We start from the raw sequence: 102,465 nt of genomic DNA, 5'->3' as shown, positions 1-102,465 counted from the left end.
ATCTCTTGCAGGCAATTACTTGAAGATGGACCGAAGGATATCATGGAGTAGTTGGCTAATTCAATCCTTTGAAACAAATTAAGTTCCTCTTCTTTGATGCTTTTCCTCTTATTAATCCTTATCCTTCTAAAAGACTTCTAAAGAAAGGAGACCCCGGACCCTTGTAAGTATGGAGGTATAGCAAATTAATCTAATCGATAACGACTACTCACAAAATAAAAATATTAATAATAATAATGAGTAATCATCGAGAGGAAGAAAGAGAGAAAGAAAGAAAGGACGCGGTAGAGTTTATATGCTTAACTTTTTTTAAAGTACTCACCACCACTTATCACCTTCTTCTATCAATTTAATGGCAGTCTATATTTATCTCCTTATATTTATCTTCAACCATTAGATTAGATTTTTTTTCAGCTTATGTCACGATCTAATTTGCTAGATAGAATACTAGTTCATATCTTTCTCCAGAAGAATTAATTTTAATGCAGGATGCACCTTCCAATAATATAAATATGAAGAGTATGATCTAGGAAAATGTTAATAAATAACCCAAGGGCATTTATTAATATCATTGCCCTAATTGCTAATAACATATTGAATTCATATTAGCTACAAACTCTATATAAATAACTAGTATTAATCGTCCACTATTTTCCTAAAAATTGCTCTTCATAGTTTCCTAAGATCTCTACATTTTAATCACCAACAAACTTTGTGTATTGCACTAATTATTTTTTTCTAAAAAAACACCATATAGTTGAGATTGTTTTGACTTTTTATTAGCTACAAACTCTAGTTAAATGTATTAGTATTACTCATTCATTATTTTTCCCAAAATTGCTCTTCATAGTGTCCTGCAAGCTCTGAGTCTCAATCACTAGCCTGCTCATGTTCTTATTCCTTTTTGAATATCAACATATCAATACTTCAGATTTATTATATTGAGATATATAGTAATTTAAAACTATAAATGTTATAAGGAAAGTTTTTATTCGCACTAGTTATAATGCACGTGCAGATATATGCAAACAATTTAGGGTTGGAACGACAAATAAATTTAAAATAATAAAAATGAAAATGATTAACTAATTAATTCATTTTTCCTTACTAAATTCAAATTTTTTTTATTACCTGTTGATTCCGAAGTTATGGATGGGTCCAGCATACTTTAAGCTTTTTAGAAGAAAAATCTAATTAGTAGTATCATAAAATATTTAAAATTTTTAATGCAGTAATCTAATTGAGGTCATCTTTGGAATAGAAAAAAAAAGAAATTAATCTACTTTTTTATAGGTTGAGGTTTAAAAGTTGCTGTAGAAAACTGGTTGCCGGATCCGATTTGCACCTAGTTGTCCTCCAACAAAAAGTGAATACATCATTTAAAATAATGAGAACAGTCTTGTTAATAAATACCCTATGGATATTTGTTAACAGGTCCCATGATTATATAGTTGAAGTTTCTCTATTCTGTTAAGAACAAGAATTATTGAATGCACTCTTTTATTTTTCTTATTATTATTATCATTTCTATTTAGTCAATGAATTCTAGTAATATTTGAACCTAAAGTTTTACTTTCAATCAAAATGAGTGAATTTATAAAAATAATTTGATATCGTAGACAAAAGGTGCGATACCAATTTTTTTGCAATCAATTGCATGAACGAATCTTGTTTTTACTTTTTTAAGGATGTGCTAAGAGCATTTTTATTTTTTAGGTGTACAAGTCACATTTATTCATCTAGTTGAAGCTTCTATCAGATGTGCATACTAGTTCTTTAGAAAGAAAAAAATCTGCACAAAAGTACTATACATTTCATTGTGCTAAAATATGGCATGGATGATGCAAATGGCGATAGAAGATAATGCAGAAATTAATAAATGATTTCCACTCTTAATTTGGATTATATGGTAGAATAATGGTCATATAAGGAGTAAGATAGATAGTTATGATAAAATTCTAGTAAGTTAAACAAGAAAGTTCAGATAGCTGAAAATTCAGCAGGATTTTTTTACTTTATATACAATAACATAACAAACATTAAGCATGTGTAGTATAGGAGGTGAGAAAATAGATGCATGGTTTCAATTTTTGTTTCTCTCTAAACAAAGAGATAAGAAGAGTTCTTTAACCCAAGATGGGCGCACTTAGCTAAAAAGACATAATAACTTATTACCTCAAAACTAGACACTTATTTGAATGCTTGGTTGAGGTGGATAATAGATATTTAGTTAAGAGTTTGCTTTTTCCTTTCATCAATCAACTTGTTGATCAAAATGCTATTATATTTCATTAGTAAAAATTTCTAAACGGTTGTACTTAAATAGGTAGAAGAGTAAAAAAGTAAGGAAGGGGAATGTCCATAGCGAAAGTGCATAATCAATATATCAGCTTTAATATCAATATTATTAATATTAATAACATAATATTACATGAATATTATACTAAATTATAATAATATCATAATAATGATCATCAAATTGTATACTAGATAAATAATCTAATCTAATGTACATCATACACAATATTATATAGGCTATAATTTTATGAACTATATAATTGTAACAATATAATATAAAATATTATTAATTTAGCAATAGATATAGATATTAATTTATATAATATGTTTATCTTCTATGTTAGTATTATATTATTAATAGTATTAGTATTAGTAAAACCTCTTATCAGGCTTTCAACTATGCTAGGCCTGTGCCCAACTCGGTCCAAAACATCCCTTGGTCTCAGCAGCTCAAATCAATCTTTGGTGTTTTACCACAAAACTAACCTTCATTGATGTGGGTTTGGATCCAGGCCAAACCTAACAACAAGATCACACACACAAGAAATCTGACCTGCTGTCCTATATTCCTTCTCCTCCATTATGAGAAACGTTTCAACTGCGAGCAATGGCTGTCGAACAACTGTCTGATCATGGTCGCCGGTGGGCACTCACCGGTTGATGACCCGACTGCCAGAATACTGGTTGATCAATGCTGGCTCAGTTGCTGTCGATGACCTGCGATGAGGTGCCTTTTTTTTAATATATCTTTATTTTTAGAGGTCTAAGATTTTTAAGATTTAGGATCATACATAATAGTTTTTGAATTGGCTAGTACGTAGAAGACCGTGTACATGAACAAAGCTCCAATAATAGTTTACTTCTTCACTTGTCAACTGATTAAAATGACATGCAGAAATTTATATGCTTATAACGTACTTCTCCATAATAAAACAACGTTTTCCAAGCTGATATAAACATAGTGGATTCATGCGATGTTTTAGCTCTTCACCACGAGGATCCTTGAATCCTCGAAAAAATTCTTCTGTTTTAGCTCTACCAAGAAAACAATGAATGGCTGAGCAACGTTAGTTCCTTTCTTGTTTGAAGAGCATATCATGCTTGATATATATCAAGGCATCCAGACACCCTAAGCCTATCCAAGCACCAGCATGAGAGAAGAAAAACCTCTCACATTATCCATTTTCTTACTTTAGTATTCTGTATTGTTGCTGGAAATTAGACCCGGGGGTGACCACTGGCTGAGAAGAGGGAGCTCCGGTGCGGATGGTACGTCGGCAGGCTGCGTCCTCCGGGGGGCCTGCAAAAAGCCGGTGGCCGAGGTTCCCGGCGCCGGCCCTCCGATGCTTAAGTCAGAGGAAACTTTTGTGGAGAAAGAGAGAGATTACATGCAAGATCCAGAAGTCTAAATCAGACCCCCCCCCCCCTTCAAGAGGAAGAAGTTTCTCTTTTATAGGAGGGATACAGGGATACATGTGATGTAACTGGGCGAATTAATGAGTTACCGTCATGATTGGGCGTGATCGTGTGAATTAATGAGTTGCCTTGGGTGACTGGACGGAATTGAGTGAGTCAACTAGTTGCCGTGGATAGCCTGAGATTTTGAGTAAGCCGGAGGTCCGTAAAGATCGTGCGCATTTAATTGTTGACAGTCGCTCAGGCAGAGATCGCGGGATTAGATCCTGGGAGAGAAGGAGAGGAGCTCGACTCCCGATGGAGTGGAGAGGTCTGCTTCATTCTTTGACTGGATCTTCTTCGGATTTAAGGTTGATCAAGACCGCACGGCTGTGAGCTCTAAGATCGGGCACCTTGAGGTCGGACGCTCTGAGGTCGGGCGCCTTGAGGTCGGGCACCTTGAGGGTTGCTGCCGTGGTGCCCGTCATCATGTGCCGGCGATGCATCCACGTGCTTTGGGGCAATCCATTTTTTCCCTAACATGTATAAATCTAACAAAGATTGGGTTTGGGTTATATCTGTTGTCCGAAAGAATGATTGATCTTCTTTTGCAATATTGACCGTTGGACCATATCCCATGCAGATCTCAAAGCTCTCCAAACTCAAAGCAACCATTGCGTGATCAACTGGTGGATTCGTGCAAGGGAAGGTGAATTCTTCTTTCACACAAAAGAGACAACCTATGTCCACAATGATCCATAACTATAACATCTAGAAAAGCATACAAAAGGGAAAAAAAGTCTTAAATCTGTTGCAACACCAAAATGATAAAGCTGCTGCAACTTGACAAGGTATTTGGAGTCTGCATAGCCTCTGTTTCGTTGCATGGGAGACATCATGGACATGACATAAATTGAGTTTGAGTAAGATGCAACAATTCCTAGACTCATCATTTGGCCAAAAAGACACAGGACATTCACAGATACAGCTTCATATTAGCTATCAAATGAACTCACCATAACATAGAGATTGCAAGGTTACTAGGGACCATGGCTATATTACAGAGAGGCTTCTGCAGTCTTTAAGTCATTCAGAATGCTTGCTTTAACCTCATCTGATGGTGTAGCAAAGGGGCCTGCTTTTGAATAGAAATTGGCCAACGATCTTATTGCTTTCTCCAGAGCAGCATATGACTCCTGAAACAAATGCCAGATTATTTTGTAATTGAGCAGTCTCAAAAAAATTTAAGGAATGCCTTGGTTCATTATAAGATAATCATTTGTTACACAAGTAAGATGATTTATTTATAGTACATGAAATGACTTGAGATAATCAACCAAAAAACTCACAAAAGAAAACCTAGTATGCGGCTGAGAAAAGGCATTCGTTGTTGGAGTCTTTCATCGTTATAAAATGCCAGGATTTGCTTTGGCACCTTTTTCTCATCACTTGCCAGTTACTTAGAGACTTCTGATTTTACTTGGGGCAAAAGTGAACTTTTGGAGTTCTACCAATTCAAATGATTACTGATCTCTCTATTTAATACTTCCAAGTCTGCATGTCGTACTCCATCTTTGCTTGTTCTTGTTTCCTTCCTTTCTGTCTCGCCGAGCTAGCTCCATTAACCTCCTGAACCCAGCCTCATTTTCCACTATTCTCAGGCTCCCAATTGACAGTCCAGCACCATGGGCAAACAATTTCCACATTTTAATCACTTCGATCTCTCCAATACCCCAGAAGAAGTCTTGATGAAGTTAAGACAAAACATAGAGAAAAGTATAGAGAATTTTCTTCATAGAAACCAATCTCAAAAACTCAAAATGTGATTTCTCTCTTGGGTATCTCTCCAATGTGATGAAGTTGGTTATCCGGAAATATGAAGCAGAGAATATATAACCGTGCATTACAGCCCCACAAAGGTCTAGTCTAGGTCCATCCAATTCTCAGTCCTCCTTCCCTTCTCTTTCTAAAAGACCTTTAAACACCTCTTCTAGTTTTATCTAGTGAAGAAATTCAGGAATTACACCACCAGCGCTGCACCTTTCCTCTTCGGATTTCATTCCAGATCCTTGGGGAATAAGCACTGCATTGGAGCCAGGCAAGAGCAACAAGATCAGAGAAGAGCCAAGAGGATTGGCGCAAGATGAACGAGTTTGTGGGAGATGGGAAGGAGGGTAAAAATATGAGACAAGGACGCATCCCAAAAAGCCCTTAGCTCTAAATAACTTACGACTTTACCCGTACCTTGCATCAGTACCTCTGGTTGTGGTCAGTTAAAAAGTTAATTCTAAGCCCTCCAATCAAAAAACATGGATGTTTATGGGGACAAAGGAAGGTACCAAAGCAAATCCATAAAATGCCAGATCTCCACATCCGTGGATTCATATGAAAGCCTGAAACTCTACTCCAAGCTCTAGAAAATCAGTGTCTAGTGCATTTCATCCTAATTGCATTCAAAAGAAATAAAACAAATAGAACATACTGACTGCTGACACACGGAATATAAAAAAAGAAGATACTCAAGACTATGTTGGGCATTCTGAGATGCTCATTCTAAAGTTTGCTTTGAGGATCCTAAAATAACCTTACCCAGACTTGGGCACCATATGATCTACAAATCTCCTTAAAATATATAGCAGAGGATAAAAGAGAAAAGAACTTAACTGATATTGAGCGGAAAAGATTTGATGGCAAATAATGTATATGATGCTGTTGAGGCAATTTTCAGTTATAAGATACTGCTTCTACCATAAGGAAAGGATGGGATCAACTGTTCATGGCTCTAATATGGCATATTTGGCACGAAAGGAATTCCAGGATCTTTCATAAGCAGAAGTCTTCAGCTTCTTCTATACTTCATAAACCCTTTACACCTTTTCAATGTGGCATAACTTCTGTTAAAACATCAGTGTAATTTTTTTAATACTTTTATAATAAATTGGGGGAAGTTCCTCACTTCCACCACTTCCCATTCAAAAAAAAAGAGAAAAAGATACTGGTTCTACCAAACTTCACTCTACTGAACAACACTATTCTCCATGAAATTTTTACGCCTTTAGATTTGCCGTCCATCAATGCACATTTGCAGTGCTCATAGGAACTTGGGTTAATTTTCTATCGCATTGATGACAATGTCCGTAGATTTGAAATGCCCACCTCTAAGAGAAGTTATTTGTGATAAATCAAATGTCAAACACCGATCCATCACAGAGAGAGAGAGAGAGAAGAAAAGAAAATTTCCAATATCTAACAATGATCAAGTGATTAAAGATTTCATGTTCGATATTTTTTTTTTGAAAATCTTTCAGTTCCACAATTATGCTACATCAAAGGAATATCATACACTCACCAAAAAGGAATGTCATTCACATTTACTTCCTCTCAGAATATATCACATCAAATATGAATGTTCTTTTCATCAACATATATACGAATGCACATTTTAGATATGAAGTGAATGAACATATGTAACAGAAATTTCCCATCCATGTGGAGTGAGATTTAACAAAAGGATGCATATATTAAGAGAGGGAAAAAAAATGGGTAGCCACATAAGGAACATGAATGACCCTATGCAACCGAGAAGAGAGGTCGGCTCAAGAAGATGCATAGAATACACAGATATCTAGAATGTTTTCTCATTCTTCCAGGGTCCCAAAAATTACAACAGTTCCAGTTCAGAAAAAAAAGAATGCAGTTGACTTTTCAGTGTAGCAAATTGAAACAAAGATTACAGGGGGTTTACTCCAAAAGAAAAAACATCTGAATTGAAATAGGAAAAATTTTGCAACTGACCAAGTACTGACAGGTTTAATTTAGAAAATACATTTGTAAGGAAGGAATAGAATGACAAGTAGGATTAAGAAAGGGGAAAAAGTTCTTCTATAATACATCAAGCCACACTGACAATGGAAGCCTCTATGCTATGATAAGGGTGCCAGATTGCTGAAATAGATGTATACTTTTTTAAATGCAACGCTAGGCTAAAATGCTCAAAAGGTGTTTTGATTGGTCATCTTGAATAAGCAAAAAGCTTGCAGGTGACCTAATTACCAAGAACAACATGCCAACAAATTAATGGTCAAGTTCTATTTTGGGATAATGAGAAATAATATATGTATCTGATATCTACCATCCCAATACAAAAAAAGAAAAAAAAAAGGAAAAAGAAAAAAAAATCAATCACATTAGTTGCAAAGTCTTGAAAACATTTCATATCAGATCGGTTCCAAGATTTTATTTCGCATTAACAAAAATTTTAATTAAATATTGACTTTATATTCTCCTGGATTTTTTTTTTAAAGCAATACTTCCTTCATCATCCCCGCAAATAACATACATTCTGAAATAACATGATGAGGGGTCATAACATATTGAATATATTAGGCTCTGAGAATAATACTAATGTTCAACAACATCATAATGTAGTAGAGAAAAGGCACATTCCAATAGTACATATGAAGATCATGAGTTCTAGAATTCACTAGTTGGCAATAACAATGTTAAGACTCAACCGCATCTACATATTAAAACAAATGATAAGGAATAATGAAGCTATCATTTGAGGAAGGAAAATAGTAATAGATGGTAAGAAAAGAGAAGTGCAAGGCAAAGTGATAAAAACCAAAGAGGAAGGAAAAAGTTAAATAATAAAAATAAGAAGAAGAACAAGAGGAGACAGCTGATCAGTTGTCCAGGCCATGGTTGATGCAGAAACATAAGTCATAGAAGAATTCTCCTACAAATAACTGTGAAGAATAGTTGCCCTCTCTATTAAGTTTCTTCACACGCTAATAGAAGTTTGTTATTGCCTCCTTTAGAGCTCCAAAAATTTCCTTTAATAAAAGCATTTTCTATTTTAAACTTTGAAAATTACGGCAAGACTATATCAAACTGAATCACCTTCTACAACTAATCTATCCAATCTTTCAAGGAGCTGCTTTAAAAAATAAAAAAATGTCTCCCACCAATAACTATGAACAATTTCCCACTCTAACAAGTTTCTTCGTGCCAATAAGAGTACGAAATTGCCATCTTACAACTCCAAAATTGCCTCCATGATGTCTTCTTCCCATACCATCCTAAGCTGCCTTCAACAACTAATCTGTTCTATCTTAAACATGACTAATGCAAGTCTAATTACCTGCTCGTACCTTATTTTCACATGGCTCATGATAGCAATTGGATCATAGAATGTTCGCAAATGTTCTGAAAGAAATCACAAAATCCCAGGATGAAATATGGCAACGGAGTTCAATTAATCTGTTCGTTACTAATGTGAATCCAGGGTAGCAATATATACATATATATATATATATATATATATATGACAAGGGATGTGAGCATGCAGGGTCAGTTGTTCCAGCACATCAGAATGAGAGGACATGGCTAAATAGAAACTTAAGGATTGGGCTTCTATATCAAGGCACAATCAAGTAACTCGGATAGTGTAACAACCCAAAATCTCACCCAAAATGGCTAGCCAGAAGGTATTATTTAGGTTCCTTTATCCTGTATAAGTACCCAAGATCTACCAGTGAATAACCGATGTGGGACTAAACACACGCCCGCATGGGTCCTTACATACTGCCCCATTCAAGCCCTGACATCCTCGTCAAGCTAAGGGTTCAAATTCATTCAAATCTAATCACAAACACCATGATCGGCCCATGGTCAGCCACAATAGATCCGTGCTGCAATGTTCCCTAGTCCACATAGGTTATGGGCCGGGTTCACTCTGATACCATTTATAACAACCCATGACCTCATCCAAAATGGATAGCCAAAATGTATTATTTGGGTTCCTTGATCCTGTACAAGTACCCAAGATCTACCCAGCGAATAACCGATGTAGGACTAAACACATGTCCGTACGGATCCTCACATACTCCCCGTTAAGCCGTAACGTCCTCATCAGGATAAGGGTTCAAATCCATTCAAATCTAATCATAAACACCACGATCGGCTCGTAGTCAGCCCCAATGAATTCATACTGTAATGTTCCCTAGTCCACATAGGTTATAGACCAGATCCACTCTGATACCATATGTAACAACCCAAGACCTCACCCAAAATGGCTAGCCGGAAGGTATTATTTAGGTTCCTTGATCCTGTATAAGTATCCAAGACCTACCCAACGAATAACCGGTGTGGGACTAAACACACGCATGCACGGGTCCTCACAGATAGGCTCAGCTAGATCCTCTTAGCAATTGCTAACAATAATTATCTTGTATGAACGTAAATTTCTATTAAGTATATAATTATATACTTTAACAATCAGATAATTACAAGTGAGACAAATATCATTGGCAAGTGTTGAAATCTAGAGTCTAAGTTTATTTTGGTTATATGCAACAGCTTAGACACAAGGTATCAGGAGAAAGAGTATTGATATACACCATTAATATTTAGTATTAACAAATAAATATACTAGGGATCATTGCAAAGTTCCGTCTGATTCTGTGGAACAAATCCAAAGATCAATAGTTTCCAAAAGAGATAGATAGTGCAGTTTAATTTTTCTGGCAGTGCAAAAGGAGCTGGACCATTAATTTTGGAGTTTAAACTTAAACTGCCTAGTGTAAGAACAAGATCTGAGTGAATTTGAGCATAATCTATCAGTAATATGGCATCTTCGTACCCCAATTATGAAAAAGCAAAATTAAGGTCAACAGGACGTGTACCTCCGCTACAACTGCTTGCTGTCCCCTCCAACCACTTAAGTACTCTCTAATTGACTCCTTTGCAGCATCAGCATTCCTTCTGAATTTGGCAACATCCTTTGTATTTTCCTCTAGTGACTCTCTAAGTGTCTTCACCACTTCCCTTACAGCCTTTAAGTAGGCCTTCGGCAGTACTTTTCCAGATTTTGTTTTCTCATTGGGATCCAAAAAGGATTTGATTGCTCCAACAACACCAGCATTACCCTCAGCCTCTTTATCTTCTGGGTTCTTTTCTTCTGCCTTGGCAGGTGATGCAGTTAAGTTACAATTTACCGTTATACTGGAAACTAATGAGGCACCACTACAAAATATCGCAAGCCTTCTGTTAACCAAATTTTCATGGGAAGACTTGATTGAAGAGCCCTTCACTTGCAGTTTGTCTGCTCTGTTGCATAAAAAAGGTACAATGAAACAAGGATGAATTAGCTGAAACATAGGTCTATAAACTAGAAGAGTGGTTCTCAGAAGTCAAAACTTACAGGGAGAGAACTGTTTTGCCTTCTTTTTAATATGTTTTGCAGAGCAACAATAGCAATTTTCTAGTAAAGAGAGAGAAGAAATCATTCTTTCCTGTATAACTGGCAAGGGAAAAGGACTTCTCATCACTTCTTATATATCAGAATCACTTGGATCAATGACAGCATAAAGAAAGGAATTGCTTTTAACATATAATAAAAAATTCCATTACAATGTTGATCCTCTTATCAGAAGGATACTGCCAGAGTTTCAAAGGAATGTAGTAGCTAAAAAGCATGAGAAAGGAAGCATATAATTTAATGTTAAATTAAAAAAAAATCAGAAACCAAGAAAATGGATAAAATGGAATACATAAGAAGTGATCTTTTATTGGTGCATGAAAGCATATCTAGGTATTAGGCAGCTGAGAGTGAGGCCTGAGCACACACAACAATTTAAGAGAACAGAGAACTATGATTATGGAATAGTAAGAGCCACGAGTGGCCTAATATGCAAGACCACTCGTCTCAATAGTTGGATCGAACCATCATGCATCACTCTTTACACCATATGATTGTCACTCTACGACACTAGAGCATCGCCAGAATCTAAGATTATTCTTTTTTAATTATTTGCCAACAAGTTCACCAGATTGGACTCATAACTTCGTCTTCTGAAGGAAGTTTATATGATCATGGAACTGGGCATAACAAACCAGTATCTTAGTGGTTGTTTTGCCAGTCAAGTATTTCATTGAGAATGTAAGATTTTATTCTGAAACTACCATGATTGAATTGGTTCATTTGCACATTATGGACAAACATTACCCCTCCATTACAGAAAGTCTAAGACATTATGTCCTTTATAGATACTTGCTCCCGGCTTGCTCCCCTCTTGAATCTTAATAATTTGCTTGAACCCTTAAACCATCTTTTAAAATTTAAAAAGAAAACCAACAGGAGCTTTTAGTTTTGCTGTACCCAAGATCCTTCAGCTTCTTTCCATGTAGAGGAGGGGTGCAACTGGGGGTATAGCCCAGTTTGCATTACAATTTGATTACAATTAAGCTGTGTAAGTTCATCATCAAGCAGAATATAACCAATCTGACCAAACCAACACATGCCAAAATCCAACATTATGTCAAGCCCTATTTTATATATATGCAGCCAGTCCTTAATAACCTAAGCAGAAGATGCTGGTTCCATGTCCCTTTTTTGCATATCCTCCACACCAGTATAATTTAATTAATAAAAAATCCAAACAACATATTAAGTTCTTCTCCCTTACTAGATTCCTACTCTTTTCCTCTTCTTTTCCTTTCCAACCATGTAAACTTCTGTTCGTCGATACTTATACGATTCTGCTCTTACATGCAAATCCCTCGTAGCAACATAGGAATTTCAACTTCACATACAAGAAGGCAAAATTTACGGACCAAAGCACTCATCTGGCATTTCTTAGCCAAGTAAACTTAAGGTTCAAACAGCAGCTAAGTTCATGCAACTCCAACCAGAATATGTTAAGAAAAGAGAAATGGCCTTCAGAATCATCAGATTAAAAAACAATAATTGTGCAAAATCTCAAAAAAGTAAATTATCTTTGCTGTTCTTGAAGTAGCAAAATCAGTAAATCTCAGTGCAATAATCTGAAAAACTAACTACAACGTAATTGAATCTTCAAATTTAAATCCCACGTTCACGGAAAATGCTATCCAAACAAATAAAATTAGCATTCTGGTATATCTGCTAATGGTTCAAATCCACACTGACATCATTTCCACCCCATGTTTCAGAAAATCAGTCCAACAATTTAACGAAAAAAAATACAGCAAACTACATGAACCTTCCATGTTAAACTATGAAGGAAAAAGAGGTTATGAGATTTGAGAGGGCTACCTCTATATTATTCGTTGTAAAATCTTTCGCTTTGGTGTGTCTTCCTTAAAGAAACCTCTCTTGCGGGTCGCTTGGCTGTCGTCCGCCAGGGCCTTATCTCTTTGGGTCATTACGTGGGACGGGGCGGTCCTACACAAGATGGGAAATTTCTAGGTCTTATATAAAGATCGAGCTTTGTATCAACGGGATTGCTCGGTCCTGAGCATTCATCATTTTACAAAACATGCAAGAGTTTTCAACTGTTGCTGATTTCTCTTACTCCTTGATGTTTTTTTTCATCCATTTCACCTCAAAAAAGTAGCAAAGGAAGATAGAATGAATTAAACACTCTCCAATTTAAGGTTGACCTAGAACCACAGATGTTTAATTCTATATTACCTGCCATCCGTGAACGTGGAATGCCCAGTGATTGGAGCCATTTGGAGGAGGTTACCTTGTTTCGCAATACATAATGATGGGTCCTTATCAACTTATACATGAATGACAAATGATCTAGGACGGAGTCCCTCTATATATATAGAGAGACGAGATTAAAAAAAGTCAGAATAATTGATAGTTATATGATTTTTATTAAATTTAATAAAATCCGGCAACAGCAATCCAACTAGATATGGAGGGTTATGCCGGAGGAACAGGATTCGGCGACACTAATTATGATAAGCAGACCGAAGGAATGGGATGTGGCCATGACTGACCATGACACATGGATATTAGTCATAGGTTGAAATCCGTTGGATTGTGATTTGGTTTTTGGTTTTGCCATACATGAGATCATGGAAGCAAATCTTCGGAACCGCTGAAAACTGTGACAATGTGGATGGATACGAGAGTCAGCGGTTATTCTTCCGCTTATTATTTTATATATAAATAAATTATCCATCTTCTTCAACGACAAGCATTATGACGACAGTACATTTTTGAAGATCAAGATATTTAGACCATGCTACTCTCATTATCTTTTAAGATTATCCTTTTTATACTTATTCAATATAGGCAGCACATCTACCTAGTTTAGCTACAAGACTTTTTACCACTCTCCACCTATCAACAAGTTTTTTTTTTTATCATGCATGTCTCCCTCTAGATGGTCAAAGCGAGAGACCTAACGACAGCGATCCAATTCTCTTTTTACACAACAATAAATGGGAAGGGGTGCTCTTTACAAACCAAGTCTCTTCGCTGATTCCCACTATAGTATTGGAACTAAGAACTGTGCTCTTTGATGCTTTTCTTCGTGATTCGATCCCATACACTTCTTGTGCCTTGATATGATCACAAGAATGCATCTAAATAATATTCATGATTTGCACCAAAAAATAATATTCATGATCCTTGCATACCTGTTCGAGTCTTGTCCCCAAAGCAACCTTGATATTATTTAAGGAAAAAGTTTGTTGAGTGCAAACTTGGATGCATTGCCTCACATGTTGTGGTGGTCAAACATCAATTAATGAGTCGAGCCAAATCTCATGGCTCTTTTTTCTCTCCCGCACGACGTTCGATATTGTCCATCTAGAGCTCAGTTGTTTGCTTGGCAATCAATATTATACGTAACCCAGTGCTAATATCCGTGGACGAGCACTAGTTCTTAAGTAGAGCTGAAAACAGGTTGAATTTATCCAATTAAATCTATTTTCTTATTCAGATCCTCTGGTGGGATAATCTGATGACACCCGGATGCAGATCGGGGTATATGCCTGCAATTTTGCTCGATATCAGGTATGGATGTGGTTGTTAAGATTTTTTTTCTTTTTTTTGGCATTGGATTTAGATATCCGTCCAAAAGCATCTATAATAGGAAGAAAAATTCTATTATAAATGATAGAACTTATATTGAATCTACAAAGCACTTTTGCTTTTCTGTAAAACTTTTGAATAGTTTCTACTCACCCTTCGTTTGTATATACTTATTGCAATTGTTGTTGCTGCTGTTATTGTTATTACAAAAAATTTCTAAATTTCAATATAGGCATTATGCATTACTGTTCACTTTAGTTTTTTTTTTAAAAAAAAATCACCAACGCTATTAATTCTATTAAATGAAGCATTTTATTGACTTTATGTTTGCATTGTAAAGCCAGATTGATCCTAGTGCATAATGGATGAATCTTTCAAAAACTTCTTTTTTTTCTTTGGTAGGACAAGGGGATGCTCCACATATTATGTTAGCTCATATTTCTCATTACATTCACTAGAAAAGAGCAACCTAAAATATCAAGAAGCAGGAACATGCTAAGTTACAGAGTTAGGGAGATGAGAAGTCCAAGTCCAAGATAACTCTAGATAGCTATCAATATTACCTGGCCTCCAGGCATACAGGAGAATAAGTTAATACCTCAGGAGAGCTCACCAAGATCCCACCCATGACATGCATTAGTGTGCAGTGCCAACTGACCTTGTGGCGATTTAATTAACCACATTAAAAATGTCAACCTTGAGGTGTAGCTTGTTGGTTGTATAAAGCACAGTGCAGGCTCTTCAAAGCTTCTCTTAACTCCACCAAGGAAACACTTTGTTCCAAGGTAGGGATCACCCCTGCCACCAACAGTAACCATTGTTTAGGAAGTGTAATTTGTGTTTGTTAGACTTCTTCCACTAGTTGATTACTTAGAAATTTGCTTGTTACTAGTGAAAATCTCCATTAAGAAATTTTTCTTCGTTTTAGTTCATTTAAAAAACTAGAAAAATAAAGTCAAGATGATATACCCTAGAAAAAAAACACTCTACCTCGATAAGTCCTTATTGAATTCTCTTCTTAATATATAAAATCATTTTTCTTGACGAGCAGTGTACCATATTTTTTTAGCAGTTAACAGGCTATGAAATAGAAAATATTTTAATTTCTTTTCTCTATTAGGAGAATAGGAGGTTGGCAAACTCGTATCTTACTAAGATTTGAGATGATAAGTGGTGTGAGTCAAAACAGTTACTAGAAAGAAAATTAAGCAACAATATTATAAAGCTTGTGCAAGGGCTAAGTGGTGCAAATAACGCTATGATGCACATCTACTTCATGAGAAAGAGGTTCCATATTCATGATGTTTTTCTACCTTGCTCATAGTGTGTGTGCATATATATATATATATATATATATATATATATATATATATATATATAGAGAGAGAGAGAGATTGATAACCTACTTTCTATTATGATAGGCTATCAATCTATCTATTTTTATATTTTATAACGCTTAAGAATATTTTACATCTTTTTATAATTCCACGTTAACTCATTCTCCCCCACCCTCCCCCCCCCCCCCCCCCATTTTGCTCTTCCTGGGTCTTGCCAGCAGACATCTCTAACAATGGGGGACGAGAAAGTTTGAACTCTGGATCACCTTGCGTTGCAAACTGGGCTAATTCATCATCAGCTTTTGGCTGTATAAGTTACAAATAAAAACATTAGCGAAGCTCTAATGCTGTTGATCAAATCCTTAAAATGAATGGCTATCTAACAAAGAACAAAATCACAAATCGTACAGCACGGAACAAATCACAATATTATCAAATATATGTTATGGTGTCTGATGGGGGCCAAATGGATCGTCCTGCTCACAATGATGGGGGCCTTTCAATTTCGGCTTAATAGACGTCAACGCCAGCTAGACGAAACTTCGGCCCGGCCCAGAACCAGCCCGACCTCGGACTCCTTCGGAAGCTCCATCGACCTCGGATATTCGCCGACTCGCCCGACCAAGCTCGGGGCGCCTTCTGTATTCGCCAACTTGCCTCAACCAAGCTTGGGGCGCCTCTTGTATTCGCCGACTCGCTCCGACCAAGCTTGGGGTGCCTCTTGTATTCGCCGACTCGCTCCGACCAGGCTCGGGGCGCCTTCTGTATTAGCCGACTTGCCCTGATCGAGCTCGGGGCGCCTTCTCCAATGATACGTCCCGACCCTTGAGCTCGGGGTGCTCCGCCGAGCACACCTCGGAACCTGTATGCTAGGCTAACCTCAGCACCCATAGGTCGCCCTCACTAAATGCATGATGCGACCCCTCAACGAGCTCGGCCCTGCTAACAACCGCACCCATATGCGTGCCTACACCCTCCTACATGGCCGTACATAGCGACGCTACCATGCCATGCTTTGCTTGCTGGCCCACGACAGCAAGGACATCGCCGTGCTACTCTGGCCATACCCTACTACGACTGTCAACACCTTACCATTTCCAAGAACGGACGGCACCGCACGCCACCAGCAAGCTCTAGCTGCGCGCTATCCGACTTAGAGCCATCCCCTCTCATGATAAGGACGGGCAATACCTCCGCCACCTGGGCCTCTCCACAGGAATTATAAATAGCGCTGTCGGATAACATTTAAGGGACTTTTGGCTGGACCAACTAAGAGCCCACTCTAACTTGATCGTCGGAGGGCCCTTACCGGAGACACCAGTGAGGCTTTGTGCAGGTACGCGGCGACGTGGGAGGTGGCTCTCATCCTCTTCTTTCATACTCCTGCAGCTCTCTCGACTCCTCCGGCGTGGACACCTTCGGGTTAGATTTGAACCGCAACAATATCTATCAATAATCACCCCACCCCGCCAAAAAAAAGAAAGAAAGAAAATACTGTAGCATATAGATTAATTAAATCTAGTAATTGTCTAGCAACTGATTATATCTATTTTAATAGTCCAATCCAAAGTCTCGCTTCCAACGTTCCTTAGAAAGCAGAAATAGAATGATCCATGAAAATTTCCCGGTATCACCAGAATTTGCTATAACACCCGACCAATTGGATATATTCAATTAGCAAGCAGAGACAGTTCTTTTCCACTAAATACAAAACCTATTCAGAGAAAAATGAGAACCATGATGGAAGGTATCAAAGAAAATATTACCGATGAATGTACCACATTTGGAGTAGGTGGCTTGCTCCTTTCTTTTTCTGCATTGCTTTCTGCCGATTCTTATAGAAGCCAAAGTCGTCCGATATAGAAGTCTTCGAGGAATAGCTATTAAAAATGTTCAACATCTTAGTACCTTGGGGAAATTTCACCTGATATTAATACAACATAAGAATTTGATTAGAAGACAAAATATATCATATGCAAATAAGGTAATGCCCGAAAAGATTAAAGAAACTATCACAAATAACTAGAAAAACTTAATTGGGCGGACCATATAACAGATATCCAGATAATGAAACCCCAGATAAAAATTCCACAGCTCAACTCAAAATCAACGAATAAGAGAAAGCCATAGTAAGAGTTGACAATTTTAAACAATTTGTGGTGTCAAAGGGTTCATTGAAAGTATTCTTTCGTATAGATGCCTTGCTACTGGGAGAGAGAGAAAGAGAGAGTATTAATTAGAGGTCGAGAGGATGAGTTAATGTGGAATTGTAAAAAGACATAAAATACCTTTAAGAGTCATAAAAATTAAGAATATTTTTTGTCTATGAAAAAATAGGTAGATTGATAACCTACCATAATAGAGAGTAGATTATCAATCCCCACACACACATATATATATATATAAAAGATGAATAGATTGTAAACGTCTGCTATTAATACATGCAGCAAAGTCGGAAAAAAAATATTAGAGAGCACAACCGAGATAGCTGACAATTCAAATTATATAATTTCTTTAAAATGTTTCATCATATAAGAGGTAACTCAATCTGCAGTTCTGTTCGTTTTTTAGTTGATATGCCTAGCCACTAGGGATACACGGCCTTTCAAGATCTTCTGAATATCGTGCAGTTTCTATCTGATTCTGAATTCATCCGACTACTGCTGCTGAGTCGTCCTCTATGGCCTTGTTCGAAGTGTTAGAGGTAATAAATTTTCTACCATTTAAATAAAAGATAATGTGCAGGTGACATCGTTAAAGAATGATTAGTTGTGAAGTCCACTTCGCAGGTGACGTATGGAAGCCACCTACTAGTTAGGTCTTTACCTTAATCTCTTGCGAGGGCTTTACGTTCTCGTTGTTGGCTACTAAGCGTGCAGGGGGCGACAAAGTAGATCAAATGTATGCATCTACGTGATGTCACATAGTAAGTAAGTAAAACATAAGTCAAACCAACCACCAACCGGCGATCTTTCTTTTGAATAGACCGAGTCCTTTCTTGACCCCTCAACAGATTCGATTTCTAACTTGATTCAAATCCAACCTGTCGAGTCAAAATACAAAACATCTTAGTTGCTAACCTAACAACTGATGCAATAACTGAACTTAATAGTTGGTGCTATTTTTAGCATGTCAGCTCGGTTGGGTTAAATCAGATATGGATCGGATCGAAATATACGTTATAAAAACATGTCAGTTCTCACCTAATCTATTTAATAATTAAGCCAAAAATCACGATCCGAACCTAACTCGTTTCTTAAATAGATAATTTTACTGCGATCTACAATGAATTGTATCCAACATGCCGAGTCAAAATACAAAACATTTTAGTTCCTAACCTAACAACTGATGCAATAACCGAACTTAATAGCATGTGCTATTTTTAATATGTCAGCTGGGTTGGGTCAAATCAAATGTGAATCAGATTGAAGTATAAGTTATAAAAACTTATCAATTCTCATCTAAACTATTTAATAATTAAATCAAAAATCTCAATCCCAACCTAACTACTTTTTTAACTAGATATTTTTACCGCCATCTACAACGAATCGAATCAAGTTAAACAAATTAACCATTTCTACCGGCCTATTTTTTCCGGTAATGACCTAACCTAAGACTTTTCAAATAATTAATATCATATATACATTACAATGCATTTCTAATACCACCGCTTAGTTTCAATCTAATAGACCGCGGTCAATCTAAGGTGATCTCAATTTTATTCAAACAGATAATGATCTATATGTAGGACAAGGTCTTTGATTAGGCTACTCATTTTGATTGAGTCTGTAATTTTGATAATTTATTACGTTTAGATTCTAAATCCAAGAACGGGGATCAACCTATGGCGGATCCAAACCCGACCCGTTAACTGGTCGGATCTCCGGCACCTCGGTTCTGCGACTTGGTCGCCCGAAGCACGCGGATTTGGAGAGTGGCCTTCTTGGAACTTTCCAGAGGGAACCGCATGAGACCCCATCGGACGGCGCAGATCTCGCTCTCCTGGTAAAAAAAAAAAAAAGGATAAAAAATACAATTTTTCTGTCTCCCTTCGTTCCCCTTCGTGATAAAATAGGCGGAGAATGGGAGGCAGAGAGGCGGAGATTTCCGAGCGAGAGATCTCGTCTTAATCTTATTCTTCCAAGGAATTCCCCAACCGCAGTTTCGGAATCTCTCTGGTGAGTGCGAGGCAGTAAAAATGTCAGCTTTTATAGCTTTTTCTTTGGAATTTATTCTTACGAACTGGTTGATGGTGGATTATCGGGGTTTTGCTGGGCAAGTTTTGACTCTGGAATGCAAAAATACATTTTTCTCATTTTGAATTGAAATATGGTTGAATAAATGTTTTGGAGATTTTTGGTTTAGTTCTTTGGGGATCTGAGATGGTAGTTTTTTTTTTTTTTTTTTAAGGAAGATCTGATGTGGATGCTTCCTTCTTTGAGCCTCTCATGGAGATAACAGCTTTCCTATTTTTTGTTCGAAGTTTGACTTTTAATCTTATTTTGAAAATGTTTGGAGAATCCATGGTATTTGAATGCTCGATGGCAAATCATGGGAAAACCTTTTAGGGTCGTGGTATGGTGGTGGCTACGTTAAACACTTTTAGGTACTGGAGTGGAAAGGGTTTTAAGAGAAAAAATCTTATTATATTATCGTAAAAGATCGGTTGCAATCCTAGTGACTGTTTGAAAGATGGGTGCTCCACATTATAATGAAAGAGAAATAAAAATGAAAAGAGTTTAACTGTTCCTTTTCCTAATCTATTGTTCTGCTCTTTTTGGTGATTTGAAAAATTCTTGCTCTCTAAGCTTTTAGGCTTTTAGTAGATGATTTTAATCTTGAACTTGTTATTGTATTGGAAATTTGTAATCCCAATCTATTCGTGATTAACTGTGAATTCATGTAAAAATTGATTAGTAAGATATAGGGAATTATAATCAGTCGGTCTTTGGATGTTCTTGGTTACGTTTTGCACGTCTTATTGAGAATTTCAGGGCCCATTTGGTATTGCTTCTTTTTTTTCTTTTTCTTTTTTCTGTTTTCAGCTTCCAAAACCAGGAAGAAAAATGAATGAGACCAAGAATGTGAACAATGAAACCCTTTTGGTTTTTGAAATTGTTTGTAAAATCTCAGAGCTTCTGGAAGCAGAGGTTTGTTGCTTTCGAAAAAGAATATGAACAAAAGCAAGGAGCAGCAGAACTTTTGTGCAAATGATATCTTCAATGTACATATCCATCTGGTATTTCACTAATTTTGGAGAGAAACAAAAACACAGAAACAACAATGATGGCAATCTGGCCCTTAGTATTTGATTTTTCATTGTAAGGTTACAGGAACTATGGTTATTCTAAATTTTATTATTTACACATTGCAGCTAACCTGAAGAATGGGTGAATTGGGTCTTGCCATTGCAAAGGATGTCACTGAAGTATGTTTTGTACTTCATTTTCACTCGTTCCTCTCCTTGGTCTAAAATCACTTAATCTTCACTTGTTTCATGACTATTTTGCTGTTTATCCAGTTGATTGGTAAAACCCCATTAGTTTATCTGAACAATGTTGTGAATGGCTGTGGAGCTCGCATTGCTGCTAAGCTCGAGATGATGGAGCCGTGCTCCAGCGTTAAGGATAGGTATTGTTTTTTTGGTCATTTCTTTTAATTTTAACGTAAACAAGATGGTCTTCTCTAATGATTTTAAGTTATCTGGTGTTTTTCTTCCAACAGGATTGGATATAGCATGATTGCTGATGCAGAGGAGAAAGGCCTCATCACCCCTGGAAAGGTCAGTAAATTCATACATCTATCTCTTTAACAAAAATAATGGTGCTTTGTATGAAATGGCCATTTATCTTAGTAGTCTTATTGCCAAGTTCTGAAAATTGAAAAACACAACGGGTTGGCATGATTTGAGGATGTGTAAGATAATTATTTTGATTCATCGAACATAAAGAAGCTCATGTTTACTTGCTTGTGGTCATAATAGTTATAGTTCATTCAAAACTATTATCTGGCCATAGTTTAAATTTTTAACCTCTAGGATAAATTTCTTAGCTAAATTTACTACTATGTTGATAAAGTTAGGATTATAGCTTAGCTTTTTGTTATCAAGATATTCTCAGAAAACACGATAGTTACATTCTAAGAATCATGGTGATCTGCAACAAGCATTATGGAGTCTTTGACTGACACTTTTGCTTTTATTGTGCACGGTGATGTTTGTTAAAGAGTGTCCTGATTGAGCCTACAAGTGGTAACACTGGCATAGGGCTGGCTTTCATGGCTGCTGCAAAGGGTTACAAGCTCGTCCTTACCATGCCAGCCTCCATGAGCCTTGAGAGAAGAATCATTCTTAAAGCTTTTGGTGCTGAATTGGTCCTCACTGATCCAGTTTTGGGCATGAAGGGTGCTGTTCAGAAGGCTGAGGAGCTGGCTGCAAAGACACCAAATTCATATGTTCTTCAACAGTTTGAAAATCCTTCTAACCCGAAGGTAGTTTTGAATGGTTGCTCCTTAGAAAGTTGTATGGTCATGTGGAAGAATGGATATGACACTTGTTTTCTGCTTTTAGATTCATTATGAGACAACTGGGCCAGAGATTTGGAAGGGGACTTCTGGCAAGGTGGATATCCTTATCTCCGGTATTGGAACAGGCGGTACAATTACTGGAACTGGGAAGTACCTCAAGGAGAAAAACCCTGAGATTAAGGTAGTTTTGTTACTGATAGGACTATTTATGTGATCAATTATTTCTTGGATGTAGCTTTCAATTAGTTGACATGGTTAACATATTTATATGCGAAGCTTGATGTTGTGTGACGTTTGTTTTCTTTTTGAAGCTATGTGGCGTGGAACCAACTGAAAGTGCAGTTTTGTCTGGAGGAAAGCCTGGTTAGTAATAGCTTTGTGCCCCTTCTCTTTCTTTTCTCTTCTACCTGAAGGTATGAAATAGGTACATGTTTGATTCATGCTGAAATTATGCACATTTATGAGTGACTAATAGGTTTACTATTATGGGTGTATAGCATCTTGGAAGTCTATCATTAGATGTTTGCTCTAGTCTCTTTTTCTTTCTGACTATTTTTTTTTGTTGTCCTTCTTTGAGAGCTTATTTTCTTTCATGACATCTCTACCTGCTGCTTTTTTAAAACTCGATTTGTTAGTGATGTTTGAAAGATGTAACTGTATCTGCTGTGTTTGGCCACTTATAATTACTCTTCCATACAACCCAGTGCCAAATTTTTATTTGAAGTTTTATACCCCCTGCAATTAATGCATGCATTTTATGATTTTACTAAAATCAACACATTTAAGACAATCCAGCATCATGGAGAAAAACTTAGGGAATAGGGCTTGTTTAATATATCAATGCATATTTAAGATGATCCAAATCTAATTTATTCTTGAATGTCTTATTCACCAAATAATAACTTGGCAGTGAGCGGATGGGATTCAGCTTGTTGGTTACAATTATGGTTCTCCGATTCGTAATATCAGAAATCAGAATGCTTGTTCTCAGGATGGGTTGGATCCTTTGAAGTTATGCAATCCCTCCGACATGAGAGGGCTATGTTTTTGTCAGTACATCCAATGTTTTGGTTCTAAATCTGCTGTGCTTTATGCAGCAAGATTTATAAAAATCTCATTAGTTGCTTGACCAATATTGCTAGGGTATCTTGGAAATTACTGTGTTATTATCATCAAAATGGAACTCCTAATTTACATTATGTTGCTCACATTACTCTTTGTTCATTGTACATCATTTGCCTAATGTTTGGCAGCCATAGATTATCAAGTTTAGGTGCTATTGATCATTGTTATACTTCTTATGCTGCTGTAGTCTATTGGCTGAGCTCAATTACGGAAATACCTTTGCTGTTATTTTTATTTTTTGTGCCTTCATCTGGTTCGTCATCTTCTATTGCATGCGCTAAAACCAATTGGGACTTTTTGTCCTTCATTTAGAGGGTATGATGATCTCTAATAGTCACCTGCCTCAAAGAAGGGTTCTTTCTTATTGACATTTTCAAATTTTGCGACCAAATGTATGTTTTTTTTTTTCAAATTTCTCAGGTCCACATAAGATCCAAGGTATCGGAGCTGGTTTTATTCCTGGAGTTTTGGATGTTGATCTCGTTGATGAAGTTATACAAGTAAGTTTCAGAAACTTCTGTGAGTGTGTTAAAGGTGAATGTATGGGATAATGCTACTACATTATTACGTCAACATTGGGGCTGTTGCCTTCATATATTGCATTTTGTCATTTTTTAAAAGAGTTTATTTCGTCAAGTTTTAATCAAAATAATCCAGGAAAACATAAAAAATAATAAACAAAAGAAAATAATGCTTAAATTATAGTTTAGATCTGTTTCATTAATAAAGAAAATGATTTTACAACTAACTAGTTTTCAAGATAAGTAAAAAAGACAAAATGAGGGCATCATTGACCAATTCTACCTTCTAAGGTACTTACGAAAGGGTTGTAGTTTTGAGCAAGGTCGGCGGAATTGGTACCGGGCACCGTACTGCTTGCCTGACGGGACGAGTTGGTACGGGCCTGCGCCGTACCATGTCGGGCCCGTACCGACACAGTAGAAGAGACAGAGGAGAGGACGAATGAGAGAGGAAAAGAGAGAGAGAAGGCGAAGAGAGGGAGGGAGGCCGGCGGAGGGCCGTCAGAGGCTTGCGGCGGGGCAGCAGCGGAAGCCGCGAGCGTTCCGCTGTTTCATTTGAAACAGGGGTCCGGCTGCTAAAAAATTTTTGCATTGACTTCCTTTAAAAATTGCGAATTTTTTTAGCGGCCGAACTTCTGTTTCAAAAGAAACAGGGGAACAGCCGTAACCTCCACTGCTGCCCCGCCGCCGGCCTCTGCCACCCTGCACCGGCCTCCCTTCTCCTTCCCCTTCTCTCTCCCGTTCTCTCTCTCTTTTCCTTTCTTTCCTTCTCCTTCTCCTTCTCCGCCTCCGGCAATGATTTTCGTTTCCGTTGCCGGAACCGTCCTAGTGAGCTGCCGGGATGTCTCGGAACGGCCGGAACCGCCTAGTTCAGGACGGTTCCGCCGACCTTGGTTTTGAGGGTAGTAGAAAATTTTTTAGGACTTAGACTTAAACCCCTTTTTATGATAGATGCACTCCTCTTCTCTTTAATGGTATATTAACCAAAAAAATATATTGAAAGTCACTAAACATTTTTTTTTACTTTTACAATCACCTTGTCTACACTAGGGGGGATCAATGGAAAATTAAGAATTGTATCATGTGTGCTAGGTCTATAAGAATTTTATATTTCAATATTTGCAAATATTATGACCTAGATTAAAGTTAATTAACTTGTCAATACAAATGATTTCTTGATGTGTTTGAGTTTACTGAATTTGGGATACTGTATGATCAGCGGCATTGTTTCTTGCACCATTGAGCTTGTCTCTATGATTTATTCAAGACTAGGACATTGAGAGAAGATTTATAGTTACTCCCAGAATTCAAGCCTTATTTTTTTCCATGCAATATATTGACAAATAGATGCTTACCTCTCTCCAATTGATGTTAAGGTCCCTCATTAGGGGACTTCTGCGAAAACAATCCCTTTCTCCAAACCTAGCTCTTATGTTTTCTTATAGTGGACATAATGATTTCTGTCAACCACCATCCTGTTACTATTATTAACTTTTTCTTCTTTCGAAAAAAAATTGTAAAAATTTAGACAAAAGTAAATGGTTATATTTTCAGCTCTTTCTGGTCCCTTCCAATCCTTTCGTTGTCCATTTACTTTTTGTACACAACCAGAATATGCAGCAAAGCCTCTAGCTGGAACAGTGGAAAAGGTGGTCCAAACAAGGCCATAAAGGTTCCTCTTGGTTGTCTCAAGGTCCACACTGAGTACTGAAAGTGGGTGGTTAATATGAGACAAGGGGTCAAATATGAAGCAAGAAATAGCTGTTTTTTGCGAATGTCCAACAGTGGTTCCATGGAGTAGTAAATGGTGAGGACTATTCGGTATACTATAGAAAACGTGTAGAACTAGATTGCTTATTGAAAAGGAAGAGACTCTTTTGTCATTAGATCTTCCCAAATCGGGACTTGACTGTTCAAATCCCGTCAAATAATAAACCTTTATTTCTCTGTCTAGAATAATTGGGCATATGGCAAAACAAGTCAGCTGTCAGACGAGTTTCAGATAGGATGAAGATGAGCTGAGTGAGACAAGTACTAAACTGCTTAGTTTCAGCTAGGTTAAGCCCGGGGTTGTTCAAGCTCAGCTGAGTTGAATTCAACCACATGTGCTCAATATATGCTTAGTATAAATCAAATAGGCTCAGGCTTGGCTTATGTTCTGCTTGTTTTACTATACAAGCCAAGCTTGATTTTGAGCTTGAATCAAGCTCAGTTCCACAAGCTGAATTCATGCAAATCGAGTCTTCCAAGATAAAGAGAGATGAGGGTTAGCAGACCTTGTGGGTGTGGAGTGGAGGTTGAGTCATCCACTGCAGGTTTCAAGCTCACCTATTGGTTATCATTGCCACCATCTAGGACTAGGCAATGCAAAAATATGGATCTCGGTTTTGTTAGATTTTTGAACTTTCAAACCCACATGACAGACTAAAGGGGACTAGGGAGGGAGCTCTTGATTTGGCATTTAATGGATGACAGTGGCCAGCGGAATGAAAAGAAATCAAGATGCAGTGGTGGGAGAAAGAGGCTGAGGATGAGGGATATCTTAATTTAACTTCAACATGCAATGGCAATTGATAGGGCTAGAAGAAAAGAGATATTGGGTTGAGCCTGCAAAATCAAGGTCCAGGCCAGGGATGAGGGCAGGTATTAGGGATTACATTTAGTTGGAGGTGGAGAGTAAAGTTATTGGCTTTTGTAATATATTAATTTTGCAAAATCTATAATATATAATATCCAACACCATTATTCGCAAGACTGACTAAACAAGCACCACACTTCCTGAGCTTGGTTTGTTCACTAAATGAACCAGGTTAGGACGTGAGCTTGCCCTGTTTCATATAACAACAAACCTGAATGAGCCGAGTGCGTGGGCTGTTTATAAACAGCTAAATCCATTTGCACCCTTAGATGTAGACAAACCACTAACCATGGGAACTTGGGTCAACTTAGAGAGAGAGAGAGAGAGAGTTACACTGTGTGGCACATCAGGCAGTGGATCACTTAAACAAGTAAACTACTAATTCAATACAGGGCAATGAACCAAGAGGGTCATATGGATAGCATTCTTCCCCGGTTATTAAAAATCTTTGTCAATATATGCATCTTTCTACGACAGGGAACCATATTGTTGATAACGACTAAAAAATGTCCTCTCTTTCACTAAGCGAGGACATAGTGACTTGTTACTTGACATGGAAATATGTTAAACATGATTTTGCATTTAAATTTTTATGTAAAACTGTCATCATTTTTTTGGGTTTTGTCTCTTTACTGCCCCTCCTCCAACTTACTGTCTAACAGATGAATGCATACAGCTGTTGACGAATTTTATGCATGTGCTTGAACCCAACTTCATGCTTTATCTTATAAGGTCCATGAATTTGCCTTTATGAAGATGAAACTCTGTGTGCCAAATGGAATCATAATAGGTTATATAAAGAAGCATGAGAGAGATCATATATCAATACATTTTGACGGTGTTTAAATAGGAAATAGCTGAGGTTTTAGATTCAAATCTTGACGATAATGCTTCAGGACATGTGGCCATAGGTGAGAGATCATGACCAAGGAGAATCAGCATTTTGACATATAAACAAATATTAATGTGATAAAGCAACAGATGACAAGTCTGTTGCATTGAAGTCATTACAAATGTTGTTCAACTTATGAAGGAAGCCTCAAGTGTTGGGGCAAATTACTTTTGAACTCTCAAAGGCAGTAAAATTAGTAATGTACCGGTGCCAATTGACAAGGCTAGCTACAAGATGAATTCTTCAATGAAGTCAACTGAGGATTAACTGGCAAAATCACACGGATCTCAGATAGATTAGCATGTCAGATATAAAGCAAAAATGCGAACTTTTTAAGACGATGCACCATATTTGCTGGCAAGCTGTGCAGGTCACAGATGATCTCTAGATAGTTGCCGCTGGTGGTGAAGGTGGTATCTATGTTTCTCATCCAAGCATCTTAAGATGAGCAATTGACTCGAGACAACTGTGGTTAGAGATATCAAGGCACAAGAATTATCTGATTTTTAAGATTCTCAGATATGATTGCATGAACAAGGTTTATCTATGGTAGAAGCTAAATATCTTACACAATTTTGGTGGATGATTAGAAAAGATGATGCCCAGCCCCAGATTGCTTTCTTAATGATGGAAGATGAACATGAAATAGCAGGAGGATCCATTGGAAAAGAAATGGTAAGTTAAACTAAGTATAAATTGCATGAAAAATCTAGCAAAATTCATATATCTAAGGGATTGTGACAATATATAAAGGATACTGAGATCCTCAATTTGAAAGGAACTTAATAGGTCCAAACCTTTTCACTCTAACGGCTTTGGAAACTTGAGAGGAAAGGGCAGACTAATTAAATCATGGAGAAGAAAGACATGAATGATGTAGAATGTGAGGCAAGAATGATGCGTGCCATTTGTTTTTATGGTTGAAATTCTTTAAAGAAATTGTCAAAAGGACATGGATGAGAAATCAAGGCCCTTTCACAGATGCAACAGATCTAAGCTCTGTAAGGGATTTAAGCACTAATATCCATATTTTGGTCTGAATTATATCAGCATTTTGGCTTTGCTTGAAGCCAAATAAATATAGTTATGTAGGTTTGACTCCATGAGTATGATACTGGCATATTGCACTTAGGGGTAAGATATTGGCATACTGCAATTGGGGATGCATAGTTTGAATCCATGTGTGGGATAATGCAAGATCCAAATATTTTCATTATCAAGAATCAAAGGACATATAGGTATGACATCCTGGTGATGTATGTTCTGTAACATGGTTCAAGGTTATGGCAATTCTTGATCGTTTTCTTTTATTTCTCACCAAACAGCCAGGCACATGCATGCACAAATACAAGTTTAATAGTAGAAAACATAATTAACTGGTTTGAAATAAACACAGTTTAATAGGTGTCAAGTATTTAAGTAACCACTAGACCCAAAACATAAGCTGTTAGGGAAGGGATCACAATGTATATCAGGTCTTTAAGACCCCCACCTACATGCAGCCCAGGTCATGTGCATGAAGGTATGAATGAGTCAACAATGACTAAAGCTTAAGCATTATGGAGGGGTCAACAATGTATATCAGGTCTTATAAGTATAGAACACAACTAATTGATTGGGTTATGCTTTACAATTCTCTTTGCAAAACCTTATTGTCATCTGCCACTCTATGAGTTATTCATGCCTGTGATGGTGTTGTAACCAGGTCTCAAGTGATGAGGCTATTGAAATGGCAAAGCTTCTTGCCTTGAAAGAAGGGCTGTTGGTAAGTAGCTACTTGTCTAGAATGTCCAGTCATTGTTATTGATACCATGGATGTCATTATAAAATTTCTATTTTATATAGGCACAAAATGTATTTCTTTTGATAATGATTATGATTCATGGAACATGTATTGCAGGTTGGAATATCATCTGGGGCTGCTGCAGTTGCTGCTATAAGGGTTGCACAGAGGCCGGAGAATGAGGGAAAACTAATTGTTGTAAGTTTCCAATTCTTGTTTTGCTGTACAAGTATTTTTCTGTGCACTCTTCTCTTTTCATTTTAGGATTTCTCGTTTTGTTTGAAACAACTAGTTGAATGATATAGTTGAATAAATCTCTCTGTTTATTAAAATATGGATCCCTATTGCTGGTCTCTGGTCCGATTTACAACTTGGTGAGGATAGTTAAAGATCTAAACCACTTTTATGTTGAGTGGATGGTATATTTACTTTTGTCTGTTAATAATATAACACCGGTGGATTGTAGGTATCTAGGTTCTAAAGCAATGCTTACATACTTCTTATAATTTCAACCAAGGCATGCCATACTATACCGAATCGGACGGTATGAGGCATACCATACCAGTTCGGTATTGGTACGCGATATGAGGGATGTATTGACACTCGGTATGCCGAACTAGCTCCTGTACCAGGCGTACCGATACAGTAATAAAGTGGCACTGGTATGGGCCTAGTACCAAGATGGTGAACCTTGATCTCGACTATTTAGTTTTTAGGCTTTACATTGCTGAACTATTCTGGAAGAGTGAAAGCTTGGACTTAAATGGAACAAGTTGGTTTATTCATCACATAGTTGGCATTTTCACAAGCGATCTTTAACAACTTAATATGTGCAACAAAAAATTTGTACTATTATTAAGAAAAACAAAACAAGGACAGCAGTAAAGGCTCTTGAACAAAAGTAGTAGGTTTCAGTTTGGCTCTCGCGCTGTGCTATGCTATTTTATACAAAAGATGTGTCAAGTGTTAGTTCCAGCTTAACTTACAAAGGATATTGAGTGCAGTCGTTGCATCATCTTGAGAAGTAGATAGTTTCGTTAACTAGAAGAAGCTACCAAGTGTTCACAATGCTGTGCTGTGATACAAGCCACGCGATTGTACTCCTCTAGATCATTGCTTGCTTGATACGTATTTGAAGTTATCAATACGTTTGTCTTCCTAATAATAATGCAGCTATTTCTATGTTATGAATGCCTGTGCCAGGTAGCACATGATGCTGGCTAATTTCTCTAATTCCATTACTTAAACCTGTGTGCTTTATATTTCTGCTCCCTTTAGGACCCTATGTATTCTATTTTGCAGATACCTATTGTTCAGTGGCTCTAATCTGGATTACCTCTTCGTTTGTTTTGTAATTGCAAACCTGTTCCGGCATTATATATTGTTGTCTGCTGAGCATCTACTTCTTTTGCAGGTTGTTTTCCCTAGCTTTGGTGAACGTTATCTCTCCTCAGTGCTCTACCAGTCGATAAAAAAGGAGGCTGAGAGTATGGTTTTTGAGCCTTAAAAGATTGATGTTTTTTGTTGAGCTCCAAATCAGTAACCTTCATGTGAGATACTGAAGGCCTTCATGTGCTAAACAATATTAGAATAAAAAGCATGTATGGGTGCGCTTTAGATCGAATCGCAAACATTGTAAATGAAGAATCTGGGGTGCTTGCATTTCTGTTTATTTGACTAAATGCAATTGTAGCGAGTATGAGCCAACTCTCGAGTTTCTATAATGGAGAAAATGTGCTTGTGACATTTCTTTTCTACTGATAGAAGTCTTCTAGGAGTACTCAATATAATTTGGTGAGCTCTGAGCTTTATGTACTTTTGTTTATGGAGCTAGATTAATCATCTACAGAAAAAGAAACTTGGAAAAGGTTGAAAAACATGGCAGAAAGGCTCTGCTGAATGACATCTGGGAAATCAAATACCAGTTTCCTGAAAGAAGGCTCTCTTAAATGAGATACAAGAGGAACGTTATTTTCAAAAAAAAAAAAAAGAAAAATGAAACCAGATTTAAAAAGTATGTATCCAGATGTCGTGAGAGTTGCTTTAAAACACAAGCATGAAGTTGTGGAGATGGGAAAAATTTATTTATTGACTTAAAATAATTTTTAAAGAGTAGAATTCATTTGTTAGTCAAGGCTGTGATTAATTCTTATTCTCCAAATTTTGGTGGATGTTGAAACCCTCCCAGCCTCCGCAGTCCGCACCAACAAGGCCATCACGGTCCCTCCATGCCTGCACGGTCAAAATTTGGTGGCCTGGACCCTATTTTGGTTGTTAATAACATACAGATTGGATTTGGTACAGGATCGAGCTATGTCCATTAACATAGTAGCATTAGAAATAGAAGTAAGGAATAACATGATTAAGAGTGTAATATTTCCCTTTAACTCCCAAACAAAACAAGAGAGTTTTTTGTATCCTAACCCATTGTCTAACCGGAGATCCTGAATTTATAAGATACCATAACCCATAGGTCCAGGATCGGAATTCGGAACCAGATTCTGATACCATAAAAAGAAATAAGTTGTTCGGCTGCTTTTATTATCGTTCCCATGATAAATATATATAAGGTGTACAAAGGCATGTGGTTATAATTATAGATATCATTTTACACTCATAGAATCATTTTGTTTCTAAAATAGAAAAGCATTATGCCCTTTGAGAGCTTGAATCTGGCGGTTCATTTTTTCGATTCTTCTATCGAGGTCAACACTTCGTTGAAGTGAGGGCTCCATGGGACGAACATGTGAGAGGATCTAGACAGAGTCTTTGCTGAAATGGGGGCTTGAACTGTGTTGTTTCCTATTCCGAGCGGGGTTGTTCTGTCGGGTGTGCTAGCTCTGATGCGACTGCTCGGGATTTCGGTTCTGAGAGCGGTGGCTGTCCTAGGGCATAGGGTGTGCCGGTGACTAAGAATGGGGGCTGTGCTGGTAGGGTTCTGATGGGACTGGTTCTGGTCGTGCCATTGTCTGCTGCAGGACCTGAACCGCCACGATCAATGCTTGCACCTGTTGAGTAAGTAAGTTGAACTGTTCATTGTCTATTGGTGCAGTGGGCTACTATGGTGGAGCAGGTCTGGGGTACTTCAATGACCCTTGGGAGATTGGAGCGCTACAATGTGAAGCACACGATGCGCCGTGGGTCATTTGTGACTTCATGTTAGTTGTTTTTCCCTTCGGTTGATATTGATGCAGCTGAAGGTTCAAACTCTTCCTCTAGTGCTAGTTTGTTGCCGCAACATTCAGACCGAGGTAGGAATACAACTTGGATGACTCTAAGGTCGGCTGGAAATGGTTGAACAGGCTGGTTGATGTGTCGGGTGTTAGTCTCCTCTACTGGATGGTCTGCAAGAAGTCCGCTTGTCGGAGAGTTTCTGACAGGAGATCCTCCGATGCCTAAGTCAGAACAACGAGGCAACATTATGGAAGGAAGAGAGTTTCAGCCTTGGTCGACTCGTGCCAATTATCTTGCTCGGCCGATGACTCCTCGGTTGATCAATTCTTCGACTGGGGCTGAGGAGTTTACGTTGGATGATCAGCTGCTCTGTTGTGGCCGAGATAGTTCTATTTGGTGTACATCCAAGGTAAATGGAGAGATCTGGTTTGAGGTCAAGGTACCCCATATTTCGCTCATCACAGCCCATCTCCTGAGCCTCCCTTGCCTAGTAGAGCACCTCTTTGGAGGGATCGACCGGATATAAGGAAGAGTAGAGTAGGAGGTAGTGGGAGGACAAAAACAATTAGAAATATTTGTAACCGAAATATGCTACTATTTGTGTTTATCATAATTATGGTTTTAAATACTATCATAAAATATCTTATTAAGAAGGATATAATAGTGAGAACATTGACTCATTGATTTTGTGGGGAAAAACTCATTGGATGCAGAATAACTGGAGTTTGGGGAGGGCAATAAATAGGAGGGCAATCATATAATGATCCGATTGGAGAGAAAGAAGATTTCTTTCAACCCGCTTAACTCGAATCTTTTTTCGAAAAATAACTAGAAGAAGATGGAGAAATCTTGAAATTAGGGCTTTAAGCTCTAGGCATGGAGCCTCTTCTCCGGCCATCTTATCTAATGAGAAGGTTGTTACAGTGGCCTCTTCCCCAACTACCATTCCTAATATTTCAAAGGTTCTGATGATGGGGGTAAAAAATGCTAAATTTACAACTCCTGGCTAGCTCCCCTGTTGCTCCCTTCTCATTCTTGTTTTGCTTTTCGAAAGCTTCTATGAGAAATCTCAGCTCTCATTGGTTTGGGAATGATCATGATTCAAAGGTTATGGTGCACTAAAAAACTCCTAATTCCCAAAGGCATCATGGTGCATTGCATTGGCCATGGGTTGGAATGAGCGAACAGCTAATAAAATAGACTGTAGAGTTGCAATGATGCAGTGTCATTCTTTTATACTCCCACCTTTCATTCAGGTCCCCATCTACTAGTGCCAATGATGCCACCTCTTAGCTTCCATTCCAGAGAACTAGGTGTTTAAGAGCAGTATTATCCATTAAAGCCCTGAAACATTAAGTAAAAGATCATTAAGGAATGGAAGATATCAAATATATTCTTAGAGGCCTCTCACATGATGTTTGCTTTGAGAGGCTAATTAAGCATTTACAGCATTCTATTTTTTTTCTTTGAATATTTTTTTTTTATTTATCAATGAATGACATCATGGCGGGCAAAAAAAATTGTTCCTAGTTAATCTTATCTTGCTTTCTTTTACATTTTAATTGCCTTTCCCAGAGTTTTTTCTATTGCTTGCGAATAGTGTAATGTCATATGCCAGCATTTGATTGACCAATTCTGAGGAACTCGGGCTGTTATTATGCACCATGATAGCAAAATATGCACCTTTTTCACACCTTCAAGGTGATCAAAAGAAGATCCTTCTAGGGTCTGACTCTTACTCAAACTTTATTATAACTTTAACATTAAACTAACAATTGAGGGTTAATTATAACGCATTACAATTTACAACACATGCAAAGCTTCTAAAGGCCAGTTAAACCATAGTTTTTGGATAAAACTCTGGATTTTTTTCATTATTTATCCTAAACAAACTTTTGTAAACTCGAAGGTCGGTGAAGCCATTTCTATTGTTTTCCGAGGTTCTGATCATGTTTTACAATCAGCTTAGGGGAATGCGAAAGATAGGCTTATTGGTCTTAAATTTCATTACTATGCTCAATATTTGACACTTGTGGTTGCATTCAGAAGTGTTCAAATTTGTTAGTCTCAAGCTTACAAAATCGGTGTAAACTCTCAACCATCCATGGACCAGTAGCAAGTCAAAATACGCTACCTGCACCGGCCAATTGTCGCCGGAATCCGTTGATCCTCGAAACCAGTGGGGACTCAATCGAAAGCTACTTACTTCTTTCAAGTCATTCATGGGTGCCCACCATGAACTATAAAGCAAAGCACACTTGTTCAAAGTGCCCCTGGACCCTGCATTAACAACGGAAGGCCAAGTTGGGAGTTACTCCTACTGAAATAGATCAAAAAGGTTCACTCCATCAGGACACAGTTCAATAGCTCTCCGCAGGTAAGAGTAGTGCCAACTGAGAAGATTGGAAAGGTATTCTTTTTGTGAACGTGGTTGGAGGAAATAGTTCTTGTTCTGGTCTACCTTTTTAATGCCCCTCCAAAACAGAGAAATAGGGATAAGAGGAAACATGAAGTACATGTAACTATTTTTCCTCGGAGTTGATAGAAAGGGATATGGCCTGACGCCTGATAGGGGGTCCTAAAATTGTAGACAGTTCTATAGGCAAAGAGAAGAAAAAAAAAGTAGCATATTTATTAATATATTTACATACAAGCTCTATCCATCAAGTGCTTGTATTGGTGCACACCTACAGAAAAGAGCAGTTGTGATAGGTTGCATGCACAGCTATATGATGCCAGCAATATAGAAAATAATTTTTTGCAAGAGAGCGAGAGAGAGAGAGAGAGAGAGAGAGAGTGCATTATTTAGATGATTTCAATAGTGATGATCTTCTATTTAGAGACCACGGACAAATAATTCACAAAATTTCTGAGTCACTGAACCGTTGGTATCTAATTCAGTAATTTCATAGTAATTTTTTCCATATTCCAGTGAACATAAACAAATAATTCAAGATGTTACTAATGATCTACAAAAGTAAAAAAATATCATTGAGTGGATTAAATTAGAGGTCAGGATTGCAAATTAATCACAATTCAGGGTTGCTTCCCTGGGCTTCATGAAGCAACCCTGGAATGGGGAGTCTAAAGTCAGGCAGGCTAGTAAAAAGCGAAAACTTTTTGAACACAGAACTTTCTTAAAGAATAAGAAAAATCATATTCAATTATAATAATTAACGAGGAAGGCCCCCCCGGGCAAACACAAAAACTTTGCAATAATTAAGGGCCTCAAAGATAAAGTAAACCAACTTACATGACATGTGCAGGGATGGCCCACCAATATGTAACTTGGGTTCCAAACTGAGGGTACTCTTCGGTGTGCATAAAATATGATAGAGTATGGTCTAATAGTTTTTTATGCTGCCAGAAAAGCATGCAGCTTTGGAACGGGGTCCGCCTATTTGTTAAGGAATTTGTTTAATGGTTTGTTTACATCATTTTTTTGGGCCTCGCAACGCCGGCTTCTTCTGGAGGCACGTGGGAATGGTCGGATCCGACCGCCGAGTTCTCAAGGGTGGACGGCCGAAAGGGGTGGTCGCTCTTCTTCCACCGCCCCAAAAAAAAAAAAAAATCAAAGGCGGAAAAGAGGGTGGGGCCCAAGACTTGAGTAATGTTGCCTTCCTCCCGCTTTGGGGTGGGGTCCACATTCACCAGAATATTTGGAACCTACTCTTTCCAGCTCAGCTTGTGTTGGTGTTGGCTTTGGCTCGAGCTTCTTCAGCTCTTGGTTGGATTCGAGGATTGTTATTTCTCCTAGTATGTCCGAAATTGCCTTTACATGAACATAAAATAATAAAGTTAAAGTTCTCATAAGATTAAAAATAAATCATATTTATATTCAATAGTTTGAAAAATGTACACCTACTTCTCTGATGGCTTATTTAGATGATCAGACTATAAATTCTATGAAATTCATGAGTTAGGCTACTACAACTAATAAAATCATATGATTATAAGTTGGATAGGCCTATATTAATAAATACTCAAGGGTAGCTTTAGAGTGAAATGACCCGAATTCTATAGAAAAAAAAATATTTTGAAGTTTATTTTATCTAATATGTTAATTCATAACTTAACAAAATATTAATCAAATTATTAACCTTAAATAAAATAGAGATGCCACATGAAATTTTTTTAAAAATGACTAGAAAAATCTTAAGCGACATAACAACTATTAAAGGATATAAGAAAATATGTGTATTCTCTTTCCTACTTAAAGATAATTTTAATTTTTTATATGAGATAAACGGTTTCACTAATGTCATTAATTTAACTGAATATAAGTGTAGATTTTACAAACTATTAAACGTAAATATAATAAATGTAAATTTGAATTTTTTTTATAATTTACTCAAATAATAGGCCTCACTGATTTTAAGAAGCATCATAATTCACTTTGACTCCCATATATGCTAGGCCTCTACTACTCTAAAAAAAATTTATTATAGTGATCATTATTAGCATGTATGACCGTAAAAATGAGAACTTTTAATTATTATTTTTGTTAAATGATGAAACAATGACTTAGTTAATGACTTAATAAAAACCAATTATATGTATGTAACAAATGCAGGTGTATTTGAACCAATATAATGCTTGTTCGTTTAGACCTTTGTATACCATTTGTTTAACTTGAACTCAAAAACAAAATCCTATCATATTTTGGTCCATTGGCACCCTTCTCCTCTGGAGAGGTCCCGGAGTTAAGACTCCACATAATGGCTTGAGCATTTGTATTTTTTATTAGAATAAATGAAAATAAAGGAAAACAATTAATCTAAGGGATCACAAGGGTGTGGTTGCTTGCAATTGATGCATATAAAGTGCTGGCATTACTTGTTGATTAAAGCTGGTTGTGGATAATTGTTTGGGAAGGTTTTTCTAGTATATTCCGATATTTTAATCCTAAAATTTTTCTTGGTCAATTAAACATAATCTATATAATCAGAGATCAGCTAATCATCTGCCAAAGCCATATTCATTTGTAAGGCAACTGTTACAGTTGTGCCTCATACACTTTCATCGAAAAAAATTCACATTTTGTTTCATGATTTGATTCTACAATACCACCTCCAAATGGAGATGCTTGCAACTCATTAAGCTAAGCCTTTGGTAAATCTGTGTTCACGATTTGAGTCAAACTCTCCAATTGCAAACTAAATTTATGGCCACTTCAAAAGTTTTGAAAACAATAAACTAGACCCGACCCCATTAAATTGACCCAATTCAAATTTGATTGGTAAATATTTCTCTCATCTTTGGAGGTCTTGACTTTAAAAACAAACTTGAGGCAGCATGATTCAGGGAACCAAAATAGATCTGCTAAATTACTTATATAAAATATCATTGCATGGTACCTCGACCCATACATGTGAGAATAAACTGTATCTACCTCCATAAAAGTTAATACTTGGTCGAACAAAAATCCCATAATAAACAGTTGTGTTTAGGTCTAGTTTATAGCAAAACCTAACTGCCATTATTTATCATAAAAACAATTTTTAAAATTTTTAATAGTAAAATAATTACTAAAATAAGATTTGTTATTTTTTATGAAATAAAATCATATTATTTTTTCGGGCCGAGATTTGGAAGTAAAAAATAAATTTTGAAAACAATATTATTTTATTCAAAAAATAGTATAGGTGAAAATAATGGCCGTCATTTACATTATAAATATCTATTATTATTTTTTTCCCACGGAGAGGAGTTGCGGAAACTGTTACAACTGTTATAACGGTTATAAGGTCATTATTAAAACCCATGGTTGGTATCTAAAAACTTTATCAATAATCCATGCTTTCAGTAGCACAGCCTGCAACTCGATTAATTACCATTTACCTGTCCATATTAAAAGTGCACTAGATACTGTTTGGCGTCGCTACGGCAACCCGAGTCCAGACAAGAAGGGCTCGTTTGGTTCGCGGGAAGTATTTTCCCTCCTAGGAATATGATTCCTGGGAATCAGATTCGTGGGAAGAGGATACCTAGGAAAGTACTTTTGGCATGTTTGGTTAACCATGAGAAAGTGACAAATTTCCAAAGTGCTTATGTTTGGTTGACCATCCACTTTCCTAGGAAAGTTATGTATAATTCCTATTATGCCCTTAATAAAAATTAGGTCTTTAATGCCTCTTTAATGCTTCTTTAATGCTGAAGGGTCTTTTTGGGAAAAAATAAAAAATGAGTGATTCCCACCTCATGGGAAAGTAACTTTCCCATGTTTCTCATGGGAAAGACTTTCCCATGAAATGTGGGAATCATATTCCCATGGGAATACAACTTTCCTATCTCTCTCCTTTGAAAACTCCAACCAAACAAGAGGCATTTCATTACTTTCCCGTTGACCACACTTTCCCCCCTCCTTTTCCTGCGAACCAAACGAGCCCGAAAGAGATAAAAATCTAACCGCCGCCGACACTAAATCTGCTCTCAGAGACAATATGGAAACGGAATCCAACACCGAGAGGCTCCAAGCCAAGCCATAGATAGCTTCAGCAGCCGCCAGCACCACCGCCCCATGCCACATCACCTTCCGACCTGGCACTGCTTAAAGGTTGGCTGGCTCGCTCTCTTTTTTTTTTCGAGTCACCACCACCACCACCCCCACCCCACCGCCCTGCTTTCCAGTCCCCCACCTCGCTTAACCATTCCAATCTTTCCCTTTTCTTCTCTCCTTTCCCCACCATTTGCCTTGAAGAAACATCCCTCCTCCCTTCTCTTTCCACCTCTCTCTATCTCTAGTTTGAGATTGGATGATCAATATCGTATAGTGATTGAAGCATGGTGAGTTTATGATCATTGAGTTATCTTCATGGATGAAGTATGGTATTATTTTTGTGTCCATTGGCTGATTGTTTTGATCATTGCTTCTCTTTGGATGGTCAGGGGACTCCGGTGAACATCATCGTCGGTTCTCATGTGTGGGTCGAGGATCCTGAGCTCGCCTGGATCGATGGCGAAGTCACGGAGATCAAAGGCAGCGATGCCACCATAATCAACATGAACGGGAAGACGGTGGGTTGATACTGCATCCATCGAATGAATCACCTTTCAGATTCCTATCAATTCTTTCTTCTTGGATTCTTTCTTTTTTGATGCTATGGATCCAATCAATACACTTTTGCAGTTGTCATGCCTGAATTTTCTTTGGCAGGGTGAACGCAAGATGAAAATCTCTGACCTCTCTATTGATACCTTTTTATCTTTCAGAGCCAGTTCTAAGTTTACAATTCAGATCAATAATAAACTGATCATATAAACAATATGAAAATTTCTGGATCATGAAAAATCTGCATATATGATCAGACGTATGAGCTAAATCATAAAACTCATAGATAGATAGCTTTTTGATGCTGGTGTTATGTCTAAAAGAAAAGTCGACCATAATTCATAGAATATTAGCAATAGTTGGCCATCATCATGAAGTTCTAGCCTGCATGGCTGTGCGTTTCGGTCTATTTATCAAAATTCTCTTTTATCAAGCAACAAGAGAAATAGAGGATCAATCTTTACCAATCCAATATGCTTAAAGAATGATTCATTTGAATTATGAATTCGGATCCAATTAATTTTCCATGAAAGCATCCAGTCTGCAATCTGTAGTGCTACCAATCCTTTGACAGTCTTAATCAAATCATGAAGCTGTTTTATGTTCAACCAGTTCTCTGTTTCCAGTTTCTGTCAAATTCTTTGACAATCACAATTTAATCATGATGCTCCGTTACTTCTGTTTATCATTTATATAAATCCACTTATCAGTAGCATAAGAAACCTGTATGATTCTCATCATTAAAATAGTCCAACACCTCATTTGGACACAGAGCTTGACATACTTCGAAAAAAAAGAAATTCACAAGATTTGATAAATGTGAACATTTTTATGTCCTTCTGGTCGAATTACTTACATCATAGCTAAAGCATACAAAAAAATGAAGATATTTTTTCCCATAAATGACAATTTAAAAAACATCATGGCCACTATCTAGTTCAAGCATAATGTTGTAGCTAGATTCACATGCTACTGTTATAGGAATAAAACTTCCGAGATTCTGGTGTCCAATGGAATTTTACCATTTTAGGAACAAAATGAAATAGCTTGCCACATTTTACAGTATTTGAATACTCCACTCAGTAATGATATCTTACAAAGATTAATTCAGATATTGATCAACTATGCAGATAGTGGCAAATCTTTCCAGTATCTATCCAAAGGATACAGAAGCTCCTCCTGCTGGGGTAGATGATATGACCAAGTTGGCTTACCTCCATGAACCAGGAGTTTTATCTAACCTCGCCTCCCGCTATTCCCTGAATGAAATATATGTACGTTATCATCATCCATTTTCCCTATTCAAAATCAAAAGCTTTGTTCAAAACAGGGAACGTAAGCCCTCACAAGACATATGAATTCGACAGACATACACAGGGAATATATTAATTGCAGTGAACCCTTTCCGAAGGTTGCCTCATCTCTACGACGTACACATGATGGAACAGTACAATGGTGCTGCATTTGGGGAGCTAAGTCCACATCTTTTTGCAGTCGCAGATGCCTGCTACAGGTAGAAGATACATAGATTTGATTTTCAGCATCATAATTCAAGTATAAACCTATTGACACAGCTGCTAATGGTGAGTCTGTATCAGAGCAATGATTAATGATCAGGGGAGCCAAGCTATCTTGGTTAGTGGGGAGAGTGGGGCGGGTAAAACAGAGACAACAAAAATGCTCATGAGATATCTAGCTTTCATGGGTGGAAGATCAGGTACAGAAGGTAGAACAGTAGAGCAGCAAGTCTTGGAGGTAAAACATACTCCCTTAATCTTAATCAGAACTTTCTAACAATGTCCAATATGAATCACTGGATAATCCATAAAAAAGAAAAATGTACATGCAGCGTAATAAATGTTGATGTTATTCAATGCAGTCTAATCCAGTATTAGAAGCATTTGGGAATGCCAAGACAGTCAAGAACAATAATTCAAGGTGACTAACATGCACTTCTGTTGAATGTATTGTTTTTGCAAGCAAGATTTTAGAACTCAATGAATACTTACATGGAGAAGTGTTCACTCAGTCGTTTCGGTAAATTTGTTGAAATCCAATTTGACAAATATGGGAAGATTTCTGGAGCTGCAGTCCGCACATATCTTCTTGAGCGCTCGAGAGTTTGCCAGGTATCTGACCCTGAGAGGAACTATCATTGCTTCTACATGCTCTGTGCTGCACCACCAGAGGTATTTCCACACCTAAACTCCGAAATGTTATAATACAGATAAAATTTAAAATAAGAAGCCTACATCAAAATTTGCTTCTCTAGACTGTGAATTCCATTGTAAACAAAGGGATAAATCATTTTTCAGGATGCAAAGAAGTTTAAAGTTGCAGATCCGAGAATATTCCATTATCTAAATCAAACAAACTGTTATGAAGTAGCAAATGTGGATGATGCAAGGGAATACCTGGAGACTAGAAATGCCATGGATGTTGTTGGAATTAGTCAGGAAGAGCAGGTAATGATGTGACAGGAATCATACTTCAACAAAAATTATAAGTCATCAAAATTAACATAAGATTAATTTTCCATTTGTAGGATGCAATCTTCTGTGTAGTGGCTGCTATCCTTCACCTGGGGAATATCAAATTTGCTAAAGGGAATGAAATCGATTCCTCCAAGATAAAGGATGAGAAGGCAGTCTACCACCTTAAAACAGCAGCAGAGCTGCTAATGTGCAAACCAACTCTCATGAGCTTAATAAACTTCCTTTCAGTCATTTTCCGATCATTCTTCTTACACACTGAAGATATTGATTCTCTCAGGTGTGATGAGAAGCTACTTGAAGACTCTCTTTGTAAGCGTGTGATAGTTACACCAGATGGTAACATCACAAAGCTTCTTGATCCAGATTCAGCTGCACTTAGCCGTGATGCTTTAGCAAAGACAGTATACTCAAGGTTATTTGACTGGTAAGGACCCAATATGATCCAATATTCCTGCATGTTTATCATGCTAAATTTACAAACTTGGTTTCTGTTATCTTGTTGGGAAACTGCCAAAACTAGCTTTTTATTAACTTGGTATGTTCAGTAAGCTACCATAACTATGAAAGTTTCAAACATTTGTAAGTCATTGTATCCGAAGTTCAGGGTATGTCCATGGCTTATAGGAGGCCTACTCTGTTCCTCATCGCAGGATCGTAGACAAAATCAACAGTTCAATTGGTCAGGATCCTAATGCAACAAACATAATTGGAGTACTTGATATCTATGGTTTTGAGAGCTTCAAGATAAACAGGTGAGCTACTGAAACTAGTTTTCCAATTAAAATCACAGTACCTAACAACATAACCATCTTCATGGGTATATTATCAAGTTTTTTCACGATCAAATTTTTTATCTGGCAGTTTTGAGCAACTATGTATCAACTTAACAAATGAGAAACTGCAACAGCATTTCAATCAAGTATGCATAGCTTAGCTGAACCTTGTGTAACTTCCATGCATTATGAAATGATGTCTACTAATGTGAAGTATGCAAATATGTCTACAGCATGTATTTAAGATGGAGCAGGAAGAGTACACAAGAGAAGAAATCAACTGGAGTTATGTGGAGTTTGTAGACAATCAAGATGTGTTGGATCTTATAGAAAAGGTACAGCCTGAGCCTACCATTTAATGCTAAGTATCTGAATATATACTAAGTTCATAGAAAAGCAAGAGGGTACTCATAGCGATTACTTTGCATCTGTATGCAGAAACCTGGAGGAATAATTGCACTTTTGGACGAGGCATGGTATATTCACTATTCCATTGCAAAGGAAAGAGATTATTATGATTATTAGAAAACTTCATCATAGAGCAATTATTATAAACTATGATAGATAATACATCAGTGGAGCATTAAAAATATTATAGCAGAAAACAAGAAAACTTGATTAGTAGGGTGCTCTGTATATATCTAGGATTACCGCATCAAATTTGACCTAAGATGGGATTATCGGTTCAGCCAACCTGTTAACTAAGTCAGAAGTTTCTTCATATTGTAACATATGTTCCAAAACACTTTCTTTAACAAATGCATATCTTGGGATTTGAATCAACATAAAAATTTTAATATCCAGTTTGATTTATTTCAGAACTGATTCATATATAGAATGAAATGCATTATCCACATGCTGCTCCTCCCTATAAATATTGTCTTCAATTCTAGCTAATATTAAAAAAGCAGATCAATGAAAATATTTCATATGTTGCAGCATGTTTCCAAAATCAACTCATGAGACATTTGCGCAGAAGATGTACCAAACATACAAGGGACACAAGCGTTTCAGCAAGCCAAAACTTGCTCGAACTGCCTTCAACATCAATCATTATGCTGGAGATGTAAGTAAAAATCCAAATAAAAATTAATCCTCGGGCAAAAGTTATGCTAGCAAGGCATTCAAAGCACAAGTTTTCTACTTAACAGGTTACATACCAAGCCGATCAGTTCCTTGACAAGAACAAAGATTACGTCGTGGCAGAACATCAAGCTTTATTAATTGCCTCAAAGGATCCTTTCGTAGCAAATCTCTTTCCTCCATTACCAGAAGAATCTTCAAAGCAGTCCAAGTTCTCTTCCATTGGTACTCGCTTTAAGGTATGCCCTTACTATAGGCATGCACTCCATCTTGGCAAAAAACATATCCTGAAATTCTCTTATCTCGAAATTCTGATAAGCTTTTGACTAAATTTGGCAGCAACAACTACAGTCACTCATGGAAACTCTCAACACAACAGAGCCACATTACATAAGATGTGTGAAGCCCAATGCTGTACTGAAACCAGGGATCTTTGAAAATATCAATGTCTTGAACCAATTGAGATGTGGGGTCAGTAAAACATTTTGGGCTGGGATTCCTCTAAGAGGAAATTACAGTAACTTATAATTCCAATAATACGTTTTTGACTCTTTTCCTGATATAGGGTGTGCTAGAAGCAATCAGGATCAGTTGTGCAGGGTACCCCACAAAGAGAACATTTGATGAGTTCATTGATCGTTTTGGAATGCTTGCACCAGATGTTATAGACAGGTAAGAAAAAGCTTTCTAACAAATAAGAAGTTAGTTAATTTTTAAGCATGAACTGAGTGCCCATTTGAAAGGGTGTGCTACTTCCAGTGATATGTCAACCACTTAATCTTATTGCAGCTCCGATGAGAAGGCAGCATGTGCAGCTATTTGTGATAGAATGGGCTTGAAGGGCTATCAGGTAACTGCAATTAATAACCCGACAAGTGAATGCCCACGAAAAAAATGGTGAATAAGGAAAAAAAACTAGACGCACTGTTTTCTGTGGAAATGGAAATTGTATATTCTAAGAATTTCAGATCATATTTATTGCTATCAGATAGGAAAGACAAAGGTGTTCCTCAGAGCAGGTCAGATGGCTGAGCTAGATGCTCGAAGAATTGAAGTTTTGGCTAATGCTGCAAGACTTATCCAGAGGCAGATACGAACACATCTGGCACGGAAGGAATTCATCATTCTACGGCAAGCCTCAATTCAGATGCAAAAACTGTGGAGAGGTATTTTACTTTCTTCTATGACTATTTCATGTGCATGTAAAAATTTAACTGCTGACATGGTCTCATATGTTCCCATTGCATCCTGCAGCAAGACTTGCACGAAAGCTATACGAATATATGAGGAGAGAAGATGCTTCAATACGTATACAGAAATATACACGTGCTCATACTGCCAGAAAAGCTTATACAAAATTGCGGGCAGCAACAATAGTTATACAGACAGGATTATGTGCCATGGCGGCCCGTAATGAGTATAGACATAGAAGGAGAACTAAGGCTGCTATAATCATTCAGGTATATGTTGTAAATGGATGCAGGTTTTAAAATTCAATGTGGATATTAGGCAATGGATAAGACGTTTGAATTATATATGTTTGTGTGATTGTGTGTGTGTCTAAGCTGGAGTTGTCATTACTTACTATTATGGCTTACAGACTCAATGGCGTTTGCATCAAGCTCGATCAGCTTATAAACAACAAAAGAAGGCCACTCTGATACTTCAATGCCTCTGGAGAGCACGCATTGCAAGAAAGGAGCTTCGGAAGCTCAGAATGGTGAGCTGTCCTCAAAAATCAAGTGTTATACTTTGAGTGAATTTCTCTCGTCCTATGATTTTATTGAGGACTGAAGATACTCATTCTGCTGGATTTACAACATACTAATAGCAGTAAGATCTATATACAGGCTGCAAGGGAGACGGGGGCACTCAAAGAAGCCAAGGACAAGTTAGAAAAGCGCGTCGAGGAGCTTACGTGGAGATTAGAATTTGAAAAACACATGAGGGTACTTTATCATCTCAATCTGATTGGATAAGTGATGACCACAGTAGTTCAATGAATTTAATATGGGGTTTATTATGTGATGTAGATTGACCTTGAAGAAGCCAAAGGGCAAGAAATTGCAAAACTACAATCTGCATTACAAGAAACGCAGGAGAAGCTTGAGGAAGCCCATGCGACAATAATCAAGGAAAAAGAAGCTGCAAGAATAGCAATTGAACAAGCACCACCAGTAATCAAAGAGGTGCCTGTTGTGGATAATGCCAAGTTAGAGTTGTTAACAAATCACAATAAAGAGCTAGAGGTAAAGAACATATCAAGGCTCCACTTCAAGGCTCCACTATTCTGTTTACTTGACATATATTTCCTATATAACTAAAAGCAATCATGGTAACTAGTTTTTGAATAGGAAACAAGAGCTGAAAGACGATGCTTTGAATCTTCATACATTTTATATGCAGAAAAAGTATCATACTGAAGAAGAATCTATAATAAACATTGGCTGAATAAGCCTTTTTATTTAATGTAGGATGAGTTAAGTATCTTCAAAAGCAGAGCTGAAGAATTTGAGAAAAGATATTCTGAGGTTCAAAAACAAACTGAAGCATTACTTAAAGACACAGAAGAATACCAGTCAAAATTAAGTCAACTGCAAGAGACGATAGAAAGGTAACACATGCAACATCTGCTCTCTATTAGCTTTTATTTGGACTTCTCCGTATATTTTTGTTTAGGAAAAAATTAGGTACTCCACAGTAATAAAATACAACTGTTCATCTATTTTATATTGCAGACTTGAAACAAATATCTGTAGCATAGAGTCTGAGAACCAGGTCCTGCGGCAGCAATCTTTGGTTGCATCAACAAATGAAGATTTGTCAGAGCAAATCAAAAGGTATTTCCTGTTTTATTTAGGAAGCTGCAATTTTTCAAATTTGATTTCCCAAAGAATATCACTTGGCAACTTTGTCATTTCATGTCCAGCCTTGAGAGCAAAATTGCCACATTGGAATCAGAGAATCAGCTGCTGCAAAGTCGACCAGTGGTAGTTACGCAACCAGCTATAACTACTGAACTGGTAGAACCACCAGTCATTAAGGTACAGCAATCATCAGCAGTCTTAGGTACCCTGTGGCATCTCTTCATTAATTTAGTATATTTTCTCAGGCAACTAATTGATCTTATGATTCAGGCCTTGGAGAATGGCCACCAAGATGGAGAAGAATCCAAAGTAATTACAAAAGTATGTGTACAAGCTATTTTTTTTCTTGGGGGGGGTGGGGGGAGTGCTGGTTCTGCTAAAAGATATTGTGAAGAATACTAATGCTGATAAAAGAGGAGTTACTGCAAAAATCTTAGTTATAAGCTAACAAAAGTTTACTTGCAGGAGTCACTGGTTTTCCCTCTTGTACCAGCTCTAAGCAAACAGAAGTCTCTAACAAACAGGCAACAGGTATGTCAGTAGCCACCTATCCCAGCATAATACCTACATGAACCAAGAAGAAAGCCAACTCTGAGACATTCCTTGTTTTCCATTCCTTAACATCAAATTCTGTAATTGTTTTGTATATATAGGAAAACCATGATGCACTTATCAAGTGTCTCATGGAGGATAAGCGTTTTGACAAGAAGAGGCCAGCTGCAGCATGTATTGTTTACAAGTCACTGCTCCAGTGGCACTCATTTGAAGCAGAGAAGACAAACATATTTGATCGCATCATTCATACAATCAGGTCATCAGTTGAGGTTGTGCTCTATGACTTGAGCTTGTACTCATAGCAGTTCTTTGTCCATGCTGCTAAGGAACTCCCTCATTTGGTTAATTTATTTCCTGCTATGTTCAGAATCAGGAGAATGTTGGAGAACTTGCTTATTGGCTTTCAACAACATCTACCCTTTTATTTCTTCTACAAAACACTCTCAAAGCAAGCAGTGCATCAACTACAAAATCACACCGAAGTCGAACCACAACTGTCACTTTGTTCAGTAGAATGGCACGAGTAAGATATTTGATACATTAGTAAATTCATGTCTAGGCAGCAAAGTAGTCAAACTAGGAAATATTTCAAAATTTTTATAGCTGGATCTCCTCATGAAAAGCCAACATTCCCTCAATTAAGGTAGTCCTGATTAGTTTGTCGGGAATACATTTCATTTTTTGGCCTTTTTGTTTTATTAATATAACTGGATCTAACTATGCAACACCAATCCTCTAGTTTTCTCGGACTTGCAATAATAGTGTTTTCAAATATTACAAAACCATTTCATTTATTAATATTGATCAATGTGTACTTGCAGAACACCCGTTCATCTTCATCAGGAATGGGGATTTCCAGTGGGTACAGTGGAATGGTAGGCAAATCTGATGACCAGTCCAGAGTGGAAGCAAAATACCCAGCCTTACTATTTAAGCAACATCTAACTGCTTATGTTGAGAAAATATATGGAATGATCAGAGACAGTATGAAGAAAGAGATCAGTCCATTCTTGACCATGTGCATACAGGTATATCCATGAACAAAATATGTGATCTTCAGCAATAACCTCTAGTAAATATGTTCAGTAAAGTTAAAAAAAAAAACTGATCACAGGCACCAAGATCTGTAAGAGCTAGATCAATTCGTGGATCTTCCAAGAGTATCCATTCCACTATAGTAGCAAAGCAAGCATCTAGTATGCACTGGCAAAGTATTGTCAAGAGCTTGGATCGCATATTGGGGATAATGTGTGAAAATTTTGTAAGTCCAAAGCTTCCTTTATCGTTTAACAAGATGCATCAGAATACTCATCGAACATTTCATACAGGAAATTCTAAATTTCGAAAAAGAATGTTTTATATCATATATGTTTCTTCCAGGTGCCTTCTATGATAATAAGGAAAATTTTCAGCCAAGTATTTGCATTCATAAATGTACAACTCTTTAACAGGTATGTGTTCCTGGAAATAACCAACATGTTCTAATGACTAAGAACAAAGAAGTAGCTCCTCCATCAAAAGTGGTCTAAGAAAGGAAGAAAAAAAAGACTTAAAATCTTGTATAATATGCTACTTGGTTTATCTGCAGCTTGCTACTCCGTCGGGAATGCTGCTCATTTAGCAATGGAGAATTTGTTAAGGCTGGCTTGCAGGAGTTGGAACAATGGTGCTCCAAAGCTACGGAAGAGGTAGCTAAATGGAGTCAGCATATTAGTATACAATATTTAGCATGAAATCAAACATAAGGAAAAATAATGAAAAGGAGGAAACTGGTAGGAATTTTCTGATAACATTTATCTACTTCCAGTTTGCAGGGTCTGCATGGGATGAGCTCCAACACATTAGGCAAGCAATCGGATTTCTGGTATGTTGGACAGTGTATCCTATGTAAATGCCCATTATCAATTTTGTGAACAGATAAACAGAACACAGCATCTTCCACATGCAGGTTTTGCATCAGAAGGCACACAAATCCTTGGAAGAGATCATGAATGAGTTATGCCCGGTAAGTTAGAAACAGAACTAATTTCCCCAAAACAAAACAGATTTTAGGATTCTAAGCATTTCTTCCAGGTCTTGAGCATTCCTCAAATCTATCGGATTGGAACGATGTTTTGGGACGACAAATATGGAACACAAGGCTTATCTCAAGATGTGAGTATATCCTTCCATTCATTTACTTCAAGAATATCTGTTGTTGAGACTTGAGTCTTCGACAAGCCTGGCTTCTATTTATTTTAGGTGTATAGATCATAGTCATAAATCTGGCATTAGAGCTGGCCCGAATCTGGAGTTCAATTGATGGAATGAGCAACCTAAGAAAAACAAAAATGGCTAGAAAGAAAGTCACCAATAAGAAGAGCTATCCAATGACCAGAGTGTAGCAGATACACAGAACGGCCTACTTGGTTGAACTAGAGCGAAAGCCATCAAGTGGAATGCGCTAGCATGACATAGTGTGATCGTCATAGAGTAGACTGACGAAGATGCCAGCTGCAGAGCATGGCTATCAGCGACAATCCTATCTAAAACCCCAGCCTTCTGCACCTCTAATGCCTAAATTTTACTTTTAGGTGTACCGGGACAATCACCCTACCAGGACAATGGAACATTGGTCGCCCATTGGCACACATCAACATTATCCCTAAAAAATAAAAAAATTGAAGATATCCCTGCCAGCTTCATAACGCCCTCCTATAATCTTGCCTAGCGATGAAAATTCGAACTTCCATGAACTAAGGCACACCCTTTGCTTGGCAACCAGAATTCTAGATTCTTCAAGTCTTACTGTATATCACCAAGGTTTTGGACTTGGATAATTATAGTGCGCTTGGTCTACCTCGCCTTTCTCTCTAAACCAAAAGAAAAATAATCCACTCATACCTATACAACAATGTATCAAACATCTTGTGTGCATGACAGGACGACCAAAAAAAAATAGAGAAAGCTAACACCTTTTTCATATCAATCAAACTGATATCAGGTAATTGGTAAGATGAGGACAATGATGACCGATGACTCGATCAACATGCCAAATAATTCTTTCTTGTTGGATGACGATTCGAGGTAAGATCAACAACCCAACTATCATAAAATTTCTAAAACTCATTAAAGAATTCATCTTTTTATCTAAAAAAATCACAAGGAGAAGAGCTAGATTATAGAAAATATTAACATTAAAAAAAATAATTAATGGCAGCATACCGTTCTCGTTGGACGACATATCACGGTCGGTGCTGGACATCAGCCTCGCCGACGTGGAGCCGCCGCCGCTCCTCCGACACAACTCGGAGTTCCATTTCCTCTTACAACAGCGCACGGATTGAGAGAATTTTTTTCCCATTTTTCCATTTTTTTTATTGTCAAAGGAAAGGGAATGTGGAATGTAATTTTTTTGGGTGTTCAAAAAAATGGTAATTTTTTGTTTTTTTTTTCTCCTTTGAAAAATCTCACTGATTTTTTGAGTCAAAGGTGTGTCTTTTGGAGTTGGGTTTTGTTGGAGGGTTTGTTACTTTGATTGTAAAAAAACAGGGAAGCTCTTTTTTATTTTTTTTTTATTTTACAAATTGCAAAATAGAGAAAGAGAGAGAGAGAGAGAGAGAGAGAGAGAGAGAGAGAGAGAGAGAGTCAAGTTTGCATTTCTTGGATTATTTGTCATAAAAAAAAAAAAACATGTTAATGCATGTTGTTTTTTTTTCTTCCTTCATAAACTGATAATGGAAAGGGATTCATTAGGAAGTCTTTTATGTTTGTTTTTTTCCCATATCTCTGAGTGCATAGATTCAAAGTCTGAGATAACTTCTCATATTCCCTCAAAAAAAAAAAAAAAAAATCTAATGTAAAACTTATTTGTAGTATTTTGGTGCTGTTGTCTCCATTTTTGTTCTGCTTTTTAGTGGTTATGTGATGCTAATAATTGAAAACAAGTTTATATTGCAACACTTTGCAGCTGTGATATGTATTTGATTCAATTGCAGATGACAAGGCATGAATTCAGATGTGTCATCTTTTATTTGTTGGTAGCATGGGTGGATATCAAATGATTTGATGTATAAGGGAGGAAAGAAAAATGTATTAAGGGTGTCAAATTTGTCCATGCTCCCACATCCACCAAACATCGGCAAATCTGCTCTTTAAATATGGTGATCACTTCAAGTATTTCAATCATCATCAGCCCATAAACCTTGCCAAACTTCCCTCCGATTATGATCTTATGGACGGGGATAGAAAATTTAGAGAGGACAAATGTTTTGCTAAAATAAATCTTACAGTAAAAAGTTTTTTTTTCCTATTAAGGCAAAATATTTATGCTATTTTAGCATGAACATATTCAAAAAAAAATAAAAAAATAATATATTCTGAAATTTTGCTGATGCATGTGTGACATCGGTCCACAACACATAATTTGAGTGATGAGCTACGAAGAAGGCTCCACCCAATCCACGCTCCATTTGTCTCGCAGTAAATATGCTTCATGATAGAGAAGGTATTTCCTCTTGTTATGTTGCAAATATGTTGTAACAAGTGGTGTGCATCTCCATCTTTTTAGTCTATGCTTGAATTTAGGTAATTATTGTAGCTGAGTCGCCCTCAACAAGAATAAAGTCAGCTCTCAGGCTGTGCCGAGCATAAATAATACCAGCTTATGCAGCCTTTAATTTCGCTCTTGAGATCGATGCGTCAAAGCTCGGACTCTCCCTCAGCTGATATGAATTTAGAGTCTGGTTCCCTAATTATAAATCCTGCTTTATCTTTATTGCCATCATTCACATACCACAATCGAAGTTGACTTTAAAAAAAATTGGAGACGGAGGCTCCCAGAAAATAAGCATCAGAAGTGCAATAAGAGCCGAGAAGAAGTCCCCGAAGCTGTCAAAAGTTCAGTTGAGGCAAAATATCTACTTTTTTTTTTCCTTTTGCAAATGGCATTGAAGGACACAATGATTGACGAGCGATAGGAAAGTAATCATGCGCAATATAAAATTCTCTACTTTTCCCTTCACAAGTGGTATTGAAGGACAGCAGGATTGAAGAGCAATAGGAAAGTACTCATTTGCAGTATAGCTTTTGTGTGTGAGGTGTCTATTTCAGCTAGTGTGATGATGTAGGAGAGATAGTAGGTTACAGCTCTAGCCTTCCAATCGTAGCTCCAAATCTTGCTTGGCATGACCCATGCATTGCTTTCACAAATGTCCCAAGAAATTTATGAGACGTAACCAAATAATTTGTGTTGTTAAGGAAAACAAAGTTGTAGATATTTGACACTTTAGAAAGGAGCGAGTATTCAAAAGCTTACACAGGTTTCTCCTCCTTAAAGTGACTAGTAATTTATTTCCCTTTTTCATTTCTGTATTTGAGCCCTTAATCATCCTAAATTATATGGCATTACCTAGCTCTTTAATTTCTAGTTTTTATTAAGATTTAAAAGTGGTGTTTGTAAATATACGAGAAACTGTTCTCCCATACTATTTTTTTAAGATTGATATTTGCATATATACATGTAATATTTGGGATAAATTTGTATTAATATAGAATGAAGATGTCAGAAGATGTCAAAAGCCAGATATTTCATTTTAAATTAACTTGGACATCTTTATGCAAAAGTATTCCTCCCAAATTTTCAAATGGTATAATGGGTTGCAAGGATAGATTTTTTTTTGGGGGGCTAACGTAGCCCTTCGAACTTATGGATAGTATTATTTTCCTAACATCTACCACTATAGGTAACATAATTTGATATAACATGATATAGTATAATACAATAAAATACAATACAATATAATTATGTATATTGTATATAGTTATAATATTCATATATTATGCATTGTAATTGGGGTAATATTATAATTATAATACATATACATATACATATGACATAACAGTAAACAAAAGGATATTTTGTTGTCCTATTTGGCCGGCTTTATTAAACCTTATTGGTTAACCATTCTTACTTAGGACAAGCTTTCACTTTATTTGAAGATTAACCCAAAACTAGCCAATAGAATTCAACTTAAAATGGCATAACAGTAGACAAGAAGACATATCTTTGTCCTATTTGGCCAGCTTTACTAGACCTTATAGGTCAAGCATTTTTACTTAGGACAAGCTCTCACACTATTTGAAGCTTAACCCAAAACTAGCTAATAGAATTCAAGTTAAAATGGCCTAACAATAGACAAGAGGATATTTCATTGTCCTATTTGGGCAGCTTTATTAGACTGTATCGGTCAAGAATCCTTAGTTAGGACAAGCTTCCACACTTTTTGAAGCTTTTCCATGTCCTTTCAACCCTAAAGTCTGTATCAGAACAATACAAGTTTGCATTCCATGGGCCTCAAGGATTGATCTGTTTTATGTGTGAGGATTGATACTTTTTCAGCATGAAACAAAACGCTTGCATGAAAAATTTTGATTTCGTGTCCATATCCTGCAATGTAGAAAGAGAATACCAGAACTCACATGTACATCTAACAATGTTGGACCTATTTAGCCTCAAAAAGAGAAAAAAAGAAACAAATATTGGACCTAGGTCACACCATGGACCATATGACTTAATTTTTTTAAACAATGTAGGTTTAATTGGCATCTTTTAATTGAGATTACCTGCCAAGGAAAGAGACATTTGCATCTCCATCTGATAGACCTCTTGGATACTACTATAGAGGTCTAAATTTGCTTGTCTCCATGCGTATATATAATAAGACAATCCTTGTGCTGGCTATCAATAAGATGCGCTCAAAATGGTCCTAAGACCCTGGCAAAATAGAATTCAAAGTCTAATTTTTATAGTTGTTTAATAGGGTAGAGACCATTCAAATTGCAGGGGCTGATTGCCCAAATTTTAGCCATGGAGTTGTACTTTCTTGACCATTCTTGGACAAGGACTTCTTTGAAACAATCGATTAATCTATTCCAATATACTATCAAATATTGAAATGAAATTCCATTTTTTTAGCTCCTATATGTCTCAAAATTAATCTATTCCAATACTGCAGTCTTCATCAAATTCTATTTTGTCTCAAGTATTCATTTATATTTTTTGAGTTAAAGTGACCCATAGGCCGTTTAATCTATCAAGGTAAGAGGAGGCTCAGATGGAAATACAACTTTTCCATCTCTCTCCTTTAAAAACTCCAACCAAACAATAGGCATCTCATTACTTTTCTGTTGACCACATTTTCCTCCCCCCTTCTTTTCCCGCGAACCAAACGAGCCCTTATATCAATCGGCGCTTGGTTTCTTATGGCTATCCCTGATATCTTTTTCCCCTCTAATTCCTAACTGTTATGTTATGTTAATTGTTCTGCATTTGGCTACTGTTCTTGCGCAGCTAGTCCTCTAAAATCACTGTAGTTTTCACTTCTTTATCAACAATAACAACAACAACAAAAGATGAAAATGTTATTAGAAAACTTTAAAGAACATGCCATGATAACTGTGGGAGACAATGAAGGGGTTCATGCGAACCAGGGGAGCGACGACAAACATAAACTCTGGATGATCTGCCTCCAAAAGTGGTACCTTAAGCGGTTTTCATCAGCTTCAAAGCTGATTGTATCAAGCCAACTACACCATTCAACCTCGCATTGACTAACCCGAATATCTATGCTACTTTAGATCTCACTTACATGCATGAACACCTTAAGGTGATCATGAATTTCTCAAAAGAAAACTTCAGGTAATTGAAATTCTTCAAGTAAAATCTAACTCTCTTTGGACAAGGTCAAGGAGAAACTACCTAAGAATACAAATTTCAGTCATTTTAAGAAGTCCAGATCCATGATTAGATCCTATTATATGTAAACATGTTTGGGCCACTTGTCTGTACAATCAAGTGCATGAACAACTGAGATCATAAGCGAGTCTTCAATAAGAAATTCAGTAAATTTCACCATGATCTGAAATTTCTGTTTGAATCTACGCAGATGACACCACTCTTACTCAAGCTTCACACAAAGAACAAGAAGAATGAAACTGTCTCATAATTTCATGCACCACCAAATTAATTGCTCACATATATAATTGTCAACTTTGTTCAATATTTCTACATAACTACCTTACAAATCCAAGTAAAATAATTCAAACCCAACCCAAAGACACAAACCACAGATTATAGTGCCAGACTATACTCAGCAAAACCCGTCTTTGGAGTCAAAACATTAAGAAAAGATCCCCCTGAAGCACAAGCAACTTCAATCATATAACATACTTTAGTCCTAATCAAATCCACAGTGGATATCAACTGCTACCAGTGTTTGGGATCTCCATGGGTAGTTGAAGAGGTTCTAAGGTGTCGACAATGTCTCTCATTAGAGGCCTTGCCTTCGGGTTACGGTTCAGACAGTGGTAGGCCAGGCTGGCTGTCTTATGCACAGCTTTGACAGGGTAGTCTCCATTCAACCTGGGGTCTACAATGTTGATGACTTTCCTCTTCTGGGTGAGAAGGGGGTAAGCCCAGTCGGCAAGGGTCTGCTCTCGGACTGGGCGGGACTTGTCAAGAGATTTCCTCCCAGTGAGGAGCTCAAGGAGGACTACACCAAAGCTGTAAACATCACTCATGGCAGTCAAATGGCCTGCATGGAAAAAGATAATTGGTCAGCCTCAATCGCCAATATACTTCAACGACTTGAATCTTATGATGGAAAACATGTCAGATTAAAACCAAGATTATGAATGAGTAAAAAGAAAAAAGTTTAAATCAGTAGGCATGCCACTGATTTCATATGAAAGAGTGAGAGTTTGATATAGGCAATGTTGCAAAAGAAGATATCAGTGCGGGCAGAAACTTTACTAACTGCTCTTGAAATCCAATTAACTCTCGAAAGGACAGGCCAGCTCAAAATGATAATTGAAAATTATAAAAAAAATACTTTAAATTATAACAGCAATAAAATCTGTAGTACATACTAAAGAATCACATGTATTGATATAGATATGGACTCAGCTAAACAGGTGAAGCTTTGAAGATAATCATAGCAATAATAGTAGCAACTTAATTAAATGTTCTAGAAAGCATTACACTCTCAATTTGCGTAAACCCTGGAAAAGCTGAAAATTGAGAATTATAAAAGGAAAAAGCAAAGAAAAGAAGATCTGAGCAAAAATCAAGCTTCGATTGGACTACCACCATCATAATTGAGGCAAAAGGTACCCGTACTTACAACAACCAATGTATTCGAGGGAGACATTTTAGATGTAGATCATATTAATGAGGTAGACTGACTTATGTTACTGGCAATCTACAGACTTTAAACAGAACAGACTTGAAACGATAAATCTTTCTTCAGAGTCCTTAATTGACAATAGTAGCCAGAACAGAAATATGCATTACAACAACGGACTTATTAAGAACCCTAGTTTAGTTTTGATGTAAAGTAAATCCTACCTGTCTTTCAAATCTAATTCCAAGTCCTCTCTAAAGGATATGGGTATGAAGAGGCATGAAAGTAAAAATCAAAGACCACTGATGTCCCTACTCCTCAATAATCTATTCTACAACATTTTAATGTTATTTTCCTATTAATTATTTGGAAAAGCCTTAGGGACATCAACATGCTATCTTTCAAGGAGTACCATGGGCATATCAACTTGCCATCCTTCACCTAAAATGAATCTCGTTAAGCCCAGTTGTTGTTTCAAATCATATGTACTTACAAGGACCCACATTGGAACTTCTACAAGTCCATTGTAGAGGACCAAATAGTGACATTCATTCTGGAGGAAAAAGTAATGAACTGCACTGAGGATTATAGTAACAGTAGACTACTGAAAATGAAACAAGAGATTCTTCTAGATGACTTGTTTAAAAACATCAATGCTTAGTGTTCTCTTTGCGACCAAGTCAATAGAAAACACCCAAACTGTTTAGATACCTGAACTTAAGGGACTCATAAAAATTTCTTTTCCAAGAAAGTAGGTGAAAAGAGTCTGCCCTGTTTCATTCTACTCAGAAAGTAATTTGAATGATCGTGTAGGATTTTGAGCAAAAGGACTCTTCCAATTTCCAAAGTTTTCCCATTAAAGGGAATTAATTCTAAAAGGAATTAGGTCTATTCATTTTCAGAGGGAACATTTTCTTCCATATCTGTGATTTAAAAATACACTTTCTCTGTTTTAGGCCTATTAAGTTGCTGATAGTTCAGAGAAATTAGTCGATGATTGAATTAAATACCTTATTGTTGCTTCCTTGGGGAAGAATGATTGTTGTAATATAAGGATACCAATTTCAGTTAACTCTACATCTCTGGGCAAACTTGTAGAAATTTTCCACCTTAGGTGCTTCAGAGTTCCTTGATTATTGGATGGCATGAAAGGAATGCCAATATAATTTGACCAACCTATAAATAATGATATACTGAACTTTAAGTAGCCAGTTTTTCCTACCTCCTGTTGCTCTAAAATATTTGACAACCAACAGGACAGTCACCTGAGATTTATGAATTACTGCTTCAAATATTCTTGCCAGAATCTCTTTAGGAAAAAAAAAGGTAAAACTTAATTCGAAGAAATAGAAATAAGATCATAAGCAACACCATGCATATTACAGGCATGCCCAGTGGAAGATCTTTGTTTTTCAAAGAATAAGTCAACTTCCTACAGGAAAAGGTCACAATGAAGATCTACTCCTCTAGATCTTTCAGTCACAGAAATTTAGAAACAAATCCCCTTATACTACATATTAGCATCTAAAACTACAGGTGAAATCAGCATTATCTCAGAAAGACATATGAAAGAACCCTTCTTTAAGTAAACTATGTCCTCAGCTCACATTACCTGTCATAATATACTCCGGGGCTGCATAACCATAAGTACCCATAATTCGAGTAGAAACATGGGATTTATCGCCAACTGGTCCATCTTTTGCAAGCCCAAAATCAGAAAGCTTGGCATTGTACTCCTATACATACAATAGAATATTAAGCCAAAAGTAACTTCACAACAATAAATGTATCAGAGAGAGAGTGAGGGACTGAGGTAGAGAAACTAAAATTCAAGAAAATGAACACAATAACAATTATGGCAAGAAGATGCACCTACAACTTAACATATTCCAATATGAAGCAAAAGAGAAAGACGATGACAGGCATTAAGAGAGTAGGAAAGAACAAAGATGGTTGAAATTTGAAGGAAATGTGACTGATGAGCACGAACCAAGCTTGAGGAGCATCAGTAGACAGATTAGGTATGTACATCAATGGGCATTGTACTAGACATGATAGGCTCGGATGCTGGTCACCATTAACATCCTACTTCTCAAATTTGAGGCAAATCATATACCAATCACTTCCAATGAGAAATACAGATTGATCATGCAAAGAAATGGTACAACTCCCAATGGAAAGGAAAAACATGGTGAAAGCAGCTTGACATATTTATTTAAATCTGCTTGACAGATTAATAAAAAGACCTGCAAAACAATTTACCTTGCCACAATTAAATGTAATGCGTCGTTAAAATGCTAAGGTCATGTATCGGACATCAAACTGATTCAGAAATTTTGACATACTAACCTGGTCTAGCAATATATTAGATGTTTTAAAATCACGATATATAACCGGTTTTTCAGCTTCATGCAGAAAAGCAAGCCCTTTTGCAGCACCAAATGCAATTTTCATTCTGATAGACCAAGGAAGGGGAAGCAACACTCCTACATAACAATATAAACAGTCAGCAAGTATAAGACAAAAGCAGCTTTTTGCAGTATCATAATTAATGTGGTGTCAGGACATGACAATGCGATGAAGAAAAAATGATATTTGGAACAAGATAGAGGGCCACAGGGCATGAAATTCTCCAGAATTTGGATTATTTGATCAACTCAAGGAATTCAAAGTTTAAAAGCCTTCTATCATGTACTCAACACATATATCCAATCTGTTTCACAGAACAAAAATTAGTTATTTCAACTCTACTTCCTAACTGACATTATACATTTCATGATACATTATGTTCCAAAATTACACAAAATTTCAGAATCCCAAGAAAGTCCTTTTTGAGAACTCTTGATGTCCACCATCAACCTTTTAAAAGCCCATAGTGAATTTACATTTTTTTTTTGTTCCTGCAATATAGTCCCCTAAACTGTACTGATGATAGTATTATCATGTGCACTATTACAGGTAAGAAAAAAATGGAAAAACAAATCTAATACAAAATCAACATTTATTGCTTTACATAAAGGTTTTGGTTGAACTTTTTTGTTTAAATTAAAAAAAATGGTAACTTATAGATCAGGGAAGTATTTTTTTCTTTATGCATTTTTATGCCCAGATAGAAGACTGCTAAATCTTCCATCCATCCATAAAATGAAAAAGGACAAGAAAAGGAAATGAAAAGTTTTGAAGAACTTATATTCAGTTTTATCTTCAAGATTATGTAAGAACATTAATAGATTCAAAAGATCATACTTCACCAAGGACCCTTTTTTTTTGCATATATTTTCTTTCAAAATTATCATTTACTTTGTGTGAGAGCCCCATGGAAAATACAAGTAACATATGGAAATATATAGTGCACATTGCATTGATCCAAGTTAAACATGACCGGCCTGCCAAACTCAAAGGGGTGAAGGAAACCTATCTAGTTTTCTGGCTTGGCCAATAAGTCTTGTGAAAATGTGTGGCACCTATTGGCGATTGTGGCTAATCAAATGCCAAAAATGGTTCAAATAAAAGGAAATTAGCAGCACTTATATGTTGTTTTCAAGGATAATGAAGCAGTAGGCCTGGCCAAGCTGGTTTTGTTATGCTATTGGCTAACCATGAAGTGATTGATTTGTTATCTGAAAAGGCCTCAAGAGGAGCATGCTTTCAAGTAATTAACTAGTACATGATGTTTATATGATGACATGGTTCCTGACTTGGGTTCTACTACTGTTTATGGTGAAATATATTCCACTACTAAAGGCAGCTCCCAGGAAGTAAGATTTAAAAAGAAAAAGAAAATGATTAAGATGATAAGAATAGACCTATGCGGATAGATGCTGGAAACAACATTGACTAAACACATCGCATCCAGAAATTAGAGAAACAGGTTTGGTGGAAAGTGATAAGTTATTTTGTAGACAAGGTCATAAGGAACAAGAGATCAGTTCTTCTTTACACAGGTTTCTGTTACTAAATCACAATTGCATTGTATCTAATAAAATATATGAATTAGTAGCACCAAATTGTAAGTTGAGACAGCAATAATTACTTGAAAAGAGGTTGGCTTCCACGCTGCCCCGAGACATGAACTCATATATTAGCATGCGGTGCTCATCTTCACAGCAGTATCCGATCAATTTCACCAAATTGGGATGAGAAAGTTGTCCAAGGAATATAACTTCAGCCTGCAGACATTTCGAGGTTCCTTGAGAGTTACTTTATCCAAGTAAAAGGTTACGTGAAAATAGGTATAAATATGTAAATTAAGTTGATACGGTAGGTTACCAGCCATTCTCTGTGACCCTGGAAACTATTATCACCATCATGGACCTTCACAGCTACTTGAAAAGGTTGAAGCCCCTCCCTAAGATCTTCAGTTATAAATCCCTTATAAACACTTCCAAATCCCCCTCCACCCAAAACAGAGTCCTGCCTGAAATTCCCTGTGATGATCTTAAGTTCATCAAAAGTAAACGATCTCAGCGGGTTGGCAGCAGTGTCTCGACGGAAGTCCTCGACTTCCTTAGGAGTTGAGGGCAATTTGCTGCCCTCCTTCTCTTCCTCCTTCACTGGACTCTGGATTTTTGGAGATTCTATCGAGAAAAGAGGAAAAAACATAAATATCTTCAGAAACTGGTAAAAATAAAGTATATATCAAGAGGATTTAGAATTTAAACATCAAAATTTTCTCTCTTTGGATGTATCAAGAAGCAGAAACAGGCAAGTTGTAACACAAAATTAAATAAAAAAACGTCCAGTCATCCAATTTTTACATCAAGAAGCAACAGGAACAACAAAGGAAGAAAAACTTAATATGAAATCTCCTTTTATTCCTCTTTCAGAAGTTCTCTAACAAATAGGTTGTGTCAAGAATTTTAAAAAAAATGGAAATTGGGAAGTAAAACAAGGCAAAGGCCACTTTATGCCGCTTTCTTAGTGAAGTAACAAGAAGAGAGATAAAAAAGCCTTCCATGTTCCAAGCATCTTCCTGTAGGCAGATCCAATTGCAGAAAACAAAGCCTAGATGTTACAAATGATTCAAAAGGTATAACTAGAAAGAAAAACCAGACTCAAAATCCTATCACAGGCATACTTTAATGGTCAAAAAAGAAGGCACTAAAACCGGACAACCGTATAAATACGTATAAAAGAGAAGAAAAGAATCAAAATTTTCACTTGTTCCAATCTAAGCATGCATGAAAGCAGTAACTCAAATCCCAAAAAACTCACCTGCCTTTTCATTGTAAATGGACAGGCTCCGTCTACACCAGCAATTACCCATTAATACCCCACAAGCCTCAGTCTCCCCACTCCCCTCACGAAGATATCCTTTCCATTGCTAGAGAGAGAGAGAGAGAGAGAGAGAGAGAGAGAGAGAGAGAGAGAGAGAGAGAGAGAGAGAGAGAGAGTTTTACTTGGTCTATGGGTATCACGGGAAAGAAACACAGAAAGTAAGGGGGAGAAGGAGAGGCAAAAAATCTAAAACTAAATAAGCAAAGAGATATCTCTTTCCAGAGAGAGAGAGAGAGAGAGATGGGAGGAAGGAAGTGGAAATAAATATAGTTTAACAGTAGAGAAGAAAAGAAATATCAGCTTTAATTTAAGACTAAAGCTGAGCTAAGATATTGAAGGAGGGGAGGAGGGTGAATTAAGAACTTAAATGAAAAGAACTCTTTAGAGGCCTCTTGGTTGGTTTCTAATGGCTGTGTGGGAGAAAGAGGAAGCTCTGAGAGGAAACAAAAGAAATGAATGCTTCAACTAAAACCTCACTTTCCTTTATGGCAATTGGGGGTAGCTTCTGGAATTAATTTTAAACTTGGAATTAAGCCTTTTTCTTGTGGGATTCCTGAAGACTTGAGTTTCCCTGAAAGAGTTAGGAGGGTCTTATTAAAAGGGTAAACAATCCAAGGAGGGAGAGGGAAATGCATGAAAGTGAGAGCTCTCCCCATCAAAGAAATGTAAGCCCACCAATACGCTTGAGTGGGGCTGGGGAGTGCTCCTTTATATTCATTATAGTCCTTTTCCTTCCTTCAATTTTACTTCAACTTTTCTTTTGGGATGTTTATCTTGGATGGGAGTTTGGTGGTGGGGTGGCTTTTTTCTTTCTTGGTCTCCTGTAGTGAGTAATGATGGTCTCTTGGGTCCTCTATGGGGTTGTGGTGGCCCAAACACTACCATCCAACACAGGCAATCTCATTTTTTGAGTGGTGGTGGTGGTGGGAGAGCAGTGGGGTTTGAATTAGCAAAGTAGTCTTCAGCAGTACATTTATGTAATCTAGTGACACCACAGTGTGGGAAAAAGGGTGCAAGGAATGCACCCCCATTTCCCTTCCCCCATACAATTCCTTTCCATGCCATGGTGGGCTCATGTGACCATGGATCTCAAAGGCTGGCATATTGGTATGTCTCAGTCTTTACTCAAGGTTTTCATTTCAATGGAGATCTGTTGCTGAAATACCAGTTTGTGTTGGGACCAGGCACTCAATCCTCATTAATTTAGCTGATTAAGCTGATGTATTCCAATATATAGGCTAGTGTTATGGCACTTTCAATCAAGACTTCTCAGTTTTAAATCATTAAATATTGCAATGCATTGAATGGTAATTAATCTAGGTTTACTATTTGTAAAAAGAAAAAGAAAAAAAAAACTCAAAGAAAGGAAGAAAAATAAGATTCTACTATACTGATAGATGTTTCAACTTAATTTGTGTGGGCTGACATCTTGGCTTATGTCTGTATTGGCCGAGATACCAAACACCCAGCACTCTTGTGGCCTATCCTGGATAAGTAATTTGTGGACAAGTTATTCTTCTTTTTAATTGATATAATTAATTTTAAAATAAGATAGGATAATTCCTTTTTTCTGTCGAATAAATAATGTTTATTCCCATCCAACTAAAACAATTGTATTATACTAAAGCTGTACAATGAATTGGATTAAAAGACAATAATGCCTTTTATTTATGTTTTTTTTTCCTTCTAATAAAAGGATATTTTTGGTCCTCTATGATATAGGTGATATAGAACATGGGGAGAACCCTACTTCCATGTACCTAAGGAACTGTGATTCCCTAGTTGTTCACGATTGAATCAAACTGTTTGAGATCAGCAATTCCACCTAATTGTTTGGTGGAAAACTATTTTAAGATGATCGTTGTGAACAATATGAAAAATTTATCAGGCACACGGCAATTGATTTGCTAACTTTGTAATCAACCCACCCATTGTGTTTGGCAATAGATAGAACTCCTTGCAAGTAAAATATATACAAAGGCATCCAACAAGTATTAAAAAAAAAAAAAAATTGAAGTAAAGAAGTTCAGAGTGAAGCTTCAAATTAGTAATAGGGAACCACACATTCGGAGGATTCGCAACTTCAGTTACGATACTTATGCATGATTTTTACCTTTTTATTTCGGTGATTCTGTTATTGATATCAGATTAATTTAAATCTCAATTTATCTCGACCAAGATAGAATTTGGAGAATTTTCGTAAAGAATTGAGAATTCAAATATCAAAGTCGTTGTATATGAAAAGATGTTAATATCACGGTCAATGAATAACTCCAAGATTACGTAGTTTGATGAAAGATGGAAAAGAAACAGTATTTTCTTTTTTGATGGAGAAGATGGAAAAAAATAGTAAATATTATGTTGATATCATATTGGCATATGTATCAAGATATATAGATTTATCATGATAGATCTTGGCCAACATGGATTCATTGATCTCATACTTAGAGGTCCCACTTAAAGCCTTTCAGTATCCAACGAAGACTCTGTGACATTAGATTACCCCAAAAAAAAAAGAAAAAGAAGCAGACTGTATGACATGTATGTGAAGTCTAACGTAGACATGGTCAGAGCTTTCTCTAGTCCTATTTGCCACTTCTCCCTGCACTACCTATATTGGTCGGACTTTTCTTTAATGGATGAGCTTAACATGTGAAATTTTTAATAATGAAGTTAAAAAGTGCGGAGATAGGATTCGAACTCAGAACCTCTGTTCTGATACCACGTAAAAATCACTTGTTTCAAAAACTTAAACTAATAGAATGAGATAGATTTATTTATATATTTATATATTTATATTTTCTTGCTCTCTATTTGCCACTATCTCCCGGCCCTCCATGTAGCGTCCCTGCACACGAATCAAGGCTACTACCGAATGCCGCCTTATGATGGCGTTGAATGCCAACCCAACTCCTTTGCTCTACTATTGCCTCTCCTATTTCTCTGACTTCTTGTCGTAACCAAACTCCATGAACCAGGTCAATGACTCTACTCCAAACAATGGGTATTTTCGCCCTACAACAACATTATACTATTATGTGATGGTTATGTGCCATTATTTTTTCGCCCTACAATTACTTTATACTATTATGTGATGGTTATATCCCATTATTTTATCAATGAAAGAAACATTTTAGAACAACTTAGAAACTTAAAAGTTTATTTTGAAAATTTTTAAAAGATAAGAAAGTGGGTTAGAAAATCACCTAAACTTGATGGGTCAGAGTTTAATTTTTTTTCAATTTTTTTTTTAATATTGAAATAACTTAGCATCGATTGTTTTGTTTTGTTTTGTTTGTAAAATTGGATGAGTAAGATCAAAGCTTTGACTTGGCTAGTATTTTGAGTGTGGAGTTTTATATGTTGAGTTAGGTAAAGTTCAACTGATTGATAAGTTATGATAAGAAACACTGCTATGGTGACTCACCTATCTGGGCTCTTGGCTGAGGTCCTCTAATTTTTTTTTTGTTGTACATGTATATCCGCGAGCTAATCAAGCTACTCATTGGTTGGCCGGTATTGCCACTACTCATTCAAGAAGGTATTGCTTGGACTCATAGCTCCTGGAACTTCCATGTCTTGTCTATACTAATAATCTCCTTATATTTGTGAACTTGTAATATAAACTTTGCCTAGTTTTCCAAAAAAAAATTGTTGTCTCTTTTAGTACTAGTTGTTTACTTCAAAAAGAGACACCTGAGAAGCAGGAGAATTGGTCCAAGCAAGTTGGATCATATAGGTTACAAAAATTTATGGATCAATTTGATCAAGTCTAATCAGATTAGGTTACAAAACATTGGCATGTACAAGTCGAGGCAAGTTGGTTCGAGGCTTGGTTAGGCAAGAAAGGAGAGGAGACAACAGGTCCAAGAGAGTGATTATAATTGAGTCCAAGCGTCGACCTATGGGCAGGTAAAGGCTGAGTCGTCCCGACGCGAAATCAGGTAGTGTCAGATTAGGAGTCGTATTCTGCGGTCCTGCTTTGACTTGGCAGCATGTAGATAAAACTTACTGGGTGGGAGTGGGACTTGATAAATGATACATGGAATCTGCTTTGGCTCTTAATGGCTCAAATGGGCGTACCTTTTTTCCAAGGGCAAGGCCTAGACCCTGACAAGTCATGCCATCAAGACCACAAAAATGAGCAGAGAGAGAGAGAGAGAGAGAGAGAGTAAAAAAAAAAGGCCTCGACCTTGACCAGCTGATTTCCATCTTCTCTCCAAAATCCCTCGCCTTGAATATCAAATTCGACTGGGATATTTATCCTAAGATCAAGATAGTCCCCCTCACCCTTCTTTTTTCTTTTTCTTTCTTTCTTTCTTTCTTTCTTTTTCAATAAATATGTCATACACCAAATTTAAGACATAATACGACCATACTACTAAGAGATATAGTCTACGATCATACGAAGCTAATAATTATAATCAACCTATAAATCCAACATAAATAAAATATAATAAAGGGGTCTAATTCCATCATCCATAAAGTCATAAAATAAATATTGATTCAAAACGTCTAAATCTAAATATAAATACCAAAAACTCATCATTCTTAAAATTCAAAAAGTCAGAAACTACAAATTCATAATTAATTAAAAAATAAAAATTTTGCTATTAAATTGTCAAGCTTGCTAGTGCAAACTCCAAGCTTGGATTGTCTTTCGTTCCTAGTGATCCTATTCGTCTGAAAAAAAAGAGATGTGAGCTACATAACTCAGTAAGTAAAGCTTATACTATCTTATCGGATCAAGTATAATTTTTTTTATAAATAATACATCATTTAAAGATAATAATAAATATTAAAAAATAAAATATTTTATAGTATAATATGATAAAATAAGTCATAAAGCTAATCGTAAATGCATAAAACATCAATATTTTTATAAACATGGTTCCAAGTATATTGTACAAATAAAATTATAAATCATTCAGGATGTCAATTTTTTTCAATTCTAGAGGGTTATACATAGCTACCTGCGAGTCTTTAAAATAAATATTTATATATTTTTTAAAACGTATATATAAGTAGATGGAAAAAAAACTAAATAGCATGATAAGGTTTGTGCTTCATAAAAATGTTATTTTCATTAAAAACATTTATGGAACTACTTTTTATAACAAAGTATAATTTTCATAATACATGTGCTGGTCTTTTATTTTTAAAAAATATGATATCATCAATGAGAAGCCATAATGCATGAAAAACATATGATAGTTTGAAAATTAATAAGAAGTATAAGGTCTATTTATAAATTTGAAAACTAGTAAGGAATATAAGGTTTATTTACTTCTTCTACTTGAACCTTCACAATTCACTAGGTGAACCGGCTAAATTTATTTAAAACATTAAAATCCAAATTAATTCCTATTTCATGACTTTAATACTAATAAAATAATTAAAAAAAGACGGTTGGTCGGATGATGATGTTTAGCAGCTCAGAGTGGGTTAGATCAAAGCAACTCAATTTATGAATCATAAAGCATGGACTCGATCAATGAATCATATAGCACAAACTCGATCAAGGTGAAGATTGTTCGATGGGGATCATCAATAATGAATTTCAAAGATATTCACTAGGAGCCAGGGTGATTGGTCTAATAGGCTGCTTGAGCATCAGGGCGGTTCAGGACCTTTTTACTAGGTCAACTTGGGTCCATGAAAGAGAGATGAGACTCCATACTAGGATCTATAGGTATGTTTAGAGAGAAAAAATAGGGAGAAGAGAGAGAAATATGAGTGACAAAGAGAAGGCTTTGCCTCTTTTAGAAGAGGAAGGGGAGGCCAGGGTCATTGGGGGTTTGTACCAGGGGCATGATCGGCGGTCGGAGGCAGTGGGCAGCCAGCGGTAGCGACCGGAAAAGAGCCAAAAATAGAGTATTTTTTCTTGGCTTTTGTTCGATGCCAGGTCTCTCACCGACGGCCATGGCTTCACCATAGGGGATCATAGAGAGGTCAAGGAGCTTGGCCAAGGGTTCATCAAGCAAAAATAGAAGCAACGACGGCCGGAAAAGGGAGAGAAGATGATAAAAGAGAGGGGCGGAATAGAGGTATTCTTGGCTTGGTGGATTTCAGGTCCTTGCTTTCTCACTGGCGGCTGGGGATTTGGTGGAGGCCAGGAGCCAACAGAAAGAAGAAGCTGAGGGCCTTGGCTATGAATGCTGACAGTGGAGATGGCCGAAAGAAAAAGAAAAGAAGAAAATGGGGGCAAAAACAAGGATTTCTTCTTTCTTGGTTGATTTTTAGAAAAATCAAGGTCGGCAACAATGGTTCTGGCTAGAGAAAGAAGAGAAAGAAAAGGAGAAGACGGTCGGACTTTACCCGATCAAGTATAAATTTTTTCTATGAATAATGCATCATTTAAAGACAACAATAAATATTACAAAAATAAATATTTCATAAAATGGTATGATAAGTTATAAAACCAATAATAAATGCATAAATTATCAATATTTCATAAAAAAAGGTTCCAAGTATATTGTACAAATTAAATTATAAATCATGCTTTGCCATTAGTTATATCATAGGTTAAAGCATTGCTCACGGATATTCATGCTATAATGATAGGGCCTATATTCATAATCGACAAAGTATCATATTTTGTTTTCCAACTTGATAGTCGCTGGCAGGGCCTGTATTCGTATGGAACTAATTCTCGATGTCAATCTTCCCCAATTCTAGAGGATCATATATAGCTATTTGAGAATCTTTAAAATAAATATTTATTTTATTTTCTTAAAACATACACATAAGTAGATGGAAAAATACTAGATGGCATGATAGGGTCCGTACTTCATAAATATGTTATTTTTATTAGAAACATTCATGGAACTACCTTTCATAACAAAGCATAATTTTCATAATGCATATGCTGATTCTTTATTTTAAGAAAATATGATATTATCAATGTAAAACCATAATGCATAAAAAATATATAATAGTTTGGAATTTAATAAGGAGTGTAAGGTTTACTTAGAAGTTTCAAAACTGTAAGGAGTATAAGGTTTACTTACCTCTTCCAATTTGAACATTTAAGATTTAATAAGTGAATTAGCTAAACGTATCTAAAAATCATATTTAAGAGCCAATTAATTTTCTATTTGATGACTTTAATATTAATAAAATAATAAGAAAATGAGACAGTTGGTCGGATGATGGTGTTCGACGGCTTGGGATGGATCAGGTCTAAGCGAATTGATCAATGAATCATAAAGCACGGACTTGATCAAGGCCAAGATTGTTCGATAGATATTATCAATAATGTGTTTCAAAGATATTCAATAGGAGCCTGGGTGATCTGTCCGACAGGCTACCCGAGAACCAGGGTATTTTAGGACCTCTTTACCGAGGTCAACTTGGGTGCATAAGAAAGAGAGATAGAACTCTGTATCAGGATCCATAGATCTGTTTAGAGAAAAAAATAGAGAGTAGAGAGAGAAAGAAGAGAGAAGAGAGAGAAATATGAGTGAAAAAGAGAAGGCTTCGCCTCTCCTATAGGAGGAAGGGGAGTCCGAGATCATTGGGGAGCTGTGCCAGGGGGTATGGTCGGCAGTTAGAGGCGATGGATAGTTGGCGACGATCACTGGGTAGTAAGAAATCAAAGAAAAAGAGCTAGAAGAGATAATATTTTTCTTGGCTTTAATTCAGTGCTAGGTCACTTACTAGCCATGGCTCCATCTTGGGGGATCATAGAAAGGTCAAGGAGCTTGGTCGGAGGTTCACTAACTGAAAGCAGAGGTGACGACATTCGAAAAAGGGCAAGAAGATGACCAAAAAGAGGGATGAAACAAAGGCATTCTTGGCTCAGTGAATTTGGATCCCAGCCCATTCACCGGCGGTTGGGGCTCTGGTGCAGGCTAGGAGCTAACGCAAGGGGGAGGCCAAGGGTCTTGGTGATGAATGTCGACGATGCAGATGGCCGGAAGAAAAAGGAAAGAGGAGAACGGGGCAGAAATAGGGGTTTCTTCTTTCTTGATTGATTTCTAGCGAATTCAACGTCGGCAACAATGGTTCAATGCTAGGGAAAGAAGAAAAAGGTAAGGAGAAGAAGGCTAGGTTTTACCTTGGCTCTAGCAAGCTCTCCGGCTCTAATTTCTGGTGGCCACAGTTACGGGAGGTGTCGAACTCCAATAGAAAAAAGAGAGGAAAAGAAGGGCTGCTTTTGATGGTGGAGAGTCATGGAGGGGTGGGGAGGTCTTATTATAGAGGTGCCCTAGGGTTTTGGTCGAGTCCAGTGGCCTAGGACTCGGATCCTAGCCGAAGTGTTTAAAGAGAAAGATAACTCCCATTAGGAGTCTTCCGCCGCTGGTCATGCACAAAGCATATGCAGGCTAGTGGTTGGGCCAAGCCTAGGTCAGGCTAGTTAAGTGGATCGGGCTATCACAAAGTGTGTGTGTTCCTTCTATTTAATATTTGATTAGTTGCATTATGATTCCAATATTATTTTGAATTAGATGGTGCAATTCATAGCCTTATTTAATTTAATGGAAGAGTTAGGTTCATAACACAAAACCCTAAACAAGCAATCAAGCAATCATCCATTAATGATTATTGATGGGAAAATATGTGATCTCTGCAACACGTCTTACAGTCTTATAGTTAAGGAAATCCATGATCTTCTTGAACTAAATTAGTTGCCTTGGAGGCATTAAGCTTCAAACTCATATGGCATCTCTATGAATCTAACAAAGGTAATAGTCTAAATGATCATGATTCTTTGCTATTAGCTGTATGTTTCAATACATTGGTGCACCATCATTATTTTAAAGATTAGATTAGATTATTCATCCACCACTTCTTCACAAGATTTGACGCATAAAAAGTGCTGTCAATATTGTCAATTTATGTAATGGTCAACCACCAAGGCACACTATGTACAAAAAGGACTTTGCTAATAATATAAGATGTCGGCCATATATTTATCATGCATAGACTTGTTAGTTCTTAATGCTATCAAATCCTTGAGGCATGTCAATTAAATCTTACTATACGAGCCAAGAATATGACGATTGCCTCTTAAGGTTGTCAGTGCGCAAAAAAATCATAGGCCAACAACATTCTATGCTGAAATTTCTTTTAAGCAAACTAGAAAGAATGATTTCTTGATCACTTCTTTTGTTTTTAATCATTAATCGTTGTTACACTTTATTCACACAAGTCCATAACATAAAAATGTGAACTATGAACCCATCTTTTCAACCATTAGGCAAGGGATGTGGGAGTGGTCAAGCCCACCTATTCATAGTTGTGGACAGGAAAATTTTTCCATTCATGGTTTTCATTAGCTATGGTGGGAAGCTTTCACATGTGAAATTCATGGTTTTCATTTTAGCTTTGGTGGGAAGCTTTCATATGTGAGTTCCACTGTGGATCATGGTTGAATAACTCCAGGCTGTTGTAGTATCTTTTAAAATGTCAAAAAGGCAATCTCCCTTCTGTCTCTTGCTTATTTGATTACATTAATATAACAAAAGAATTGTGCAGTCTTCTGAAAGTATTTTTCATAGGACTAAACTTTCAAATATGTTGATCTTGAAATTGAGGTATATATGGATATTCTGATGCTATTTTGTGTTAGTCTTCTTGTCACTCTTGTGGAAAGTATAACTTAGCGAAGAAAGAATTGGCTTAGCCTTTATGACCAACCTTTTCTGCATTCCCAAACACATGAAGAGGGAAAAGGGATGCCACTTTGGCTTTCCTTCTTCTCTGATCCTAGAAAGCCCTAAAGATGACCTAATTTGAGAATGACATGGACTGAGGGTTGCCTACCACTTGTCTGTCCCTAGCCATAGATTCTCTTGCTAAGGTGCAGGCAAAGTTTTTTGATAAGGGACCTTTTCATTAAGATCAAAGGCCCCTACAGGTCTCTACACTATTCTGAGGTCCCAAAATTATCTGTGCACCAGAATTCCCTATGAACAACAAAATTCCCTAAATGCCCTATCTTAATGGATAATCCAGATGTCTACTAACTTTTTATAAGATAATATTAAGGAATGCCATAGCAATCTTCATTTTAGTAAGCTCTTCTGAGTGTTTTATGCGCAAGGAGGAGCCTTTGATTGAGAGCTCGTTGCGTCAACTCGGGGACTCATCTTAACTTAATTCAATTAAATTTCAACCCGGCTTGGTCTCTAAGTTGAAAATTCTATCTTCTTTGGGAAACAGGTTGACTCATTTAGTTGACTCAAGACAACCAGAGCCGACCAAAGTTCCTCATTCATGTCCGGCAAGGTATTTATCAAGAAATGTTTAATTGTGTGGTTTAAAATTTGTGATGTTTGATAAAAGGTATATATAAATGGAAGAAACAAGTGAGTTAATAGTTTTCATATTTTTAATATGAAATTAACTTCACAGTTATAACGTCGGTACCGTTATTGTTGCCATATAACGGCAGTGCCCATCAAGACTGCTATATCAATTATAAGATGTCATCATGAAGATAAAGGGAAAAAATTATATAAGACCCATTATTTAATTTTAAAATTATATAAGACCTATCAACACCAATAATGAGCTATTAACATGAAATGTAACACATCACTACAATGATATGACGACATTGCATTTTTTTTATTGAAATAGTACTTTTCTGTATCTAAGTAGTATTTGTTCTAGATATGTTATTTGAGAAATTGCTATATTAGAATTCCAATTGTCAACAGTCATTATGTGAGGATTCGTGCAGGTGTGTGTTTAGTTCCACATCGGTTATTCACTAAATAGATCTTGGATATTTATACAGGATCAAGTAACCCAAATAATACTTTTTGGCTAGCTATTTTTGGTGAGATTCTAGGTTATTACAAATGGTATCAGAGCAGACCTGGCCCATAACCTATATGGACTAGGGGACATTGCAGCACGGATCTATTGGGGTTGACCACGGGCCAATTATGGTGTTTGTGATTAGATTTGAATGGAGTTGAACGAGGGGAGTATGTAAGGACCTGTGTGGGCGTATGCTTAGCCCTACATCGGTTTCACTGGATAGATTTTGGATACTTATACAGAATCAAGAAACCTAAATAATACCTTCCGGCTAGCAATTTTGGATGAGGTCCTGGGTTGTTACATATTATTAATATTATATATATAACATTTTTATGTTAGGTTTGCAAGAGTGAGTGGAAACTGTTACAAGTGCCATTCAATTATTATCTAAAAGCATTTATATATGCTACAATGAGGGACAAAAGAAACTATATCTCGAGTTATCTTGACCCCCGAAAAAGATTTCATGAATCTAGGCTTTAAGATTTTAATTAGCCTAGCCAGTCTGTAATCTATATATGCAAATAACTTTATTTGTATAGCTTTTTTTTGTGAATTTTCCTCTATATCAAAACAGACTGTTTAATCCAGTAGAGGAGTGATTCCAAGACAAGATTTTTGAGATTTTCTAGATCATGAAATGAGCTATATGTGATGATTCTTTCCCTTTTTTTTTGGTACATCGGCAGCTCACACATAATGGGTGTGGGACTTGCCCAAAAAGTCAGAAAGTAAAATTGACTGCAAGGAAGATAGGACAGAAGTCTGGTCCAACTAGATAAAATCGCCTAAATGATGAGCTGCATAGGAGGCGACCCAATCCGCTGCACTGTTAGCCTCTCTATAAGCATGAGAGGCACGATGGGAGATGCATTCGCCTAGCAAACGATGAATATCGTGGAGCAGTCGTATTTTCCAATCAGCACTCTCGGTCCCCTTGATACTCTCGATCACCATGGCGGAGTCCTTGTTAATGATAATGCGGTCTGCCCTCAGCACTCGTCGCGCATAGGATACTCCCTCCCATGCTGCTCTCAACTCAGTGCTGTTGACAGACTGATTAAAGATACGCTGCCTCCCCAGCCGCCACTAGTCTGGCCTGCTGATCTCTAATGACAAAGCCGGCGCTGCAGTTGTCGTCCTCCTGAGTATTGCCGTTAAAATTTACCTTGAGGAAACTAGGGTGTGGGGGCTCCCAGAAGATGAGAACACACCTGGACACTACGTGAGTGAAATGAGAGCCCTAGATTCTCCTGGCAAACCCAAGGGATGACGATGTAGTAACATCAAGGACTTTCGTCGGGCGAAGTAGGGCCTTGTCTACTACAACTCTCATCTGCTTGGTTCTGTTCTCGAAGATTTGGACATTTCTATCTAGCCAGCAGTAATAAACCACATAAGCTGCCCTAATCCCCACTGACAGGAGGCCCGATCTTCAGGAAGACTAAGCCAGGAGGGTCAGAAAGTCCTCTATCGACGCCCACCTATAGTGCAGACTAGAGCAGGCCAAGGCACACTCCCATAACGAAGCCACCCTCTGACAACCAAAAAGGACATGAAAAATAGTCTCCTCCATCTCCTGACAGGCTCAACATTTCGGGGTAATGCGCACCTCCTGTCGGGCCAGGACTCCCCTGGTAGGTAAACATCCTAAAGCGACCTTACAGACAAACAAGGCCACTCGAGAATGGATACGCAACCGCCAAATCCACCCGCCTTCATCTGCCTAGCCGCAGTCCTCACCAGCCCAAGAAGGTCCTGTGTTCGCACCTCTATCCTACCCGTCTGGCCCCACACTTGCCTGTCCTCCGCCTTAGCCCCTGCGATCGGCATTGCTAACACCTGCTCAACCAGCTGCTCACCAAAGACTTGTCGGACGAGGTCCAATCCCAGTCCCACCCTCCTAGGGCCAATAGATCACAAACCCTACGTCCCTCCAATCCACTGGGGTTGCAAAACGTGGATCACCTGCACAGTAGAATATCAGCCAGCCAACTGTCCCCCAAAACGTCCACAAGGATCTTGGAAGGAGACATAAGAACTTTGTGCACTGAAGTCCTCCGCGTTTAAAATTTAATTTAAGAAAACAAGGGCAAGAAACAAAAAGATCTCGAGACTCAGACAATTATTGATGTCTTGATCTGAGTATATGATCGCTTACCGAGTGGACTTGGAAAACTTGTACTACGTTGGAGTTGGACTTGAGCTTGTCAACCATAGATTCTATGCTACGACAAAAGATTTGTTATCATCCATGGCGTCAGAAAAACCCATCTACAAGCATAGTTGACGTTTACGTAGCATTTTAACTGGATTCTTCGGTTTCCATCACTTGAAGTGAATTGGAACTGGGTGGCATAGCACCTGTTCTTTCTGGAAAACAAGTAGACATCGCATGCCTGGTGGTCCATCAGATTTTTTCATTCTATAGACGCGTGTTGTGTTGGAAAATGCTGAAGTATAACAGATGCCACACAAAGGAGGTTATCTCAGAGAAAAAAGCTTAAAAATTAGGATCTTAGATTTGTATCTTCTATTTTGGTTGCTAGTTTAGAATCTAAAGACATTGCAACATGGGCAGGGAAAAAATTTCAAGAGGTTCATCTCAAATCGATGTACAAGCATGATCTAAATGATTTGCTCGAGTAAAAGCAATCGTTAAATCTCATTAACAAGTCTTAACTGATCTAGTCTCAACAGGACCAGTTGTATTTTAACAGAGAGTTGTCCCCATGGAGAGTGAATGGCATAACTAGAGAATCAGTTGAAAATAATTTTAGGCCTACCTTTGCATAAAGTTGAATAGGACTAGGCTCTTTTGGGGTGTTACCAGGTGTTAGCCTCAGCTATTGGCTATATGCTGCTGCCATAGTCTTGGACTAAACATTGAACAAGAAATTTTCAGGGATTATTCATGGTTTCCTTTGGTTGCCGAATGACACTATTCACAACCTTTTAGCATCATTGCAAAAGATTATTTTGGTTATAATTTGTTAGTTTTTGTGCTTAATTATTGTTATGTCATCTTCTAGGCTTGTTTTCATATAAACTGGCAACTTATGGCCTGAGTGAACGGCGTTCTGGAGTTCTGAGTCCTCAAGTGGTGTTGATGCAGTACAAGACATAGCTGGCAAGTTCTATGCTTAGTTGGGTCATACCAAACCCTGTAGGAGCCAGCTTATTCGCACCCTGTTCCATTTGAATTGTTTTTTAGAAAAAATATTATTTTTTTCAGATTTTCAGATTTTATAGTCGAGCAGTACTAGTATATTCTCTTTTAATTTTCGGTCAGGTTTTCTATTTTCAGTCAGATTTGTAAGGCTCGTCTATGTATGGCGGCCTAGGGTTTAGTTTGTACTAGATTATTTTGGGTGATTAATAAAAAATTTCACGGAGTTTTTTTCCTATTTTCTCTTTTTGTTCCTTGTGCTTCTTCTCTCTCAATAACCTGCGAGTGAGTCCTGCATCAAGTATTATCCCCAACATTTCATCTTAAGTAATTCCATTAAGAGGAACTTCCTTGGTGGTGATATATGGATAGACTCCCTGATAGGACTCCCTCTTATTTTCAAAATGATATGTACTAGTAAGTTTAACATCTATTATCCTTCTCATATGAATTCTTTACCTGCCATGATTTACTTCTAAAACTTTTGGCAAATATCCACCATATTTTGCAGGAACTTTAAATTCCCCCCCTAACCTTGTGATTCAATATGATAGAAGCTATTTTTACCATCCATTGTCACTATTCTTTTTTTTTGGAAAGCATGTTCACTATTTTTTAATGCTTTATTTATCATAGTTCTCTACATAAATCTGTCACCTCCCATATTTTATCTCTTTTTTTTTTCCAAGTCTAGATGCAACAATTGAGAGTTGTGCAGTGGTTCCAAGATCTTAAATTTTTCAATCAACTATGTTTGCCACCCTATGTATTAACTGGCCTTTCTATATATCATGATAAGCGCTTCTCCAAAAGTGCATTGGCCAAGCAATTGTGATCAGCTGAGAAGGTTGATGTTAGTTTGAGATCTTGAGAGGAAAAAAATTCTCTGAGTTCAAGGTATCCACCATTACAAAAAATACTAGCCCAAGAATAAATGCCAAAATGCTTGTGAGTATGGTCTATTTTGAAATTCCAAAGCTCCGGGCTAATATGATTTGCAAAACACCATTATCTATAGCTTAGGATTTGAGTCAGTTGTCCAGATTTCAGGCCAACTGGTCTAAGTTTAGGATTTTGTCCAAGTCAGAAACATCTAGTAATGTAGTTCAATTGTGAAATGAAAAAACTGAAATAGAACATATATTAAAACTGAAACCAGATCAACTAAGTCTCAGGTCAACTTGTATAGTCTAGCAAGGACAATTCCAAAGCAGTGATTAAAATGACTAGGTGGACAAATTGAGTCAAATCAACTTGGCAGTGTTCTAACTAAAACTCCTAATATTGTCAGAGAATGGTCAACACCTAGAGAGTCGTGTTTATCTTCAATGACCAAGGTGGTCATGTCAGAGATATTTGCTTACTCTGTCATGAAAGATCTCTTGTCAAATTGCTAGAACATCTTGGCTTATATCTTTCCCTATACTTTCTCCCTGCAAACATGAATTTCTTCTTTGACATTGTCAAGTAATGCCTGAGTGTAACAACAGCTTAGTGCCATGATTCTCTTTGCTGAGATGGTTCGAGTCATAACATGCTTCAAAATGTAATCAAATTGTTTAGATATTAGTGAGAAATCTTATGGTTAGGATCATATGGACTTTCTGCAATAGTATATTAATTTCATAACACTATAGGAAGAAGTGGCATTACCAATGCTTTTTAATCCATTTGCCAAGGCAAAAAAGTGTAGTGTGACAGATTCCGACGCTTTCTAAAGCTTCGCAAAAGCATCAGTAGTGCAGCCGTGAAAAAATAATTTTACGATACTTTTGGCTCGCATTGTGAGTTAAGGAAGGAAAACGATGTTTTTAAGAGTCACTAATTGACGATGCTTTAACTAGCATCGGCAATAAAGCATCTCTAATTAATTAACAATGCTTATTTGCATCGCTAATTAATGATGCAAAATAACATTGCTAATTATCAACTGACGACGCTTATTTTCATCTTCCCATCAAGATTTAATAATATTTCAATAAAATTATCACAAACATTCTTCTCTATATGCATTACATCAAGATTATGCTGAAGAAGATTGCACTCCCAATAAAGTAAAAAAATGCGCCTTTTTTCCATAATTGCTTAATAGCTCTATGTGTAGATGCTACCATTATGTCATCATCATTTCCATGTCCATATATGTTGTCATTATTCACGAAGAAGTTGTCAGCATCTTCAAACACCCCTACATCAAGATTGCTAGTATTGATCTCCTCTATTAACCCTTCATTCATTGAGCTACCAACATCCTCCCTTTCTTTTTTCTTTGAACATTTAGGGACCTTAGCATAATTGTAATTGATGCCATATATTTGTCAAGAACTTCAACTCTAGTTGGTAGAATGGGGGTAGATCACAACTCTATAGTATCATCAAACAGATCTTGTTGAAATCGAAATGGATGGTTTGCTTCTAACCATCGATGATGGCCCATATAATAGAATTTTTCTTTATGTACAATACAAATGGGTTGAATCCCTACAAGAGGAATATACAATACGTTTCTTAGTGCTCTTTTCAGATATATTAGCATATGTAGGAAAATCATTGATAGTCCAGATAAGAACTGCCCGCAATTTGAATATTTGGCCAGTGAAAGCATCAAATGCATCGATACCCTGCTATAACTATTTCAATTTCTCTATTAAAGACTGCAGAAAAATATCAATATCATTACTTAGACCCTTATCACTTTAAATAACTATTGACATGATAAGTGAAGACTATTTTATACACATCCATAGTGGCAAATTATAAGGAATCAAAACAACCGGCCAAGTATTGTATAGAACTCATCATTCGGAATGAATTGAACCCATCAGTAGCTAAACCCAAACTAACACTACGAACATCATAAGAAAAATTGTGATGTCTATCATCAAATACTTTTCATGTTAAACTATCTACTGGATATCTTAACATTCTATTTTTTGCATAACTTTCGTCATGCCATCTCATTGATGAAGTTATCTTTGATGATGCATAAGTCATTTTCAATCTAGGTATGAGAGAAAAATAATGCAAAACTTTGGTCGATTTTTTTTTAGTTCTTGTAGCATCCACTTCATTCAATAAATCATCCTCATCTACTTTATGCTTTTTTCATCATAAAGATTCATACATATGGCACGACTCTTGGTTAACATTTTCACCACGGTATAAAATACAGTCATTTGGACAACTGTGAATCTTTTTATATCCAAGATCCAATTATTTTACTAGTTTTTTGGCTTCATAAGAAGATGATGGCAAAGTAATACCTTCCGAAATGTATCATTTAATAATTGAAGTAGCATAATAAAAGACTTGCTAGATCACCTATTCAAATATTTTAAATGGAATAAATGCACAATAAAAAAAATCTTTGAAAAATTCTTACAACCCGAATATAGTACTTGATCACAATCTTTTACCAAGTTATGATACCGAGCTGTCTCAATGGATGAATGTATAGGTTCCTCAACATGCTCTTGAAAAATTTTATTTATCTTGCTACTATAAGCAAAATCCTATTCATGGACAAACTAATTGCATAAAGCATCACCACTTCTGTAAAATCTATGCACAAATCACATTATTTGTTTTGAGTGTGACGAAAATGTTGTATGCATGAGTTCATTGGATCAAAATCCAGCCTTCAAGAAAATAATATAGAGAATGGAATTTTAGCATATTGATGCCAATATATTCTCTAGGATTTATAAAATGTGGCATCAAAAGTAAATTTACCCATTCCTTCATGCCAAAAAAGGAACAAGACTTGATATTTAATTTAGGAATTTTGAGGCACAAAAATATTCTCTTAGTATAGCTTAATTTGTTCATTATAAATTTTCATTGAAATTTATTTCTTGTTTATTTACAGCCTATCCAGTATTGCTGTTAGTTTTCGATTTATAGAAACTAAAAACCGATGCTAGGAACTCATTTGGTTACCCATTTTGCTTTTTGATTTTTTAAAATTATTATTTAGAATTTCTGAAAAAAATGAAAGTTCGAGAAATAGCTTTCACTTTTTTTAAGAAAAATGGACACCATCCATGATCACTACCACCACCACTGTTGGCCCCCACCACCACCCATTAGCTGTAGGCTGCTACCACTACTGTCACAACCAAAAACTCCAAAGAAATTGAAAACCAAAAATAAGTTTTGTTTTTTGTGCAAACTAAAAATTAAAAGCTGGAAGTGATGCATAAAACCTACGTTACACGTAAACTATCAATGAGCCTTGGAGTACTATGCTATAATAACATGGCTGTTTCTAGTTACCATATGAAAAATATAGTCACTTATAGCTATTTGGGTCGGTTAATGTTGAGTACGTACATGCTATAGCTATTTAATGGTTCATCCAGCCCCTTTTGCAGCCTAAATATGATTTGAAATGACCACTAAGTGCATCTTCCAATTAGCAAAGTCTCGTTGCAGCATTCCTCGAACAGGGTACTTGGTCTGTTTTCGTGATTTTGGTGAGAGAGCTCTTTAGCACCCTGTTTTTATCGAACATAAGAATGATAGTAAAATTTTGTTGAAATGGTTGATTTTTTGGGTGGTCCAAGAATGGGTTTAATGTAAGTAGCAAAGCCACTGATACATGCATGCATGTAATAATAGTTAGCTATAAGGAAGACCGAATGAATGCCGGTGATCCATGATGATGGTATTTTTGTTGAGGTAAAAAGAAGAATGATGATATGAACTCATGGCTGTAGATGAGGAGTGTTTTGTAAGTCCCATAGGCTTTGATATTGATTCACATTTACGCAATGTATTGACACTTAATTTTTTTTTGAAAAAAAATTGATACTCAAATTCCATTATTTGTCTATCATGGTCAAATTAATATACCATGAATTTGGTAGGAAAAAAAAATCATCGAGAAACTTAATTTTGCAAAAAAAAAAAGGTCAATTCAGATCATAGTTTTTATCCAGTAAAGAATGTAGAGTAGCTAGAGTAGTGTATCATGTTCATTACTTTGAAGAAGAATGACATGAAGGTAATAATAGCTCCCAAATCCCTCTGCCACTCCACTCATAAAGAAATAATGTAGCTTGGGGTAACGCTAAGAACTCACAAATCTTTAGTAGTTCTTTTGCCAACATATGCTGTTAATATTATAGAACATAGGTTAGGATGTCATAATTGTATTTCAATAATCCTATATATTTTACTTTATTAACTAGGTTTTAAAGTTGTTAGAAGATTTATATAGGAGGTTTCATTCCCCCTTGAGGCTGTACAAAGGAAATCTGATTTTTATGATGTAATGCCTACAGTTAAATCACCAGTGCACCACTGATGCAAACTCTCAGCAGTTTAAGCATAGCCTTCATGTGACTATTACATGCTATGTTCAGCTGGAAAACTATTGCAAGATCATTAGAATTATAGTAAACAAGATAAATAGGAATATAGCTGTTATCCTTTTGATGCTAATAAACTCATGTTTGCTCTTATACTCAGGGAAGATCAAACATTTTTGATGAAAATTGAAGGTCAACATTTACCTTATCATAAATGAGATTTGTAAGTCCTTTTGAGATCAAGTTGTAAGAGTAATCATGAAAGTGCATACATCTGTTCTTCATAGTAACCATCTTTACCTATAATGTAGAACTCTAAACTCTGAGATTTAGCCTTTTGGGGAACTCCAGAAAGCTCTCATAATATAGTTTACTTTCATATTTACATCCCTAAGTACAGCTACGTGGTAAAACTAGATAAGATGATTACATTAGAAAGAGGAAGTGGGCAACTTTTCCTTGTTATCCACCTGCTATAATCTTGGTAGTTGGTATAGACATGCAATTGTGTGCGCGAGAGAGAGAGAGAGAAAGAGAAAGATAGAGGCAAGATACCAAAGGAGGAGGTCATCATGCAACCATGGGGAATTGTCAGAGTCCTTGTGCCTTTTCAAGGATTGTAATGCAAGCACCCTACACCCTGCTATCCACTCTCGAGACCATGGGATCATTCGTAGTGACCTTTCTCCATCTATATAATCCTCAGCACTTTCAATTGGGTGATTGTGTGAGGGACAATGAGCACTTCCTTTCAATTCCTCTGGGGTCTCTTCCTCTCACTCTCACTTTATTCTATTCCTTCCACACCCACACCCCATGTACGTGTTGTAACCTTATCCCACGAAGAGCCTTACCTTTTTCTCTTCCCTCCAAATTATAGTCTCACGTCATGCTGTCTTCTTGTTCTTGCCTTGCAGGTTCACATAGTCTACCTGGGCCATAACCATGGCCAGGATCCTCTTCTCACCACAAGGCTCCATGTCCGACTTCTCTCCAGTGTCTTTTCGAGGTGACTGTTGGTTATAATATCTTATCCTGATATTCCTTTCTATCAGCTTTCTTATTGGTCAATTCACTTAATTTGCAGAGAAGATGAAGCAGAGGAAGCCATGATCTACAGTTACAAGCATGGCTTCTCTGGTTTTGCTGCGATGCTTAACTCAACACAGGCCACCACCCTGGCAAGTAAGAAGCTGCTACTGACTCCTACAACTACGTGTCAAACTTGACTATATCTGTATTAAACATATTAATCATACTAAGTTCTATCATTGTAAGAGAGTTTTAATCAAATTCGTAGGTATGGAAGGGGTGATATCAGTGTTCAGGAGCAAGATATTGGGATTGCACACAACTCGAAGTTGGGACTTCATGGGCCTCACCTTGGGACCTGAGGAAACTACACCGATGCAGTTAAAATATGGAAATGATATAGTTGTTGGCATCTTGGATACAGGTTCTTTTAAATAAATTCTCTTTCTTCTTAAGTCTAATGTCGTTCTTGCTCCTTGCTTACCATAGTTTCTGCATATAACTGCCCACCTCAGTGCAAAATTCCCGGCCGATGGGCTGCGGAGAAGATGATAGCTCACAAAGTGCTGAAAATCTATCAAAACTGCAAATGTATCGGCCATATTAGACAAGCACAAGAAGAAACATAAAAATGCTCTATACTCATCACCACTTGGTAGATTAAAAGACCCAACTGTATCAAAGTTAGAACAGTAAACTCTGCATTGCACCAATCATACGCTCAAACAAAGTTAAATTACTGCATGGCATTGCATCACGCTGATATAAACACCGTTATTCTTTGCTCAGTATTCTAGCAACAAATAACTACAATAAAGATGCTGATTGCTTGTTAATCACATCTCTTAATCATCGAAGGTGTCTGGCCGGAATCGGATAGCTTCCGGGAGGAACCCGGCATGGGTCCAATCCCAAAATCATGGCATGGAGCATGCGTGAAAGCCGACAAGTTCGACCCAGAGAAAGCATGCAACCGTAAGCTGATCGGAGCTCGCTACTACATCAATGGCTTCGAACGTGAGTTTGGGCCTCTGAACACGACCGGCGAAGCCGAGTACCGATCGCCCCGGGACCGGCTTGGGCATGGGACACACACAGCATCGACGGCGGTCGGGTCTGTCGCAAGGAATGCGAGCTACTTCGGCCTGGGACCTGGCACCGCCCGCGGCGGCGCGCCACGGGCTCGGCTGGCGGTGTACAAGGTATGCTGGCTACAAGGGAGCTGCACTGAGGCCGACATCTTGGCCGCCTTCGACGATGCCTTGCACGACGGAGTGCAGGTGATCTCGGCCTCGCTCGGATCGCCGCCGCCGTTGATGCCGTTCTTCTCGACGAGCAGTGACATTGGGTCGTTCCATGCAATGCAGCTGGGGGTGGCGGTGGTGTTCTCGGCCGGGAACGATGGGCCTGACTCATCCCTGGTGCAAAATGTGTCGCCGTGGGGCTTGTGTGTTGCCGCCGGGACAATTGACCGGGCATTCCCAACGCAGATGGTACTGGGAAACAATGTCTCTTTCATGGTATACTCTCACAAACACCATGCATGAATCATGCATACCTAAGAGTAATTAATAACAGCAGCTCAGCAGAATATGGGCTTTTGCTGATCCATCACATATAACATGGCAATGGAATGAGAATGGTTATCTATAATTATTTTTAGTTCAAATGAGAAGGGTTATCTTGCTCATAACAAGCATTTCAAATATGTCATCACTATCTCATTGGTTTGACTTTGTAGGTACTGCTCCATAAGACTTTTAGATACCTTATTAGTGCAGCAGTTTCATGATCAAAATGCCTTCTTGCAAGAACATGCTATGGTAAATTGAGGATGCAAGTGTTGATACATGATCAGATCCCATCTTCATTGCATTTCATATACAAATGAAATTTCATGAGTTTTGCTTGTCTTTACTTCTGAAAAAGTAAACTATTACAGAATATCCAGCCCTATTTTGTTTGATTAATAATAATTTTTCTGAGAAAAATCAATAATTCTTTTTTAATTGTCTATTCACTAGTATTGTCTATTTTTCTTATCTAGTTTACATATATGCATTGATCAGTGAATTCAGTCATTGGGCTGTTCAATTTATGATCAGTGAATTTATTCTTCATCTTAAAAGAAAAACTCCGAAATAGTTGTATGATAATCTTTGCACAAGTTGATGCATATGATGCTTGTCTCATGCGAGATGAATATTCATGATCTAAATTTCATATGAAAAACTTGCATGTGGAATGCTGGTTATAAGTTAGATCCTGTGGATACCTATCTCTCGGTCACTTTTTTTTTTAATTTACAATTATGTAGGGTCTATGACTTGCTAGATTATTTCATCAAGTTGAAGAAAACTTGCTAGATTATTCAATCAAGTTGTAGGGGAGAGAAAGAAAACTTTATCATAAAAAAATGAAATAACCTCCCTCCCTCATTAAAAAGTGTCCATTTTCCCCAAGTAAAACCAATATATGTAACTTGTAATTCATACTCATCCATTTGGAATAGACTTGAACACGGGTCAAGCTCAGCCCAAGGTGTAACTTATTTTAGTCGGGCTCGGGCTCAGCCCAATTCGACCTTCCGGCCTACTTTCAGGCCGAAGACCGCTATGTACGCGGGCTTCGAGCTGCGAGCCTCAAGCCGGGCTCGAGGCTTTCTCGACCTTTATTTTGAGGGGGTCTAAAAATTTAAAAAAAAATAACTTACAAAGATTAAATATTTGAAAGGGGTTGATGGGGCTACTGGCTTATGTCTTTATGGTTGTTTTGATGAGGACTTGGTGCATGGAAATGAAGCGCATGCAGCTATAACAAATGAGACCAAATGGGCTGGGCTATGGGTATGGCATGCCTGTATGGCATTATATAAATCTAGAGCGGGTCGGGCTTGGGCTAGGTTTTCAGACCTAAATCCAAGTCCAGCCCATTTAATAGACGGGCATATATTCAGGCTCACCTTGGCCCACTGTGCTTTAAATCCAGGCCTAGGCTCATACGAAAATTTTTGGGCTTGATCGGTCCGGGCAGGCATTCGGCTCATGAATAGGTCTATTTTGAAATGATTAAGGTTATTCAATCCCACTGGAAAAAAAAAAAGAAAAAAAAGAAATTAAGGGTTTGGTAGGATAAATCCTATCAAATTCTACTATATTTATGAAATTGAGAACACCAAATTACCAAATTGGAGAGGGCGCATCAGCCAAGAGCAAGTGGGTGGGTGCAAGATACATGGAGAAGAGGGAGAGGAAGAGTGAGAATGTAGGAATCGAGAGAGGGCCAAAAAATCGCAAGACAAAAATATGAGAAATAAAAAAAATGTACAGCATTTCTCTCTCTCTCTAGAACTGGTTTGGGGCAAGTTCGGTTGATAGGGGTCGAAGCAAGCTCAATATGCTTTAGTATTGAAAGTCCTAATCTCAATCCCATAAACCTAATGTGTTTTACAAGATTATCCAAACCATAAAAAGCAAGTATTAACTTTCATCCCTTTGTATTTATCACAAGTATATTAACCTACTTGACTTTTAGGAAGACTCGCAAGACATACTTTCTTCCTTTTTTTTCTCTAAGAAACATATTCACATTACATGTTGCATGTTGTTAATACTAAATTCAAGATAATAAAATTTTTTTCTATAAAATTTCTCTTTGGGCGATACTATGGGCAGGATTTGGACATATTGTAGTATTTGCTAATTGAACATGTCACGTTGTTTGTGTGGTTGAGTCAACTTGCACTACTGGCATAAGCTATAAAAAAAATCATAGATCTGGGGTTGCATTTATTGTAGAACTTTAAATGATTTATCTTTGGCTCCCTATATCTTCATATTCCTATTTGTTATGCAAGGGAATTGATTCTTTTTCTTTCCAACAAAAATACAACAAAAGCAAAGCTCTTCTTCCTTTTTCTAATCACATAGAAAAAAGATAAAGAAATACCTAGCATTTATCTTTAACATGGTGTCTCCTAAGGTATTTATTGTTATCTTAAAAATTATATATATAATCCTTGTTTTTTGTTCTTATCCAAAAAAGGTGACTAACAAATGATCTCTCTATAGGGACAAGGCTTCATCACAAGAGAAATGAAGATGAAATTGGTTGATGGTGGGAAGTTTTTTGTTGATGGGTGATCTCCTTATCTCTCTCCCTTTGTGTGTGTATTCTCTGTTTTTTTTTTTTTGTTGGAAAAGGGATGTGGGTGTGGGTGTCATGTGGAGATTTGCAAGAAGTATGGCACGCAATTGTGCTTGTATATAAAATTTTACATGTATCTGATAGTTTAGATACTTTGGATGAGTCAAGATATAGGACACACACATATAGAAAGAGAGTTAGACTTAGCTACACTCGAGTGGATCTTCATTTAGATTCGGTCAGATTTATATTAGATAATAAAGGTTGCACATCGATAATCCGAGCTGTTAGATATAATCTACCACCTTTAAATTGCTTATATATCAAAAATTATATAAGTTGGAGATTCCTAACCTATGCATCAAGTAATGAAAAAATTGGACAGTCTAAATAATATTAAATCATATATATTTTTTGATCAACTGATATATAGGCCAGGGATCTCCAAATCATATAATTTTTGGTATGTAAGCAGTTTAAGGATAGTATAACACATCCATTTGCTTGGATCATCGATGTGGAATCTTCATTGTCCAATATAGATCTGATAGAATCCGAATAGAAATCCACGAGTGTAGCCAAGTCCAGCTCTTTTCCTTTATTTTTTTAACATATAATATATGCATGTGTATATCTATATCTCTACACACAATGTTTTACCGATGATATAGTAACTAAGTTCATCATTGTAACTTTTTGTAAACTAATTATGATTATAAATAAATGAATAAAAAATATAAACATATGCAAACTATACATTTATCTTATAAATTAAATATCACTTATAAATCCAAAATTATAATTAGAATAGAGATTGAAGTTAAATTTACATGATTTCTAAAGTAGTTGAACATATTTTAAGACCTCAATCCATATGCTACATTATAATGAGAATTTATTAGGCATACAATATGATGTGAAAAAGAAATAAAGGAACGAAACTTCATTTTTTAAAGGTTATCTTACTCTTATTAGGAGGCAATCTCTCTAGAAAAATGACAATTTAACTTTTGTCTACTGATAAGTTTTGATGATTCATCTCTATTGTCTTATCCATATTGTTTGCATTGTAAAGGTCATGTTCACTTGACAAATGGAACGGCCGCAAGCCAGGGTCAAAGAAGATTGTTCTTTGCTTCTCTTCCATAGGGCAGGTATCTAGCACAGTTGCAGCCCTATCAATCTTAGCAATCAATGGATCGGGCATGATTTTTGTTGAGTCCATAACGAGGCAAACAGTTCAGGATGATTTCCTTCCAACTATCCATGTTGACCTCTATCAAGGCACTCAGATACTTCACTATATTCAATCTTTCAAGTAAGTGAAAAGTTTATAGCTATGGAAATGCTACTAATTTAGATAACAAAAGTCAATCCATTAAAAATATCATCTAAGAATGATACATACATGCATATATAACTCTATGTGTGCGCGTGTAGGACTGGAAATTGAGCAGGTCAACCCCAGCACAATCCAAAATTGGACTTACTTGGGTGCGTAGAGGCATGACCCGGATTGGGTTTGGTTTGAAAGTCCCGAAACTTACCCAAATTAAAGTTCGATTCAGTTTAAAATATTAGGCAATCTAACCTCACCAGAGTTCAAACCCATAAAAATATATAATATACATATATAAACCATATGAAATCGGGAGTGATATTATAGACATATATTAACCATATGAAATTGGGAATCATGTTATATTCAAACATTGCCATTTCTAGCTCATTTTGTTTTACTTTTAGATAATCAATTGGCATGAAAGTATTTATAGATTACTTTGTTAAGCTGATCCAATCGATCTAATTAGACTCGACCCAACTTGAAGCAACCCGATTTTGAACCTAAGCCAAGCCAAGTTGGGTTTAAGGAGCTCAGATTAAATGTAGGGTTGGGTTGGGTTGGGCTGTGAGCAAAGGCCTTTGGCTCTTGGGTTGGGCCTAGGCTGACCTCCAATCTGACCTGACCCATCTAATTTCCACCCATATATGTATGGTTATATCTAATAAAAGGTTTAAAGCATTTGTTAAGTGATAACACTTCCAATATTTTTTCTACTCACAGTCTTTCATATCTCTTAATATGTATTACTCATATGGTATGTTTCCTACTATTAACTATTTTCTTTTCAAAAACCTATTATTAATTTTTTCAAATGCAATTTTTGTGCATATTTGAAATGAATCCCAACCATTCCTAAAGCACAAGAAGCAACAAAATTATAGATGTCTAACCCCTAATGTATAGAAAGATGTAATTAAATGCTCGATTAAAATAAAACACATCATTCAGAAATAATGAGACATAATCCACACAAAATCTCTGTTTCTTAAAAGTAAACTATGGATCCTTAATCATGTCGATCCATTTGCCTGATTAACTCGAGGTGAAGGTATAGGTTTGATAAGAAAAATTATTGGAGAGAAATGCAAGGGGAATCACCTAATGGGACAAGACTCATGGGACAATTAATGTGCTCATGGGCTCAATTAATGTGCTCACCTTGTGCAATATCAGTTAAAATTTTTAAAAATAATTTTAAATATTTTTATGAGCTCATTTGATGTGTTTACGATGACAAGATATAATATATTAGTTGTCAAAACTTATCCCATGAAACAATCTACCTAGAACCTTTTATAATTTTACAAGTCTTATAATTTAGCAAGAAAGTGGTTAAAAGAATTTATAAATATTAATTTCAGTACCACAAGGTTTGCAAAACTAAATTGAGCCACCTAGCTAGCATTGATATGGCTCCTAAAAGGACTTTAAAACAAGATGACCATCCCATAATAAAAACCAAGTTGGTTAGCCTTATTGGTTAGTCCATTATGGCCAGTAATAGACTAGTATGATCTACACAACCTTAACATAGGTGTGAAATCTCAATATCATAAATAAAATGGTGAGTAGAACTTTTAACAGGCTTTTAAACCAAGTTGTAGCTTTGTGCTTACACCTTTACTCCATAGAAAGATCCATCTTTGAACCATGAAAGGTATTTCTCCGAGTATTTGCCATGGGCAATTTTAACATAGATGATTGACAACATTACCACCTTTTCTTAAAAAGAATCTCAAAAGACTAGCTAAATTTTTTAACAAAGAAATCTGTTATCTATTTTTTTTTAAAAAAAATGCCAATCAATCCATTGATATTTTACTTTTTTGCGCAAAAATATTGTTATCTAATTATCTAATATGAAGCATGAAAATCTTGAAGGGATCTGTCGGTGCAAATCTTTTCCAGCAAAACAAACATTGGTCACTCTCCTGCCCCATCCATGGCGTACTTCTCCTCTAGAGGGCCGAGTTCTATATCCCCAAATATCCTCAAGGTACTCAAATTTTTAATTGAGCATCATGCTTTTGCTATCTTTGATGTGTTTCACACCTAAAAGCTTGATCGATTAGAACATATTCATTAGGAGGGTGCTTAAGCTCAAAATTAAACTCAAGCCAACTCAAAATTATGTTCATTAGAACATAAACAAGCCGATCGTCTGGATGAACCCAAGATTATACTTATTTCTCAAGCCAAATGTTCTCCTAGCTGATCGAGCTTATTCAGACATGCCTCAAAATTGAGCTTGACCTCAAGCACTTTCCAACTGAATGAGCTTGAACAAGCTTCTTAGCATGCCAAGCCTGATTCATCCATGAATGGATCGGCTCAATTGGATCGCCATTAACTTAAATTAGTCTCCCTTGTATTGTTTTCTAATGCAAACCCAGCATTAATTACTTTTTAGCTATAAGTCTAAAAAATGCAGCCTGAGCTAGAATATTACTTGGATGGAACATTTAACAAGCTGAGGCTGAGCTATTCATGAGCCCCATCATTCAACTTTTCATGAAGGTTAACATCATTTTTATCTTCTTGCAGCCTGATATCATGGCTCCAGGGGTAAATATCTTGGCAGCATGGTCACCAAAATCTTCACCAACTTTGCTACCATTTGATGGTCGTTCTGTGGTTTGGAACTTCGATTCGGGGACCTCAATGTCATGCCCCCATGTATCAGGCATTGTGGCTCTTCTCAAATCAGCTCATCCTGATTGGTCCCCGGCTGCAATCAAGTCTGCTCTAATGACAACAGGTAAAACATAAGAACCTACAAGCCTGGTAACAAGTTGGCATCTTTAAGTGACTAATATGGAGCAATCAAGCAATTAAACAAGTTTCAACAAAGTGAAAAACTCAAAAAAGTAAACAGAAAGAAATTTGTAATTAATAGGTGGACCGATATCTTCAATGTATGCGTAAAAGGTATTGATGAGGCAACAAAATTGATATGTAATAGACAACTCTAATGAACAAGTTATGGCTGCCTCATGAATTTTTTCTGAATTTTGTGAATCATTAGATAGTTTTTGAATAGTTGAATTGGTTTCTAATGACTTGGAGAACCATTAAATGATAAAGCACAAACAATCTCATTTTCCAAGAGTGCCTTCTGTGTATAAATCCTTAAACATAGAACTACATGAGAGCTCAATAAAAGCCCTCCAAAATGTTTATTCACTATTCTATCATCCAAAAAATGGTCCCATAATCCACTAGCTTGATTTATAAACTTTTGTACAGGCATTTTCCTGCCATTAGTTCTTTTTGCATGATTTTTCTACTAAACATTAAATTCATTATCATTTTGTCCATGCAGCTTACATGAGTGATACAAGCTCAGACAACATCTTGGCAGGAGGCACTTTGACAGCAGCAGATCCCTTTGACATAGGTGCAGGGCATGTAAATCCCTTAAAAGCAATAGACCCAGGACTAGTATATGATATGGATACTCGAGATTATATTCTTTTTCTTTGTAGTTTAGGCTACTCTGAGGTCCAGATAAAGATGATGGTTCTTCCTTCACCTAGCATTGACGCTAGTTGCAGCGGAAGCCACTCCGTTATGGAGCTAAATTATCCTGCAATAATTATATCGGACCTTCCGTCAACATTAACAATCAAGAGAACTCTTCGGAATGTCGGTCGAAGTAGTGCTTTCTATTTCTCCAGCATCAAGAACCCTGAGGGAGTGTACACTTCTATATGGCCAAGGTTCCTAGTTTTCTCTTTGCATAAGAAAACTATTTCATATTATGTGACTGTTATGCCAATTAAACGGTCCCAAGGGCGGTATGATTTTGGGGAGATAGTTTGGTTTGATGGCTATCATCATGTTAAAACCCCATTGATAGTGTGTGTGAACAATCTTGGGGATGGACATAGAGATGCTGCAGCTCATCAGAGTGCTTAACATAACATGTTGCAAATTAAGTTTTACTTAACGAAGTTCATTGATGGCCCTCTAGCATAACAAAAAAGTTAGGTATCATGCTTTTCAATTGACATCTCTTCTGTTGTTTCTTTCTTGCATCAAGTCATGCTTTTGTGCTCTTCTAGTCAGGTAATAATGGATCTCCTTTTTGGTGGAATATTGGATTGAGTTAGAGCAAATTATATTACTAAAATATAATGACAGCCGAATATTGGATTATGGCGATAATTTGAAATGGAATAACCAAAGCATGATTACGCAGCATTATTCTCCATGACAATGCTAATAGGATTAGAAGGAGAAAAGAAGAGGCTGAACACCTCTGAATCTTATGCATTAAAAATGCTTTGCATCTTTATGGGTACTTGCCTATCAATGACAGAGTTCACATATCAGGTAGATCAAAGTTGCCTATGCCCCAACAACCTTTGCCTGTCATTTTTGGAAGTTGTGAACTCTTCACCACTGCCTCATCAATAATTTATATCTCTATCTCCTTGTGATGTTGTGGTATTCTTGACTGAACTTTGGAATGTTATAGGATTGGTGGTCCAGGTTTTGGACCACCAAACACTAGAGACTAACCTGTTAACTTGGTCTTGATGGAATGTGATCTGCAAGTATTTTTTGCTTGTATTCTGCTAAGGTAGTCTTACAATGCTCTTGCTTGGAAGCAGCCTTTTGTTTGGGAGTTCTTCTCATAGTTCTTTAATTCCTTTCTCATCCTAATTGTGAAACAAGGTGGATAGGATGGCCCATCATTAGCTAATCATGAAAAAATAGAAAAAGGGTAATATGCATTAGACCTTGTGGAACAAATTTAAAGCTACAATATTTTAAAGGAGTCCACTAGGTGAAGGGCTCTGTTAGACCAACTACCTGAACCATGCTTCTTGAGTGCTGCAATCCCTATGAAAGATTGGCAAGGCTTGAAAGCCTAGGGGACCAAACACCACTATCGACACTCCAATCTCTTAAGTCAAGACCCATGTTAGTAATATATTTTTCTCCTTTTTTCCAGATAAAAGATTATGAATGATGATGACGACGATATAGACCAAGAAAAATTTTAGAAAATTTATATAAGGCCATTATCTTCTAAGCTTTGATCAATGTTAACTTCAATGTTTTTTTTCCTCAAAATTGAATGTAATCCATGACTATGTGCTCCTCTTTTTTGCTTTATAATGGAGGCATAAATGATATGCTTGAGTATATAAATCCCCAACTATGAGCTTTCTAGGATTGCCAATCACAAGCAATAGAGTTTTAAGGATGGGTCTGATTTGGATCAGTCCTATGGATCTTCAATTACAAAATTCAATCATATTGCAATAACAAGAATATCAATGAACAAAATTTAAACAAATCATCATTGGAATTGGGCTCGTTGAAATGACTGTAAACATACTCTCAAAATTAGGTTACATGCTAATTTTGCTCACGATCATTATATACACTAATAATTAGTTTTGACCATTACAATTCAAACCATTTCATTCAAAGAAAAAGATAATTTTAGTCATTGTTGAGGCTATGGTAGCACTCTCTGCATCACATAATCTAATATATTCCAGGAAGAGTAATGAATCCTGTATAATACCTGGGAACAAAGTAGGTTATATCTCCTACCTATCAGTCACCAACTTGATACATACGGGAACAACCCACCAACACATCAAAGATAAGTTTTATATGCATTTTGAGCATGGCACCGGTAGCTCTAATAGCGAAGAAAAGATCCGAACGGGTCTTGCAAGAAAGACGGATTTCATATTGAGCTCCAAATATACGCTATTGGGATGGAATGGCTCAACCGACGTTCCCAATTTTAAGAAGGTTCAACTCAACTTAAAATAATGGTCAATTTAAGGCAGCAATCATAATGGCAGTCTGGAATTTTGTTCAAGACTTGACTTCCATATCAACTTCACCTTGGACTCTTTTCAACCTCAATTATGATCCTTGTTATCCTTTTAGAGAAATCATAATCTTTTTTGATCATTGCACAGGAGACCCCAATATCATATTCATATGTGATCTTACACTCAAATCGGATTTATTAATTATTTCAACCTATAGCTGATACTTTGTTCCTCCCTCTTTCTCTCAATCTAATATTCTCAATATAAACTTTTGACAATGACTTTGTGCACTCCCTTAGTCAATTTTAGCTTTGATAATTAACTTCTAAATTCCAGCTCCAAATATATGACTCTAATGCAAACTTAATCACTATTAAACTCTAAACCAAAAAAAAATAAATTAGAATCTATCTGTCAATATTGATCGCAAAAAAAAAATGATATCATTCACCACTAATCTTGTTTCTATTTAAGATTCTTGGAGGGCCTTTAATGTCTAACACAAGATTGAGAAAATAGTGGAATCTTCTAGTTGTCAGTATCTGTTGGTGCCTTTGGTTGGAATGAAACAGCAGGTTGTTTGGATATTGTTTCAACATGAGGGATCATTAGTCAATCATATTTTGTTTTTGCTGGGTAGATGGATTAGAGAAAAAGAATATAAGAAACTTTGATCCTTACTTCTGCTGCTTAACCTGTTAATTTGTATTGCTGATGAGCTACTATGCTCTTTTCTTTCACTTTAACTGAAAGTGAGTCCAGCTTTGCTCATATTTTCTTCTCAAAAACTCGATTTTATCCACATGATCCAAGTCCTCAGTTGAACTTTGATCTCAATTATCTCAGCTATAATTCCCATCATTCTAAGCTCAATTTATAAGATATAAAATCTAATCCAGAATATACTTCTTTGTCCTATATCATCACATTAAGTATTTTAACATTGATTTTAATTGTAACTTCAGTCTAAAGGTAATAATTAGGTTTTTAACTAGAATCATTAGATGTGTGTACCAAAAAGCTCAAATCGTGCACCATTTTTGTGGATCCCAAAATAATAAGTCCCCCCCCTCTCTCTCTCACTCTAATATGTGAAATTAATCATGTGTAATTTTAAAATGATTTTCTAGGATAAATAACTTTGAAAAAGTATGGATTTATTAATGACATAAATCAAAATTTAATGAGATTGAATGTCAATAATTCCAAACAAGTGTCGTTGAGGCAACCAAGGAATATATATGACAACATTTGATGTGCATTTAGATTCATGCAAACCTCCATAACAAATGCGATTGATCAACCATTGCTCAAGATATTCCTCACCACTAAACATTTTCTGATGTATAAAGTTTAAGAAATGACAAGTTTACTCTTATATACTCTTGCTAACTGAAAAATAGCGATACTCCCATTTTTGTAAACTCCCAATTCCACATTCTTCTATTTATGTGTCTGCATGTTTTCTAAGATTCATTTAAGATGTTGAATTTTAATCATGACTTAGAAGTTGCAATTTTGACAAGTGTATTAGTTCATAACCAAAAAGTAATTTGATATAGAAATTGAAGGCAATAAGTAAAAGAGTTGAATCATTCTCATTTTGACATCATCCTTTACTGATTGTGATATTTACAAATATTTTTAAAAAGTTTCTTTTAACCCTGAATTTTAGAACCCCAAAACACAAACTAGATTGCATTTATTCAAGCCCACTGTCCAAGGAAGGAGAAGTGCATTTAACAAATGCATAATTTTAACCCTGGATTTACCTACAAGATATGGACTTGAGCCATAACCAAATACTAGCCTTGCACAAAAAGCAAGAGAGATCTTGTTATATCTATAGAATAGTCACTTTGGTCAATTTATTCATCAAAACCTCATTTTTGGAAGCCAAATCTTTAGGAAGTTACATGAAGATTTCCATCTATAGATATGAATGAGCCAAGTAAGAAAATACGCAGTAGAGAACATCTACAATTGACTTCTAGTAGGCCCCATATTTGAAACACTAAAACCAATAAGCATGAGAATGGACCAGCATACAAGACTCGCAGCCAACCTCACCAATTGGAATCAAAGCCCAATTTGTTAAGAAAAACTAATATCCTTGTTCATAGTCTTATTCTTCGATGTAGCCTATTCTTGAGGATCACATTATTTGATATGGATGTGAGATAGGTAAAAAGGCATTGTTATTCAGCATGTTGAAAAGACCTAATTTGATGACACTACTCAAACAATATTGAACAAGCGTTGATAGAGTTTAGGAACGGAGTTCGATCCAATGCTCCTCGAAAAATTTAATGGCTCAAAACAGTGTAGACCCTCGATTTAATGTTTAAGATTTGTGATAGCACTATACCACATATCTCGAAGCATGACCAAGTGCCCAAATTGCAATGGAAATGGTATAATTGGTGTTGGATCCAACAGGCATCATAGATCCAAATCATAAGCACATGTAGTCCGAACCCTAGTTTTATATGAAAGCTCAAATTGGCTAATCAAAACCCTAACCCTAGTCCAAACATGCTAATCAAAACCCTGACTCGTCAAAGTGAACACTAAACCTTGATCCTAAGGCCAATAAGGGGTCAATGGGCCATGGAAGGGTAGCGAACAGTCAAGGGAGGACTAGGGTTTCTGCCCTCTTAGCCAAGGAACCATACATACATACATACATACATACATACATACATACATACATATATATATATATATATTATATATAATAAAATAATATATCCGGCGGTGAAGGAGGAGCCGTGGTGCTATTTGAATCACCGCTTTTCGATGCCGGAAACCCTCTTCGTTTGGATTCCTTCCCTGGCGGCGCTCGTCCTCCTCCTACTTTCTCTCTCCTAGGGTTTCTCTCCCGCGACTCCACCCCACTCTCTCTCCTCCCTCCCACGGCTCCTGGGTTTTATCTTCCTCACCTCTCTCTCTATCTCTATCTCTCTTTCTCCTCTCTCCTAGGATTTCGCGCTCGGATCCCATCGGAACCTCCCCCAACACGCGTGCCTCCTCGAGATCTCACCATGGCAGCCGTCGCTCCCACTGCTGACCGTATCCTTTTCGTTTACTTGATTGAAGTCTGCTGGTTTTAGGGTTAGGGTTGTTGGTTTCATTTTTGATTGGTTTGATTCCCCGGTTTCCTTGGAATCACTTGTTTTTCGATTTCTGATGCGTTGGAGCTGAGTTTTTTCGTTCCGTTTTTTCCTTGTGATGTGTTGATTTTGAGGGTTTTGTTAGGGTTTATCGTACATCGAAGACCTTTTATGAATGTTTGGGTCTTTTGGGTTGCTGTTCTCTTTGTGATTTTGGTTTTCCCTTTTGTTGGTTGGGCCTTTGGAATGATTCTGATGAGATTTTAGACTTCTGAGTTCTGTTTCTTTACTTTTGCCTTCCCTAATTCTGTTCCATATGCAATTTGGATTATATTCTTTTAAGATAGTTCTTCAAACAGATATGAATAAATTCATTAATTTTTTTTTGTTTTTCTGCTGATTTGATGCTCGTGTTGATCTGTTTTGATTATCAATTTTTGCAGAAATGGCTTATTGAATTGAAATTCGTAGGTAGGGTTGTTAAGATGGTACTTTTGATGGTTAAATCAATCGATCAAAATGAGTTTTTATGGTCTTTTATCTTTTTTCTGTTATCTATAAATTTTATTAAGATTCTTAATGCTTCCTTTTTAGTTGTGATATAATGTTTATCTATTTTTTTAGTTGTTGTCCAGAATAGAATTTTTTTTTTTTGGTATAGTTAGTTTTTTCTCCTTAATTCGTTCGTCCCAGAAGCTGCAGATTTGCTGCAAAAGTTGTCGATGGATTCTCAGGCCAAGACTGATGATGCTGTGGAGGCTACCAAGAAGGTAGTTTTTTCCCCTTGACCAGTTCTCTTGTAGATTGCACAGCTTTTATGGGAGAGATGGGCTGGTGTTAATTATTTTCCTGGATTTGGGTTAATAGCCTTCTGCTATTCAATTTGGGTCTGCCAATGGTGAAGTCCCAAACATGCTGATTCCATCAGAGCGGTCATTAACACCTCTACTTCCAGACTTCATGGATCCGAGCATGTGTTATTTACCCAATGGATACCCTTACTATTATGGAGGTAATGAATTGCTTGCAAATCCCTCTGCCTTATGGCTTTTTCTCTGGTCGTCAATTGTTATTGTTAGTCTTTAGTGGATTAGTATGATTTTTTTTTGTTGTTATATGAGGTGGATAATGAAGCTTTTATCCCCTTAGTTGGTAACTGTGGTATTATCTTCTGTTTTTTTTATTTTTTTTGGTGTGTGTGTGTGTGTGTGTGAGGAGGGGGGGGGGGGGGGTTATTTAAGATGTTTGTTTTACATCTTAACTTACTTTGAGTGCTGTTGGAATTATCTTTTTCCTTTTATTATTACGAGATGTCTTATTTCAGTTTCGATTTTTCAGGTTTCGATGGTTCTGTCAATGAGTGGGGGGATGATTACTCTAGATATTTAAACCATGATGGAGTGGAGATGCCTCCTGTAAGTTACCTCACCTGCTGGATTAATATTTGACTTTGAACTAGTGTGGATAAAAAAAGTTGGAGTTCTCTGATATAATTGAATTAAGTTGTTTGAGATCACCAAACATGAGATTTAAATGAATGATCATCTAGGTGAGAATTGCTGGAATGATGTGGTTTTTATTTTGTTGCTTTTCTATATATTGTCCAATGTGGATGTCTTTTACACGTTGCTTCATTTTATGTACTATTGTGCTCAAGGAGATACAGTGCTTTTATTGCATGTCTCATGTTCAGTGTAACTTGATATTTCTTGTAGATCAAAATACTATACAAGCAGAAGTATTTAAATAAAAAGGTATTCTTTGTGTATTTATGATAGGATTAACTTAATGTCTTTTTGGTTCTTGGCAGGGGTTCTATGGAGATATGTATCACCATGGATATGGGTATGCTCCTTATGGTGCATATCCATCTCCTGGTTCCCCAGTTCCTACCATTGGGCATGATGGCCAACCGTATGGTCCTCAGCATTATCAGTACCCAACTCCATTTTTCCAACCACCAACTCCTACCAGTGCACCACATACGGCAAACCAACCCCCTACTCAAAACGGGGTTTCGACTTCGGTCGCTGCTGATCAGGCATCCATCCCAGTGGATAGAAGTAAGGCCAACTCGAATGGAATTGCCAATGGGAATGCAAATGGAAATAGTGGGTCAGCACCTCAAAGGCTAACCAACCAAAATCAGTCACTAACTTCGAATGGTTCCCATGGTAGAGGAGCTTTGCCAGGGGGACTGACTTCTGCTGGTTACAAGGATCCAAGACTCAGTTTTGATGTAATGCGGTCCCCGGTACCCTGGTTTGAGGGACCTGTTTTCTCGAATGGGCAACACAGACCAGCTACAACAAGCTCCATGTTGTCTACAGTATCACATAATGGTACAACTCCTTCGGCAAGAAATCAGAATCGCAGTCCTCTTCCTCATGTTATGGTATGTTATATGGCAGTGCCTATCATGCATTATTTGCAAGCTGCCAGCTTGAGTTAGCAACTGTTCTGTGGCCAACTCCATTTAACTAATTAGGCCTTTTGACTTCAGAGCACCAAGTATTTCAGGTGAGAGTCACTGGTCCTAATGTTTGCCACAGAGCAAAAGCTATCATATGAGGCAGCAAGAAGACGTTGATCTAATTTCTAAATTCATTTTCATTTTACCTTGCAATTGCTTGAATGGTATGTTCTTATGAATTCTGCTTGATATTGCAAAAGGTTTATTTTGGTTGTATTGTTATTTTATGTGCCACTTCTAGCCTATTGATTATCATTCTTTATTATCCCTAGGGTATGCATGCCCCAAGACCGACATCTGGGATGGGACCAGCAGCTCCTGGTTTCGTGAATAGCATGTACACAAACAACCGATTGTATGGCCAGAATGCACTCAGAACTGGTGTTGGCTTTGAATCAAATAGTTATGATTCTAGGATGAACGGGCGCTGGGGATTGGTTGTGGACAGCAAGTACAAACCTCGGGGCCGAGGCAATGGATATTATGGTTATGGCAATGAGAACCAAGACGGTTTTAGTGAGCTGAACAGAGGGCCTAGGGCAGGGCACTTGAAAAACCAAAAGATTTTTGGACCTACTGTTACAATTGCTGCGAGGGGGCAGAACCTCTCTTCAATTGGGAATGATGATTCTAGTGTAATACCAGATAAGGAACAATACAACCGTGCTGACTTCCCTGAGAAATACACCGATGGAAAGTTCTTCATCATTAAATCATATAGCGAGGATGATATTCATAAGAGCATCAAATACAATGTCTGGGCCAGCACCCCCAATGGAAACAAGAAGCTGGAGGCTGGATACCAGGAAGCTCAGCAGAAAGCTAGTGGATGCCCTGTCTTCTTGTTTTTCTCAGTAAGTATCATGTCATTCTTCAGGGAGTAGTTTGTTTTCTATTTTCGCTCTTGATTTAGTCATCCAGATTTTTACCCAAATTTTCAGGTCAACACAAGCGGGCAATTTGTTGGTGTTGCGGAAATGGTGGGCCCGGTTGATTTTAACAAGACCGTGGAGTACTGGCAGCAAGACAAGTGGAATGGTTGCTTCCATGTCAAGTGGCATATTGTCAAGGATGTACCTAACAGTGTTCTCAAGCACATCACATTAGAGAACAATGATAACAAGCCAGTGACAAACAGTCGAGACACTCAGGAGGTTAGCGTCTTTCTGAATCGTTATGGTATGTCATCATTACATTGAAAGCTTTTACTTACTGTCTCTTGCTTTTTGTGCTGCAGGTAAAACTGGAGCAGGGTCTTCAAATGCTCAAGATTTTTAAGGAGCATGCGAGCAAGACATCCATTTTGGATGATTTCATGTTCTATGAGAACCGCCAGAAATTGATGCAAGAGAAAAAGGCCAAGCAACAGCTTCAGAAACAGGTATCCTGTGCTCTTCTATCGTTCCCTGTTGGCATCAGTTTATTATAGAAACAGTATCCATTTGGGCTATATCAAGCATGCCAGTTTCAGAGACATTGTTTCAGTGTCTTCATTTGCTCATTTTGTAGCTTGGTAGATGTATTATTTGCTACAACTCTTCCATTATGCCTTTCATCGGGCTTATTCATTCTTCTCTCTTTTTGGCTTTCAGGCCTGGGATGGAAAAACTTCTGATGCGGTTGCTGGGGAGAAAGAGAACGATGCTGCTAATGGGAAGCCCAGATTGCAGAAACCTTTGGAATCTGTTACAATTTTGAGCAAGGATGTGCAGCAGGGTGGCCGTGAGGAGCGGAAGCCATCCGAGAAAAATGGTGTCGCTGCGGCAGCTGGTGATGCCTTGAAGATGGCTAAACCAGCAACAGAGAAGCGAGCTATTGCGAATGGTGCTGCCAGTGGATGTTAGGTTAGCCATTGGAACTTTCTAGAAGTGGTTTTGGAAGACCTTTTTTGTTGGCTCAAATAAATGTCGCTATAGCTGGGAATCCGAAACACAGATTTTAAGGCTGCAGAAGATTACATTTGGGGTGCTGAGATCTTGGGCTGTGAAAGCCTTCATAGCGTTTGGCGTGTGATCGGGCATGTTTTCTCAATGCCTTTAATGCTGAGTTGAGTTGCTGGTTTCTCATCTGGACTGTTGTTAGGTTTAGGAATATGGGGTTTTATAGTGTTGAGTAGAGTGTACTGACAAGTTTCTTGTTGCCAATTTTAGTTTTGGGGTTTGGATTAGATTGTTTTCTACTTCAAATTGTCGTTCCTTTTATGAAACCGTTGCTTCTCCTGTAAATCTTTCTTTGTATCTCTAAGAATAAGAAGCTTGTTAAAAGTATTGCAATAGAGGAGTTGAAGAGAGCTGTGAGTATGCTTTGCATCTGCCAATTCCATGACTCCAATTTAAATACGTGCATCGAACAAGACACTTGACGAGTTGGTTTCAGAAGAAACTATCTGCCATCGAGAATAGCCCAGAGGTATGAGATCACAAATTTGGCTGCGGATTTATAGTTACTTATGGAATTAGTTTTTTGGACTAACCAAAAAAAGACTCCCCTTGTTTCGAATTTCATATTGTATGACGATGTAATTTAGATGGAGCAAGTTATGCTCTATGGAGCAGTGAGCTAGAGAGAGCTCCTAGTTAATATGGCTTGATGCATCAGTAGAAAAACTCTTTATAAATTGGTACCAGCAGAAACCATCTGCAAGTAGGCTGCATGCTGAACTTTTGGAGGCATCAGATCTCAAATTTGGTTCTGAATTCATAACATATTGTATGTACGTATCTCTTAATCTATAGTGCCGGGAGTTGTACGTGGCTGAGTAAAAGTTGTTAGATGAACAGGCCTCTAGCCCATGTTTAACAGAGCCTAGGACATTTTACAGGGTGTAGATAAGACAAGTCAAGTGTGTGAGTTATGTTGGGCTGCCATTTCTAAGTTCAGTGGGTTGAGGTGGTAACTGGTGATTAATCATTCCTATGGCACATGCAAAGGAGTGCTTTAACTCTCTCAATGTTACTTTAGAAATGACGGAATGTGATTTCACTAATTGCTGCTTGACAATTAAACAACCAGGACTTCGTAGCAGTTGGAAGCTTTTATTACACAGTGATTCAGTTTTGTCAGAAATAGTTGGAAGGAAAAAATTGGTAAATTATAATGTTCTTATAATTAGAATTGCAAATATAGAAATGATGGGATTCTATGAACAGTGAAGTTATCGATGATGGCATTTGTTATTTTTTCTAAAAGCATGGCATTTTGTGAGGAGCATTGGTGAATCTGATCGGAAATGGTGGGAAAGAACGCTTGGTTGCATTGAGGAACATCATTCAGATGATATCATTCATATGATATTAATTGCTAGGCCATGTAGCCCAACTGCTGGTGTAACATCAGAACTCGTAAATCTATCCATCTAGTGGATTGCTGTTGGTTGGGGTAAGAGTGTTCATGGAAGTATATGGGGTCTGGAGTGGCTGTTTAAATGTAGAGCCTTATGGAGCCCAAGGGCAAAAATAGGTTTTCTTTGCATACCTCAACATCAACTTACTAAGTTGAACCTCGGGCTTTGCCCTCTAAAAAGCAAACACAA

At 37.0% G+C, this 102,465-nt stretch overlaps 6 protein-coding genes and 1 long non-coding RNA gene across 10 annotated transcripts; 4 read left to right on the top strand and 3 right to left on the bottom strand.

The window, feature by feature from the left end:
* Positions 1–4,606: 4,606 nt before the first annotated feature.
* Positions 4,607–12,904, bottom strand: LOC103712564 (photosystem II D1 precursor processing protein PSB27-H2, chloroplastic). Of its 2 annotated transcripts, none has more exons than XM_008799115.3 (4): positions 12,770–12,904; positions 10,898–11,056; positions 10,380–10,798; positions 4,607–4,889 (listed from the first exon to the last, which is right to left on the bottom strand). In XM_008799115.3, exons 2-4 carry the CDS (start codon positions 11,019–11,021, stop codon positions 4,752–4,754), a joined length of 681 nt encoding a protein of 226 aa, XP_008797337.2. In that variant the 5' UTR covers positions 11,022–11,056; positions 12,770–12,904; the 3' UTR covers positions 4,607–4,751. The 2 variants fall into 2 exon arrangements, with proteins under 2 accessions (XP_008797337.2, XP_008797338.2); XM_008799116.4 differs by having other exon boundaries at positions 10,898–10,996.
* Positions 12,905–19,733: 6,829 nt separating this feature from the next.
* On the top strand, positions 19,734–31,084 carry LOC103712563 (cysteine synthase). Its single transcript, XM_008799114.4, has 11 exons — positions 19,734–20,021; positions 21,218–21,271; positions 21,365–21,474; positions 21,568–21,625; positions 22,069–22,332; positions 22,412–22,549; positions 22,680–22,731; positions 23,914–23,993; positions 29,250–29,309; positions 29,445–29,525; positions 30,742–31,084. The coding sequence occupies exons 2-11, from the start codon at positions 21,230–21,232 to the stop codon at positions 30,832–30,834; spliced, it is 978 nt and encodes a 325-aa protein (XP_008797336.1). The 5' UTR covers positions 19,734–20,021; positions 21,218–21,229; the 3' UTR covers positions 30,835–31,084.
* Positions 31,085–39,111: 8,027 nt separating this feature from the next.
* LOC103712562 (myosin-12) lies at positions 39,112–51,071 on the top strand. The gene is made up of 40 exons (XM_008799111.4): positions 39,112–39,287; positions 39,390–39,518; positions 40,683–40,826; positions 40,920–41,065; positions 41,151–41,307; positions 41,432–41,490; positions 41,582–41,741; positions 41,868–42,017; positions 42,098–42,234; positions 42,325–42,471; positions 42,698–42,799; positions 42,909–42,966; positions 43,054–43,155; positions 43,259–43,296; positions 43,760–43,886; positions 43,972–44,142; positions 44,243–44,374; positions 44,469–44,575; positions 44,693–44,753; positions 44,892–45,069; positions 45,158–45,363; positions 45,504–45,623; positions 45,754–45,852; positions 45,937–46,152; positions 46,378–46,517; positions 46,642–46,743; positions 46,833–46,947; positions 47,041–47,091; positions 47,236–47,301; positions 47,424–47,594; positions 47,693–47,848; positions 48,147–48,353; positions 48,440–48,586; positions 48,706–48,776; positions 48,914–49,013; positions 49,133–49,189; positions 49,274–49,330; positions 49,399–49,479; positions 50,309–50,391; positions 50,525–51,071. The coding sequence occupies exons 1-40, from the start codon at positions 39,285–39,287 to the stop codon at positions 50,649–50,651; spliced, it is 4,680 nt and encodes a 1,559-aa protein (XP_008797333.2). The 5' UTR covers positions 39,112–39,284; the 3' UTR covers positions 50,652–51,071.
* LOC103712561 lies at positions 40,442–50,630 on the bottom strand. 3 transcript variants are annotated; one of them, XR_005513124.1, is made up of 4 exons: positions 50,530–50,630; positions 41,562–41,753; positions 40,926–41,059; positions 40,442–40,811 (listed from the first exon to the last, which is right to left on the bottom strand). It is a non-coding gene; the product is annotated as an uncharacterized LOC103712561 (long non-coding RNA). The 3 variants fall into 3 exon arrangements; XR_005513125.1 differs by having other exon boundaries at positions 40,926–41,056; XR_604950.4 differs by lacking the exon at positions 50,530–50,630 and adding an exon at positions 43,981–44,260.
* Positions 51,072–55,292: 4,221 nt separating the features above from the next.
* LOC103712560 (probable serine/threonine-protein kinase PBL16) lies at positions 55,293–62,398 on the bottom strand. Its single transcript, XM_008799110.4, has 6 exons — positions 61,701–62,398; positions 60,756–61,063; positions 60,520–60,655; positions 58,836–58,972; positions 58,099–58,222; positions 55,293–55,898 (listed from the first exon to the last, which is right to left on the bottom strand). Exons 1-6 carry the CDS (start codon positions 61,750–61,752, stop codon positions 55,564–55,566), a joined length of 1,092 nt encoding a protein of 363 aa, XP_008797332.2. The 5' UTR covers positions 61,753–62,398; the 3' UTR covers positions 55,293–55,563.
* A 19,344-nt stretch (positions 62,399–81,742) lies between these two features.
* On the top strand, positions 81,743–91,501 carry LOC103712601 (subtilisin-like protease SBT3.18). The gene is made up of 10 exons (XM_039129442.1): positions 81,743–81,838; positions 81,938–82,029; positions 82,108–82,205; positions 82,321–82,476; positions 82,911–83,572; positions 86,123–86,190; positions 87,274–87,516; positions 89,425–89,539; positions 90,088–90,301; positions 90,866–91,501. Exons 1-10 carry the CDS (start codon positions 81,758–81,760, stop codon positions 91,459–91,461), a joined length of 2,325 nt encoding a protein of 774 aa, XP_038985370.1. The 5' UTR covers positions 81,743–81,757; the 3' UTR covers positions 91,462–91,501.
* A 4,633-nt stretch (positions 91,502–96,134) lies between these two features.
* LOC103699185 (YTH domain-containing protein ECT4-like) lies at positions 96,135–101,245 on the top strand. Its single transcript, XM_039129441.1, has 9 exons — positions 96,135–96,419; positions 97,154–97,230; positions 97,328–97,472; positions 97,799–97,875; positions 98,271–98,855; positions 99,206–99,787; positions 99,875–100,087; positions 100,171–100,314; positions 100,526–101,245. The coding sequence occupies exons 1-9, from the start codon at positions 96,392–96,394 to the stop codon at positions 100,775–100,777; spliced, it is 2,103 nt and encodes a 700-aa protein (XP_038985369.1). The 5' UTR covers positions 96,135–96,391; the 3' UTR covers positions 100,778–101,245.
* Positions 101,246–102,465: the final 1,220 nt, after the last annotated feature.

This window comes from Phoenix dactylifera, chromosome 8 (genome assembly GCF_009389715.1).
Source record: "Phoenix dactylifera cultivar Barhee BC4 chromosome 8, palm_55x_up_171113_PBpolish2nd_filt_p, whole genome shotgun sequence".
Classification (NCBI taxonomy): domain Eukaryota; kingdom Viridiplantae; phylum Streptophyta; class Magnoliopsida; order Arecales; family Arecaceae; genus Phoenix; species Phoenix dactylifera.
The sequence above is the reverse complement of the archived record's forward strand: the minus strand, read 5'-3'. Positions and strand labels throughout refer to the sequence as shown.

Bases quoted from the DNA above. Each gene is read 5' to 3' on its own strand.
- LOC103712564 (XM_008799115.3), bottom strand. From the start codon at position 11,021: ATGAGAAGTCCTTTTCCCTTGCCAGTTATACAGGAAAGAATGATTTCT. The intron at 10,799-10,897 runs GTAAGTTTTGAC...GCAACAGAGCAG, and splicing joins GGCAAAACAGTTCTCTCCCT to ACAAACTGCAAGTGAAGGGC. The intron at 4,890-10,379 runs GTACACGTCCTG...CATTTGTTTCAG, and splicing joins AGCAAGCAGTTGTAGCGGAG to GAGTCATATGCTGCTCTGGA.
- LOC103712563 (XM_008799114.4), top strand. From the start codon at position 21,230: ATGGGTGAATTGGGTCTTGCCATTGCAAAGGATGTCACTGAA. The intron at 23,994-29,249 runs GTAAGTTTCAGA...TGTTGTAACCAG, and splicing joins TCGTTGATGAAGTTATACAA to GTCTCAAGTGATGAGGCTAT. The intron at 29,310-29,444 runs GTAAGTAGCTAC...CATGTATTGCAG, and splicing joins CCTTGAAAGAAGGGCTGTTG to GTTGGAATATCATCTGGGGC.
- LOC103712562 (XM_008799111.4), top strand. The intron at 41,066-41,150 runs GTAGAAGATACA...AGTCTGTATCAG, and splicing joins GTCGCAGATGCCTGCTACAG to AGCAATGATTAATGATCAGG. The intron at 46,518-46,641 runs GTAACACATGCA...TTTATATTGCAG, and splicing joins CTGCAAGAGACGATAGAAAG to ACTTGAAACAAATATCTGTA.
- LOC103712560 (XM_008799110.4), bottom strand. From the start codon at position 61,752: ATGGGTAATTGCTGGTGTAGACGGAGCCTGTCCATTTACAATGAAAAG. The intron at 60,656-60,755 runs GTAACCTACCGT...AAATGTCTGCAG, and splicing joins AGGGTCACAGAGAATGGCTG to GCTGAAGTTATATTCCTTGG. The intron at 58,223-58,835 runs GTTAGTATGTCA...TTGTATGTATAG, and splicing joins CTAATATATTGCTAGACCAG to GAGTACAATGCCAAGCTTTC.
- LOC103712601 (XM_039129442.1), top strand. From the start codon at position 81,758: ATGAGCACTTCCTTTCAATTCCTCTGGGGTCTCTTCCTCTCACTCTCA. The intron at 82,206-82,320 runs GTAAGAAGCTGC...TCAAATTCGTAG, and splicing joins ACAGGCCACCACCCTGGCAA to GTATGGAAGGGGTGATATCA. The intron at 90,302-90,865 runs GTAAAACATAAG...TTGTCCATGCAG, and splicing joins GTCTGCTCTAATGACAACAG to CTTACATGAGTGATACAAGC.
- LOC103699185 (XM_039129441.1), top strand. From the start codon at position 96,392: ATGGCAGCCGTCGCTCCCACTGCTGACC. The intron at 97,473-97,798 runs GTAATGAATTGC...TCGATTTTTCAG, and splicing joins ATACCCTTACTATTATGGAG to GTTTCGATGGTTCTGTCAAT. The intron at 98,856-99,205 runs GTATGTTATATG...TATTATCCCTAG, and splicing joins GTCCTCTTCCTCATGTTATG to GGTATGCATGCCCCAAGACC.